The sequence below is a fragment of the Rattus rattus genome, chromosome 17 (genome assembly GCF_011064425.1).
Source record: "Rattus rattus isolate New Zealand chromosome 17, Rrattus_CSIRO_v1, whole genome shotgun sequence".
Classification (NCBI taxonomy): domain Eukaryota; kingdom Metazoa; phylum Chordata; class Mammalia; order Rodentia; family Muridae; genus Rattus; species Rattus rattus.
Window position 1 is genome coordinate 31,602,399 of NC_046170.1, and position 122,036 is coordinate 31,724,434.

Genomic DNA, 122,036 nt, shown 5'->3' on the forward strand with positions numbered 1-122,036 from the left:
ATTCAAAACTGTCAATGGTATCTTAGGACCTATTCTGATTTGGATCCCTAGAAGCTATCTTAGAGATAAGAGGAGAAATTTCAATATGGACTTATCTTAGGTGATACTGAATGCTGCCAGTACCATCCAGTGTACTCCTGTCCCTGCAAGTCTACATGTCCTGTGTCCTCCATGAGGCTAGAAGCTAGAACCTGTTACATCGGAGGGACCAGGTTACTTAATCTCTCTGTACCTGTTTATTACTTTAAGTCTACAAAACCAAAGAGAATAGAATCCCTAACTTATGGACTAGGTCTCAAGACTGGAATGTTCATATTTCTAAAGCACTTAAAATAACACCAGACATGTGGCCTGGGTCATTCTATGAGCCTAAGAGAAATTCTGCGCATAAGAAAAACCCCAGCACAACAGTTCAGACAGATCGTGATGACCCTATGACTTTAACAAAAGACAGCAAGCACAGGCAGAGACAGCTCAAGTGTGCACAGCACAGAAGACTGCAAGAAATAATGGCTGGAAGCCTGGCTTTTGAAGTCAGACTGGGTTCATAGCCCATGTCAGGCCGGTCACTAAACCACTGTGGGCCAGATACTTTGGTAAAATGAGACTCTAACGAGTCACCCCACCCACAGTCTTCTATACCCTGTATGTAGCTTTTTATGCACCGAGGCTTCCAGTCAACTCAGTCCCCACCCCTCACCCCCTGCTGTTCAAGCCTCAATCCTCTCATTTTAAAAAAGAAGGCGGTTGATTTATTTAGCTAAGGGCATCACAGCACACTCCCGTAATCTCAGCCTTTATGAGTTTGCGGCCAGGCCACCCTGGGCTACAGTGACTTCAGGGACAGTCTGGATTGCACAGAGTAATCAAGCCTAAAAACCCCCGAAACCTTAAGCCCTCTGTCCAAAATGTGAAGGGAATTGAATTTGTTTCTCTTTCCTACTCCCCATTAGGAGGGAGGAGAAAGGAGCATTTTGGGGGAGCATACATACTGAGGGCCAAGAGAACCCACTACTATGTCCAAGGTTGAACAGCCAGAAGAAGCCAACATTCTAGATGGGGTTCCAAACTAATCTTAAGCATTCTGTGACAAAGCTCTTGAGCAAGCTTAAAGTGATGCTCCGGGTAGCTGGGAGAGGGAAAGAAGGGGGTGAAGCCCCTGGGGGACGGACCATTTCCAAGAACTCTGCGAACCATAACTTGTCTCTACACACATCATACACCATTCTCTCCCGCCACCAACCCTGTCTAAGCTGTCAGGCCGATGAGCTCCGAGAGCTGCACTTCTAGTCAGCCCAAATTCCTCCTTGAGGTGGAACAGCCCACCTGATTACTCATCTACCCGAAGAAAGCTTAGTAGTGTTCGCCCACGAACTGGCCCTGGCGCCCAAAGGAGGACCTCCCTCCCCACAGGCTCAACAGAGTCTCCTAGGACTGGTCCCTTCCGAGTTCCACCCCGCAGCAGTCCTTATTCTTCCCTGGGAATCCACGGGGACTGACTCAGTTCTTAAGATCCCACAGCGAAGAAGGGACATCCGGTGACATCGGCCTGGGGGAATCTCGAGGGTACCGATGGGAAACACTTGGAGAAAAACTAGATAGGAATTCCAGAGGGGGACGGAAACCGAAGAGCAGTAAGAACGAGATATTGGGGTGCAGGGGTCCTAAGGTTATCACGGAGACCCGGCCCCCCACCCTGGAGCAGCCCCGCCCGGCCCCGCTCTACCTGCGCTGCTGGCTGCGCTTCTGTGCTGCTCTGCGCGGCCCGCCCGGGGCGCATACAATGAGCAGCTCAGTGAGTGGTGGCTCTTTGCCTGGGGCCGCCGGCGGGAGCCAGGGCGGGAGCCGAGCAAGGAAGCAGCCAGTTGGCCTGGAGCTCCTCTATCCTCCCCAACCCCGACCGTGTCGGGCCACGCCCGGGGGACGGGGAGGGGGTGCGAGGGCAGGAAGAGGGAGGCCACAGGTGGGCTCTAGGAACATTGACCGCCCCCCTCCCCGGGGTGGGGATGGATCGTCCAGCCTGCTGGCAGAGCCACCGCTCGGCCCACTAATGGACCGAAAAATCTGTCCCGAGGGGAGAAGCTTCTCAGAGGACAAAAGGCCCTTGTGCAGGAAATTGAATCTTTATCTTGCCCCCCTCCTCTGAGGGTGGCATCTTTGCAACTATCCAAACAGACACCTTGATGCCAGGGGGACCCGGATGCCCCCTGAGCAACAGAGGAGTGGGGAGGGGCCGAAAGGACAGGTGGCTTTTGCAGTGGGAGCAGCAGCTGCCATCCCCTCCGGGTACACGCCTCTACCAGAGGTGCCGAGTTGATAACAGGTCCAGATAAACACAGGACACATTTCAACAGTAAAGTAGATTTCTCCTTTTATAAGCAACAGGGCAGAGAGCCCAAGCATATGCAGAAGACTTTGTGGGAGACTTGTAAATCTGTGGTGGGAGAGGATATCAATGCAGCCTTTCCGGGTACGACTTGGCAAGATAAAGTTAGGATCCTTAACCATGGCCACTCGTTTCTGAACTAGTAACTTCTTTCTGGATTCATCTTAAGGAAATAAACGCACCGAAGATTTATATAACTTTCAAAGAAATGGTATTTACCACAATCCGGGAAAAGCTATAATGAGAGAGAGAGAGCGCGCGCGCACACACACACACACACACACACACACACACACACACACACACACACACACACAGAGGCACGCACAAACTGCGTTCTAAGAGAATACCATCTATTGACTTCTGGGTAAAGTATTTAGACGGCTATTATTTTCTTTAAAAATTTAAAGTCAGAGCTGGGTGGTGGCGACACATGCCTTTAATCCCAGCACTCAGGAAGTGGAAGTGGGTGTTAGAGTTCGAGGCTAGCCTGGTCTACAGAGTGAGTGTGCTAGGATAGCCAGGGCTACACAGAGAAACCCTATCTTAATTTGAAAGTCAGGTTAGGTGGATCATTCTTGTTAATTCTACCACTTAAAAAACTGAGGCAGGATTATCTGAAGTGTAAGACCACCACGGGTTACATACCAAGACCCTGTTCCAATAAAAAAAATAAATAAGTTTAATTTAACCAGGAGAGGCTTGTGAGATTTTTACACATTTTTCTCCAGGAGACACTTAGGATTTACCATGGTCAAAAATGTACAAAACTTGGGGGAGGGCTACAGTGTACTTATATATAATAAATAAATAAATCTTTGGGGGGGAGGATTTTAAAAAAAAAGGGGAAAAAAAAAAAAAATGTACAAAAGAAGGAGGGGAGGGGAGGGTGAGGGGGAGAGCAAGGCAGAAGAGGAGGGGGGAGGGGGACGTTTGCCCGGAAACAGGGAAAGGGAATAAAACTCGAAATGTAAATAAGAAATATTCAAGTTAATAAAGAAAAAAAAGGAAACAAAATGTACAAAACTTACTTTGAAATGCACGAATGTGAAGAAGTAGAGGGGGCGGGGCAGAGAGAAATAAACAAAGAGTGGGGAGAGAGAAAGCTTTGCTACCCCAGCCCTCACCTCATTCAAACAGAATCTGAACCAATCACGTGACAGAATCAGACCCTCCTTCTCCCCTCCCAGGATGAGTAATCAACTCAGACTCTGGCTCTGTGTTATAGCTTAGTTGCAATCCTGTGTATTTTCCACTATTTTTCCTCTTGCCATTCTGGGCCATGAGGCCTAGAACTAACCACCCAACATCTGATCTGAAAATAACCTGATACTCACCAAACACAGTTGTAATTTTCCAGCCGTGTCTTCCATTTGCCATGTGGATTCCAATGAAAATCCCTCCTTTACCTGGGGTGGGCCTAGAGGACTTTTGCCGAAGACCTAACAAAAGCTCTCAACATCTTTAGGTAGGGTCTGGGCAGAGCATCTCGCTCACTCAGAATCCCGTGGAACCTCGTCCCCTCCCTATTGTTTCCCCACCCAGGGCCCCTGCCTTTCAAAAGCCACAGGAAACTTCCTTTCAGAATATTTTAATTAGAAAGTTATAAAACATCATTGAGTTCTCTATACAGAGTTTGCACAGAATAGTTTAATATAATGCAAAGTAGCTTGTATCTTTGGTCATCTTTCTGTAACTTGTTATCTTTTTTTCCATACAATATATTTCTTGTCACGCTGCCAAGCCCATTTCCTTATTTTATTGAGACAGGGTCTCAAGTATCCCAGGCTGGGCTCTAACTTAGGGATGATTCTACTCCTGTCTCCACCCACGATGGGCTGGGGTTATCAGCTTGCACCACCGTGAAGGTGTGCTGGGGATGGAACCCAGGGCTCCAAGCGTGCCAGGCAGATCCACATCCCTAGCCCTCTCATAACCTTTGCAAAATTGAAATCAGAGACCGTTTTTCACGTAACTCTTCGGGCGTATAATCAGCCGTACGTGTTAGGTCAGAGAAACCAGTACTAGAGAGTTTCTCTCCTCAAATACTTCAAAAGAGCTTGGTTTTCAAAATTCTTACTTTGCTCAGTCTGACAGAAGGGTGCCTCCAAGGTAAACTGAGGCACAAAGGGAGGAGTGTTTGTGGTTAGACATGGAGGCAAGGGTGGTAGGCGTGTCCTCCCAGGGCCAAAGGCGGAGTTCTTTAAGAGGGCACAATTGCTCAGCGCAGGACCGGGGCCAAATGAGAGATTTCTGTGTAAAGTAGAAGTCTTTGTAGACTTCTATAGAGCAGAGGGCTATCTGGCTGGGCTCCTTCTCACTGTTAATGGCCAGGCTGGATTAGAGGCTCTGCTTAGCCTCCTTCCTCACTCTCTGCTCCTCATGCCTTCCCCAAAGCGAGGGAACAGCAAACAACTGAGTTTTCAGCTCAGCCTCCGAATAAACCCTGCGGTTGTCAGGCAGTGGAAGCCAATGCCAACAGCAACCCCTCTGTCACCCACATCCTTTCAGAAAGGGGGAAGGCCAGCAAGGAGGAGGAGGAGTGGCTAGGCGGTTGGGTGAGGGCCAGGGAGAAAGAACCTGTTGTTAGAAGCCCAATGTCCTCCACTGATGCTGGGGGTAGGCGGACAGACTGAATGAAACAGCACTTCTGACTCCAGCCACCATCCCAGGGGCACAGACAGAGGCCAAGAAACAGGGCACAGAGCCAGCCATAGCAGGGCAGGAACAGAGGGCTGTTTAGCTGAGCTGATGACAGACCCCCATCTATTAGCCTGAGGGCTGAGGGCAGGTGTCTGGTCCTCCTGCCCTTAAGTCACCCGCCAGCGTGCACATGTTTCTGAGACTCTTGTATTTAGGGCCCGCCCTGCCCCCTTCCGTTCTCCAGTTGAAGGCTTCAGCTCTGGAAATCAAAGTTCTGAATGGGCACTGTGTAGATATCTAGGAGCAGAAAGTACTAGGGATTTGCAAATTTCTTGTGAGAGACCCGAGGAGGCTAAAAATGTAGCTAGCTTATGATAGGAGGGAGGGGTGCACAGGGCATCCCAGTTCAAAAGAAGTAAACTCCTCCCTTGACCAGAGGTGGGGCTCTTTCAAAGATGTATGAACTCACCACAATTTTCTCCTGAAATTCAAGGCCAAAGCAGAGCAAAACCAGAAACAAAACATAACAAAAATCATAGCCTCTGGTAACCCTGCGACCTTTCCACAAACTAGTGTTTGTAGGTTGCCCCCGTGCTTTGAAGACGTGGGGGTTGTGCCGTACAACCAATCCATTCTTTGTCTCTGAGGTGAAACACGCAGGCCTGAGAGTGTCCAGCGGGCTCTTTGCAGAAATGTTGTAAAACCGCCAGTCTCAGAAGACAGGAATGAGGTAGCCATGGTCCCTCGGTCTCCTGACAGAAGCTTCTCAGGATAAGTGCTCTTTCCTTATCTCTCCCTGGGGCACGGCTACAGGGATGGAGGTCACTACTTGGTTCTGAAACACGAAGATTTTGATTCTTTCAAACACCCAGAGGAAGATGAGCAGGATGCTGACATACTGGATCCAGGCAAACTTTATCATCTCCCAGAACCCTGGCTGATAAGTACAAATGCTAAGGAACAGCGGCCACGCATAAGGAACAGCTACCCCAAAGCTCAGGTCAGACGGGAAACAGAATACTTCAAATACTCTCCAGAGATTATTAAGATATAAATATGGATAATTCTGACTCAGAAATGTTTAGAAAGAAAGAGGCACAGGAAATTGATTTTTCTTTGCTGTAGGAGCAGCAGTCATTTGTGTGGGGCTAAAGAGCTGTGGCAATTTCCTATCTTGTGAGTCCCACATCTGTTCCTACTTGGGGTAACTAAACTAAGGAAGCTCTTCTTTCCTAGTGGAACCCGGCTAACAGAAAGGATATGAAATGACTTCCACGGGATAGCGGATGACAGCATCGATCACAAAAGGAGCTTCAGCGGCCCGGCCCACCAGCCAGATTGGGTTGGGATCACTGAGGACAGTGGTAACTGCAAGGCAAACATTAGTCATTAATTCAAAGCGAAGGGCTGTAAGTAGTCTTTGAGTACAGATCCCAAAGTCTTTTCCGTTTCTAAGATCTATTTGCGTGCTTTTGTGTGTGTGTGTGTGTGTGTGTGTGTGTGTGTGTGTGTGTGTGTGTTCTTGTGTATGAGGGTGTCTGTAGAGGCCAGATATATTGAAGTTGGTCTTATAGATAATCAGGAACAGCCTAACACAGCTGCTAGGAATCCCAGTTATCTGGAGAGTAGCAAGCACTCTTAATTGCTGATCCATGTCACCAGTACTGGTCCTTTTAAATAGTTATTTATTTGTGTGTGTGTGTGTGAATGTGTGTGTGTGTGTGTGTGTGTGTGTGTGTGTGTGTGTGTGTGTGTGTGTGTGTGTGTGCAAGAGGTGTACCAATTCTCTCCCTCCACCATGTGAACCCCAAGGATAGAACTCAGGTCATCAGGCTTAATGGAAAATGCTCTTATCCACCCACTGAACCATCTCATTGACTCCTTTCTTCTCTCTCTGTCTCTCTGTCTGTCTCTGTCTCTGTTTCTGTCTCTCTCTCTCTCTCTGGAGTCTCATGTAGCTCACTGGTCTCCGACTTGCTATATTACCAAGGATGAGCTTGAATTTCTCCATCTCCTGAGGGCTGGGGCTATGTGTGTGTGTGCTACCAAGCTTTATGTGGCACTGGTGACTGAATCGGGGGAATTGTACCCGATCTATGCTAAGCAAGAGCTCGAGCTCCCAGCCCCAAAGAGTGAATGTTGTATGAAACTATTTATATATGGACAAAAAGTGAATGAATTAAAGAGGAAAGAGTTGATCTTGGGGCCAGCAGTTGTCAGATTTAGTTTTAGGAATTGTATTGCTGCTATTGTACTGCATAAAATTAAAAAGAAATACTGGGATTAAAAGCCCTCCACTTGTGAAACGTTTGTGGCTGTCACCCATAATGTCGTGTTGCCAGAAACACTTTTGATGCCTTTAGGGAAAATGTTAGACCACAAACCAGCCTGGTGTGCTGACTCAAGCCTGGGGACGCTCCTCTAGGGACAAACGCTACCTATAGTCAGTTCTGCCAGTGCCTCCCTTCTACCAGCCTACCAATGCGGACTGCCTGACACGCATCACCCATCGCTGTCTGGAAAGTGAGGACAGTAAACGGCCCTGACTTCTCTTACAGGTGTATTATGAGAGACAACTCACTCAAACCAATACACACTAATGAGAGCAAAGCAGCCAAGCCAGTGACAGGATAAATAAAGCGAGTGATTGCTGCTATGCCGGGCTACGGGAGAGGTGGCATGTGGGAAAGGGTGTGGACAGTGGACAGAGGACAAGTTCCGGCAAGCCCGGGCAGCCTGTGGACAGGGGTCCAGCAACTCACCATTCCTTTCCTGATAGGCAGCGACAATGTGAGTCAGGTCGTAGTCGTGGGCAAAAGGACTGGTCCCATTGATCACCGATACCTGGGGCGAGGCGGGAGGACACACTGTGAGCACTCCACTCTCCTTCCCACGAAGCAGCCCACCCAGCCTCAATCCTGAGGCCACCCTGGCCCAGAGACCACGCTCTCGTGCTTGTGACCCAGCCCTGGTTCAGAATCATTTCTGTAGAGTTCTATTTTTATTATTCATACTTGTGTGCGAATGTGAGTGTGTCAGAGGGTGGGGGTAACATGTACATGTGAGCACACGTGCCCATAGAGGCCGGAGGCATTGGGTCGCCCTGGAGTCTGGAGTTAGAGTTACAGGTGGTTGTAAGTGACCTGATGTGGATGCCGGGAACAGAACATCTCACCAGCCCCAGTTCAGTAATCTTTTCTTTGGGGATGAATAAACTCTCTGTGACAATCATTTTGCGTGCGCACGTCAGAGCTGGTGCAGAGCTGGGCGATGGTGAGATTCTGCCCATGTGTCCATGTTGGCTTTAATATAAAGACAACAGTTTCCCTCCGATTCCTGTTGTAAGAAAATAGGTTATGCCAACCATGTGGCTGCCAGTGTGTCCCCTCCATCCCTGGTCCTGCTGACCCCTGGTCCTGCTGGCGTGAGCCATGGCCATAGGGCTCTCAAACAAATGAGCGCTGAGCCAGTCGGTGTCTCAGGAAGTCACAGCGGTTGAAAACCGTGACATTTATAAGCCACTTCTTCATTTCTGTTTGAGATGAGGTGTTGCTCATTTCACCGGGAAGTTTGAAAATCGTGACATATGAGCAAGGCTCCTTCCTATTTCTGTTTGAGATGGGGCGTTGATGAGATGCCCAGGCTAGTCTTTACTTCCTGGCTTCAAGTCATCTTCCTACCTCGTTTCCCAAGCAGGGGCTGCCAGGGCCCGCACAACACCACACCCACCCGTAAACCTGTTCACTCTGGGCTGGCATATGTCACCTTTTCAATGAGTGGTGACTGGTATTTTTAAAAAGATATTTACATAGGCATTTTATGAGGTCATTTGGAAGATGTGACAGTCAATATTGACTGTCATATTGCTTGGCCTGAGCAGCACTTGGGAGATTTAGTAGAGGACACTCTGGGCACAGGGCATTTCCAGAGAGCTTTAGGAAGTGAGGCTCAGAGCTGATGGATAGTTTGACCCATTGACAGGTTCAAAATGTGAACAGACGTTGGGTGGTGTGCGTGTGAGAGAGAGTGAGAAGCTGTGGAAGGTGGGACCTGGTTGGAAGAAGCGAGGCCTGGGAACTTGTCTTTCGGGGCTGCATCCTGCTCTGGCCCCAACCTGCTTCAATCTGCTTCCTGAAGGCCGCAGCGTAAAGCTCTGTACTCCCCGCCTTCCCACCAGGACAGCCTAAAACCTTTGAAACTGTGAGCAAAATAGATCTCTCCTCCTTCAGGTTGTTCTGTCAGGCATTGGGTCGCAACAAGCAGTCACTGAACAGAAGGTGACCTGGTGATGGCGCACACCTTTAGGTGGATCCCTGCAAGTCTGAGGCCAGCCTGGTCTACAGGGTGAGTTCCAGGACAGCCAGGGCTACACCGAGAAACCCTGTCTTGAAGAAACAAAGCAAACGAACAACAACAAAAACTAACACAGAATACATTTGGAGTGGGTGTAGCCGAATGCAATGGACAGTTAAGTTCTTCAGTAAGAATGGGGATTTTCCCCCGCTCAGGGAGAGGCCCTTTCTATGTCCCCAGAAAAAAAAAGAACCAAAAAAAAAAAAAAAAAAAAAATTATTGTTTTCTATGCCTACAAAAAATTATTGTGTGTGTGTGTGTGTGTGTGTGTGTGTGTGTGTGTGTTGTCTGCACATGTTTCTGCGCACCATGTGTGCACAGTGCCTGAGGAGGTCAGAAGAGGGTGATGGATCCACCGGAAGTGGAACTACAAGCAGATGTAAGCTGCCACCTGGGAGCTGAAAATCACACTCAGGTTCTCTGGAAGAACAGCCAGTGCTTGCAACTATTGAGCCAGCTCTCCAACTCCCTTCCTACATTAAGAAAGAATTCACGATGTGGCTGGAGCGATGGTTTAGTGTTTTAGAGTACTGACTGCTCCTCTAGACGGCCTGGGCTTGGGTGCAGCACTGCACATCTATGGTGTACAACATCCGTTCAGGCAGAACACTCATACACATAAGAACTAAATGCTATTTCTAAGCTTAAATTTCTTGTCCTTCGAAGGCTGTGATAAGCCTAGGCATGAAGGTGCTGGACCACAAGGGGCATCCTTACGTTGTATCTGACGTCCAGGCCACGGTAGCTCAGTGGCTGCTTCTGTTGCAGCCTCAGGTCGCCATTCACGTGTAACTGTGACCCGGGAACAGCAAAGGAGGACTGGAGAAACGCCATGCTCTGCATCTCGAATGTTGACATCCTCTGAAGTCATTAGGAAGAGAGATGCGTTGTCAGGCCTGGCATGCGTGCGCTAGCCCACTCAGGAACCTTTCTGCCCAGAACCCTCTGCCCTATTACTTTGAATATTCAATTTGTCTATTTGAATTCCCAATAACATTCCGTACAAGAGCCATCTGCAGTGTGGCTCTCCCAGGGGAGGAGGGAGAGGAGAGGGCTCAGAGAAGGCAGACTCACGTGCAGTTGGTAGGAGAAGGTCAGGATAAGCTGCACACCGAGCACTTGCTCTGTGGACTGCAGGGGAAGTTCAAGTTTAAAGTATAGTACATCCATTTTTCCATCCTGGTTCCTGTCTTCTTCTCTGGTCTACAGAGGCCAAAGGAAGAGATTTACTTTGTTAGAGAATTGTCCTAGCTAGGCAGTGGTGGCCCACACAACTTTAATCCCAGTGCTTGGGAGGCAGAGACAGACAGATCTGAGTTAGAGGTCAGTCTGGTCAACAGGGCAAGTTCCAGAGCAGCCCAGGTACACGGTGAAACCTTATCTTAAAAATAAAAACAACAAACAAACAAGCAACACACACATAACACAAAACAAAAACAAACAGAAAAGAATTGTTATTTACTTTAGTTATGTGTGTGTGTGTGTGTATGTGTGTGTGTAACTATTCGTATGCACGTGTGTGTGCGCCTGTGCAAGCCAGAAGACACTGTTGGATGCCCTCAGGCTTGAGGGAAGGTGATCATCTTGAGTTGCCTGATGAAGGTCTGAAACTTAACCTGGGTCCTCTGCAAGGGCAGTATTGAGCCATGTCTCCAGCACCCAGAGAATTTCTTTTTCCTTCCCCTCCCTAACTGTCATCCTCTTGTTCTTTCTTTAGAGCACTAGGATTAGCCAAGGCCTCCCCGTACTAGAGACCAGCACTGACCACGGTGCGCTTGCTCTATTGCTGAGCCACATGGTGGCTCACAACCATCTGTAATGGGGTCTGGTGCCCTCTTCTGGCAGGCAGGTGTACATACAGATGGAGCACTCATACATAAAATAAATAAATCTTTAAAAAAAAAATGGAAAGAAACAAAATCTAACTCTAATCATCATGCAAACGCTATACAAATCCACCAAGCTCTATTTATACATTTCTTTAAGATTTATTTTTATTTTATGTGCATACATGTTTGCATGCATGTGTGTCTGTGCACTGAGTGCGCACCTGGTGCACACAGAGGCCAGAAGGGCACTTCTGGAAGAGGCCCTGAAAGTGTCGTTACAGACGGTCGTGAGCCGTCATGTGGGTGTTGGGAACTACACTCAGGTCCTTTGTGAGAGCAGCTAGTGCTCCTAACCACTGGGCCGTGTGTGTACCCCCTATTTGTACGTCTTAAACCCCAAGTGCCCTTGCTTCAGATACTTAAGGTTGGACTATCTGTCTCATGACTCTGTGGAAGCTTCAAAGCTTGTGTGTCTTTCAGCATCCATCAATTTAAAAAAAGGGACGATCAATAAGATACCAAGACCACAAATATTTAACAAAAATCAGAGGAGGGCATAAGAAAGTCAAAGCCCATAAATCATATGTGGACAGTTAAAAATAGGTCGCTAGCTGGTCCCTGCAGTCTCGGCTTATGTCACAGTGACCTGACAGTGGCTGGCAGGAGGGACAGAACTGAAATGTAACCCCTCTGCCAGGAGTCCTTGACACACATCAAAACCTCCATGCTAAGCTCATCCCAGAAGCAGTCCACCTCAGCCCATTACTTTGCCCACCCATATATAAGACTCTGCAAACAAGAGGTTTTGTCTCAGATGAGCAAGGCTGGAGTGAAGGTAGGTGCCTTTAGAGCCTTTAAGTGATCTCTTTCCTTCAAGACAGCAGCATCCTTGTCTTAGGCTCGTTATCATCTACTGTCCTTCCGCCACTGGCTACTTCTCTCCTCGTCCTTGTCCATCTGCTCTCTGGGGGAGGAGGGGACTTCTTACCAGGGTGGCTGATAGAGTCCCAGAGCCACTTACGTATTGGTCAGTATGAGTGAGATGGGAAGCGGCTGCCTGGCCTCCTGTGAGCTAGCTTCTGTTGCTCTAAGGAAGAGTGCTGGCCACGCTGTTGCTATGACGAGCTACCGTGACCACTGCTGTTCAGAGTTCAGTCCATTATCCTCGTGGTGGGAAGCATGGCCACGTGCAATCAGACCTGGTGCTGGAGAGGGAGCTAAGGGTTCTGTGTCCAGATTGGCAGGCAGCAGGAAGAGATGGGACTCTGGGTCTGGTTTAAGCTTCTGAGATCTCAGAGCCCACTCCACACAGCGACACACTTCCTCCACCTATGGGCCCGTGAGTACCATTTATATTCAGACCAACACAGCTACCTTCTGGACCTTTGGACTGGAGAGGAAGATAAAGACCGACTGTGATTCTCTGTTTACAAGGGAAGAGGGGCCAGGAGAGAACTGCTGAATGGCTCCAGGAATGTGCCAGGGAGAGGATTTCATTTGGTCCTTACAATGTGTGTCACGCCTTAGACAGATGAGAGAAATCTAGACACAGATTTTTAAATTTACTTATTCTTCTGCGTTCTGAGTACACTGTCGCTTCGCTGTCTTCATGCACACCAGAGGAGGGCGCTGGATCCCATTACAGATGGCTGTGAGCCATGTGAACCATGTGGTTGCTGGGAAACCTTTGGAAGAGCAGTCAGTGCTCTTGACCGCTGAGCCATCTCTCCAGCCCCAGGAAGCAGGATTTAAGATTGGATATTTTACTGTGTTCCAGCCTTTTGGCTAATCAAGTGCAGATTAGGTATTTTAATTTAAATTTCTTTTTTTTTAAAAATATTTTTCTTTTTTTTTTTTTTTTTTTCGGAGCTGGGGACCGAACCCAGGGCCTTTTGCTTCCTAGGCAAGTGCCCTACCATTGACCTAAATCCCCAACCCCTTAAATTTCTTTTGGGTACTAAACTGTCCAGAAAAAATTTTTTTAAAGTTAAAAAAAAAATAAAGCAAGCAAACAGTAGCCAAATATTGTGGGGTACAGCAAAATCTCAACATTTAGGAGGCTGAAGCAGAAGGATCATTACAAAATTGGGGCCAGCCTGGGCTACATAGAGTGCAAGGCCCTCCTAGACTACAGAGTGAAACTCATCTCAAAAAATAAAGAATAGGGGCTGGAGAGATGGCTCAGTGGTTAAGAGCACTGCCTGCTCTTCCAGAGGTCCTGAGTTCAATTCCAGCACATGGTGGCTCACAACCATCTGTGAGATCTGGCGTTCTGAAGCAGGTATACATGCAGGCAGAATGCTGCATACATAGTAAAAAATAAAGAAATAAAAATAAGAGCTGGACATGGAAGGAGGATATATAAGGATCAGGAGTTTAAGGTCATCCTCAGCTACATACCAAGTTTAAGACCAGCCTGGGCTATACTACACTGTCTCAAAAAAACTAATGATGAGGGAATGTTATCTGAGAATTTCGAGAAGAAAAACATGGTCAAAATTGTCTGACTGACTAAAGCAAGTTGTATTTTGGGGTGCATCTGTGACTGACCAGTCCAACTGCCTCTCCCTAAGTGGGATTTTGGAGAGCAACCCCTTTTAGCCTCCTGAGGTCTCTTTTGTGTGAGAGATAAAGTGTTACAGAGGCAAGGGAACTGGTTGCTTTGTTGTTTTTTTTTTTTTTTTTTTTTTTCTTTTTTTTTCGGAGCTGGGGACCGAACCCAGGGCCTTGCGCTTCCTAGGCAAGCGCTCTACCACTGAGCTAAATCCCCAACCCCTGGGAACTGGTTGTTATACAGTGTCATAAAAATATGTCTGGAGTAAGGGGTGGGTGGGGTAGCACACCCCTTAATCCCAGCACTTGGAGGCAGAGGCGGTAGATCTCTGTGAGTTCAAGGGCAGCCTGGTCTACAAAGTGAGTTCAAAGGACAGCCAGGGCTACACAGAAAACCCTGTCTCGATCAGCCAACCAATCAAAATTAATTAAACAATGAAAAAAAAAGGATAATATGCAAATGAAAAGGTTTAGTGTGGGTTGAGAAACATGTTTTACACCAGGTCTAAGAACCAGGAACTTCCTTTAATTATACATAGAAACCGTAAGTTGCAAAGCCTTACACAGGTCACACAGGAACTTATTCTTCAACCACACACAGAAGCCCTAACCTGCACAGGGACTTGCGCTTAACTGTCTTAGCTGCAAACAGTAACCTTGACCTGAAACGTGCACACATCCTTCCTGCTTGGGTCTCACAGGAGGTGGAGCACTGTGTGCTGCTCTTCCAGAGGACAGAGTTGGCTCTCAGTACTTCCACTGGGAGCCTCACAACCACCTCAAACTCTAGGTCCAGGGAATCCCATTGCCCTCTGGTGCCCCCAGGAACTTACGTGCACACATATTCACATAGGTGTACATACATGTAGACATCTATACACCACACACATAAACCAAATATGAAATCAATAAAATAATAACAACAGTTGGGGATTTATATATGAATATTTGGGAAGAAGAGGTCTTGCCTAGGTGCACAAGGCCATTGAGTTCCAGGTCCCCACTAAAAAAAGAAAAAAAAAAAAAAAAAAAAACGGAACCAAATAATTTGCCTTTGGGAAGAATTTGAGGTCATCCCCTCCGAAAAAAAAAGAATGAAAAGTTCCAAAAAAACAAAACAAATTTTAAAAAAAAAAAAAAACCCCCATAAAAAAAAAATGTTTCCATAAATCCTTAAATTAAATACATATATACATAAATAAATAACCTCAAAAAAATGCACCGCCCCCAAAAACAAAACAAAATAAAACCAAAGACAGGGGCAGGAAACATCATTTTGTACAAAGGTAGCATTCTGCTGGGAAGAGTGACAGATAAATACATGACAGCACCAGGTAACTGTCAAGCAAGTGACACGAAGAAAACTGAAGCAGGCTAAAATGGAGACTTTCATGAGAAGTGTTTGGGATGATCTAACTTGCTGGCACCCTGACAGTATAAGCGGGGAATGGGTGGAGGGTGACCCAGGCTAAACAAGGGTCTGTGTGGGTGACGGCAGGGCACCTGGGCAGTGGGAAGGAAGGCTGAGGAGGAGGAAGAGGGCGGAGGCTCCCTGACCGTGGGTGAGTCAAAGCTAACTTCCAATGACAGACTTCCTCCAGCAAGGCTTCAGCTTTAAATGTTCCACAACCTTTCCAAACAGCGCCACCAGCTGGCAACCAAATGTTCTCACACGAGCCTAAGGAGGACGTACCGTGTTCAAACCCTAACTGTGACTGTACTGTGATGACAGTAGGCACTGGGGCATGCGGGTCGGGGGGGTCAGGACTGGGTGGGGGGCTGGAGAGATGGCTCAGCTGTTAACAGCACTGGCTGCTCTTCCAGCGGACCTGAGCCCAATTTCCAGTGACCACATGGAGGCCATGTCACTATAACTCCAGTCCCAGAAGAGGTCAATCAGTGGCTTCTGAGACCACTGCACACATACGGAGCACGGACAGACGGGCAGACAAAACACTCACACACATAAACTAAATACGATGGTTTTTTTTTTTTTTTTTCAGAGAGCAAATGACTCAAAACTAGTTCTAGCTTAGTTGCTAAAATCTAATTGGTATCTGGCTAAGAAAATGTGTAAATCACAACACTTCATTTTTATGAAATATATGTGTGTATGTGTGTTTTGGAACTTAAAAATTACATCTATTTATTTGTGTGTGTGCTTGCATGCGTGTGTGGCACATGTGTGGAGGTCAGAGGACATCGTACAGGAGACAGTCCCCTCCTGCCATGTTGATCCTGGGGATGAAGCACAGTTGTCAGGCTTGGCGGCAAGCACCTTTGCCTGTCCGCTCAGTAGCTCACTTTTTATGATTTCTAAAAGCACACATACACCTATAATAAATAAAACAAAAATATCTAAAATTTTAAAACCAAACAAAAATAAAAAACAAAACAAAACCACAAAAATTTCATGGAGGCCAGGTTGTTGGGTGTTGGATTCCCTGGAACTGGAGTTACAGATGGTTGTGAGCCACCATGTGGTTGCTGGAAACCAAACTCAGGACCTCTGGAAGAGCAGTCAGTGCTCTAACCACTGAGCCATCTCTCCAGCCCGCAGGATGTGCTCTTAACTGGCCCAGTTATCTTTTTATTTAGAGGTCTTGCTATGTAGCCAAGTTGGTCTTGAACTCCTGATCTTCCTGTCTCAGCCTCCCAGTGCTCAGGTTACAGGCAGGTGTGTAACAATTTTTATATCCATGTATGGTCTCATATATTCCTGCCACAGCCTGTATATGGCATGCTAAACTGAGGGCAAGAGGAGGTATGGACTCCAGTAGCTGAACTGGGTTCTGACCAATGATCATCAATTCTCCTTCCGTAGACGCGCGTGTGAGAGTATGCGGAAGTGATCACTGACAGGGTGCTTGCTTAGTATGCCCAGCATATGTTGGCACTGGCTTCGATCCTCAGCCCCACATATGCGCATTCATGCACACAAACGTGCCTGCCTGCAACGGTGCCTGTGAAGTCTAATTTCAAAGTTTTCTGGTTGTTGCAGGATAATCATTTACAGGAGGGATCAATACTAATGTTGGCTAGAAGATGTACCTTAGTCCACTGACATCGATCTGGTGCAACTGAGAGAAGAGACTAAAATACTTATTTTAATGTAGGAAATATTAGAAGCACAGGAAGGAGAGGACTGAACGGGCAAAGGGGGACGGTGCCTGCATCTGAGATTGAGAAAGAGGGTGCAGGCAGCTGGGAAGAGAACCTCAGGACATAGCTGGTGTGGACACCTCAGTGGAGGGTCTCTGAGGGTCTTCTCTCAGCAGGTCACCAGGGCCAGCAGAGTGTCCACGTGAGGCGAGCAAGAAAGTGACGTGACCAATGACGTTCAAACTTCTAGAGTCTGACATGGGCAGTTTATTTTAGCCATTTTAAGCACAGCACAATTTATTAAAAAGATTCCTGGTGATAATTAACTCAATCCTGTGTGTGAACAAAGCTTAGGACATGCTATATTGAAACTTTTTTTTTTAGATGTATATTTATTTATATATGAGTACACTGTAGCTGTCTTCATGCACACCAGAAGAGGGCATCAGATACCATTACAGATGGCTGTGAGCCACCCTATGGTTGCTGGGATTTGAACTCAGGACCTCTGGGAGAGCAGTCAGTGCTCTTAACCACTGAGCCTGAAAGTCTTTACAAGGTACAAATGGTCTCTTTCATAAAGATATGTAGGGCCTGTTGACAGTGCCTAAGGGACTGGGGTGGTAGTGACTGGGAATTCAGGTGTAACCAGGTCCTACAGATAGCAGAGATCACCAGGCTACTAAACACACCCAGCTTTCCCAGTGGGAACCAGACATGTATCTGCTCCGTTGAAGAGACAACACCCCAGAGCTTCTCTCAGAGTGCTCCATCCCTGTGCCCTCCACTCCTCAGAGCTTGGAGGAAGGTCATGTAGAGGGGACCTGGAAGGCAGAAGGAAAATACCTGACTTGATTGTTTGGTTGCTGTCCTTATCAGGACCCCACCAGTAGGGGGTCTTCACTCTAGCAGGGAGCAACCAGTCCTCAGGCGAGGCTTCTTGTTAGCTGCAGGGAACAGGGACCAGAGGGCAAGGTGGGGTTGGAGCTGATCGTGACTGATAGCCAGCAGGAGCTGCTGTTAATTTCTGTGTGAGTGAGCCTTGAACCTGGGGCCTTGCGTATGCTAGGCTGGGGCTATATGCCACTCAGCGACATTCCTAGCCAGGCTGGCTGCTGACCTAAGGAGTTCTACTGCTCCCGGGCCGTCATGACTTATATCCATTTCCCAGGGCATCTGCAGCCTCTTGTGGCTTGTTGGGGCTTTGTTTGATTCCTGTTTTATCCCTTGAGTTTTTTTTCTCTCTGTAATTTTCAATGTGAATGATCAAGTTTAAACCACTGTCCATCTCGCCTACTCTCGTCATTACTGGGTATTATCTTTCTGTCTTTTATTTAGTTGTTAGAATGATAGCTCCATGGTTAATAGCACTAGGCGCTCTTACACACACTCTGGTTCAGCTCCTAGCACCCACTGGGTAGCTCACAGGTAACCCCATCTCCAGGAGTCCTCTCCCCCTAGTGCTGCCTCTGCCTCCTAGGTGCTGGGGTTTGCAAACCTTTGTCAACAAGCCCTTTGCTGCTGTTGTCGGACAGTGCTTTGCTACGAAGTCTTGGGTGGCCTACAACTGGAGTTCCTCACCTTCTGGCCATGTAACCACCACATCCTGCCACCCTGGCTCTTTGGATGTCTGCACACAGATGGGTACTGAGAACTAAAGCAGGCACCCTCCTGGCCACCAGTGACTGTCAGGTGCCAAGGACCGCAAGACACACCCCAGAGTGAGAGATGGGAAAGAATGGACGCTTACACACATGGCCTCTCTGCTCAGACTGTTCCGACATCCATCTTTAATCTCTAGCCCTGTATCCTTAACTGAGCCATGTCACCGAGAAGGCCACTTACAAATAACAAAAACTAGACTTTAAAATATATGGGAATCTTGCAGACACTGTTACAGGTCAGCTGGCCAGAGCAGAAGCAAGGATATCTGTGGCTTTGGAGCATTTTCCAAAATTAGTAACTTCAAAGCCACCTCCCAATGTTGGTCAAATCTTGGCCTAAAATCCATGGCTTCCTTGACTCCTAGGACATTTCCCAGACATGGTGAAGCCAGCCTGGTTTCACACGCTCAGAGCTAAAATTCAAGTATTTCACTGGATTAAGCATAGAAAATAAAATACGATTTTTTTTGGATTGTGTCTGTGATGTGTTGATAGCTAGGCTTGCTCGCTGAGCTTGTGATCTTCCTGTCTCAGCCCTGTGAGTTGCAGAGGGTACAACCATGCACCACTGTGCCCCGGTGGACACTGTTCGTGTGAAAGCCAGGACAAGTGACCCGTCTGTGAGTCTATGTCTTCATATGTAAAATGGTGGACGATGTTCTCCCAATTCACCTCACAGGGTTACTATGAGAATAAATGAAAATATTTACTGTTCACCACAGGCCAAATACTGTGGAAAGGACTTTAAATATCTACCTGACAGTAAAGTACTTATTGTGTGTTCAAGGAGACAGACGAACACAGATAAGACATGGTAAGTCAACAGGGATTTTTACTATTGTTGCTTGTACCACACACTAGGCTACTGCCTGTCTGCTTTTATGAGCATTGGAGATGCAATTCACATACCATAAAACCTACTGTTGGAAAAGCGAAGAACCCCAGCACACAGGAGGCAGAGGCAGTCTGGGCTATATAGACTGTCTAAAAATAATAATGACGATGATGATAATAATACTAAAATATATACCATGTGAACGTGTCCAGCTAGGCACAGTGGTGTATGCCTGCAATGCCAGCCATTAGTGAGGCAGGGACAGGAGGACCACAAGTTCAATAAACCAAGATATCAACACAGAGACCAAGAATGTATGAAGATGGGCTGGAGAGATGGCTCAGTGGTTAGAGCACTGGCTGCTCTTCCAGAGGTCCTGAGTTCAATCCCCAGCAACCACATGGTGGCTCACAACCATCTGTAATGAGATCTGATGCCCTCTTCTGGTGTGTCTGAAGAGAGCAATGGTATACTGACCTACATAAAATAAATAAATTAAAAAAAAAAGAATGTATAAACACACACACACACACACACACACACACACACACACACACACACACACACACAAGAGCACAATAAGGATTGAACCCAGAGGCTCGCACATCCTAGACAGCATTCTACCCTGAACAACATCCCTAGTGAGGGCCCGTTTTCTGAACTGTGCACAATTACCAAGGTTGCAGCTCAGAGGTTGACCGACTGCCTAGCACATTTAAGGCCTTGGGGTAGAGCCCCACCATGGGAAACAAAACAGAATGAAATGGAACGCAGCAGCACATCCCTCCAGGATTGAAGAGAATTAGTTTTTGGCTTCTGAAATTTGAAAGTGGAACCGCCAGAAGCAGAGGAAGATGATGCAGGGCTCTCTCTCAAGGGGGTGGCTTCTGGTTCTAGAGATAAGCAGCTCACTGCCGCCGGCTAAGCCACCAAGCAGTGGCAGCGAATGAGTAAGAAGGAAAGGAGGGGGGCAGAGCCTGGTGTTTACTCTTGCTTTGGTGAATACCTCAGCTTTCCCTCAGACTTAAATGTCCATAAGTGTCCCAGGGAAACAATGGCAACATAAAAGGGAGAGATATAAAAAGAGAAAACCGTCCACCGAGAATCCCAGACATAAACACAGGATGTTTGCCAGGCGTGGTGGCACTTGCCAGCCACCCCAATGCTTGGGAGATGGCAGTGAGAGGACGGACAGCTTGAAGCCAGCCTAGGTTTGCACAGTGAGTTGGAATTTGGTCTGGACTACGTAGAGAGACCCTGATTCAAAAACAAACAGCAGCCAGCCAGCCAACAACAACAAAAAAACAAACAAACAAGAAACCCCACACACTGTCTTAAAGTAAAACCAGAACTAGGGGCTGGAGGGATGGCTCAGGGGTTAAGAGCACTGGCTGCTCTTCCAGGGGTCCTGAGTTCAAATCCAAGCAACCTATGGTGGCTCACAACCATCTGTAATGAGATCTGATGCCCTCTTCTGGTGTGTCTGAAGACAGCTACAGTGTACTTATATATAATAAATAAATAAATCGTAAAAAAAAAAAAAAGGTAAAAGCAGGCACGGTGGCCCACAATCTCAGTGCTGTTCAGGCACAGGCTGAAAGACCAGAAATACTAAGTCATTAGGGTCAACCTAGGCTACATATCCAGTTTCAAGCCATCCTGGACCACATGCCTTGCAGTCTCAAAAAACTAAGGGGTATGTGTTGGTGGTGTGGGGGAAGAGCCTTGATCATTTGAAGATTTAAAGAGTTCAGTGATGCTACAAAAAAACCCCAAAAAAACAAAACAAAAAAACCAATTAACATCCAAAGCAAACACTTATGCCCCAGTTACCTAATGACTGTGTTAGAACTGCTCCCCAGCCTGGGTGATGGTGGCACATGCCTTTAATCCCAGCACCGGGGAGACTGAGGCAGGGGCATTGCTGAGTTCGCGGCCAACCTGGTCTACAGAGCAAGTTCCTGGACAACCACGGATACAAAGAGAAACCCTGTTCGGAAAAACGAAAACAAAGAAGCGCCTTCCCGATGTTTTTAATAAGATTTGCTGCGAGTCTACTTCTGTTTCTGAGTATTCTCTACCGACATTCCACGGGGAAGGCCGGAGCCTGAGTTCTCCTCCCCTTCCCACCAGACCCCATGGCATCTCCCCCCGCCCCATCCCTTCGGTTTCCCTAGATGCACATTTTGCTTAGTCAGCATTCCGTCTAAGACTAAGACTATGCAAGTCCTGTTCGCAACTGACTGCATCTCCTTCCTTGCTTCTTCGCGAGGTTTATTTCCCTGCAGGAAATAATTTTCCTTTGCTTGCTTTGTTTTCTCTATGTGCATGAAATTACAACAAAAAGCTTCCGCTGGCATTCAGAGGTGTATGACGTAAGTCTGGGCATGTGGTACTCGGCTGCTGTCCCAGCTTCTTAGGGGGCTGAACGGGACTTACTGCTTCAGCCAAAGCCAGCTTGGGCAGGCAACAAACACAGCAATAACCCATCTCAAAAAGAATAAAAAAGCCGTAAGAGTTAGTTAAAAGCTTTGTTTATTCATACAATAATTTTAATAATAAAAATAATTGGGGCAAAATTAAAAAAAAAACACATCAAGGAGTAAGGGTGGGTAATGAGATAACTCAGCAGGTAAAGACCCTTGCAGCCAACCCTGGGAATCTGAGCTGGATCCCTGGGACAGTGACAGGAGGGAACTGACCCCACCACGTTTTATGCCTCTGACTTCAGGAGCCAGGGCTCCGGCTTTTGAGACAGAATAGCCTTGAGCTTGCTGTGTAGGTAGGGGAGGGGCAATTTAAATTCATCACTCTGCTCATGTCATTGAATAAGCTACAGACCTTAAAACTAACAAACTCGGTTGGTTAACAAGTACTGATACATGTACCAACCACAGTGAGCCTTCACTTTTCTGACAACAGGTTTGTGATAAGGAAAAAAAAATACTTATATATATATGAACCAAGTAATCTGAATTAGATTTTGCATATTGCTATCTTATTTACCTGTTGTGGGGAGAAAGTCTGACACCCCCGCCCCGCCCCCGCCCCATCAGCTACAGGAGTTTGCCTTCTAGGCTAATAATCAGACCTGTCCGAATGGATCCACATTTGAATGTAGGAAAGCCAGATGTTCCATACGACTAAAGGAAATGTAAGGATGCATTTGACTTATGCGAAAGCAAACACTAAACTGCAGACAGTAAAATGTTCCAGTTTCATAGGAGACAGCTGCAGTGTGGAACCCAGTTAGGAGCCTAACCCAGACAGGCGTGGCTTGGCCAGAGCCCCAGCCGAGAATTCAACCAATCAGCGCTTTCCCTACCCTGCGTCCAGTCAGCATAAAAAACGCGGGCACTTTCTGTCTTTACAGCCTGGTGATGTTCAAATTCAGCGACATCCTGGCGTCTACAGAACCCGGCCTTCAAGCCCTTAAAAGGGTTTTCACAGCCACTTTTTCATTCAGAAGTGACCAGCACCAGAGACAGGCAGTGTGCTCTGGCTTCTGGACTCAAATCCACCAAACATTCCGCCTGCATGGTTGATTGTCTGGGGACACCTCGTGAAGCTGAGTAAAACTATCTAGAAAGTTAAGCATGCGCGCGCGGGCCAAAGAAACTTTGTTTCCAACCCCAGTGGATCCTTGAGATCCAAGCTGTGGGACTGAGCATTGGCTCAGTGGTAAAGTGCTCGCATGCAAGCAAAAAGCCCTGGGTTTGATTCCCAGCACCCCATAACCCCCAGCACGGCGTTGCATAGCAGAAATTCCTGGCCCTGGGAAGGTGAAGGCCGGAGGATCAGTTGTTGAAGAACGACTTTGGCTATATAGTTTAAGGCCAGCCTGGGATACATGAGACTGCCCCTACAGCCCGTCAAATGACCCAACTAGGATCTCACCCCATGCTTTCCCCCCAGGGTCCCGGCGGGAACCACGCACCGACACGAGCGGAACCCGCAGGTGAACCCCCTGCAGCCGGTTGAAAGTGGGGTACGTGCTCCAGGCGAGGAAGGCTCCCGGCTCGGGCCCCAGTAGAGCCACGAGCAGCACTTGGTGCTGGAAGCGCACGTTCGGCTGCTCTTCGTAGCTGCTGCGCTTCAGCCAAAACCCTGCGGGAGACAAGGCGTGTTGGGGGAGCCGGGTCAGGATAGCCGGCCTGGGCCCGCGGGCCGCGCCGAACCCAGTGGCCCTCCAGACCCAGGCAGGCTTACCGTGGCTCCGAAAGGCCACCAGCAACGGGGGGATGTAGGTGAGCGCGGTGGTCAGCAGCAGGAAGAGAGCGGCCTTGGAGCAGAGCCCCGCGCGGTAGGCGCGCTCGACCGGGTGAGAGAAGAGATGGTACAGCGCCATGAGCCCAGGGCCGCAGCGCGGAGTCTCCACGGCAACCGACGGCGGGCAGAGGAACCAATAGCAGGCACGCAGCCTTTAGTAGGGGGTGGAGCTAGCGGGAGGAGGTTTCTGTGTTAGTTAGTACATGCTTTTTGATTTCGGTTCCGGTAGGTCCCTTCAAGAAAGCAACAGAAAACAACATTTCCACTCACCAAAGTCTGTGTCATTTGTACAAAATCAGATGTGCATAGATGTTGACATCTCCCCATAGGTCATCTATTAACTCACAACATAGGATGGTTGATATAGCTTAGTTGGTAAAAGGCTAGCTAGCCTACCATGCAGGAAGCCCTGAGTTCATACCCAGCACTTCATTAAACCCGGCATGGTGGCCCGCATCTATAATACTAGCAACTCTTGAGATGGAGGTAGGAGGACCGGAAGTCCAAAGTCATCTTTAGCGACACTGAGTTAGAGACCAGCCGGAGATATGCAGGACTTTATCTCATTGCAAAAACTCCAGTATGGTTCATACTGAAGTCCGGCCACTTTTTTTTTTTTTTTTTTTTTTTTTGGAGCTGGGGACGGAACCAGGGCCTTGCGCTTGCTAGGGCAAGCGCTCTACCGCTGAGCTAAATCCCCAACACCTCCCCCCGCCCCCCCCGCCACTCTTATAAAAGGGCCACAGTCCTAGAACCAGGTACTTTTGCCTTCAAAGTTAGTGCTTTCACTTTGCCCCATAGCAGAAAAGATAGAAAACGAGAAACAAATCCCCTGGTTCTTCAAAGGTTTGAGGGTAATTTACTACACGGCTCCTTCTGGTGTACTTAGTTAGGTATAAACGCTGATATTGTCTTCCTCAAAGTTAGCATTAGCGGATCACTTAGGTAACTACTAACAGGAATATCTTAACGTGAAAGACAGATTTTATCTGTTTTGAGGTAGGGTCTTACCATGGAGACTGTGCTGGCCGTTGATTCTTTCTCCAGGTCCTCAGCAAGAGCAATCAGAGCCCTTTTTTTTTTTTTTTTTTTCTTTTTTCTTTTTTTTTCGGAGCTGGGGACCGAACCCAGGGCCTTGCGCTTGCTAGGCAAGCGCTCTACCACTGAGCTAAATCCCCAAACCCGCAATCAGAGCTCTTAACCCCTGGGTCTTCTCTCCGGCGCCCACCAATTATATCTCTTAATTCTGGAAAGGCCGTCCTCTGACCTGTACAGGCCTGTCATGGTGCTTATCTGCATATTACATAAATACTAAATAAATAAATGTAATATAACATGTAAATGAGCTGGAGAGAATGGCCCGTTTTCCAGAGGATCTAGGTTTGACTTTCAGCACCCACATGGTGGCTCACAGCCAACTGTAACTCCAGTCACAAGGGATCCAACGACTTCTGTGGGCACTGCATACATATGGTACACATGGTATATAGACATATACGCAGGCAAAACACCCATACACATAAAGTTAAAATAAAGGAGTTGGCACACAGCTTTTTGCTTTTTTAAAAAAATATTTATTTATTACATATAAGTATACTGCAGCTGTCTTCAGACACACCAGAAGAGGGCATCAGATCCCATTACAGATGGTTGTGAGCCACCATGTGGTTACTGGGAATTGAACTCAGGACCTCTGGAAAAGCAGTTGGTGCTCTTAACCACTGAGCCATCTCTCCAGCCCCTGGAACACAGCTTTGATCCCAGTCTTCAGAAGACAGAGGCAGTCAGACCTCCAAGTTCTAGGCCAGCCTGGTGTATAAAGTGATTTCCAGGACAACCAAGGCTACAAAGAAAAACCTTGTCTCAAAAAACTAGTAATAATAATATTAATAATAGAAATATAAATGTATTTTTAAATTAAAAAATAAAAGCTGCACTAAAATAACTATTTTGGATGTAATGTAGGTTCCTTGGCGTGGTTGTTCTGTGAGTAAAAGAATGTTTGCCTGGAAGATTCAACAGAGAGAACATACACTGTAACTAAGTCACCAATGAGACAGAGGGTGGTGACTGTTAAGAATTTAGAAGTACAAAATGGTTCAGCCTCTGCTGGGTGTGATGCTGTATACTTTTATTCCCAGCACTGGGGAGGCAGAGGCAGAGGCAGGGGGATTTCTCTGAGTCCCAGACCAACCTGATCTTCATTGTGTTCTCCTGCCCCTGTGAAGTTTGCCTTCTAAGATGATAAAGTCATTTCTTTCCAACTACACATTTCAGATGGGGGTAGGGGGCCATGCCTGGAATCTCTTAGTGCTTAGAAGGCTGGACAGGAGAATCAGGAATTTAAGGTCAATCTTGGCCAGCCTGGGCTACATGAAACATCCCAAGCCAGGCTGGTTCAGTAGGAAAGTACACTTGCAGCGTAAACAAGAGGCCTGAACCCATGCTCAGGTAAAAAGCCAGACCAGGATGTGCGTGCCTGTGACTTCAGGATGGCTTTGGTGGCTGCTAGCCTAGCTCCAGATTCCATAAGAAAGCCTGCCTCAGAGGAATAAATGATGTGGTAGGGAGTGACCCTGGATATCCTACTGTGACCACCACATGTATACACACGGGCACATGCACCCACATACATGAATGCATAAACCACATGTGTAGGAATTCAAGGCCAATCTTGCCACATTGTTCTGGGACATGTGAGATCTTGTCATGAACAAAATTAAACAAAATATCCGAACTAGCATCACCGCCAACAGTAAAAACAAACAAACAAAAAGTTGACTAAAATTCAAATGGAACCCTTAGTTCTTTTTTCTTCCACAGGAGCTCCTTGGAGTCTTGGGTCAGATTAGCACTCTTGCTTCAAGGCTGGCTACCTTTTATCTAGCCACTTTCCAGTTCTTTCCTTCAGCCTCATCAGGGAAGCCTTATTTTCTTTCCTGGCTCTGCGCTGGCCCCTGGCTGCCCTATGCCAGCCGTGTCTGCCTCTGTCTCCATCATCTTCAGTCCAACCTGCCTTATAGGTCTGTTGTGCGTGGTTGATCTATTTATTTTCCCAGGGCTCCACTCGACTCACCTCCTCAGTTTGCCACCCCCATGTAGAAGGCATCTAGTGCCTTAGAATATTTAAGAAAGCTAATGACCAACGCATGGATGCTTTAATGGATGATGAAGTAAAAGAGAAAAGATACCATCTGAGCAAATAAGACAGAAAGACATTGCTTGTCACCATAGCTCTCCTGGGACATTGGTGGATGAACAGTGGATTTCCCCCAAGAAGTGGACTTAGCTCTTACATACTTTTAAGTGATATATACGTGTCTTGGACTAGGATAGTGTGGCCGAGCCACCTCAGTCAGTCAACAGGTTCTCCAGGGAAGGAGCGAAAACAGAAAAAAAGACAATTAGACAACACTGTTAGATGACCCCAGCCAGTTCTGAGGCTGAGGCGGGCTTTTTTTGCCCAATCTGCTTTTATACCATTTTAATTACATGCAAGTAACAAGGTTAGTTCTAGGTTAAGGGAACAAGCAAGACAATAAACACAAATAGTTGGGGAACAAGCAAGGCAATAAAAAAAGTCCCGTGACCACTGTTTCTAAGGGCTAATCAAGACGACCAAGATACCAGAGCCAACTTCCCTTTCCTAGGCCAAAGTCATCTTCTTGCCTGAAGCCTACTTCTTTGTTCCAGCCCAAAATCTGATGCAGGTCTGAACTTACTTCCTTGTCCTGGTCCAAGGTCAAATTCCTGCCAAGTGGCCCCAAAGCCCTCCACAATAGTGACCAACTTTGAAAACAGAAGCAGGGGTTTTAAGCTTACTTCCTCCCTCTCTTTCTCTCTGCAGTATTGGAGATTTGAACTAGGAGTTTTGCATATAGTAGAAAAGTACTCTGTTATTGAGCTAAACTTCAACCCCTGAGGCCCCATTTTTTGTTTTCAAGACTATGTTTGTTTGTGTAGACCAGGCTGTCCTTGAACTCGGGGAGATAGGATCTGCCTGCCCCTCCCTCCTGAGAGCAGGAGTTAAAGGCGACCAGCTGTTACTGCCTGATTCAGTTCTTTTCTTTCATTACAAGAGTCCCAGCCACAAAACTCAGGGTCCTCAGTCTTGGCAGCAAACATCATTACCTGAGTCACCTCACCAGCCCCTAAGAAATATATTTGAAATAGGCTGGTTTTCAACTTGATGTGTACTGGAGGATGATCTTGAAATTCCAACTCTCTTACCTCCACCTCCTGCAAAGGCAGGTGATTTCTGAGTCCAGGGCCAGACTGCTCTACAAGCGGAGTTCCAGTACTGCCAGGGCTCTTATCCAGAGAAATCATCTCAACAAACAAAACAACAAACAAGAAAGAGAATTCAGGTATAAACCACCAGGGTGGTTTACATGTTTCTAGGGAATGAACTCAAGGATTAAAGCATGAAGTCCTCTACTTCCTAAGCCCAATGGTTTCTTTCCTGTCTCTCTCTCTCTCTTATATTGGGGATTAAATCCAGGCCTGTGTGTGCTCTATCACTGAACTACACTCCTGTTCCCAGGCTAACCTGATCATTTAAAACATGCCTGAATGAGCTGGGCATGGTGGCAAAGGCCTTTAGTTCCGGCGCTCTGGAGGCAGAGGCAGGTGGATCTCTGAGTTCTAGATCTCTTTGCATTGCAGAGTGATTTCCTGGACAGCCAGGACTAAATAGGGAAGCCCCATCTCAAAAAAAAAAAAAAATGTTCAATGTATTACAGATCTTCTTAAAAGCCCCACTTATCACATTATAAAACTCGAGTTGTCAGCAGGCAATTCAAAACACCGGTTTGTTCCAGATCGTTCAGCTCTGTCTCTCGCCATACTCCTACTTGTTTATTTAGCTCTGATCACATGGGGTTCTCTGTGTTCCTAGCTTTTGACAATTTGTATAACAACCCTCCACCCCACCAGTGCCTCATGCTCTCCTCATCCACTCTGTTTTACTTTTCTAAATATCACCTGTCATTACCTGACATTTAGTTTTGGTCTTTTTCCAAGAGAATGCAAACTCTGCTATAGCATGGGTGTTGTCTGTTTTGCTCATGGGATTTCTCCTGGTTTCCAGAACAGCATTCTGTTATGTCTGCAACGTAACACTCAAGGGACTTTTTTATTTCACAGAAGACAAACACCTAGTTGCTCAGACACACAGCCTTTAACCGTCTTTAAATTTGCATTTTTTTAAACGGATTTTCATTATCTTGTGTGCAGCTGGGTGGGTATGTGTATGGAGACTTTCCACAGTGCATGCCTTGAGGCTAGAAGATAACTTTTATAAGTAGGTTCTCCTCTGTCACTTGGGTCCTAGGGATTGAACTCAGTCTGGCAGGCTTAGCCCCAAGTGCTTTTACCCGCTGAGCCCTGAGTCTCTGCCCTCCCGCAGTTGAAAATAACAAAATACTTTCAGAATGAAGCTATAGCCACAGCATCTATCAGGAATTTCGACTGTAGGTAATGAAGGATGACAAAGTTCAAACACAGCTCCACAGATGCGGCAGATCATAAGCACGTGGTCACGTGCCCGATTAAGTGCATGTTCATGTTCTGTGCTCACCGGTGCATAAACAGATGGTGACCCAGAGCAGACTTCCAGGATGACTCGGCTACGACTTGGCTAAGGTTTATTCCTAGGGCTGGTGACACCCACAGTTCGGGGTGAGTGCTGAGCCACTCCCACTGTCGCCTAGGGATGTCTCGTGACCAGCTCTCAGAGGAATACTCCCAGTCACACTTCGCCTCTGACAGTCTGATAAAGAATCTCTGTGATCAGGGATCACATTTAGTCAGTTGACTAAATGCTTATCTGTAGTACTTGTTCATAAATGTTTATGAATGTTTAAAATATGTATTCATGAGTAGAGGAAAATGGAACTTGTTTAAATCAGACTTTAGGTGCGATAACTCCTATACTAGACCTCTAGGTGGTCACCAGAACTCATTGCCACACAGTGTTTGGAACTGGTTATCCCTCAATGCTGAACTGCCTTGTCACCCAGCCAAAAATTAATATTCATTTCTCCCCAAAGCCCCAGACTTCCCCTACCAGAGCCCTTTATAAGCGTTCCAAGCCATGAGCCATAACCTGCCTATCACGCACAATCCTCAAACTCCATTCCAGTCACTAATTCCTCAAGTCTCCACTGTCTCTTACAGACTCACCAGCCACCTATGTCAGTCTCCATTTCCAGGAGAGCTCCTAGGTCTCCTCTTAGGCCCCGCCCCCTCACGTAATCGTAGCCCCCTGATGCATTTACCAGGCCCGCCGGAAGCCCCGCCCCGGGCGGTTGCTAGGCTCCAGCAGCCGGAAGTCCCGCCTGCCGAGTAGTCGTCGCTGCCGCCGCCGCCTCCGTTGTTGTTGTGGTCGCTTCGCCGAAGTCTGCGGCTCAAAGAGCCGGCTCCGTCGCTTCCCGCCGCCATGAAGTGGATGTTTAAGGAGGACCACTCGCTGGGTAAGCGCGGCAGGCCTGGACGGGCCCCAAATCGCGGCCCCTCCCCCACTCCCTCCGCCCTGCGGGGCCCGCTGGGTCGCCAAGGCCCCGGCAGCCTAGCGCCTCCCACGGACCCGTGTCACCCTCCGCGGATCCTGCTGGCAGTTCCTGAGGGGATCTGTGGCAAGGGACTCGGGGGCTAGGACTCAGGGCGGACGCACGCAGGTTGCGGGCGGCGAAGGGCGGACAGGAAGATGGGGTTCCGGCAGCGGGGGGCCGACTGGCGGGGAGGTGGCGATTGTCAGCCTGATTTACTTCTTTCCCAGAACACAGATGCGTGGAATCCGCGAAGATCAGAGCGAAATACCCCGACAGGGTTCCGGTGAGTGTGGACTCCCCGCCCCCTCACCCTGCTGTCACCCTTAGTGTCTTGGAGAGGTGTCGAGAGGGCGCGCTAGGCCGCGCAACAGTTGAGAAGTTAAGGTCTCAAGGTGTAGCCAGAGACCGGACAGCCTGGGCTTCCTCAGGCCCAAGCTTGGGGAAGAAGGGGCTGGTGCTGTTCAGGGGCATCAGTGCTGAATCTTCAGATCTAGGGCAGTAAGCTGCTTGCAGCTTCTAGGCTCCCTCGCCAATTATGTAAGGAACCGTGTTCTAGGACAGGGCAACAGGTCACTACCACTTTGGGGAATGATGGTGGAGACTGTCATTTGATGTTGGATCTGGTAGCGTAGTCTCAGGATAACCATCTTTAACTTTTAGTTTCTCGTCACTCTGATTCTGCCACCTTTGCTTGACTGGTAAATCTGAAATGCTGTCGTTTTGCCTTTAATCAATAAGTATGTTGCTTTATTTCTGCTCTCTGCCCTAGTTGGGGAGATTTTTTTTCTGATATTATTGATTTTTGAAGGGCATAAAGTCTTGTTATTATAGTGCTGTGCTTGTAAACAGTACTCTGAGGAGAGTAGGAGGACAAATGTTAACTGTTCAGAGAGAAGCAACAGGCCAAATGAAAATCTCGGCTCCTGGGTCACTGCGATTGTAGAGCACTGCCCCTTAGTTCGACCATGCTTTCCATTGTTTCTTGGGCTTTTAATGTTCTACTAGTGTGGATCTCTTCTCAGATCGTGGATTAAAAGATTACAGATGAAAACATCAATCTTTCATCTGCCTAGATAAAATGTTAGAAAGCTAACCATGCAGTAGGGTGGTGTATGCCTTCCGTCTCTTTTTTCTTTTCTTTTCTTTTTTTTTTTTTTTTTCCGGGGCCGGGGACCGAACCCAGGGCCTTGCACTTCTTAGGCAAGCGCTCTACCACTGAGCTAAATCCCCAACCCCAGCCTTCCGTCTCAACATTCAGGTGGCAGGGACAGCCTGATTTCTGAGTTTGGGACAGCTTGGTCTACAGAGTGAGTTCCAGGACATCTGGGACCCTGTCTTGAGAAAAAGTTAGAAAGCATTGTAGCTGTGTTTCTCTTATAAATGCTGAGGTCAGAGATGAGGGATATCACTCAGATCTGGACCTCCATAGTGGCTTCTTATGCTGTGGGGCACATTTATTTACTCCTCGCCTGCCGTTTCCCACACACTTCTTGTCCACACAAACTATGCTCATCAGACTGTGAGGCCAGAGCAATCCAGCTGCTCCCCTTCCCTCCCCTCTCTATCCACAGTGCTGGAAATCAGGCCTGAGCCTTTGTGGGTTCCAGGCAATTGTCGTTCTGCTCAAGAACAGCCTCAGCTTCTGACCTGTCTTGATTTGCCAGGTGATCGTGGAAAAGTCTCCGGCTCTCAGATTGTTGGCATTGACAAGAGGAAGTACTTGGTCCCATCTGACATCACTGTGGCTCAGTTCATGTGGATCATCAGGAAAAGGATCCAGCTTCCTTCTGAGAAGGCCATCTTCTTGTTTGTGGACAAGACAGTCCCACAGTCCAGGTAAGAGGAGTTTACTAGTGGGCCTCTGGCTTAGAAATCCATTTGTCACTTAAAAACCCAAACCTTGGGAGGTATAAAAACTCTTTAAAAGAGTTCTGACTACAACTCCTTCCTTCCTTCTTTCCTTTTTCCTTTCCTTCCTTTTCTTTTGGTTTTTCAAGACAGTTTCTCTTTGTAGCCCTGGGTGTCCTTGAACTCACTTTTTAGACCAGGATGACCTTGAACTTGGGAGTTGCCTATCGGCCTCCCTGGAATTAAAGGTGTGTGCTACAACTCTCAGCGCTGATCCAAACTCAGTTTGTGTATCTATAGCTTTAGGGAAAGGCCCCGGGGCACAATGTATGCCTGCTGTTTTACAAGAGTGTCTGGAGTTATTTGTGCTTGTGTGTGTGTGTGTGTGTGTGTGTGTCAGGATAACATCTGGAGTTGATTCTCTTCCACATGAGCACTCAGCACTCAGGTTGTAGGGCTTGCTGACTAGAGCTTTTACTTTATTAAGCCTTCTAGCATACGTCTGGAGACAGGGTCTCTTACTAAACCTTGAGCTTACTGATCTAAACTCAGGTTCTCATGACCCCAAAGCAAAGCCTTTACTAGGTTAACTCCCCAGACCCCAGTCTGGACCTTAACATGCATCCATTCTAGCCTCCCAGAAGTTGACTAGGATACCCAGTGTTGACTCTGGCTTCCACATACACATGTGCAAGCCCCATACCCTGGACAGATTACTCAGAAGTCATTCAGAACTTTCTAGGGCTTAAGCCATAGGTAGAACAGGCCTGCAGTGAGGGTCTTGTCTACTGATTCATGTTCACTGGTCCCTTTTCTCTCTGCCAGGGGCCATTATAGTCTGCACTTTTGGTGTAGTTCACAGCCTGGCTTTAGTTCCCCTGTAGAAAGGAAAATAGACTAGCTTGGCTGGCACGTGGTTACTCCTTTCCCACTAATGATTGGTGGTTTTAAAACCCTGAGTCAGATTTCAGTCTTCATGTGTCTCCTCAGTGTGAATCCCTTGTTGTTGCATCTTATTTTAGTGACCTAAACTAGGTTTGGGGATTTTTCTACAAACCTAGTTTGTGGAAACACGATTCACTAGAAACTACAGAAGATGTCAGGTCTGGGACACTGGCGTGTGCGTGCATCTGCATCTTAGTTTGATGCACGAGGATTGGGAATTAAAGATTACCCTGAACTATACAGTGGGGTCCTGTCTCAAAAAAGGAAAGAAAGAGAAGGAAAGAAAGGAAGATAGAAAAGAACATTTTTTTTTTAAATTATTATTTTATATATGTGAGTACACACACTGTCGCTGTCTTCAGGGCATGCGACATGGGAGGGCATCGGATCCCATTACAGATGGTCATGACCCACCATGTGGTTGCTGGGATTTGAACTCAGGACCTCTGGAAGAGCAGCCAGTGCTCTCAACCTCTGAGCCGTCTCTCTAGACCCAAAAAGAAAGTTCTAAAAGAGACTTAAATCAAATTTCACACCTTATTTCTATTGAAGGTGAAAGAATGGCTATTCTCTTGGTGTAATTTCTTTGTAAATCTCTACTACCTATTTCTGATGTCTGGTAGAGAGGAAGTACAGGAGAATAGTGGAAGCTTCAGTAAAGCCAGAAAATGCTTGGCCTGAGGAGACAGGAGAAAAGTCAGAGCCGCCTGTCTGTCAGCACGTATAATAACCCTGGTGGTCTTGTCCTCCCTGGCCCCCTTGCCTTCATTCAGTGGCTCTTGGGTAGTGTGTTGATGGCTGTGGACTTTACTAGGGAGGAAGCTGGGGCACCTGTGGGGTAAGGTAAGAGAGGAAGTAGATCCTTTATAGCATCTAGACCTTGCTCAGCACCTTGGTGATTCTGCTTTCCTTCTTCTGGAGAGGAAGTAGGAAACTAGACCCAATGGCGCTGGTGTAGTGTCCTTAATGCCTGTCCTGGCACAGTGGTCAGCAGTGGGTGTCCAGTTCAGGGATCTTGCCAGGCAGGTGTTCTACTAAGTCACATACTCAGCTCCCTGGTACATTTGTAGAAGGAAATGGAGCAGGCTTCTGGAGAAATTACTGTTCCTCTAATGGATCCATAGCTTCTAATGATCGAAATGGCTGATGTGCCATCACCCGTTTCCCTGTTGTCTCTGAAGTATAAATTGATTGGAAGTGAAGTGGTTCTCGGAACAACAGAGACTGCATCAGAGCCATTTTCAGTCCAGGTACTTTCTAGAAAACCACACACAACCATTTTTATTTCTCCTGTTTGCCTTTCTAGTCCGCTGAGTGTGCCCTAAAGCAGGTTACATCTGAATGACATGATCTAGGACTGAGTGATCAGAACCCCAGAAACCAAATTCTGGTTCTTCAGGACAGAGCACCAAGGCCTTTAGTACTTAAGGTCTCAGTTATTGACTTCTTGCCCTACAGGCCAATCTGTATTTATCAGAGTTTTATTAAAAAACATTTGTTGCTGGGCTGTGGTGGTGCATGTAGGTTGATCTCTGAGTTCCAGAACAGCCTACTCTATGCAGTGAATTCCAGGATAGCCAGGACTATGTAGAAAGACCATGCTTTAAACAAAAAGGTTTTAGAGCCAGGGCAGAGTGGACTGCATGCCTTTAATCCAAGCACTTGGGGGGCATAGGCAGGTGGATCTCTGAGTTCAAGGCCAGCCTGGTACACAGAGTGAATTCTAGGACACAGACAAATCTTGTTTTGGGGGGGAAAGACAAAACAAAACAAAATGTATTTGTTAGCCAGATTTGAGGTAATAGACACTTGTAATTCTAGCTCTCCAGAGGATAAGGCGGGAGGAGACCAACTAGGAGAATACAGTGAGACCTCCACCAAAACCCAAATCCAGATCAGGGTATAAACAAAAGAGGCATGTGGCATTTCAGACCCATGCAAATGGGAACATCCATCAGAGCCCAAAGGAAAGTACAGCGGGGTCCCTTCCCTAAAGCTGGTGGTGACTCAGCTTCACCATCTTCTCAGAGAACCCTGGAGCCTCCTTCAACCTCTGTGCAGTGTTTGTAACTTGCACAGAGGCTTGGGAAATGAGCAAAGAGAAGGAAGGAATCTGGGCCTGCAGGAGCCCTGCTGCATCCTGCCATGATTGACAGGCTACAGAGGAGCAGTGCTGGAGGTTGAATAGAGCAAATTGGTTACAGTTAGAGCTGAGCCCAGGGCTAAGCATGGAGTGTGCTGGGGTAGTAGTTTAGTATTGAATACAAATGCTGTATATATGCAGAGGCAAGCCTGTAAGTTTTATTTCCTTTGTTTTTGAGTTCCTGTTTCTTAAGAAAAGGGGTTGGGGTCTCAGCTGTTTCCTGTTTTTGAGACTCTCTTTACATACCTCTTGGCTGTCTTAGAACTCAACATGTAGGCCTGGCTGGCCTCAAACTCAGACATCTGCTTACCTCTGCCTCCTAGAATTAAAGGCATGCACTACCAGTCTGTGCCACGACTGCCTGTTTTATGCAGCTTTAGAAAGTTGAGTTTTCCACTTAAGTGCTTACATCAACAATCTGGTTCAACACAGAGAAGGAACTATGCCTTCATTCAGACAGAACTGAGACAGACATTGGTCTACAAGTTTCCCAGTCATGGTAGTAGAGGGGAAACCCAGGTCTGTTAATAGTCTTTGTTCTTTGTTTAGAGCAGTTTAAAGTAGAAACAGGAAGCTGAGTGTTGTGCCCATCTGTAATCCTAGTGCAGGAGACAGGGAGGTAGAGCTCTGAGTTCAAGGCCAGTCTGGTCTACATAGTGAATTCCAGGACTGGCAGAGCTACATAGAGACTCTGTCTCAAAAATAAAACAACGAAATAAAACCAGGAGTGTATTATAGAATACATTCTCCAGCTTTTACCAGCCTGGCCTAGAGAGACCAGTGCTGTCCAAGGTGGTGGCTGGTTGGTTGTTTCTCAGTCTCGAGGCTGGTAAGATGTCTTAGGGTCCATCTTTTGTTGAGAAGTGCTTAAATAAACAGTTGTCATTTCTTGGTAAACGCTCCTCAGAAATGCTCTGGTGAAGGTGCCTCGGGTAAAAGTGCTGCCCCAAGCTTGATGGCCTGGGTTGGGTCTCCGGAACTCATATTGATCACACAGATTGTCCCTACCTGGACATACACACAACACAGATGGTTGTTTTAGAAGAAAAGGTGTGTTTTAGAGGAGTGGAAGAAGATTGTCAGAGAAACATCTGACAGGAAGCAGTAGTCAGCTCAGTGTATTTTGGTTTGGGTCCTGTTCAACTTTGACTTCACACCCAGCGCCTTTCAGGGTTCACCGTGATGGTGGTCATTGATCCCTGCCTCCCCCCCAGTGTCCTGCTTTGCTGAAAGACTGGGAAGCACTTGAGCTGCATGGCAGATGGCCGGCCAGGTGTCATCATCACTCCAGCCTGTTTACGACTCACGCCTCCACGGCCTGCCTCTGGTCGAGAGTCAAGGCAATTCCACTGGAACTAGGTGCTCACATGAGCCCTGGGTCGATTCTCCAGTTCACAGGCTATTAGGAAGCTAATGTCAGTGAATGCCGCACCTGGTTCTTACTGAGACTTGACTTTACTATTTATTGGTCAGTTCCTCCACTGGAGAAATGACATTGCCTGGATCTTTGTGGCCTGAATGGAGGCACAGGGAGCAGCCTTCAGGGAATAACTGGGATTCATTTTACTTAGCACTTGAGACGAGAAGTCATCTCACCTTAGATTGGCTCCATGGTTTGCATTTGCCATTGGCATTTTCCATTTCTTAATTCATCAGAATCAGGAGTTTAGAAGGTGGCAGTGCCCCATATCCATAGCATTACTTTCCAGATGCTGCAGCACTAGAATGCCTTGTGCTGAAGGCTTGGAGTGTCTCCTACACACACTTCCCAGTATGGAATCGCCATCTGACTTACTTGAGCTAAGAGTCCAGCAGGTCAGGTCTGGGCAGCTTGCCTGGCAGATATGTTAAAGCTGCCTCTGTGCTTTAGGTCTCCTGACCACTCCGACAGCCAGCTCCGTGCAGGTGCTCAGGCCTTGACTCTGAGAGGAAAGGTCATCTGCCCTGAGGTTTATAGAACATGGCCTAGACTGGCATATGTCTGCCTCTGCTACAAACTCTCTCCTGCACAGGGTCAGTGTTGCCTGCTTCTGCTTCATTTGATGGAACATTTGTTAGTGTGTATGAGGAGCACTGTTCTGAGGAAGATCCTTGCTGAAGGTACAAGGATTGAGTGTTTAGTCATTGGGATGGGCCTGCCTGTCTATTCCCTTGGAGACAGTACAGGTTGGAGATAATGTTTTTTTAGTAGGTGGTGGTGCACACCTTTAATTCCAACACTTAGGAGACAGAGGCAGATAGATCTGAGTTCAAAGCCAACCCTGTTTGCAGTTCAATATCCAGGATAGCCAGGCCACAGATTGGGGGAGGAGCTGGGTCGCACCACAAGATACCTGATTTCAATCGTGGAGATGCTTATAAAGCTCTCTAGAGATGTCAAAGGCAGCCCAGGTTGAAAATCAACACCGTAGGTGCTCTCAGGAGCCTGCTCCCTTCCACACGGCACTGTCCAGGTAGTGTGCAAACCTCATGTAGGGTTTAAACTTCAAGTAGTTTTGTAATACTCAACAAGTTAAAGCAGGGAAACTTTAATCTCAGCATCAGGCAGACAGACATAGGATCTGAGTTCAAGGCCAGCCTGGTCTACACGAGTTGTCATTTCAACATGTAACCAAACTTGCTTTATTGTGAAATCTTGTGTTTTTCCACTTAGTGCATCTCACTTCGGGTGCCACATTTCAGTTGCTGAATAAGGCTGGTGATTTCTGTTTGAGAAGTCACCATATAGGGTTTTCTTACCTTAACTGTGGGGATTTCTGGACAGTTGTGAACTGCCATGTGGGTGCTGGGAACAGAATCTGGGTCCCCTGCAAGAGCAGCCAGTGCTCTCAATTGCTGAGTCCTCTCTCCGGCCCATCCAGAGAGTCAGTTATTTCAGAAATTCTGGATTAAGGGAGCCTCACATCGAGAGCTGTTGTGATTGGAGAAGACAACAGGCTTTTTTATCCATATTCACCGCAACATTATTACTTATTAATCTACATGTACAGCCACTCACTAAGCTTGCAAATGGGGTAGGAAGTTAAAAAGGAAAGCAAAGATTCCTCCTTGATTAATGTGTCCTGTCTCTTGTTTACAAACTGGTCTCAGGCCAACACGGGGCAAAGGCAAGGAGGGATCATCACTTCAGAGTTGAGACCCCGAACCCCTCTTTATTCCCCGCCTTGGTCCTTAGTATTCAATACATTTAGTTGCTTTGGAGACGGGGTCTTACGCAGCTAGGCGGGCCTAGAACTTGATATGGAGCCACAAGTGACTTTGAATTTACAACCTTGTCAGTGCTGGGATTACAGGTTTGAGCCTTCATTCCTAGGCTTTTTATGCAGTGGGGCGGGATGGGGTCTGGTCTGAACTCATGTTGTGCGTATACTATGCAAGAACTCTACCAGCTGAGTGCCATCCCTGCTGTGTCCATATTTAAACAACTGGTGGGTGGCACAGGCACTTGTTCTTGGGTCAGCATCTGACTGCTGGTCCTGGTTGACCTGCCACTGTGGTCGCACTTCATCAGTGCGGTCACAGGGCCAGCGCTTGTATGTGGTTGCAGCAGGTGTTACTACTCTCATTGAGACAACTCAGTTTCCTGGCAGGGAACTACCTTAGCTCTCATGCAGTCTGTTTCACAGCAAAACGAAAGCTGGTTTTCCACCCACATGTTTAGTTTAAGGAATCCTATTTTTGGAGGTTCTTTGGAAGCTTGAACAGTCTTATTACATTTTATTCTTTTGAAATAATGGGGATCCAACCTAGGCCTTCACCCCAGCTGGGCAAGCCCTCTACCACTGAAGTACATCCCTGGCCTAAGGAAGGTTTCTTTGGATCCTAGATACCGTGGGAGCTTTGCATTGTGTGTAAGGATCTCTGTGTACAAGATCTCAAGGACTCGGGATTGTAGCCTAAGAGTGCTCATAGTCGGGATCCACCTGTATCTTTTTTTTTCTCTCTTTTTTCTTTTTTTCGGAGCTGGGGACCGAACCCAGGGCCTTGCGCAAGCGCTCTACCACTGAGCTAAATCCCCAACCCTCCACCTGTATCTTTGACATTGGGTCTGAGTTATAAATTATTCAAATAAATACTCTGATGTGTTCCCTGTGACCAGGGTCTTTCATGGTGTGGGGATGATCCCTTCCATCTCCAAGGAGTTGGCTTTCTTTCAGGCTTCAGCATGAGCGCTGGGATTTTTAGGCACATGGTGTGCCTGGATCCTAATTTGTTGTGATCTCTGCCCTCTTTCTGTGCTGCTAGAAATTTACCCCAGGGCCCTGTGCTGCTAGGCTAGGGCTGTCATGGAGCTACCCCTCAGCCTGTCTTCATTTTTCCAGGCGTCTGTTTTCTTTCAGTAGAGCAGATTGCAGCTCACAGCAGGTACCTGAATTATTTTTACCTTCCACTGCCAGCCACAAAGCTCCTTATCCTTAGGCCTTGCTTTTCCTCTTGATACCTGGACTCAATTCTCAATAATTTTTTTTCTTTTTTCTCTTTCAAGCCTAACTATGGGACAGCTTTACGAGAAGGAAAAAGATGAAGATGGATTCTTGTATGTGGCCTACAGCGGAGAGAACACTTTTGGCTTCTGAGACCGTGCTGGGCTAGGTGCACCCTTCTGCTTGTGTATCTTGTAAATAACTGGCTGTTCTCAGTTACTCCGCCAGAGCCTCCACACAGACCTACTAGTGCATTTGTAACTGGATTTATTTCTTAATATATTGGAAGGTTTTGTTTCCTTAGATTAGTAAATTATCATACAGAGTTTTATTTTCAGTTTTCTTTTGTGCACTGTCCTCATGGCTATATGCTCCAAGGAACCTGTCCTCCGGAATCATATTTAATGAAGATACTTCCGAAATGAAGGGCGGTAGGTGTGGTATTAAAGTGACAAGGAGGGATGACGCATTGTTCTGGATTATGTTCGGAGTGTTAGACGGCTAAGTATTAAAAGCCCCCAAATTAAATCCTTAGCAATCAGAACACTTGCTTCACTAGATTTTGCCAACTGCAAATCATGTTGGACTGAGCTAATCTGTTCTTTCTGAGACTATAAGGTAAATGATTAACAATAAAGCCTCCATGTAAAGGCATTACAGTGTGACCATGGTCCTCATTCACCTTCACGAGTCAGAAATGGCTCCTGCAACAGCTTAGCCTAGGATGGGAAGTTGTGGCTGGTATCATAAAAAGGGTTGTTTTTTTCAGTGGTTAATGTAGTCATAGGTTCAGATTTGGGACTGTATCAAAAGGTTTATACTGCAAAGTCTCACTTCTACCCCTTTTTCTGATCTCTGCTGCTTATGGGAAATTGTATGGGCTTATTTTCAGTATTTTAGTAGCAAAAGTTTAAGTATGAATATATATATTTTAGAAGTTATTATTTTGCCTGCATGTGTGTCTGTGGGCGTGACTGATCTGGATTTGTGAGCTGCCGTGTGGGTACTGGGAATTGAACCCAGGTCCCCTGGAAAAGCAGCCAGTGCTCTTACATGCAGAACTATCTCTCTAGCACCATATATGCATATTTGTTTACATATGTAAATAAAATGTGTATATGTTATTAAAACATATAGAGGGCTGAAGAGATGGCTCAGCAGCTAAGGGCAATGCGGTCCTGGGTTTAATTCCCAGCAGCCACATGGTGGCTCTTCATGATGTCATCTGATGCCCTTACCTGCCTACAGGTCTATTTGCAGATAGAGCACTCATATACATAAATCTTTCTTTAAAAAAATAAAACGTATGTTTATACACTGGATTTTTTGTTTTGTTTGAAACAGGGTTTGACTTTGTTAGTTCAGACTGGTCTCCAACTTATCTGCCTGAGTTTTCTGGGCACGGATCACAGTGCGGGGGCCGCTCCACCTGGCTTTCATGATGTCTTTACTTACTATTATAGCCTGATCGTTTCTTTACCTGACATACATACATCCTTTATATATGCTGTGTTCTTTTGTTTGAGACAGGGTCTATGTAGTCCTGGCTGTCCTACAGCTCACTCCAGAACCAGGCTAGCCTTGAACTCAGATTCTCCTGCATCTGCCTCCGCCTCCGCCTCCTGAGTGCTGGAATCAAAGGTAGGCGCCTCTATGCCTGGTACAAATCTTTGTTCTAAGGTTCTTTCCAATCCTTTAAATCTAGCTTAGCTTTCGAAATCCTGACAAACTAGTATAGATGGACACAAGCATCCTTAAGAAAGTGGATTTACCTGAATCTTCCACAGATGGACGGTGTTGGTGGCTGAAGCCTTACATCAGTCATCAGGATAAGGAAACCAATATAACCCAGTGATCTAAGGAAGGACCTGGAGTTAAAATGAGAATCATAAACTTAAGACATTTTTTTTATTTGATGTGTATGGCTGTTTGCTTGCGTGTTTGTCTGTGCACCACCGTATGTCTGGTGCCCTTGATAGACAGAGAAGGTATCAGATTCCTTAGAACTAACTGGAGTTCAGATGGCTGTGAGCTGCCATGTGGGTCCTCTGGAGACAGCACCCTTAGCTGCTGAGCTGTCTCCCCAGCTCCTCCTCTTGGTTCTTTGATGTCTGGAACCCCAGCTGTCTTAGGGTTGAAGAGATCACGTGCCTCTGTCTCTGAGACTAAAGGCATGTGCCTCCATATCTGTCGAGACTTAGTTCCCCTGATACCTGGCTATATTAGCAGGCTGACACAGCTCTCCATTGATATCTCTCAACTGGAATTGGAAGAAACATTCTTATCAGAAGAATCTTGTAGGGCTTTCCCCCCAACTTGTCCACAGTGAAATGCATGTTTGTCTCTGCTGGTAGTCTGAAGCTAGAAGCAGGTAGACACTGGTCTGGGGTGAGCAATGTGAAAGGAGACAGCAGGTTCCTTATTGCGGAGGAGGCTTGCTGGTGGTCACATGTGCCTGTTGTTTTCAATACAAAATCCCAAACGTTGGATTTACCAAATGAAGACTGAGGAGTCAGATGCTGTGGTGAAAGCCTGATGGCCCAGAGAGGCAGAGAAAGCTCCCAGCTGACCTTCCTATGCCACCAACATCCCAGGAGGTGAAAAGCTCTTCCGCAGTACATTGTCTTAAACACCTTAAAACTCACACCCTCTTTTCTCCCTCCGGGGTTTTCTTTCCCTTCACTCCTGTCAGCTGGTTGCTTGCTCTGCCTCCTCACTTCTAGTTCCCACAGAAAGCTCTTGGGTTTAACAGTGTATCCTAGGGCTGAGCCGCACCAGAACAACGGAGATTTTCCAGTTCTCATCGTTCTGGGGATTCTCAATGTGATCAAGTATCCCGCAGCATGCAGCAACCTCTGGGACTGGCCTAGGCTGGACAAGGGCACTTCCTCGTCTGAGCTGGCCTAGGTTGGTGGGTTCACTGGCTGGAAGCATTCATTCCATGGTAACATTAGACCTCACTCCCTGTTTTCCTTGTCCCGTGTGGAGATTCACTCTCAGGCAGGTTCTCTGCAGTTGATGGCAGAGATGCTTACCAGCTTTGCATCTCCAGTGTGGGAAGAGCACTTGTTTATTTTTTTTTTTTTTTTTTTTTTTTTTGGTTCTTTTTTTTGGAGCTGGGGACTGAACCCAGGGCCTTGCGCTTCCTAGGTAAGCGCTCTACCACTGAGCTAAATCCCCAGCCCCTATTTTTTGTTTTTTTGAGACAGTTTTTCTTTCTTCTCTAGACCAGGCTGGCCTCCAAAGATCTGCTTACTACTACCCTACTAGGACAGACAAACCAAACACTTCTAGTACAAACAAAGTTCTTTGGACTGTGTGTGCTGGCATATGCCTTCAATTCTGGAGGCAGAAAGACTGATCCCTGAGTTCAAGGCATCTGGACTTAGTTGCAGGGCATCCAGAGCCATAGAGAGGAACCCCTGTGTGTGTCTGTCTGTCCGTCTGTCCGTTCCTGTTCTTGGAAGAGCAAGGTGCACTGCCACAGCTTGTGGGTTTGGGCTCAGCCCCTTGGGAGGCTGAGGCAGGGGAATTGAGGCCAAGTTGGAGCAACAGACCATTTCTCAAAACAAAAGTCCCTTGAAGGACTCTGACCTTGGGCCACAAACAGTGCTTCTTGGGATGAGGACAGCTAGGCAGGAATGGTGAGTCTCCATCGGAAGAGAACAAAGAGAGGTAGCATTCCATTTCATCTATTTCTGTTCCTAACCACAAACCCACAAATGTACCTGAGAAGAAATAGCAAGAAAAAATCTCCAAAGGCAAGTGTCACAGAAGCTGACTGGATTTTTTAAAAAGTATAGAATAGAGTTTATTCAGGGCATGGGGAGAAGACTTAAGAGGGTAGTAGGGTAGGGGTTAAAGAAATAGAAGATTAGAGGTGGCCATGAGCACGTGGAGATGAGGGAGGGGGAATGGGAAGAGAAGGGACAAAGGGGGAAGAGAGATCGAGAAAGCAAGAAAGCAGCTGTAGATTTCTTAAAGGCAGTCTCATCCCAGGTTGGTCCCTAGCTTACTAAGTAGCCAAGGACTACCTAGAACTCTGACCTTCCGATCCTGGGTGCTGGGATCAGAAGCCAGTACTATCACAGTGGGTTTTGTGACTTGCAGGGGATGGAGCCCACGGCTTGCACATTGGGCAAGCACTCTTCCAATTTAGCTACATCCTTTTGTGAGCACACTGTAGCTGTCTTCAGACACACCAGAAGAGGGCATCAGATCTCATTACAGATGGTTGTGAGCCACCATGTGGTTGCCGGGAATTGAACTCGGGACCTCTGGAAGGGTTAGGGTTAGGGTTAGTGCTCTTAATGGCTGAGCCATCTCTCTAGCCCGAAATTATTTTTTAAATAGTTCTGGGGATACAACTGAGATGTAGATGGCCTCTACTCAAGAAGCCCTAAATTCCTAAAGTAAAAAAAAAAAACTTTGCAGTCACTCCTATTCAGTATTGTTCTGATAGAAAAAATCAATGCAATCGGGAAATGCTGGGGAGTTTGCTCAGCTCAGTGTTTAAGAACATCAACTGCTCTTTCAGATCTGGGCTTGGGTCCCAGCAACCACAAGATGGCACAGAGCCATCTGTAACTCCAGTTCTGGGGTATCCAACGACCTCTGGTCTCAGGTACCCATGATGTGCCCATACATATATGTAGGCAAAACATTTATACCCAAAAAGTTTTCAAAAAGAAAATAATGAAAAGTGTGTATGGGCAAGTCGAGGAGGTGGATACATTGTACACATGTGTGAAACAAAGTAAATAAATGAAAGATTAAAAAAAAAACCCAAAACATTGACACCAAAACTCCCAGCACTCAGACTGAGGCAGAACTGCCATGAGTTGATCTACAGAGAGAGAGAGAGAGAGAGAGAGAGAAACCTAATAGAAAAAAGGAAGATGGGGGTTGGGGACTTAGCTCAGTGGTAGAGCGCTTGCCTAGCAAGAACAAGGCCCTGGGTTCAGTCCCCAGCTCTGAAAAAAAGAAAAGAAAAAAGATGATAAATGAGATGTTGGATGCAATGCAGAGCTTGGCAGCCCACACAATAAAGCTAGAAAAACAGCTCACCACGACCATGCTAGGGAGTCTGGGAAGTATTCCCCACTTCATAAAATAAAAATCAGAAAATAAAATAAAACCTAAATAGGGCTGGAGAGATGGCTCAGTGGTTAAGAACACTGACTGCTCTTCCAGAGGTCCTGAGTTCAATTCCCAGCAACCACATGGTGGCTCACAGCCATCTGTAATGAGATCTGATGCCCTCTTCTGGTGTGTCTGAAGACAGCTACAGTATACTCATACACATAAAATAAATAAAATCTTAAAAAAAAAACCCTAAAGCTTTTAAAAAATATTTTGAATATCAAGAGCTATGAAAATTGAAACCAAGTAGAACGTGACTGCTGAACAGCAGCTCAGTCGTGTGTGTGGTGCTGGGAGCAAACCCAGGGCCTCAAGCTTGCTTCACAGGCCCTCTGCCATGGGCCAGCCCCAGCCCAGTTACAGATTCTGATGTTCTTATGTACCAGCTATAGCCAACCAGAGGCAATGTTTTATTGCTGGCAGGAGCAAAATCCAGAAACATTTAGAAATGAATTTAACGCAGACTCCCAAGACATTAGGGGAGAAAAATGAACAAGACAGCATTGGAAGGAGGCACAAGCAGAGCTGGATTGAAGGATACAGTGTCGTACATCTGAGTATTATGAAGATACATGTGACATCCAGACCATGAGTCATTGATCCCACTTTAGTAAAAGTCCCAAGAAAGGCCAAGAATAACAAGGAATGTAAGAAAGACGCAGGGGAGACCAGGTCCAGTAAACACACCAGCATCATTAGTAGCAGTAATTAAGAGAACTAACCCAGCACTCCAAGGCTGAGACGGGTATGAGTCTGAGGTCAGTCTGGGCTCTTGAGAACAAAACAACCCAAGGATGTGGTGTGATACAGAGTAGAACATGAGAAACTGAGGCTGGCTGTCCATGGTGCATGCCTGAAATTCTAGCAACCCTGCTTGCTTGGTAAATGTGTTCCTTTTTGTGTACATACATGCAGAGGTGTGTATGTGTGTGCACATGCGTGTGTACGTATGGAGGCCAAGGGTCCCATTTGGGTGTTTCTCAGGAGCTGTCACCTAGTTTTTGAGGCAGGGTGTTTCGCTGGGATCTGGGCTGGCCCCTTAGGCTTTGCCTGCTGGCCAGTAAGTCCAGCTCCTCCCCTCCTCCCCCAACCCCCTTGTTGCTGTGGTTCGCACCTAACTTTATCATTCTTGGCTTTTTATGTGAGTTCTGGAGGCCGAACTCAAGTCCTCATGTTTGGCTGGCAAGTACTCTGTGGGCTCAGGCCATAAACCTGAACTTATGAAATGTTTCATTTCAGCGGGTTAAATAAGGCCATTTTATTATGCAAGTACATGAAGGACTTTGAGTGTCCCACCAACCCCGTTCTCTCCTACCCCTCCGCTATAGTCTTTGTTCTCTAAGCTTTGACTCTACTTTGCCTTCTGCACATAGGTATATGATTTGTCAGATCTATAGACCACCCAGGGCCCACAGATGAAGAAACACTGAACTAATTTATTATGATTAGTCCCAATTGTACTCATCATCTTGCAGACGATAGAAGGCTACTGTTGTTTTTTAACGGCTTAAGAAAATAGACACTGGGGCCGCGGGGGAGGGGAAAAAAAAAGAAAAGAAAATGGACACTGGGAGCTGGAGAGATGGCTCAGTGGTTAAGAGCACCGACTGGGGTTGGGGATTTAGCTCAGTAGTAGAGCGCTTGCCCAGGAAGCGCAAGGCCCTGGGTTCTGGTCCCCAGCCTGAAAAAAAAAAGAAAAAAAAAAAAAAAAAAAAAAAAGAGCACCGACTGCTCTTCCAGAGGTCCTGAGTTCAAATCCCAGCAACATGGTGGCTCACAACCATCTATAATGAGATTCGATGCCCTCTTCTGGTGTGTCTGAAGACAGCTACAGTGTACTCATATACAATAAATAAATCTTTAAAAAAAAAACGGACACTGAGGTTGGTCTCACCACCTGCTTCTCTGGACACTACTGTACTGAACACTGACCCGCCAACTTGGAGTCTCTCTCAGTGAACTTGTCAATTCCCCCAAGCCACCACTGTTTGTGCCTCACTAATTGTCTTCCAATTACTGCTGTATGCCACCCCCACCCCAACCCCCTAAAATCATGGCCTCCTGGCTATTGTCTCTGTCCTGTAGGTCTTTGTTGCAGAGGACAGTCCCATGACCTCTCCTCAAGTCTCCAAAGCGCTGAGTTGGCAGATTAAAACCATTCTCCTTGCAGGACATCCTCGCTTATGACCCAAATGCATGGTCAGCGTCCTCCCAGCTCCCCTGGGCTCTGTCATGTCCTGTCTTCATCTCTACCCTTACATACAATGTCCTCTACCTCACATGCCTCCCTCAAAACTGCTCCCTTATGTGCCTCTTGCTAATCCCCAATCGTCCCGGAACTCTGGTACCCTAGAACACAGAAGGTTACTGTGTCCTTCTCTCAGGTTGGGCGCTGGCTCCCATCCCAGTCACCTCCCTCCCCCTGTGCTCTGTGTTCTCTGTGGAGTCCATGGTCATCTTCCTAGAGCTAAGGAGCATCATGAGAAGAGAATGCATCTTCCCAAACCCTCTACTCCGAAACCTCGGATGCAGAGAGAGCTCTACCCGCATCTCTTCTCCCGTTCCCATCCCTGCTCTCAGAGGATTTCTTTCCTCCGAGCAGCATTTGGAAGCAGCCAATAGAAATGCTCCTACTGGGGGGAAGAGTCGTGAGGGTGGGACTGGGAGGCGGGAGGGGGCGGGGATCAGGTTGTAAAGTGAATAAATAATGGGGAAGATGCTCCTATAAAGATTCTACATAGCACTGGGCCATAGAAAGGTTTAAAAAGTGCAGCCAATTCTCCTGCTTCTCAAGGAGAAAGAAACTGACAAAGCTTTGTGGGTGGCTTGGAGGCAAAGCCACAGAGTTAATTAGGAGGCTACGTGTACGCCTGTGATCAGCGGCTTCAGTCCTTCTCTTCGGGACCTTGAGCGAAGCAGACGTGGGCCGAGCAGTGCCCACTTGCACCTGCCTCCACAGCCAGATTTATCCGGTAGGCTTCCACTGAGGGGAAGCTTTTAGGTTTGGTGGGAAAGCTCTGTAAGTCTAGACAGCAGACTGGATACAGTTGCTTCTGAGCTGAGGGGCAGACCCAGACTGGAAGGTCCCATGCACAAGTCACTGTCTGTGCAGGAGACAGCACTCCTCAAACCTGTGCTGTGTGTGACTGCATTTTGTCCTCACAGGCCTGATGCCAGTGGGCGAGGATACGGACACTCAGAACGATTTAGTATCTTCCCTGGAACCTAGGCCACTACTACATCCTGGGGCCACATTCAACTCTATTCTAGTGCCAGGCTCACCGGTGTTCTGCTAGGTCAGAGGTTAAGGAGGCCTGCCCTTATACATGTCCCACAGAAACATGCGTATGTTTCTTAGGATCTTACATGGAGTCCGCGGGGACAAAATGGGTCCGCTTTGGACGTGGAGTACATTCCAGTTTAATGTGAGTTCTGCTTTCTTGAAAATTGGGCTTGTGAGCCTTACGCCAGTTTTATACTCCCTTGTTTTAGAATTCTGCTGAAGTATTTCGAGCAAAAAAACTAACTCACGTGGCTATCTATTGTTTGAGACAGGGTTTCTCTGTGTAGCCCTGGCTGTCCTGAACTTGCTCTGTAGACCAGGCTGGCCTTTATATCAGAGATCTGCCTGCTCCTGTTTCCTGGGGGCTGGTGATAAAAGTGTGGGCCACCACCCCCAGTCATGGTCCTTATTGTAATCTGGTTGGTTTTTATTCTAAACTATGGTAAGGCAGGTGCTTCATAAACAAGAGATTGATCCCTTGTATGTCTGGAAGCCAGGAAGAACAGATTAATATATGGGTTAATTAGTTAACATGTGGGTTAATTAACAGATTAATTAGTGAAGCACAATCCTTGCTTCTCGATGGCCATCTTCTAATACATTCTAAAGTGGTGGGATCTTTCTGGGGTACTCATTGATTTTATCGAGACAGAACCCTGTCTGACTCAGGCTGCCCTTGAATAGAGGGCAGGCCCTGGAGGTCCCCCGCCGTTGCCTCAGAGTGCTGTTAAGGCAGGTAGCATCACACCGGCCTCTGAGCATCCTTTATAACGGCACCAGTCCCATTCCCGAGGGCTCGCCTGATCGCCCGCAAAGATTCTGTCACGTTACCACCGTCATATGGGGAGTTAGGATCTCAACCTAAGAACTGCGGAAGGAGACAGACAGGGCAAGGCAGGGCTGGGCTTTCAAGTGGAGTTTGGAAGGTAATGAATGTTCCCAGCAGAGCTCTCTTCTCTCACAGATTCCCTTCGCCCTCTGCCTGCCAGTCTCTCAATGCAGGAGTTACTGAGCGTCTATAGAGAGCTATTCCTGACGGCACTGAGTTAGCTGAACAACATTATTACTGCGGGAAAATACCAGCGGGAAGGTCATTTCCCAGAGGTCAAAATAGCCCCACAAGAGGCAAAAAATAAAACCCAAACCAGGAAGCTGCTGAAACCTTGTACAGGAGGAAGAATATAAATATCTGGAAGGAGCAGGGCCCTAAGACTTCAAGAGGCCCACTCTTCTTTCTCAACAAAACCCGATTCAAGGCCAATGGCGACCGGCTGAGCCTGCATCTATGTTGGTGAGGGCGAGTTGCTCCCGGTACACGTTCTCAGCAGTTCCCACAGGCCCACGCGGGCCTGCTGTGGAACAGAAGACAGATCTGGGAAAGGGCTCTGGGATCCCGCCCAGTTGCCAGGGTGGTTTCTCGGCTGAGGGGCCCACCGTGCCTCTCCTTGGAGACACCGCAGGGCTCAATGCGCTTTTCATTCTCTCAGCTGCCTGGACGAACGGGCACCACTGTTCCCATTGTGAGCTCTTCCCTTAGGAATGGGGCCAATTCCGAGGAACATGTGCTTGAGAGCGACATTTGGCAGTTTGGGTTTCTACTTGGAGGGATTTTCTGCCTCTGCCTTTCCCCCCAGAGGCTCTGGCACAGTAGGACACCACAGAGCAGTGCCAAACAGAATTGACTGGAAATGTTGGTTCTTAACCCTTGCTGACTCATCTGGATGAGGGCAGATCCAAACCAGAGTCTCCAGGGTGCTAGATTAGTACAAACGTTTCCCCTTCCCCTCCTCCTCACTAACAGTCACCCTGCCCAGACTCAGGTCATAGAGTCAGTACACTGAGGAAATTCCCCAGTGCTTTAGTTAGGCAATTAAGAGGTTTCTTTTGCCTTTTGTTTGTGCTTTGAGCCTGGGTCTTACTACTTAGCACTGGCTGGCCTTGAACTCAGAGGTCTGCCTGCCTCTGCCTCCCTGGATCTAAGGTAAGTACTACCTCACCCCACCCAGTAAGAATTGCTTGAAAGTGGAGCTGGGCAAAGAGCTCAGGGGGAGTACTTGCTTAGCATATGAAAGATGCTGACTTTGATTCCCAGCACACAATTTAAAACAAACAAACAAACAAACCCCAGAAAGCCTACCCTACACTTGAAAACACTTGAGCATCCTAAGTGTTGGGACTTTCTTTTGTGGAACGGAATGGAGGTCAGAAGTCAAAGGTTAAATATGTTCCCTGCACACAACTGGATGTTGTGCTGGCAGAGTTGGTGCGGTCACGTGATTGCACCCATGGCTGCTTTACTCAAGTTTATTCTGCTCCCAAGTAATAAGGACTTTTTCCTATCACAAATCTAAACTGAGGTATAATTACAGAAAGGGGGGCACAGAAAATAACTGTTGACCTTCATAAACTTCCACAAGACCTGCATTTCTCCATTTAATACCCTAATTAAAGCACAGACTGTTGGCCGGGCATGGCAGCGCCCATCTCTAGTAGCAGCTTTGGAAAAGTAGGCTGGGAACATCACAAGTTGGAGGCCAGTTGGGGCGTCAGCCCAGAACGTCACCAAACAAACAAATGGGCCACGGGAGGTTTTGTTTTTTCCAGTGTTGGAAATTGAAAGTAGTGACTTGCATGTGTTAACAAAGGCTGCATCCTACTCACTGTCCCCGTTTACAGAAACTACAGAAACGAATTCAAAGGCTACTTACTTAGCAGCTCTGAGTCTCTGACTGATTTCCCTCTGGCCTTTGGGCTACAGGACAGCCTGCAAATCATTTCAGATCTACTTGAGTGGCTTTACAGGGAAAAACATGTTGGTCCAGTTATAGACACAGTTTGTTTCAGGTTTTTGCTTTTTCTTTCGTTTCTCAAGATGTCTGGGATGTCCTGGCACTAGCTCTGTAGAACATGCAGGCCTTCACCTCAGAGAACTGGGTTTCAACTCTAATCTGCTGGGATTAAAGGCATGCGGCAACACTGCTCGCACATACGTTGTTTCTGTTGGAGGCTGTTTCCTACTTCTGTGACCTCTGTGCAGCCAGGGAGCTCCCAACAGCTCTGGCTTTCTCACCAGCACCGGAGACAAGTGGCACTTGAAAACTTAACTAGCCAAAAAGAGCTGGTGTTTAGAAACAAACCGGAAAACTCTGGCTTTGGAACCTTGTCCTTAGGCCAAAAATGTCAAGGTCTGGGTTGGGGCAACTTTCCAGCGGCCACAGACACAGGCAAATCAGACAGGGCCTGCATTTCTCCAGCAAGGCACTGGCAGCCAGGGCAGCCCGTTTTCTCCACAGTGAGCTCATGCTTGGCCCTGGGGAATCCATAAAACATGGCATTTAACATGGCATTCCTCCATCCTGAAGGAAGAACTATATGAACACACATGTACACACGTATGACTGAATCAAACTAAGTTCTAAAAGTTCTGAGGAAAACTTACACACACACACACACACACACACACACACACACACACAGGGTCATAACATTAGACCCTATATTTAGGAACACAGGTGAATGTAATTTCCCTCCAGAGCCAAATCTGGGTGATTTTTCTTTAATTGAAGACACAATTGTGTGGAATTATGGGTAGAGCTGCTGTCCCATTTCCTGTGCAGCTTCACTTCTGAGAGGCTTCTAGTTTTTCTACAGTTTAAATACAAACTCCTCCCCATGAATTAAAGAACCCTGAGAGGGATGTAGCTGGTGGTTGTGCATGACTACCACATGTAAGGCCCTTCTTAGTCTCTCTGATGATCAGGGAGAACTGTCCTGCTGCTTGTCCTGTTCCTGGGTTTGGACTATGGGCACCAGTGAATGGGTTGGGTAGGTAGTGGGGGACATGCATGAATGTCCCCATAGTCTCTGACTTCACCCAAGTAAACAGGTTTGCTGCAGCCAGAGCCTGGAGAGGACCACAAGAGGGACACAGTCAAATAACAGTGGGAACCACTTTGGCTTTTGAGGCTCACGGCTTTGGCCTAAGGCTCAGACTGGATAACGGTGCTGGTGACTGGGCCCAGACAGGGTAACTTATGGAGAGGATACTTTCTGGCTGGGGATTTTAGGAAGCTAAAGGAGTTCAAGGGCAGCATAGGTTTTATGACAGTTTGAGAGCATACAAGCACTTGCCAGTATTACAGAGATGTGATTTTATGGCATACATAGAATTCTAAACTTTTCTGTCTCTGACAGAACTCCAGGTGCTGGGATTAAAGGTAACTCCCCTCCCCCCAGTGTAAACTTGGGTTTTGTTTTTTTTTTTTTATTAAGATTTATTTATTAGTTATATATAAGTACACTGTAGCTGTCTTCAGACACACCAGAAGAGGGCATCAGATCTTATTACAGATGGTTGTGAGCCACCATGTGGTTGCTGGGAATTGAACTCAGGACCTCTGCAAGAGCAGCTAGTGCTCTTAACCGCTGAGCCATCTCTCCAGCCAGTAAACTTGGGTTTTAAGAGCATAAAACAGGGGTTGGGGATTTAGCTCAGTGATAGAGCATTTGCCTAGTAAGCGCAAGGCCCTGGGTTCGGTCCTCAGCTCCGGGTGGGGGGAAAAAAAAAGAGCATAAAACAGGCTGCAGGCTGCTGGGTGTCTAAATACCACCATTAGCTCTTGAGCAGTAAGTGCAGCTCAAGGTGAAGCTGCCTTTAGTGTCAGCCTCCAGTGCTTTCTACCCATATGGCAGTGTCCAAGGGTTTTAGGTGTTTTGGGTGTGAGTAAATTTGACAGATTATAACTTTAGGAGTAAAAATGTATACTCTGAGACCCTTTCCTCTTACTGGGTTGCCTTGTCTAGCCTTACTAGGAGAGGAAGTGCCTGTCTGTCTGCACCTTGATAAGCCGTGGTTGCTTGATATCCATTGGAGGCTTGCCCTTTTCTGAAGAGAAATGGAGGAGTGGGTGCGGCTGGGGAGAAAGGGAGGTGGAGAGGAGGGACTGGGGGGGTGAGGAGGGGAAACTGCAGTTGGGATATAAAATAAACAAACAAGCAAATAAATAGTTATAAAAGTTACTCCTTCACATTTTATTCAAGTCTTTATGATATAAAAATCTCATAAAAGAACCCCGCATGGTGGCACACACCTTTTATCCAGCACTCAGGAGACAGAGGCAGGCAGATCTCTGCATTTGAGGCCAGCCTGGTCTACAAAGTGAGTTCCAGGACAGCCAGGGCTACAAACAAACCCTTTCTGGAAAACCAAACCAAAATAAAGCGCAGCGCACCGCAGCGCAGCGCAGTGCAGCACAGCGCACAGCCCAGCCCAGCCCAGCCCAGCCCAGCCCAGCCCAGCCCAGCCCAGCCCAGCCCAGCCCAGCCCAGCCCAGCCCAGCCCAGCCCAGCACACACAGCACACACAGCACAGCACACACAGCACACACAGCACAGCACACACAGCACAGCACAGCACACACAGCACAGCACAGCACACACAGCACTATGAAACACAGTGACACTGAGTAGAAGCAGAGCTTCTATTTCCAGCCAGTTAGTCACGGTGGGAATAAGGTGCGCGCTCTTAGGTGACAGTTAAATAGGGTTAGTTCCTAGGTCTTTTGCTGATGCTGTAGGAAATTAAGGCATTTGGGAACTGAGTTAACAAGAAAACAATCTGATCTAAACAGCAGGCACCTGGTAGGACTGCTCAGCTGATACAGGTGCTTACCACACACACCACAGCATGTGTGGGCCCCATAAATAGCTAAAGACAATCAAACCAGGCCTTTGTCTCATGTAGTTTGGGTGCAAGCTGGGTCCCCAGGCTTTGGCTATTCTGGCCATTTTCTTCTTTGCCACCTTCATTCTCCACTGGCTGTCTCTGTGTGGCAGGAAAAGATGGTGGCTACTGGCAGTTACAAGATTATGGTGGCCCTCACAACACTGGTCAGAAGAAAATCTTGGAAGCAAAGTATGGTGTTATATTAGGAGTCAGAGATGAAAAGATCAGAGCCCAAGGTCATCCTTGGCTGCATGTTGAGTTCAAGGCCAGCCTTGTCTCAAGCAAAAGGGGGGGATAGGGGGAGGAGGAGGAGGAGGAGACAGAGACATAGAGAATATCTTCTTGTGCTAGCTATGATGGTGGCTTATGCCTAGAATCTTGGCACTTGGAAGGCTGAAGCAGGACTGAAAGCCAAGGACAGTGTAGGCTACAAACAAACAGACCTTTCTTGGTAACTGAGAACAGAGCTTTCCAAGGCTAGCCCTGTGCTGAGCCTGAGGTAAAGTTGACTGAGAACAGAGCTTTCCAAGGCTAGCCCTGTGCTGAGCCTGAGGTAAAGTTGACTGAGAACAACTTTCCAAACCAGCCTGAGGTAAATAACTGGTGGCCGAGGACCGGGAATGAAAGCATCACGTTCCAAACTCTGATGCCGTGTGTTCCAGAACCAACCAGACACAGCTGAAGGCCGATACCAAGGTCGTTTCTGAGGCTACTTAGCACGGAGCTGCTGCAGTCTGATGAGGTTCTGGGTTCCATTTATGACACCAAAGAGGGGCAGTGCTCTCGGAGAAGGCATCTCTTTCTCCTTGGGGTTTAACCAACAGGAAAGCAGAGGTTTGCTCAGCATGGAGGGAGGGGCAAATACTGTGAAGGGTCCTGATACCAGCGGGTCATTTAAATTGGTGGTAGTTGGGTGGGTTTCTGATCCAGGACGAAAACGGTTGTACCCTCCGGAGTGCACTCCAGGCTTCCTGGTAGGCAGACGCGGCCTCCTTGTACTCCTGATAGGTGTCCAGCTTCTGCACCCTAATGCACACATGCCATCAAGCACAGTTCTAAATGGAGTGCTTGCCCTTAGAGCAACTGGGCACATTCAGACAGCAGACCAGGAGCAGCGGGAGCAGCCTGTCCCTCACAGAGAATTCATGTTAGAGCAATAGACGCTTGAGTGGGTTAGAATCACTGAACACTGGCTTTGTATGGGCCTTGCACAGTCAAAGTTTTCTTTCCTTTGTGGTGTTGAGGATCAGAGTTTCATGTATGCTGGACAGTGTCCTCCTCCTATCACTGAGCTGTCTACCCCGCCCTGACTTAAGGTTTCCACCAAAGGATCTAAGTTTAGAACCTTCTTGGTTGGTTTTTTTTTTTTTTTTTTCTCGGAGCTGGGGACCAACCCAGGCCTTGAGCTACCACTGAGCTAAATCCCCAACCCCTCTTGGTTGTTTTTTAAGAAGGTCAGTTAACACTACCTTCTCCTACCAGAGCTGCAGTGGACATCCTTTAGCCTCTACGCTTTGAGTGGTTGCAATTCTTATTTGTGAGACGTTCTTAGATAAGGACTAAGACCAAAGTGTGGGTGGCAGTCCTCTGAGTCCTTATCTTGTCTTGGCCTTGAGTTCTGCCCAGGCTTTTTAAGTCCTGTTTGAGCTAGAATTCTCCTGTGTGCTTTAAACAGCAGCTCTGTCTGGCTTTCACCTTTCATCACCTTCAATACTGGACCCAGTTCTTCACTCTGGGCTGAGCGTGGAGCTCAGGTAGATGCTTGCTGAGCAGCATGGAGCCCTGGCTTTGGTCCTCAGAACTCAGTAAACCAGGTGTGGGCACCTGGAAGGCAGAGGCAGGAGGACGGGAACTCTCAAGGCCATCCCTGGCTACGTAGCAAGTTTGAGGCTAGTTGGCCTCATGAGACACTAACTCAAAGGGGGGGAGGAGTTTTGTTTCTTTGTTTGTTTTTTACTGTCTAGCTCATTACCCTGCCTACCTTTAGCAAGAATCCTATTTACTATAGGTCTACTATATTACCTAAGAATTACCCTAGCCTGGCTTTGATCAGCTTAGAGATTTTCCCACAGACCAACCCCCTCTGCTCCTGACTCAAAGTTTTCACTTATTCTTATACTTGGGAGCTGAGCCCAGTTTCTTTCCCCTGCATCCCCTGAACAGTCTTCTTCCTTTAATACTTCTGTAGCACATACTTCTCACTCACAGAATGTATTTTTTAATTAGAAATGTTTATTTTACGTCTATGAGTGTTTTGCCTGTGTGTCTGGGCAGCATGCTTGTGCCACATGCTCATGGTGTCCGGAAGAGGGCGGGCGTTAGATCCCCTAGAACAGAGGGGGCCACCAGGCCTAAGACCTGAACTCCAGTGTCCTGGAGGAGGAGCAAATGATCTTAACCACTGAGTCATCTCTTCAGCCAGACTCCACACAGATTTTTATAAATAGAATTCGCTACAAAACCAAGTACAAGCCATGCCTGTGTCAAGCACTTTTACATGCAATATTTTTATTTATATTCTTCTCAGCGACCCTGTTACATGGCTAATATTACTATTCTTACCATCAATAAATCAAGGCTGGGATAACCAATCTTCATTGTCAATTAGATTGGCTTCATAGTTAGAATCGCCAGGGAAACTGACTTCTGGGCACACGCATGAAGGTGCTGCTTTCCAGGGAGGTTTGACTCAGGGAGGGCCCACCCTGGATGTGGGCAGTACCACACAGGGGTCGGGGTCCCAGACAACAAAAAGAAAAATGGAGTTGACCACCCTTGCTCTTCTCTCTGCTTCCTAATTCTGGGTACAGTTTAAGCAGGCACCTCCTCATCTTCCTTCTACTACAGACTGTGCCCTCCAACTGTGAACCAAGAAGTCTTCCTTAAGTTGTGTTCACCAGTTCTTTTTACTACAACAACAACAAGGACATACAGAGACCTGCCTCCCAATGCAACTTTATCCTGTCTCACTCCTGTCCTTTACTCTTACTATTTATTGGTAAGGTCATTTATCTTGCCTGAGTACCATGTGTATGCAGTGCCTCAAAGGCCTGAAAAGGGTGTCAGATTCCCTGGGATCAGAGTTTTACATGGTTGTGAGCCACTATGTGGGTACTGGGAGTTGAACCTGTGTCCTCTACAAGAGTAGCCAGCCAGTCCTCTTCTTAGCCTCTGAGCCATCTCTCTGATCCCTATATTTATTGTGTGTGTCTGTCTGTATGTGTGTGTTTGTATGTACGTATGTGTGTGTGTTTGTATGTATGTCATGTATGTGTGTTTGTATATATGTATGTGTGTGTATGTATGTGTTTGTATGTATGTATGTGTGTGTGTATGTATGTGTGTGTGTATGTATGTATGTGTGTGTGTGTATGTATGTAAGTGTGTGTACATGCTCACATGATGCATAGGAGTGTGGTGGAGGACAGCGGTATGTGGGGAGGAGACTCCAGGCGTATGTGTGTGTGTGTGTGTGTGTATGTGTGTGTGTGTGTGTATGTGTATGTATGTAAGTGTGTGTACATGCTCGCATGATGCATAGGAGTGTGGTGGACGTGGGGAGGAGACTCCAGGCGTACAGAGACAATTCTTCTTGCAGTAAATACTGATTTGAGTTTTATTTTAATAATTTCTCTTGTTAGTAAAGAGGAGGACCCATGAATTTGATAATATCAAACTGTATTTGAGTCTGTGCTCCTGGAGCTTACCACCAGAGGTCCTGGGTCCCATCCCAGCATCACAAAGTCAGCCAATCAGTCAAACGATAAAATGGCAGGAAACAAAGGTCAGTGCTGTCAACATGGCGTTTGGGAGGCGGAAGGTGGGTTTGAGCTTAAGCAGTGTATATTGTGAGTTTCAGTTTCAGGCCAACCTGGGCAGTGAGATCCTATCTCAAAATAAGTAAATAAATGTGTGAATAAGACTAAAACTGAACCTTCCTCTTACCCTTTTGTGCTACTTGCAAGAACAGCCTCTCCTCTAACTTAGTTAAGACCTTGACACAAACTCTACAAGGAAGTTCCCATTCTCTCTGGGTAAGCGGTAAGTGCCCACTCACCAGCCAGATGTCCCCCTAGATATAAGCCAGAACCAGAGCAGAAGTCTTTGCAGACAGAATAAGGGATGGACAAGCTCACCTGACGGAGTCCGGCCGCTCGTCTTCTGCAATGCAGCTCAGCAGCTTCTGGAATGATCTAAAGAGTTCCACCTTGCTGATTCGGGATCTGTTCAGAAGAATCGAGTAGAGGTCACCTCCAGCTGGTTTCGTACCAGGCCTCATCACAGCGCTCAGGGGTGAATGGGCCACATCTCCCATCCCTCTGGACCCCATAAGGAGAAATGCAGCCCGACCTAAAACGTCTCCTCAGCCTCTCCTCCCCTGACACAAAGTCTTGCTGTATTGCCCAGGCTGGTCTTGATTCATGAGCCTCCTGCCTCAGTTTCCCAAGTGTTAGGACCACAGGTATGGGTCACCACCACCTGCCTCTCTAGAGGGATCTGTGCTGTGAGGAACTGAAATACCTTGCTGGCAAGTCACGCTGACTTGTTAGCCACACGACTGTGCATTTTCAGAATTAAATCCCACCAACCCCACTCAAGCTTTCAGGGGACTGCAACCCCAAATAACATAACTGACCTCTCAAATCCCAAGGCACAACCACCTATTAAATTCATTATTTATTCCCAATCAGTAGAAACTATGAACAGTCTATTAGGTTTTTGTTTTGTTTTGCTTTGCTTTGGGGGGGGGGTGTTGTTGTTTTGAGACAGGGTTTCTCTCTGTCCTCTGTAGACCAGACTGGCCTTGAGCTCAGAGATCTGCCGGCCTCTGCCTCCTGAGTGCTGTGATTAAAGGCGTGAGCCGCCACCACCCAGCTCGCTTGCTGTCCTTGCAGAGGACCCGAGTTTGGTTCCCAGCACCCACATTGGGGGCTCACAACAGCCTTGTTACTCCAGCTGCAGGGGAGCTGCCATCCCCTTCTGGCCTCTGCGGGCACCTGCACTTAAGTGCACAAAACCACAAAAAGAAACACACATATACAAATAATGAAAAAGCAAAAGTATGTGCTTCTCTCTTCCTAAGGACGCAGGTTCAGTCTGCTGCCCCCATCGAATGGCTCACACCTATCTGTAACTCCAGTTTCATGATCCAACGCTCTCTTCTGGACTTTGTGGGCACTGCACATATGTGGTACACAGACATATATTCAGGCCAAACACTCTTATACATAAAACAAAAATAAATATTTTTTTAAAAAAAGAATTAAGTTTTGTGCTAGTGTGATGGGTCAGTGGGCGAAGGCACTTCACCAAGCCTGACAACCTGAGTTTCATCCATGGGTCCCACATGATGGAGAGAACCATTTCAAAAGATGACCTCTGACCTTAACACACATGCTGAGTCATGAGTGTTTGCAAGCACACACATATATAAAGCACAGACACAACATAAATAAACGTAATTAAAAAAAAAAAAAAAAAAAGGGGGCTGGAGAGATGGCTCAGTGGTTAAGAGCACTAACTGCTCTTCCAGAGGTTCTGAGTTCAATTCCCAGCAACCACATGGTGGCTCACAACCATCTGTAAAGAGATCCGATGCCCTCTTCTGGTGTATCTGAAGACAGCTACAGTGTACTTATATATAATAAATGAATAAATCTTAAAAAAAAAAAAAATGTGACACACTCCAGGTCACACAGGGAACACTGACACACTGTGACAGGCTGGAGAGCAGCACCACAGGACTCTAGGGATGACCCTCCTGATGGGAGGTAGTGGTGGTTGAGTTGGGCTTTAGAAGTGTGAGGATAAATGCTCTAAGCAAAGAATACTCCTCTCATTTGAGCAAAGCAGCAACCAGAATCCACGTCAGCTGAGTGGGGCCAAAGAGGAGATTGAGTCAGTCACAAACAGACCCAAAGCACAGCAGGAAACCTGCCCACAGTCCTCTCAGGTCTCTAACCAAGTACAAAGGGCAGCAGGAAACAGAAGAAAACAAAACAGATGCTTGCAACTCTGATTCCTTAGATAAGGAACCAAAAGTGTGATACAAGCAAAGGAGAAAGTACATAAATTTGACCTCATTAAAATTGAAAACTTTTGTGCTGTAAAGGGCACCATCAAAAATAAAAACAGGGAGCTGGAGAGATGGCTCAGTGGTTAAGAGCACTGACTGCTCTTCCAGAGGTCCTGAGTTCAAATCCCAGCAACCACATGGTGGTTCATAGCCATCTGTAATGAGATCTGATGTCCTCTTCTGGTGTGTCTGAAGTGTACTCATATACATAAAAATAAATAAATAAATCTTTTAAAAAAAAAAAAGTAAAAACAGGGAGCTGGAGAGATGGCTCAGTGGTTAAGAACACTGGCTGCTCTTCCAGAGACTCAGCACCCTCAAGGTGGCTCACAACTGTAATTCTAGTTCTGGGGACTCTGGCACCCTTTGTAGCTTCTGTGGGAACTGCACACACACAGGGCACAGACATATATAAAGGAAAAAGACCTACACACATAAAGGAAAATGAACAACATCCTTTTGAAAACGGGAAAAAGGGCTGGGTATGCTGGCACGTACCTAGGTGGGAGGATCTATCTCTGTGAGTTCAAGGTCAGCCTGGTCCAGAGACCTGAGTTTGGTCCTAGGGACCCACGTGGTGGAAGAAGAGAACTGAATCCCACAAAATGTATTTGGACCTCCACATGGTTCCCCAAAATATGTGAATGTAATTTAGAAGTTAAAAATAAAAACAAATCAATTGCAAAATGTGAAGGAATGAGAACAGTTATCTCTCCAAAGACTACAAATGGTTGTGAGCCAGCACCTGTTAGACGCTGCCCATTCTATCAGTGACTGGGGATGCAGAGCAAGACGCGGAGCAGCTCTTCAGACCTAACAGTGCCCAACTGTGGGCAGGGAGGAAGGCAGCTGGAGCTCCTCCCCACGGCTCGTGGGAACGGCCATGGCACAGCTGCTAGGAAATGGTCCACTCATTCCTAAAAAGCTATCTATGTGGTTACCACGTGACCCACCGATGTACATTCCCTAAGAGAAACTAAAGTCTACGAAACGGGTACCCAGTTGTTCACACCAGCACTCTTCCTAATAGCAGCCTGAAGCAGAACAGCCCCAAAGCCTCGCTGAAGAGAGGAGAAGCCAGATGAGGAGTGCCGCTCAGCACAGTGATGCGCCTGTCAGGCTACACTGTGCGAGTGAACTGCGGAGAAGTGCACGCTGGGTAGGTGAGGAGGACACAAAGGGCCAGGTGGTAAAGGACTTTTGTACCAAGAATCCCGAAGACAGAAGCACAGAAAGTTCACGTAGCACATGAGGGATTTCCAAGGGCCAGGGAGTAGGGGGAGGAGGGGGGGAGGGGCAGGGGTTGGAGTACTTAGTTTCCTTTGGGGGAAATGAAAGTCTCATAATTGGATAGGAAGGGGTGAGTTCATAGCTAGCCTCTTCCCAGCCCCAGAAAGCTGTACCTGGCCCGAGGGCTTCCGATTTCTTTCTTCGTTGTTCCCTGTGGGAAACCATTGGCTGTGACATCCAAAGGCTGCTGAGGAACAGCACTCCAGCTGATAGCTACGAAGAGAGGAATTCTGGGTTAAAACATTCTCTACCCAGAAGTCAGTGCTGCCCTCAATCTTGGCCCAGGTTTTCCCTCTGCAGTGGGCAGCAGTTAACACAGATTCAGAACTGGTCAAAGTGCTGAGAGTATCTACTGAGCGCCCAGCCCCGAATGGGGCAATTGCATCCATCCCCACTCCCAAGGCTCAGGGCACACAAGGGGAAGAATGAATGACAGAGCTGGGGGGGGGGGGAGATGCTGGAAAATGTTGCTCTCTGGACATAATTTTATGGCTACTGTGCAGTGTAGCTATGGCAACCTGCAAGAGATCCAGCCAAGATGAGTCACCATTTCACAGACAGCACTAACTGGAGTTGGACTACAAAAAGTGCGAGCAAACCCCAAACAGAAACCAAACCAATTAAATCAGAGACAGAGAGACAGAGAGGGAGGGAGACGGGGAGGGGGAGGGGGAGGGGGGATATTGGGAAAGTTGGGGCCAAAATAAAAGATTAAAAATACTTGATAAAGGGGTTGGGATTTAGCTCAGTGGTAGGCGCTTGCCAGCAAGCGCAAGGCCCTCAGGTTGGTCCCCAACTCAAAAAAAGAAAAGAAAAAAAATACTTGATAAAAATAAAAGATAAAAGTTATCAAATAATTCTGTGATGTTTCAGCAGCATGAAAGTTGGCTATGACCTCAAACTCAAGGTGGGTGTGAAGCTTGGCTCTTCAGGGTTCAGTGACATCAGTGTGATTATTATTATAGCTTACAATTTAATTTTTTAGCATACTTATTTATTGGGAGAGGCATACATATATCGTGGTGCATATGTGAATGTCAGAGGACAAGCTAAGGGGAGGCGAGGTCTTTGCTCCCATTGTGGATTTCAGGGATCAATCTGGAGTTATCAGGTTTGTTAGAAAGTGTGCCTTTACCTACTAAGCCATTTCACTGGCTCCTAGCTTACAATTTTCATTGAAAATGTATTATATGCCAGGTACAGAATTATAAATTTATATATATTAATATGTATATTTAAACAGAATTTCTTAATTCTCATAATAGCCATGATAGGCAACATTCTTCTAATCTAAAAATAAAGAAGGCCAAGACAAGGTAAGTGACCTAGCCAGGACCTCACAGGGAATTTTCCAAGGAACACACTGGCGTTCCCACTATCCTCCTAGGCTTGCCTGATGCTGACCCACTTAGGGCAGTCTGTGATCCCTTACCTGCCCCACAAGGGACGAGTCGGCCTGGACTGTCCCCTCTTTTCCTGTGCACTGCACAGCGGCTCTGTTCAAAGAGCAAACTCGACTGCTGTATTTTCAGCTCTTGAACTCCAAAGCCTCTGGGTAAAACCAAGGTTTCCTGACACCTACGTATAAGGGAAAATGCATTCAGTTTAGATGCACCTTAAGAAAAGACTCTCAGATAGTCGTTCATGGTCCCCAAGGCTTACAAGGGTCAGCTGAGTGAATTTGTTTACTTACTGAGGTGGAACAAGTGAAACATGCCAGATTTTGCACAGTAAGAACTTTTAAAACAAGTCAGGTGGTGGCAGCATACATGTTTAATTCCAGCACTCAGGAGTCTGAGACCAGCCTGGTCTCCGGAGCAGGTTCCAGGATTTGTTTGTTTGTTTATTTATTTATTTACTTACTTACTTGAGACAGGCTCCCATATAGCCTAGGATGGTCATGAACCTGAATTATGGCAGAGGATGACCTTGAAATTCTGATCCTCCTGCCTCTGCCTCCTGAGTGCTAAGATTACTGGTGTGCACCAAGTCTACCGTGTTTTATGAGGTACTGAGGATCAGAGAGCCTTACTTATCCCAGCCAGCGAGCAGCTTACCAACAGAGCAACACACCCACAGCCCCGGCAAAAAGTTCATGGCTTAAAAAAAAAGATCCCATCCTATTGTTCTGAGGCATAGCTAAAGACAGAGTTAATGTTCATCGGTAGTATCTGAAATCTAAAACTTCATTCTTATTTTTAGAAACTTACACTTTACCTTGTTCACACAGGCTGCCTAGGAAATCCTAGGAACTAAAATGATTCTTTATTATAAAAGTTATACTTTTCCTTTTCTGAACAAGCCAGGTGCTCACATGATGCAAATCCAGTGCAGACGGGAACTTCAAATCTCAGAAACTTTATAACCATTAGCAGTCAACACCACACTCCTTGCCCGTCTCCAGCTCCCGTATCGAGCGCGGATCTCTATGGACTCGCCTTTTATGGTTATTTTACAGCAATGGAGTCAACCATGTGTGGCTTACTTCACTAGCTTGAGATTTAATGGTTCACTCTCATGGATGCTGTACTGCACGGATCTGAACACCAGTCTTTTTTCTTTTTTTCTTTTTTTTTTAAGGTTTTTTTATTTATTATATATAAGTACACTGTAGCTGTCTTCAGACACCAGAAGAGGTCATCAGATCTCATTACAGATGGCTGTGAGCCACCATGTGGTTGCTGGGAATTGAACTCAGGACCCCTGGAAGAGCAGTCAGTGCTCTTAACCACTGAGCCATCTCTCCAGCCCCCACCAGTCTTTTTTCTGAGACCGGATCTCACAGAGCCAGGTTAGCGTTGAACTTAATGCAACTTAATGTTGGTACTCCAATCCTTTGTAAGAGTGAATAGTATTTGCTTGTTTAATTGTACTACTTTTAAGAAAAAAAAAAACTAATTGTACTACTTTTTTTTTTTTTGGTTTGCTTGTTTTTTTAAAAGATTTATGTATTTATTTTATTTATATGCATATCCTGCTGTTCTCTTCAGAAATACCAGAAAAGGGCATCAGATCTCATTACAGATGGTTGTGAGTCACCATGTGGTTGCTGGGAATTGAACTCAGGACCTCTGGAAGAGCAGTCGGGTGCTCTTAACCGCTGAGCCATCTCTCCAGCCCCACTGTATGCTTTCTAAGACAGGGTCTCACATGTATCCCTGGCTGTCCTAGGACTCAGTATGTAGATCAGGCTGGCCTTGAAGCTCACAAAGGTCCAACTGCCTCAGACTCCCTGAGTGCTGGGACTGAAGACGTATGTCGCCATGCCTGGAGATCCACTATACCTTCTTCATTTGTCCCTTTATCCCTTGATAAGCATTTGGGTTCCTTCCAACATGCTGCTATACACAGCTCTGTATGTTTCAATGGGAATGTACATTTTCACTTCTCTTGGGCATGGGCATGAGTGGGAGTGCTAGGTTCTGTCTAGGGTCCTGCTTTTGGAATCTGCTTCCCAGGCTGTGTGCCCATGATGCCTCTCTAACTCTAATTTATTATAGCACATACCAGAGCAGCCACGTGTATGGCTGTTTTTTTCCTTTTTGAGACATGGCCTTTTTTAGTGTTTTTATTTTTAATTTTTATATTTTTATTTATATGAGTACACTGTAGCTTCAAACACACTAGAAGAAGGTACCAGATCCCATTACAGATGGTTGTGAGTGACCATGTGGTTGCTGGGAATTGAACTCTGGACCTCTGTAAGAGCAGTCAGTGCTCCTAACTGCTGAGCCATCTCTCCAGCTCAAGACATGGTCTTTCTCTTGCAGATGTAGCCTAGATTGGACTTGAACTTGAATCCCCCTATTTTAGCTTCCTGAGCACTGGGATTTGTAGCTGGCCTTTGCTGCTTTGTGGGTTCTTTTTCCTACCTTCTATTCCCCTGGTTTCAACCCTATCACTAGAGGAGGGAAAGAAGAATAGAGTGAGAGCGAGAGAGAGCGAGAGCGAGAGAGAGAGAGAGAGAGAGAGAGAGAGAGAGAGAGAGAGAGAGATATCTCCGAATCTAATTTCTTTCCTTTTGTTTCTTAGAGCACAACTACTAGCAACCTGCAACCAACCCCCTGAAATGACCAATGGCCAGCAGCCTTGGCTGTCAGGGCTGGTGTTTATATACCCTCGGAAGGAAGAGTCCCCAGAACTCCAGACATCACACAGTGGCAGAGACTACCTGCAGCTGGCAAAGTCAGGCCCTGCTGGAGTGGGATTCGGTCAGTCCCACGCAGCCCCATGTCCCACGCCTGGGATTAAGATCGAAGCATGATCTTACAACATTCTGTGTTTTAAAAAGAAACCAAAATTCCAAAATTGTCACTCAAGGAATGAAAACTAATATTTAGTTTTAAAAAACTGTTTCTTGTTTGCTTGCCTGCTTTCCCCCCCCCCTTTTTTTTCCTTTTTGAGACTGGATCTCATGTAGCCTAGGCTGGCCTCAAACTCCCTATGTAGCTCAGGGTAACCATGAACTTCTGATCTTCCTGTCTCCCCCTCCCCTGCCCCAAATGCTAAGACCAGAAGTCTGTGTCTCCAGTCATCACACCCAGTGTTATGCGGTGCTGAGATTCAACCTAGAGCATCAGTCAAATCCGCCAGGCACTCCCCCGACTGAGATGCATCCCAGCACTGGCAATTGCTCTGCTTACTGCAGAAGCAGACAGCAGAAAAATGATAACGGACAATAGACCGTAACAGCATGACTCAGGTAATCCCGACCGGCAGCTCCACAGCTTTCTGTGCACGGACAGATTTTAAGACCAAGATAGAGCTCACTTCATCTTCTAAATTGCTCTCAGACATCACAAACATCTTTCTACATTAAATATTTATCAATACTATTTTTAACAAAAATAAAAGTCAGTTATCTTCCAAGTGTACCGCATTCCTTTCTTCCTTCCTTTTCTTTAAGTTCCTGTACACACAGTGCAAACCTAAGCCTCAGACGCTCTTAGTTATTTCTCTAGGAAAGGTGACAAGATGTGAAACTGAGGAGTCTGCAGGGGTAGACTTCTGGCTTCTGCTCGCCTTCTGCTGCCCTCCCCACTCCTCACCTGCCCGTCAGTGCTCTCCTCATGGCTTCCTGGCTGTATGGGCACTGCCCGATGACCACGGCTGACAGGTAGATGGGCTTCTCCAGGAAGTGCATTAGCAGTGCACCCTGGCATCCAAGGACATTCCACCTCGCTATCTTGTCACTACAGGACATGGAGCATGTCCTGTCTCCCCGGCCAGGCTTCACACGAAGTAGCCCCACCTGGTGATACGCAGCGCCTGGCTTTCCCAAGTCTCCAGTTTCTCCAGGAACACACTTGGCTCCCGTTCTGTATATGTCCACCACTTTGAAGCTACCGGAAGCTGTTCCATTGACAGCATCCAGTTCCTCCTTGGTGAGACCAGAGCTGCTGGCATCTGGTTTGGCTGGACCACTTTCCTGTGCCCCATGGTGAGCTACACAATCGGAGAGGGAACCAGCAGGTGTTCCAAGCCTTTTCTTCTTGGCTACAGGACTGTCAGGGTCTTCACAGCTCCTTTTATTTCTAGAACCCTCTAGAGTCTCGCTCCCTTCTCCAGGTGAGTTGTTGGCCCAATTTCTGATGACAGGACAGCAAGGCTGTTCTTCAAACTCAAGCTTTGGAATGATGGAGGCGTCCCCACCTGTGTGAGAAGGAACCCCTCAACCAGTGATTCTCAGAGTGAGTCTCCCTGACCAATGACAGTGACAGTGACAGTGACATCCCATATGAGTGAGAAATGCAAACTGTGAGGCTGGAGAGAGCTCAGTGGCAGAGTGATTGTCTGGCATGTAGGAGATCCTGAATTCATTCGTGTTCTCTCTCTTTCTGTGTGTGTGTGTGTGTGTGTGTGTGTGTGTGGCAAACTATTGGGACCTAATAAATATGCTGAACCAGAAACTCTGAAGGTGGGACCCAGAAATCTGCTAATAACTGAGTAAGGCCATTCTGATGCAAGCTTAAAGAGTCAGCTGAGCCTAGGTGAATTGAGAGGTAGGTGGGTGATAAGCCTTGGTAAAGCATAGGCCTAAGGAGCAGAGGGGGATGGAGCCTTTAAAAAGGAAAAGAGGAGGATGATTGCAACCGTCTTTCCAGAAAAAAAAAAAAAAAAAAGGAAACGAAAAAAAAAAAAAAAAAAAATAAAAAAAAAAAAAAAAAAGAAAAATAACAAAAAAAAAGAAAAAAAAAAAAAAAAAAAAAAAAAAGACAAAAACTAAAAGAAAAAAAGGAAAAACAAATACAAACCCCAAATCGCATGCTCACACACAGGTGTGCACATGGCGTGGCACAGTCCTCACCCTCCTCTTGGAGACAGGATCTTGTTCCCTGCTGCATAAGCCAGCAATCCATTCTGTCATAGGAGTGCTGGGATTACAGGTATGACCTACTGTGTCTGGCTTTATGCAGGTTCTAGAGATTTGAATCGGGCCTAATGGGTGATGGCAAACACTTCACATGAGACTTCCACGGACACTCTCCTTTCCTCAACAATCAGTTAACACCAGTGCTGGGGAGGTGGGCTCAGTGGTTAAGAGTGCATGCTGTTCTTCCACAGGCCCAGGTTCAGCTCCCAGCACCCACATCAGGTTATAATCTCCTGTAATTCCAGTTCCAGGGGACCTGACTCCCCGTCTCTGCTGGCACTTGTATGCAAGTGGCACACATAACCACCCACATAATCATCATGTATGTAACAGTAAGCATATACAGCTTTAAAAGTTAACACTATATCACATGTAAACAGACACATGTGGCAGGACAGCAAGGTCCAAATGAGTCTCTGAGGTTTGATGAGCTCCTTCCTAGACCCTGTGAGTTAGAACTTCTCCATGAGAGAATTATGGAAAACTGAACATTTACACAAATATCTCAAGTTATTTCTACCACGAGGAAGTTTTAGAAACACTGCTTCAGACCAGAGTTTCTCAGCCTCTACACCCATGAAACTTTCGTTCATTTCCTCTTTTGAGATGAGGCCTTCTGTAATGGAGACTGGCCTCAGACTGGCAAGCACTTTACCACCAAGTTAGAGCCTCTGGCCTGACAACTACTGATTTACAATGAGCAAGGTTTCCCAAGGGCACTTGTGGACTGAGAGCCTGTAAGATGCCCTGGACAAAGGTAGTGGCTTATTTCATGGCTGAGTAACCTTGACAAACAGTATTCATAATACCCTCATCTTGGGGATTTTAGGATGCATGTTCTCACAGAAAAGTCCCACAATAAACTGCAAAGTCCAGTCCACACCAGTGTTTCTAAAAGCTCCGGTGTCTCCCTGTGCTGGACTATAGAGTCCCCATCTATTCTGTGCCCACGGAAACCAAAGAAAACCTGAGGTCGGGGAAAGTGCAGAACTCCCTTGAGAAGGAAGCTATTTCTTCAGACACCAACCCAATGGGTGTTGCTTTTTCAGTGTGCAAAGTATACTTGTCTTTATAACAAGAGTAGAAAAGGCAAGAGGGACACAGGAGAAATGTCGCAGGACAGGCTGCCTGGCTGACTTCCAGAGACCTTACAAGGTGACGGCAACGTTTGAGAATTCACTGGGGTCCACCTCCTACTCTGTAGGCTGAGCTGTGATCTCGACAGAATGCCAGAGTACAGGAGGCTGACTCACACCGATAAGACACAAAGGCAAGAGTCTAAAACAGCTAACTGAGACACCAAATTATTCACCAGCAATAAGACGTAAATGTCAGGGCAATGTGCTGCCCTCTACAGATACGCCGTGGGTGGGGGAGCACCACATTGTAAGATTACTCATGAACCAAGAGAGTTATGTCAGTGGCAGAAGATTTTTTTCCAGCAAAACCATTTCCAGAGTTTTTAAGCTCAACAGAGGACTGCCAAGTTCTTAGTTAAGATCTTAAAAAAGCAAAACAAAAGTCCAATTATTACAATTAACAAAAGGAAGAACCTAACCCCTCCACAGATGTTCTTCCTCCTACTTCTCAGCACAGTTATTCTTCTTCCAAGCCATGAGGAGAAACCTGGAAGTCATCTTCGCCTTCTCCTCATCCTTCATAAACAATCAAGAAGCCCACTGTCCTCCTGAAGTTCTCTTACATTTATTCAATTGTCTACATCTCACTAATGACCTCTGTCCTCCCCAAATCACCACACTCTCACTTAAAAAAAAATTCTAACAACCTTTACATTTGAATGACCTACAGCACGTCTACAGGCATGAGTGTCTTGTTTTGCAGCATGGCCCTGAGCGCCCTGGTGTGAGTAGTCCCTTGGCAGGCTGACATCCTGGCTATATTGCCCAGATCTTTACTCATGTGAAGCAAGCGCTTTACCATGGAGCTCTCTTCCTGTCTACTGTTTTAAGCTCAGTGTCCCTATGGTGTCCAGTATTAGAGCATACGGCTTCATGACAGGAACGGTGGCTCACTCCTGTATTCTCAGGAGGTCAGGGCTAGGAGGACTAACAACAGGACTGTACTAAAACTACAAAAACCGCGGCCGGGTGTGTGGATTATGCCCGCATTCCCTACACTCGGGAGACTGAGGCAGGAAGATGCCTGAAGTTCAAGGCCAGGTAGAATAGCTTAGCACAAGCCTGTGTCACTCCGGTGAGAGGGCTTAGCACGTAAAGCTGTTTGTTACCAAGCCTAATGAACTGAGCTCCATCTCCAGAACCCAGCTGGTGGAAGCAAGGACCAGTCTAGTAACTACAAGTTGTCTTCCAACCTTTGTGTATACACAGGGGAACATACACACAGTCTCTCTCTCTAAATAAAAAGTCTCAAAAAAAAAAGAGAGAGAGAAATAAATATTTATTCAATGAATAGGTGAATGAAATGGGCTTTAAGATTAGTTATTACAGTAAGACTTTGTACTTTTGAGCCCCAATAATTACATTGTACTTCGTAGGGGTTAAGCTTGAAGATGCCCAGTCCTGACTTTTGAGAACTCACAGTGTAAGACTCCACACTGCCCTGCATCTGCCTTTTGCTTTCCCCCACACGCAGTGTGACTGTGTCTATAAATAGTCACTGCCACTAGTTCTAGCTCTTTTCAGCCAGAATTACCTTTTGGAGAAACATCTCTATGAGGAAGACAGACATTGGGAAGCAGTTAACGTGACATTACTCCCAAGGCTTGACTATACTTACAGGGTGTGTGGCTAGAGAAAAACACAAAAGACAGGTCAGGTCTGAGCCTCCACAGTCCTCTCTGAGTCCCAGGAAGGAAGATGCTGTCCTCCTTTAGGACGGCCGCCACATGGAGCTGATGGAGGATGTACCTGAGGGTGCAAGGTGCCAGAGTGAGCGGTAGGCTGCTGACCTAGTTCAGGGCACCTTACATGCTGAGGGCCTGGCATATGTGACACCCTTGGCTTGATCCCCAGCACTAGAAAACAAGTTGAATAAACAGCACACTTCTGTGGTATAGAGAACTCTCGGGTTGGGTAAGTACAGGAGAGGGTTACAATAGAACAACGAGACTGGTCATGATCGGCATTATGGGAATGATAGAAACGAGTCCTTTGTAAAGGTCAGGAAGATCTCAGGCTTCACTCTGATCTATGGAGGCCAGAATCTCTGCAGGGAGGCCAGACATCCCAGAAGCCTGATGTGCCAGTCCAGTGTCCCATCACTAAGCTATACCCCGGCCACAGAACCCTGGGTGTTAGCAGGTGACTCTGAGGCATACCCAGGTTTGAGAACTACTAACCTATACCCAGATAGTTCCATGAGACAGGATCTGCATGAGCTCAAGCTTATTAGAATGCAAACCCCGCCCCAGACATGGCCTATGGTCAGGAGTGTGGTTACCAGTTACCTCTGGAAACTCCTTCTGGCTATGACCTCAGCATGGCTGTCATTGAGGATGTCTCCTGTGGCAAAGACAAGACGTATACTGTAAATGAAAGCATGGGATCCAGAAAGCCTGGAGGAAAATACAGAAGTGTCCTCACACAAGCCCGCAGGATGATCATGTTACCTCTTTTTTTTTTTTTTTTAAAGTACCCTCAGAAGGATCGGATCCCATTTCCAGAGGTTTTAAAGCCACCATGTGGTTGCTGGGAATTGAACTCAGGACCTCTGGAAGAGTAGCCAGGGCTCTTAACCATTGAGCCATCTCTCCAGCCCTGTCATGTTACCTCTTAGAGGGCTTTGAGCTTGAGTTTCTCAATATATGGGACCATAAAATCCTTTGTATAGGGGAAAGCCTATAGAATACAGGATGGAGTGGGCGTGGTGGTGCATATCTCTAATTTTAACATTTGGCACAGAGGCTGGTGGATCTCTGAGTCTGAGGCCAGCCCAGTTTATATAGGGAGTTCTAGGCCTTCCAGGGCTACCCAGAGACTCAAACAAACAGACAACAAGCAAAAATATATTGGATCCTTTACCCACAAGATGCCAAGAATCCCCTGCCCATGTGGTAATGACCAAAATACTTCTGGACAACTCCCAAGATACCTTGGGTACAAAATTGCCAGTGGTTGCTGTCCATACTGGTCTATGTAATCCTTGGCTTAGGCAGGACTACCTTGAGTTCGAGGCCAGACTGAACAACACAGCAATTTACAGATAAGCCTAGCACACATAGTAAGATCTCATCTCAAAATACTCAACAAATAATAAAAAAGCCCAAAAAAGAACCAAGACAAAGTTCCTCTAGTTGAGAACCACTGATTTATAGAAACAATCTTTGAAGTGCTTGAAGTCTAGGGTCTTCTGCAGCTAGGCAAGTGTACTGCCCCTGAGCTATGGCCCCAGATTCTCTAACTTTTTCTTTTTTTCCTTTTCTTTTTTTCAGAGCTTGGGACCGAACCCAGGGCCTTGCGCTTGCTAGGCAAGCGCTCTACCACTGAGCTAAATCCCCAACCCCTACTTTTTTAAAGATCTCTTAGCACATTTTTATTTATTTTGTATATATGTGCCATGATGTGTGGGCAGGTAATACAAGTTGCATGTAGAGGTTGGAGGACAATTCAAGCAGTCGGCTTTCTTCTTCTACAATGTGGATGCAGAGAATCAACCTCACCTTGAGGCTGGGTGACAGGCAGGGTTTCACCCTGAAGCTCTGCTGGCCTGGGGCTCATGGCACAGAACACCACAGAAATTCACCGGTCTCGGTTTTCTGAGTGCTGGGCTTGAAACCATGCACCGCCAACCCTGACACCAACTCTATCTTTTTTGACACGGGGTTTCACTAAGCTGGCTAAGCTATTCTTCAACTCCATTTGTGGCCCAAACAGGCCTTGAAATTTAGATCCCCCTGCTGCCTCTGCTTCCCCAGCCACTGAGATTGCAGGCTTGTGTCCCCAGCTACAGAAATCCTGTATCTCTAAGTCTTACACCACAGCCCCACATTTATGCTCACGGTGACACATTTCCACAGTGGACACAACATCGTCTTCAAATATGGGAGACACGGCTAGGACAATGGCAGGGACCTCTGCCATTGATGATCTATTTAATTCAAGACTGCTTTCTGGGCTTCAGAAGCCCCTGAGGCTACTCCTCCTCCTTGCTTTTAAGCCCAACTGCCTTCCAGATAGAACATGGAATGACGGAACTCAGGAACCTTTGGTTCAAACAGGGGGATGATGACTGCCTTTCAGAAGCATATTCCTGGTGGTTTTTTATCCGATTGGGATTTCTTTCCCTTTTTTATTTTCTGGAGGCAGAGAATTTACTATGCTAGTCTTGAACTTCTTGCCCCAGCATCTAGTGTGGGGGTTTACAGGGATGCACCAGGTTCAGCTCTGAATTCTCATTTAAAAAAAAAGAATGGACAGGCTGGAGAGATGGCTCAATGGTTAAGAGCACTGACTGGTCTTCCAGAGGTCCTGAGTTCAATTCCCAGCAACCATGTGGTGGCTCACAACCATCTGCAATGGGATCTGATGCCCTTTAGTCCCAGTGCTTGGGATGCAGAAGTGGATGATCTCTGTGAGTTCAAGGCCAGCCTGGTCTATAGAATTCCAGGACTGCCAGGGCTACACAAAGAATCCCTGTCTCAAATGACAACAACAACAACAACACAAACCAAATAAAAGAACAGTCTTCTAATTCAGGGGACAATCAGTAGTAAATGAGGGGTCAGCCACTCCTACCAGGATGGCCCCATTTCCTTGTCAAGGTCAGTGTGGACTTAGCACAGAGACAACTGTTTAGAGCCTGCTCTTTGCTTACCGCTCTCTCTCATCTTGGACTGGCCTATGCATTTTGTTCCTGTTCCCATTGAGACAACTTCCTTTGTCACTGAAAGGAAAAAAAACCAAATCATTAATGGAGTGAAATCTCAGAGGCTGAACGCTTCCTAGTGTTCCGGTTTAGTAAGTCCAGATTCCTCAGTTCTCTGGAGGATTCCCACGGGTGGATTTAACCAGGGCTGCAGTTCCCTTGGGGTAGTTTTCGCCACCAGAAGCATTGCGCCACCTGGTGGACAAAACGGGAGAACACCTACCATTATAGTTCGCATCCCACAGGGCACTCTCTGACCAGTACTGTGGTTGCTGACAGGGAGAAAGGGTCTCTCTCACCTTGTATTTGCTTATCAGGGGTGTCACATGCTTGGTTAGCTGGAGTCTGTATTTTCACCACAGCCGCCAACAGAGTCCACTCACGGTTTGGCTCAGGCTTCCCCTGCTTGGGCAGTTTGACGTAGTGTGCATAGCACAGCTGCGCAATCTCATCTGCGGTCCACATAGGTGAAGCTGGAGCTGAGGCTATGATAGAAAGTCAAAACCATCAGAGGAAAACCAGCGCAGTACCACAGAGCCGCACACCAGTCTCTATAGACCCACGGAATTCAGACTAAGGTTTTCTTACTAATCTCCCTCCCCTCCCGTCTTTAATAGAGAAAAGAGTGAAGCCCAGAAGGCAAGCTATTTCTTCAAGATTAAGTTACTGAATGTGGCTTTACTATGCCTTATACTGTCCTCTCGGATTTCAGCTTGCTTTGGGCAGATTGTCACCCTACAAGTTTTCTTTCTGGACAAATGTTCTTATCCTCCTTTTCCAAACAGAAAGGTGAACCTGCCTCACTCCAGCAAATTTCCAAAGTCTCTCACTGAAAGCTCTTACAACAGTTGTGCTTAAGGGTATGGGCATGGAGTTATACTTTCTAGGTTCCAATTGCAGTTTTAATACAGATTAGCTGGATAGACTAGTTTTCACGTCTGTTAAAACACACAAATAGTACTTACTATTTTTTTCTTTTTTGTTTTTCTAGATAGGGTTTTTCTGTGTAACAGCTCTGGCTGTCCTAGGACTTGCTCTGTAGACCTGGGTGGCCTGGAATTCCGCGATCGCCGGCCTCTGCCTCCTTAGTGCCAGGATTAACTGGCTAGTTAGTATCTAACATCTTATAAATACTTATAAACGCAAATGTCTATAACAATGTCGACTGTTATTAGCATTAAGAGAATACAACATTTGGTGATCTGGGAAATTTGAATTGGTTGGGGAGAGAAAAAGCAATGTAACGGGAACATACAACCTAACAGAAGATCAGATCTAAAAGAGGCCTGCGAGGGTTGGCAGAAGTTCTCCCACTCTTGGCTGTTAGTGCTCACTGGATATATCTTGACTTCAATCGATTATATAAAAAGCTCCTCAGATGAGCTCATACGATGGCTAGACACAGCAGAGCGTTTGTAGAATAAACAACAGAATATTTTTTTTAACTGAGCTCTGATGCAACGTTCTGGCAAGGTATTTCTAAGACTTCTGCAAAATGCAGGCACATTTTGCAGTAAATGATTATTCTGGCAGGAACTGGCTGAGATTGCTACTTTAAAGTCTAACACGGACAAGTCTTGTATTTCTAGGAGCACAAAGCATGAGAAATCCCAGAATCCTGTTAGTTCCAGATAGGCATCACAGAATAGTTTATTTTATAAAGGTAGACACCTGCCATTAAATTCGAGGTACATATTACAAACTACAAAACAAGGGGACGAAGAAGTCCAAACTTCATCACATCATTCAGGTAGCTGACAGGACAACGCAGTAGTTGAATGTTTCGATATTTTGGGCCCGCTGTAATTCATCTCTACACCCCTTCATAAGAAGCAGCTCAAAAAGGCATTGCTTTGACTATAAATAACAGTCGCAGAGGCTGAAAAAAACCCCACTCCTTTTCCCGCCCTTCCTACCCCGAGGTGGGGCTCCGCTGGGCTGGAGCGCCTATCAGGGCTCTGAGACCCCCTCCCTGTGGGAGCGATGGACACGGGTCCTCACAGTTTCTCCCACACACAAGGACAGCTGTGTGGCGCTAACCCCGAGACGCCGATCCGGAGTCACTGACACCCTGCTATCCACGCACCGCAACCTCTCCCTCTACACGATGCTCCTCTACCGCCACGCTGGTCGCAGAACCTGGCTGCGCTGCGGAAGTGACGCCCTAAAGGACAGCTCCTTTAAAGCCCCGCCCGCAAAGCACGCTGGTCTTTGTAGTCTCTGGGAACAGAGTCACCGTAGCTCAGTTCCACAGCCAAGATGTGAAGGAAGCTGCCTCCCAATGTAGAGCTATGAAACCGATATAGCTCGCAACTCATCAGAATTCTGAATAGAACTATAAGCAGATCCTCTGACAGTTTCTCACCTCTGTCACAACATATCCTGTATGATTATCATGGGCTTGGATGATCTGCCTCTTATTTCTCTCAGAGGTAATAAATATTTTTTAAAAGATTTATGTGCCCATGCCTCTGTCAATTTATGCACATAAGAGCATGCAAATGACCAAGGCAGCTAGAAAAGGCCATGAGGAAGGAACTGGATCTCAGGTTGCCAGCCACCTGACATTGATGCTGGGTACCAAACCGCAGTCCTCTATAAGAGCCATAGTCACTCACAGCACTGAGCCATGTCTCTTGTCTACTGTGTGTCTACTGCAGCCCTCTTACCCTGCCTTGTGCGTGAGTGTGCTGCCACCAAAAAGGAACATGCACTTGATCTGCTTCTCCCTCAACTCCCCAATAAGCCTGAAAGAAAATAAGTTTCTATGGAAGTAGTGATTTGATTTTTGCTCCCTGGTATTTCCAGTATTTCAGAACAATACCTCGTACTGAACAGACGTTAATATACATCTGTTAAAGATTATGAATGACCACAGATGGGACTGGAAAGTTGGCTTAGGAGTTAAGAGCACACCCTATTCTCGTAGGGCTGACTTTGTTTCTCAGCATCTATGTTGGGTAGCTTACAAATGTCTGTAACTCCGGCTCTAAGGGACCCAACATCTCTGGCCTCAGAGGGCACCTGCACTCTAATGCACACATACATAATTAATAAAAAAATAAATCTTAAAAAAACAAGAGTTTAAACATTCATTAGATCAGCAGTCTGGGAGGGGGAAATAACATTGCACAGGTAAAGAGAGAAATGGTTTATTTGGTAACAAGGAATAAAAAGAAATTCTTTAATTCTTCTCTCTTGTGGTGGTTGGACTGCAGTGTCCAGAGGGCGGGCACCACACAGGAACCCCTCCCTCCCTCAGACCAGATCTGCTGCTCAAGCGCAAAGGCCATAGTTGCATAGTCTTCTAGACAGAGGGGCTGGCCTCTGTGCTTTCTGGGGTCTCGGTGGCTGTTGCAGTTTCCTTCTTGTCTTCAGGCTTCATGGCAGGAAAGAGAAGTACTTCCTGGAGAAGAGAAGAGCAAAGGTTCCTTTAAAGCGAAGCACCATGCACCAGGCACAGTGGAACTTATTTAATCACAGCCCTTAGGAGGTGGGGGTGGGTGGTGGGTGGGGATGGGGGACAGACCACTGTGACTTGATTTCAAGGCCAGCCTGGTCTACATATGGTTAAGTTCCAGAACAACCAGACCAGAACTATGTGGTAAGACTCTGGCTTTAAAAAAAAAAAAAGACACTATGAATCCCATCCCATCGCATATCGCACCCCACCCCCTTGCAATCCTACTTTTGCTGCTGCCTCTGCTGTTACAAAATCTAGAAATACACACCCAGCCAAGGGCACAGAACCTGCTAGGGTCCCACGTCAAAAAAATGAATCAACAGGTTCTAGCAAAACTGGGTTCCGGGGCTAGAGAGATGGCTCAGCAATTAAGATCACTTGTTCTTGCAGAGGACCAAGATGTGGTTCCCAGCACAGCCTCGTGTAACTTGCTTCAGGGGATCTGACAATCTCTTCTGGCCTCTGCAGGCACATGGGATGCTTGTGGTGTAAATGAGCCATATGTTTAATTTTTAAAAACTTATTATTTTGTTTTATGAGTGAACCTCAGCTGGGTGGTGGTGGCATATGCCTTTAATCCCAGCACTCAGAAGGCAGAAGCAGGCAGCTGGAGAGATGGCTCAGCAGGTAAGAGCACTGGCTGCTCTTCCAGAGGTCCTGAGTTCAATTCCCAGCAACCACATGGTGGCTCACAATCACCTGTAATGGGGTCTGATGCCCTCTTCTGGTGTGTCTGAAGACAGCAACAGTGTACAATAAAATAAAATCTTTAAAAAAAAAAAAGGGCAGAAGCAGGGGGATCTCTGAGTTCAAAGCCAGCCTGGTCTACAGTGTGAGTTCCAGGACATCCAGGGCTATGAAGAGAAACCCTATATGGAATAATAAAAACCAAAAGACCAAAACCAAAACCAGAACCAAAAGAAAAACAAAACAAACAAACAAACAACAACAACAAAAAACCCCATAAACCAAACCACACCAAAGCAAAGCGATCCAAAAGCGAGCTTCCTCAGAGGCATGCACCAATACAATCTCAGTGTTCTGGAGGTAGAGGCCAGAATATCAGGAATGTCAAGGTCATCATAAACTACAGATGGAGTTCCAAGAGAGCCCAGGCTACATGAGATCCTGTCTCAAAAAGTATTAACACCAGCAAAAGCAGTCTTCACTCCTCATAGCACTGATGATTTAAGGCAATATATGTAGAGAGGGCTTAGCATTTCCCTGGACATTGAGGAAAAGCAAACTATTAGTTTCCCTCCTGTCTCAAGCAGGGAGACTAAAGTCCTGTAAGGTCCCATGCTCTTTGGTCTTCTCCTGTAGTGGAAGGGACTCCTGAGCCTCTCCTTTCTTCTCCAGGCCCTGTGCTCTGTCGTCTCCAGTACAGTGGAGTTCTGGGGAAGCATGCACTGGGAGGTCTGCACGTACCTTGATATTGTTGGAGTCTGTGAGAAACATGGTGACTCGGTCGATACCCATGCCCCAGCCAGCTGTTGGGGGCAGCCCGTACTCCAGGGCAGTACAGAAGTTCTCATCTATGAACATGGCCTCATCGTCACCAGCAGCCTTGGCCTGGAATAATTAAGAGTCACATGATCAAAAGGATCTAGGCCTTCTAGTCAGCCTTCCTCATGCTGTGGCCCTTATTACAGCTCCTCACGTGGGGTGACCCCAACCACAAAGTTATTTCCCTGCTTCTTCATAACTACTGTTTGCTACTGTTATGAACCCTAATGTAAATGTCTGATATGAGATCCCCCCCAAAGTCAACCCACAGTTCTAGGTCATCTCAGTGTCCACATACATACATTCAAACTTTCAAAAGGAGTACCAAAGATGCCCAGGACAACATCTGATCAACTTGCTAGAAATTGATTTCTAGAGACCTGGAAGTTAGGATGACAAAGTCTACCTCAGAGATGAAACTCAGATTTTAAGTTGAATGCAACTGTACATATCTACAGTTCCAATACTTGGAACACGAAGGTTAAGGGAGGCAGGCAGTCCTCATTATTTTACACAAATAATATACAGTAATTTTAAAAAGACAAAATCTGTCTTGTTTGGGGATTTGGGACCTCAAAGAATCTTTCTCTATTTCCTGAAACCACCCATCAGTGGCAGAAGTAGCCAAAACTAAATAGAGAGATTCTGTTTCAAGAAACAACGCAATGGGCTGGAGAGATGGGTCAGTGGTTAAGAGCACTGACTGTTCCTCCAGAGGTCCTGAGTTCAAATCCCAGCAACCACATGGCAGCTCACAACCATCTGTAATGGGATCTGATGCCCTCTTCTGGTGTGTCTGAAAACAGCAACAGTGTTCTCACATACACAAAATGAATAAAATCTTGAAAACAAAACAAACACAAAAAACAAAGCAAAACAAAACAATAGCTGTCCCCTTCCAAAAAAGGGGGAGAGGTATAGTTTAAGAAAAGGTATGTCCTTGTTAAATGTATTTTTGAGATGAGTGTCCAAATATAGGCAATCTTAAACTCATTTTATGTATTATATGATCGAGGCCAAAGTGTCAGCTGAGTGTGGTACATAGCTCTGTAATCCCAGCCCTTAGAGGCAGGGACAAGAGGGTCAGGGATTCAAGGCAGCTTTGGCTACCCATGAGACTTCTCAAAAACAAAAAGAACAGCTGTTTTGAATGGAACTCCTGTGAAGCCTCTTTATGAGAGATTACTCTGGAGAGTTGGAGAGAAGCTCTTTCAAAAGATCCAAGTTTGATTGCCAGCACGCACATGGTGGCTTACAACCATTTGTACATAACTCCAGTTCCGGGGGATCCAACACCCTAACACCCTTTCCTGCCCTCCTGAGCATTGTGTGCACATGGCGCACTGACATACTTGCAGGCAGAACACACACACACACACACACACACACACACACACACACACACACACACACTATAATACAATTGGAGAGCCTCCCTGGCTTTGGTTAAAACACCAAGAAAATGTCCAGCAACATAGGGTTAAGGGTGGTGCTTACCCCCGGTGTGAGCTCAGGGGTAAGAGGCCATTCTCACTCACTCACCTTGGCCTGTTCTTCAAACAGTTGTCTCTGCCGCACGGGATCGTTCAGCTCAGTGTATGCATTGCATATTTCCTTCTTCATGACAAACAGCTCGAAGCGCTCAGTTAGACCCTCTTTGGAACGGTGCCTGGAGACATGAGACCACAGAGGATGAACATTCAGAGCTCACATAATGCAATACTTGACCCAAAAGTCCAAACATGAAGCCTCAACAACTTTCAGCACCGATGTGTGGTGCCAGTGTGAGGGAGAGCCGAGACGTGACTACATTCCTGACAGGCAGGGGGACAGCCTGCACCCAGGCCCTTCTGCTTTGTCCTCATACTCTGGAATGCCCACTTGTTCTGGTCAAGGAGGCAATGGCAAAGGTCTAGCATATATTTTTGCTCTTTGTTGAGGTTGCCTTGGGAACCCAATCACCATGCTGACAACAGACTATTGCCAGAGAGATCCCGTGAAGAGGTCCTGGCAGGATTCCCATCTTAGATATCGTATCAGTGCACGCCACAGAAAGACCACCACCCACTCAACACAGGACAGCAAAACAAAGTGTCGCTTTAACTTAACCATTAACTTCTTCTGGGTTTGGTTTTTTGAAAGCACTACTGAAGGGCCATTGAGATGGCTCAGCGGTTAAGAGCACCAACTGCTCTTCCAGAGGACTTGAGTTCAATTCCCAGCAACCACATGGTGGCTCACAACCATCTGTAATGAGATCTGATGTCCTCCTCTGGTGTGTCTGAACACAGCTACAGTGTACTCATATACATAAAATAAAAATTAAAAAAGAAAAAAGCAGAACTGAAGATTGAACGTAGGCCTAGATTCATGCTAAGCAAATGTTCTATGGCACAGGTCCAGCCCCAGCAGCCCCAGCCCTACTTCAGGGTGTTTTTTTTAATGCAGTAACAAACTGTGTCTTACCATTTGGCCAGAGGACTCATGATCTGTGGGTGATCACAGATGAATGTAGGGTTGATGCATGTCACTTCGAGGAACTCTCCCACGAGCTTAAGGAGAAAACAGAGCAGAGCTAGGCATGGCTTCTGATGTCACTGACAGCCCAGCCCAAGGGAAGGCTTTACCTCCACACTGCTGAGTTCACCCTGCAGCTTTCTCAGAGCGCGGAGTACTGTGTAAGATAATATACTCCGACTAGTTGGCAAAGAGTGTAATATTACATTTCAAAGCTCCTTTTTGCCTGTATTTCTTTTTCCCTCGTTAATCTTTACATCCTGATCACTGTCCCCCATGCCTGGTCCCTCTCAGTCCCTCCTCTCCTGTCCCTCCTCTCCTCTGAGAGGGTGGAGGCCCCTGGGTATCATCACCCTGGCACATCAACGCTGTGCAGGGCTAGATGCATCCTTCCCCACTGTGGCTGGACAAGGTGGCCCAGTTAGGGGAATGGGATCTGAGGGTGGGGATTGAGAGCCACCCCTTCCCTGGCCTTGACTTGTGAGTACTTAACCACAGAGCTACATTTCCCAATCCCAATTCAAAGTTTCATTCTCCTGTTCCTCTGTAAGGTTCCCTGTGAAGCTGCAGGGAAGGATCCACCCAGTGAGACCCACTTTCTAGGATCAGAGTGCTGGCGAGCCCCGGGTGAGCACAAGCATGGTCTCTTGCCTTATCAAGGAGCCTGGCTGTGGTCCGAGGCGGGGGGCACTCAACAGCCCTTGCAACACAAATATCGTCGAGAATTTTGCGAGTTTCTGTGACAGAAATATTTAAGTTAGGACAGGGAATATCACTGTGCAAAATGCCTATAAACACAACACGTGGGACACTTTAGCTCTGACCTAAACAGATCTGTAGCTGAACAAGAAGGAAGGCCACATGGTGAAGTGTAGTATTTACCTTCAGTCTCAAAGAGACTGGTTTCTGGCAGCTTCACGCCCAGAACCTTCTCAAGCTCTTCTACCATGCTGATTCTTCGGAAGGGTGGGGTGAAGTCAATCTCATAGGCTTGGCCTTCTGGCCCATCTGGGTGATAGGTGATCTTGTAACTGCCTGTGATGCTTTTCACCATCCCTGGGAAAGAAAGCGGCCTCTATCTCATGGACTAAAAACAGGAAGTTCTCTGAGGGCGGGCAGCACAGCCGTCTCCCAGTCGAGTATGAGCTGAAGGCAGCGGGACTCACCTGACAGCATCTTCTCTGTGATTTCCATGAGGTCATGATAGTCTGCATAGGCCATGTAGAATTCACAGGTGGTGAACTCAGGATTGTGAGTCAAATCAATCCCTTCGTTCCGGAACTGGCGCCCAATTTCATAAACCCGGTCAATGCCACCAACCACCAGCATCTACGAAAACCACAGGGACACAGTGTGTGTTAACAGCCCACAGGGCCACAGTGTGTGTTAACAGCCCACAGGCTCCTAAGAACTAACTGCTCGTCAGAGCTGGGGTTTGCTCTCCACTCAAAATGCCCAATGCCCTGCTGTTTTTTTTTTCTTTTTTTGGTTCTTTTTTTCAGAGCTGGGGACCGAACCCAGGGTCTTCCACTGAGCTAAATCCCCAACCCCCCTGCTGTCTTTAGACAGCAATGTGCTTTTGTTTTTATTTGGCTGTACAGGACTCCGAGTCTCTTCCTGTGTCTGTGCTATTTCTGATTTGTTGAGTCTGAGTTTTTCCAAAGCCTCTTGTGGCGTTAGGTTACGCAGTGCCCCAGCTCCACCTACCAGACACACTAGTGACATATTAGCACGGAAGCTACCAAAGGGAGGTGTAGGTGCTACACAGAACTCACTATGGCGATGGGAACCAGAGGCAGCCATCTTTGAAACAGACTACTGAGCTCCTAGTGCAGTGACGGTGCCCAGTAGGCACAGTGTGCTAGCCACAAGCCAGCACCATTTCCAGGCCCCCACGGGTCCCCGGCCTTCAAGGTTATTGTGGCTCTGTGCTCCCTTACAGAGCTGAATTAATTTCGGTCTTGCTTTAACTTGCCATATATCTGCAACTAAGAATCTTGGATGACAGTCTTTGGTATTTATACTGATAATCTGAAGAGATTTATTTTTATTTTCTAGAAAGAAGTTAAGACCAGCGAAAGTTCTTTTATGAAAGACTAAACTCAGAAGGACTGGGATGTAGTTCAGTGGTAGAGTTTTTTTTTTTTTTTTTTTTTTTGAGACAGGGTCTCACTGTAGCCTTTGGCTGACCTAGAATTCATTGTACAGACAAGAGTTTAGGATCTGCTTGCCTCTGCCTCCCGAAAGTGCTGGCGTTAAGGTGTCTGCCACCATGCCAGTTGTAGAGTTTTGAAAAAAAAAAGGAAGGAAGGAAGGAAGGAAGAAAGGAAGAAAAAAAAGCGCAAGGCCCTGGGTTCAGTCCCCAGCCTCAAAAAAAAGAATTAAAAAAAAAAAAAAAAAAGAAAGGAAGAAAAAAGAAAGAGAAAGCAAGCAAGCAAGCAAGCCAAAAATGCGATCTAATCTGCGGAAGCCAGAAGTTACGGCTTTGGAGCTCGAACAGGGTGTGTGTACACTTGTACAATACAATGGATGCCTTCAATTCTCAACTGCTTACAAGGAAATCACAACCCACAATCACTACAGAATTACAACATTCTCCTGGCCATTCTCTCCTTACGTCAGACTGTACTAGTCTAGTCTCCTGCTACTCAAAGGAAATGGGGTATGGTGTGGACTACCTTGTGGTAGAGCTCTGGAGCAATTCTCATGTACAGGTTCATGTCCAGCTCGTTGTGGTAGGTGATGAAAGGCTTTGCCACAGCTCCCCCGGGGATGATGTTCATCATGGGAGTCTCGATCTAAAGCAGACAGAAAGACACAGCTCTTAGATAACTAGAGGCCTTGAGGCAGTTCATTCTCTGCATGTGACACAGTGCCAGCCTGTCATACAACAAGGTAGACAAACAGACGGTCGGACTTTTTAGAACCACGTCTCCATTCCTAATAACAACCAGCGCTGTAAATGCTGTCAAGCTGTAAAAGGAACTATAGCCAAGTGCTGCAGCTCTTAGGTTTATCAGACTGTGGTGGTGTGAATGTGAATGGCCCCATAGGTTTAATGTTTGGTCTCAGTTGGTGAGACTGCTTGGAAGGATTAAGAGGAGGTACAGCCTTTTTGGAGTAGATGTGTCACTGGGGATGGTTTTGAGGTTTCAAAGCCTATGGCAGGCCCAGGGTCTGTCTGACTGTATTTTTCCTCTTTCTCAATCTTTCTGCCTGCAACCTGTGGACCAGGATATAAGCCCTCAGCCCCAGGCCTGCTTGCCTGCCTGCTGGCACACTTCCTGCCATGATGATACTGGACCAACCCTCTGAATACTTTCTCTTAGAAGAGTTGTCTTGGTCACAGCGTCTCTTCACAGCAGCTAAGGCATTTACAGTATTTACCACCTACATCCTTTAAGATGCATTGGAGGGCTGGAGAGACGCCCAGCTGTTAAAGCACAGAGGACCCAAGTTCTCGGACCTCAAAAGGCACTGGCATTTACATGTACAGATACATACATGTAGTTTAAAAAAACAGGCTAAGAGTTATAGGAACACTGGACATCTTCCCTATCCTTTGCATGTGCACATAGACACATGCACCAGCACACACAGCAAAAATAGATTGGAATGGAGTCTGAAAAAAAAAAAAAAAAAAAAAAAAAAAGAGGCAGGTTTATTAGAGTATATATAACATGACTACAATTTGTATTTAAACCAAAAATAAAACTCCTCCAAAACATTTACGTGCATACTCCATACAGTGAGAATACATATGTATAATTAGTGTATTTGATGTGCATATATCTGCCTGCCCATGCCTCCTAAGTGTTTGAACTAAGGGGGTATCATGCCACCTGGCTGCTAAGATATTCTTAATGCTACAGACCCTTCAAAACTACTGAAAATGCCGTCATCAGCACCACAAGGCAGGTACCATCTCAGGTAAAGAACCCTTCCCCCTTGGTCACCTCTAGGAATCCCAGCTCGTCCAAGAAACTTCTTATATAAGTGATGATCTTAGAGCGGATGATAAACTTCTGCCTCACAAAGTCGTTCAGTATCAAGTCCAAGTATCTCTGACGATACCTTGTTTCCTAAACCAAAAGCAGAGGTTAGAAACCAGCGTCTCCTGAGCCAGCTACACGGAAGGCACACGTGTGAGAGCAGCTAGCGGGGCTCACCTTGTCCTTGAGGCCGAAGTGAAGATGAGGCAGCATGTGCAAGCAGGGGGACAGGAGTGTCATCTCCCGGGGGACGATGCTCAGCTCACCCTTCTTGGTTTTTCCGGGATTGCCCTCGACTCCGATTATGTCTCCCCTGCGCAGTTTGTTATTGATGTGAACGAATTCTTCCTCTGATTTATAATTCCTGAGTGAAAGGAAAAGTAAGAATGTACAGTTCTGGGCTGGAGAGATGGCTCAGCAGTTAAGAGCACTGATTGCTCTTCCAGAGGTCCTGAGTTCAATTCCCAGCAACCACATGGTGGCTCACAACCATCTGTAATGGGATCTGATGCTCTCTTCTGGCGCGTCTGAAGACAGCTACAGTGTACTCATCTATAATAAATAAATAAATCTTAAAAAAAGTATTTTAAAAAAAAAAGAATGTACAGTTCTACAAATTAATACAGACAGACGCCTGGCTTACTCAGAAAACCCGCACTCAGAATCCCTGCTTCAGGGACAGCTGCTGGAGGGATTCCCTCCATGTTTACTGTCCTATAAGTAAGAAGTCATTGCTAGATCTTTTCACCGCCACTCACCTGCATCCAACCACATGCCCCACTCCTCCCTACCCTAACTCTAGATGGCAATGGGAGAATAGGACCACACCAGCCTGTGTCTTCACCTGACCCTCTGTTACTCTGGGGTGTGACACAGAAATTTTTTAGTTTGTTTGGTTTTTGATTTTTTGAGAAGTTTTCTCTGTCCTAGAGTTTGCTACAGACCAGGCTGACCTCAAACCCAAGGGATCCACCTGCATCTGCCCCAAGTGCTGGGATTAAAGGCGTATGCTGCCACCACCACCCAGCAATACAAGATCTTCAGCTGTCTGCTTCAATGTACCTGGAGTTGGCCATGACTTGTAACTTGACCCCCTCTCCTCGAAGGTCATAGAAGATGAGCTTTCCCCCAGAGGCTCTCTTGGCATGGATGCGACCTAGGAAGAAAACACGGGGCGTACTGAGAAAAAGAGAAGCCTTCTGAGCTCTCTGTGCAGCACTGATCACAATGATCTGAGGGTGGCCCGAGGTCTGCAGCCTGTCCTCTTCTTCATGGCAGTGATTTCACTACAGCAGTCACGGCTGTACAGGAAGTCCTCTCTTTAAAGATGGTCAGTGGATTCCTGGATGATGGCAGTAGTAGTGACAACACAGGTTCTGGGCCTTCCTGAAACTTTACATAAAAATCCAAAGTATCAGGGGTTGGAGATTTAGCTCAGTGGTAGAGCGCTTGCCTAGCAAGCGCAAGGCCCTGGGTTCGATCCTCAGCTACTGAAAAAAAAAAAAACCAAAAATCCAAAGTATCAGCAGGCAGAGACTAGATAGGCTAAGCCAAGCCCATTAACAAATGTCATGCAGGGAAAGGCCAGGCACAGCAGCACCCTTCTTTCTTCCCAGCACTTGGGAGGCAGAGCAGTTTCCAGCCAGGAAGTCCCTCAAAGAACATCTGTTCCCCAGAAGCATCACCTTATCTAAAAGTCAACCCATGCCTCGGGGCTGCTCTAATCTGTGAGTAGACATAAAGCACTGTCTCCAGTAAAATAGCTTCAACACCAACTGGGAGAGAGAGTGCAGCATGGACATCTCAAGTTGGAGGCCAGCCTAGGATATACAGCAAGATCTGGATTCAAATAAAAAAAAGAGGGGGAAGACAACACAAGACCAGCCTAGGCCCTCCTTTGTGTTAGCATAGAAGCTTGCCCCCGTGAGATGAAAGGCAAGTGAACTGTCAGGGAGCCTTCCTACCTGCTACTTTTAAGGTGATGTCAGTCAGGTGGTCCCCAGGCTGCAGGTGACTGTATTCTTGGATGAACTGAGTGAGTGAGATGTCCACATGGAACTTGTGTGGGTACGGGTCCTCCCCACTGACCTTCAGCTGCTGGACAGCTTGACTACGGATCTTGTAGTATTGCTGTTAAAAAAGCCAGCCCTTCAGAAGCGGAACCCCGTGAGGTGTGGCTTCTTCAGCAGAGTATCATACTGATTACGTTCCTTGTCACTGTGACGGAATAGCTTACAGGATTATTCTAGTTTAAGAGAATATAGTTATGGCAGGGAAAGCACGACAGCAGAGTGGCTTGTTCAGGCCATCAGAGGCTTATGGAACAACTTCACCTCTGCACATCAGGCAAGTCAGACACCCACGTTGGGAAGAATGGGGCTGCAGCATAACCCATTAGACTCACTACCAGCAGATCCAACAATGGTAAAGCACACCTTTGATCCCAGTGCCTGGGAAGCAGAGGCAGGTGGATTTTTGTGACTTGGAGGCCAGCCTGGTCTACAGAGTGAATTCTAGGACAGCCAAGGCCACATAGAAAAACTCTGTCTCAGACTGGAGAGATGGCTCAGAGGTTAAGAGCACTGTCTGGGGGCTGGAGAGGTGACTCAGCGGTTAAGAGCACTGAATGCTCTCCCAGAGGTCCTGAGTTCAAATCCCAGCAACCACATGGTGGCTCACAACCATCTGTAATGGGGTCTGATGCCCATTTCTGGTGTGTCTGAAGACAGCTTCATATATAATAAATAAATAAATTTAAAAAAAAAAAAAAGCACTGTCTGTTCTTCCAGAGGTCCTGAGTTCAATTCCCAGCAACCACATGGTGGCTCACAACCATTCGGATTGAGATTCGATGCCCTCTTCTGGCCTGCAGGTGTACATGCAGGCAGAAAGCTGTATGATGTATACACAATAAATAAATATTAAAAAGAAAAGATTGATTTATTTAAAAAAAAGAAAAGAAAAACTCTGTCTCATAAAGGCAAAACAAAAGACCCACCACCAGCAACCCACTTCCTCCAGAAGGCTCCACCTCCTAAAACTTCTACAACCTTCCAATACAGCATGGGCACTATCTAGGAACGTCAAGAGAACACATGAGCCTGTCAGGGGCATAACCCGAGCACTAACCTCTGCATCTCTCAAATAGGACTAGGGAATGAAATTTGTATCAAAAAAATGTAGATTCATAAAATGAACTTAAAGTATAAGAGTCAATAGAATAAAAAATGGAGGTTCGCCTAAAATAATAAAACTTAATTGTTACAGACAGTCTCTTTGGTGGACTGCACTTGCATGGTGAAGTCACTTTCTTAATTATTCTTCTGGCCACACATTAGACTCTACCCTTGGGCACGCTCAGCAAACCTATAGAGTGCAGATATGGAGTATTTTACCACAGGGATTGTGTGATGGTTTGTATATGCTTAGGCCAGGGAGCAGCACTGTTGGGAGGTGTGGCCTTCTGGGTAGGTGTGGCCTTGTGGGTATGGGCTAGCCTTGTGGGTATGGGCTTTAAAACCCTAGTTCTAGTTGCCTGGAAGTCAGTATTCTGCTAGCAGCCTTCAGATGAGGTAGAAATCTCAGCTCTGCTGCTCCATGCCTGCCTGGATGCTGCTGTGTTCCCACCTTGATGATAATGGACTGAACTTCTGAACCTGTAAGCCAGCCCTAATTAAATGTTGTCTTTTGTAAGACTTGCATTGGTCATGGTGTCTGTTTAGAGCAGTAAAACCCTAACTAAGACAGGTTGGCAATTTTTTTCTTTTAGAAAATTTACTTTTAATCATATGAATGTTGTATGTATGCATGTATGTGTGTCTGTGTGGAGGTGTGTGTACATGCAGGAGGGGAAGTTGGAGTAACAGGTGGTTATTAGCAACCTGATGTGGGTATCCTCTGGAATAGCAGGATATACTCTTAACCACCGAGGCATCTCTCCAGCCACTTGTAACCTTTATCTCGATGCAACTTCCCAATTCTACTCTGCATAGTGGAAAATCAGCCTTGGAGTGATACAAATGGCCATGGCTGTGTTTATGTACAAAACCAGGAAATAGGAGAGGAGAGGTAGATTTGGCATGAGGAATGTATTTTGCCAACTAATAGAAGCTCTTGTCTCTCTTGATGGAAGCCACCCCGCTGTCACTGCTACAGGCTCAGCTACTCCCCCGGAAGTAGTTACTCAGGATGACTGGAGTCTTGAAATTGCCTCCTTGGACTTGATATTAAAAACGCAGGGCCTATGCCTTTAGCAAACGAAAGGCAGACACTGCCCTCCCAATTCTCTTGCTGGTTCAAGTTCTTATTTATCTCGTTAGTCACTTGGTCTCTCCTGCTGTCTGCCACAAGCCTCTCAGAAGTTCTCCTATGTCCAGCCATCCCGGTGGCCCAGGGGAACTCACATTTGGGTCCAGGGTCTCCTCCTCAGCACCGACGCCATTGTCAGCAGTGTGGTTGGTGGCAGCAGCAGCAGTCGTCTGGTTTAGCTGCTTCTCACTGAGCTCTTTCTGCTTGGCCTCTTTCTCTGCCAGCTTCTTCTCAGCTTTCAGACGCCTCTTCAGCTCACTGTTGAGAAGATGACAGCACCCAGTGTGACAGCTGCCCAAAGAGCCCTCTGTCAGAAGCTCCACTGCCACTTTCCAACGTGTGAGCGGCCTGCAGACAATGCTCCTGCTGCGCCCCACGCCCTAAGTGATGTTACTCCCCACTCTAACCTATTAGTCACTAAGCTACTTATGGGGTAAGACGAAAAGAAAACCTAAGCTTTGAACAAAGACGCAACAACAGGTCATTCCCAGTGTCCACTTGGCATCAGAAACCAACTGGAATCAAGATACTCAAAGGTGAAGAAGCCCGCATTTACCAGTTTATGCAAGTACTGGAATAGAGATTTCCCAGAAAATCTGCAGGATAAACTTTTAAGCTCCCTGACACTAGAAACTGCATCCTGGTAGTTTGGTATCCCTAGAAGACATCCCTACAGTACCACTTAACGGTGTAGTAAGGTAACACCTCTGGCTCTGTCAGCTTCCTGGGTCTCCTAGAGAAGTGAGTTAGACTGTGGAGAGCTGGTCTGCAGAGCTTGAAGACACGATCCCTTCAAGAGATATTTCAGAACTGTCAAAGACTGATGTGTGGGTTGGAGGTGTGGCTCAGTCGGTAGAAAGCTTGCCCAGCGTTCACGAAGCCCGGGGTTTAATCTCTAGCCCTGCAGATGTGATGCTGCACATCTCTAAACCCAGTGCTTGGGAGGTGCAGGCAGGAGACCACAGGTTTACGGTCACCTACAGCTCCACAGTGAATCTGAGGCCAGCCTGAGACCCAGCCCAGAACAAAACTGTTCTGACTTTAACCAGAACGGAATACTATATGAATCAGCACAATTCAGGCAACGGCATGCTATGTTCGTAGTCAAACTGCCTAGCGCTAAAATAAAACACGAGCCACTTGAATGGCATTGAGCAAATGACTTATCATCATCTAGAAAAAGAAAATAAGATACCCTCTCACCAGTAGTGAGGACTGACACGTTAATAAGAAATGATTGAGTCCCAGAGTATAGTTAGGCCTCAAAAGTGGGTTCTAGGTCTCTCACTACTTAACTCTTCTGCCTCCAGGACAAACCCAGACAAATCTGGACCCATTTCTAATTAAGTTTCTCATCATCCAAACTTCATACATGTTACCTGAGACTCAAAACAATGGGGGCAACTCTGTGACCCTTGACCTGAACTTGCTATCTGAATCCAGGAAAAATGAACTGACTTAGACAAGAATGTCTTCATTATTCAAAGAGAATTTATGGATGGATCATTCTTTATAATGGATAAGTCTTCAATAGTGAACATGGCAAAAGATTCTAAGTCATGGCTGTATATTATCTGGCTTTAGAACACACCTTTCACATTCTTTTGTTTATTTTGAACTATTGGAGGTCGAACCCAGAGGTCCAAGTGTGCTAAACAAGAGGTCTAACACAGGGGCTGGGGATTTAGCTCAGTGGTAGAGCGCTTGCCTAGCAAGCGCAAGGCCCTGGGTTCAGTCCCCAGCTCCAGAAAAAAAAAGAAAAAAGAAAAAAGAAGAAGAAGAAACAAAAAAAAGAGGTCTAACACAATTACTCCCAAGCTCCTCTTTCTTTTGAAATGGGACTGCTAAATTGTTCAGTCTGCCCCTGAACTTGCAACCCTCTCCCCTCGGCTTCCCAGAGGTCTGGGATTACAGACATGTACCAGTTACTACTGTTCACTGCCCTTTCTTTGTTTTCAATATGAATTTAGTGAAACTTAAAGAAAAGAACTTGATTATCTTCTAAGTACAAATTAATTGTGAAAGCTTCAAAACAGACAAGTCTTTCTAAATACAATGTGTCTTGCACTCATCTTTCTAACAGTCCGCTAGATCTATCATTCTGTAATTCAGTGAGCTAGCTTTTAAGGCTATCTGGTCCTCCCCCACCCCCATCCCAATATTAAGATAAATCTCTTTTCTGCTTTATTCAGAATTTGCTCTTGTAGATTTTAAGGACAGTCAAAAAAAACAAACAAACAAACAAACAAAAAAACCAAAAACACAAACAAAACCCTAAAGGCAGCACCAAAACTAGGACAAAATTGATAAACCAGAAAGACAAAAAAGGGGAAAATAGCTAGCATTAGAAATTCCTTGGGTTGGGGATTTAGCTCAGTGGTAGAGCGCTTGCCTAGCAAGCGCAAGGCCCTGGGTTCGGTCCCCAGCTCCGGAAAAAAAAAACCCAAAAAACCAAAAACCAAAAAACAACAAAAAAACAAAAAAAAAACAAACAAACAAACAAAATTCCCTTTATTTCAGGCAAGGCAGTGTAGCACATGCCTGTAATCCTAGAGTGGAAAGCAAGCTAAAGCAGACAGACCTTTAGATGAGGGCCAGCCTTCATTACAGTGGGCTTGAGGACAGCCTGGTCTACACAGCAAGATCTGTCTCAGCCTTCATTACATAGTGAGTCTGAGGACAGCCTGGTCTACATAGCAAGATCTGTCTCAAAATTAGTCAAAAGGGGGAAAAGAGAGAGAGAGAGAAAGGGGGAGGGAGGAGAGAGAGAGAGAGAGAGAGAGAGAGAGAGAGAGAGAACACAGAGAAGGGACCATAGAGAGGACTCTGAACTCACAAAGTAAGGAGGAAGTCTTGGCTTGGGCCATAGAGCTGTTTCCTTAACATGTCCAAAGACTTAGTCAGCTAACAAGACACCAAAGGAAAGATCCTGCTCCCAGAGCAATAAAGAATGGGCACCAACCTTCTTCTATCAGAAAGTGGCTTGTCCTTGCAGAGCGTTGTGAAAGGAGCAAGTTGGCCCAGTCGAAGTTCCCTCTGACCCCATTCTGCCCATGAGGTTTGGCGCAGGGACCCCCTAACAAGCCTGACAGCAGCTTGCATCAACATGGCAGAACACCCTGGAACTAATGATTACCACCACCTAGCAGGAAACAGAGACGTGTAGTCAGAGGGGACCAATAGTATAAACCCACTCATCCTGCACTCCTGAGGAGGGGAGCCATGATTTGTACTAACATGCAATGTCCCTCTGAACTTCAGTCCCTCCTGACTAACATCTGCAACGTTCTTAGTCCTAGTATAGGAAAAACTGCTTCATATCTGGGATTAGAAACTCAAACGCAAGGCAATCAATATCCAGAAATGTTCCCAACTTCCTAAAATATGGAAGGCAAAGTGTGGGGCTCTCAAGTGTGGTTTCTCCCCTGAAGACGGAATCCTGGCAACAGGATGACAGTGAAAATATCAGATGCAAATCTTAGACAGTCCCAGCTACTCGGGAGCTTGGGAAGGATCATTTGAGCCTAGGAGTTTGAGAACAGCCTGAGGAACACAGTAAAACCCCATCCCAGGAAATGGACAAACACAGCACACAGAAGCCGGCTACAGGAAAGACTCTCTGAGTCACAGAAAGGGCCATCATGGAGGAGGGGACAGGCCCTCAGACGACATTATGTTCACGTGTCATAAACACTATGGCCTTAGACCTACCGGGATCACACTCTACTGTGTTCAAGTACTTTGAGGAGGAATCTTTCGCCTGAGAATGAGTGATTTGAGCAGATAGCCCATTAGTTTTTAACTTTGGGGACTTTCAGGAATAAAATGGTCCTGAGTAAAAACTTCAAGAAATTCTAAGAATAATTAGGAAAAAGGGAAATATTATTCACAGAAAAATTATTTTGTCCGGGAATGTACATAAAAACTTGTTTATTTATTACATATAAGTACATTTATGTATTTATTTATTTATATTTATTATATATAGTACACTGTAGCTGTCTTCAGACACACCAGAAGAGGGCATCAAATCTCATTACAGATGGTTGTGAGCAACCATGTGGTTGCTGGGATTTGAACTCAGGACCTCTGGAAGAGCAGTCAGTGCTCTTAACCACTGAGCCATCTCTCCAGCCCCAAAACTGATTTATTTTAAAGCCAACTGGTGGCGGCGCACACACTCGGGTGGCAAAGGCAAGTAGATCTAGACCTCTCAGTTTAAGGCCAGCCTGGATCTCCAGAGTGAGTTCTAGGATAGCCAAGGCTATACAGAGAAATCCTATCTTGTAAAAACAAAACAAACAAAACAAAACCCCACACCACCTGATTTAAATAGACAACCGAGGATCACAGACTTGGTATAGACTTCCGTTTAGATTTCTGTTTCATTGCTTCAGAGCAGTGCTAGAAGACACATCAGGAACATAAACTTAATGTAGTATGCTGGAAATCAAGAGCTTTGTGCATGGAAGCAGTCACTAAGCTGCACTCACAATTCCTGGGAACACCCATTTTTTTCCCATAAAAAACCAACAGCCAGGGCCATAGTTTGTGACTTTTAAAAGTGGACATTAGCATTTCTCTGGCAAGATTACTACGGAGATTAGACAAAGTTTGTATAGTGCCACCATGGTGTTTTAGCAGGTGAAGGTTGCTTTAAAAAAAAAAAAGTGAATGGTATTATTTAAGTGACTTAAAAGCAGCAGTAAGGCTTCCCTAATTTACCTGAAAACTGAGCCACTTTTACTTGTGACTCAAAATTTCAACTACTGATTTAATAAACTCAATCAGTCTCCTCTAAGCAACCCATCAAATCGTTCACACAAAGGACAACCAATAGAGGGCTAGCGACCCCTAAGTCTTTAACACTTTCTTTAAAATTCTTCTAAAACACACAAAGCAGAAGCAAAGACAAAGTAAAAGGGAAAATCAGTTCTTATCTAGAACGTCTCTGGTATTCCCCTCTGGGATCAACATGAGGATTTATTGCTAGGGCACTAACTAAAGCAGCCATGGTATGTAACAGCTTAAATTACTAATTTCCTATAGCTCTGGAGGGCGCTACGTAGTTCCAGGCATTAAGAAGACATTGCTAGTGTTCTGTGGTTCAAGTGGGGGAACCCTGGACTAGTATGTACTTGTAAAATACAACCAGTTAAAGGGAGGCCAATCTTATCTGTCTACCCAATTCTCGGATTTGGGGTGTTTTACAAAGCTGTCCAGCAGTGCAAAGGGAACCTGGTGTATCCCGCTAAATAAGGCCATTTGCTCCCCTGTCACAGATTCTTTGAGTGTCACATATGGGTAAGTGCACTATAGTTTCTGAACCTAACCCCTTTTAACATCCAAGGTGAGGAATAACCTTGGATATGCCAAGAATAATTTAAAGGTTCTTATTTGAAGAACAAAGATGTTTAACCATTTCCCCAATCTATCAGTCGGGGGTGTGGCTCAATTAAAATAGAAAGGCATTTCTTAGAAGGTGGGGAAAAGTTAGTTTCACTTTTCTTTGCCTCTATTCCCAGTTCCTGTACTGGCTTTCCCAAGGCATGTTCGTCCCCACAGCTAGGACCAGGGAACCCACCAACCACGCAGTTGACTCTGGGGCATTCCGAAGGCTGTAGGTTCCAGGGCATCTCTGTCCCAGCATGTGCTCACCCACCCGCAAAGGCAGAGGGACCCCTGACACAATCGCCTTGGCGGGAAAACTCCAGGTACGTCCCATCTAGACACTGCGACAAGAGACACTTAAAGAATTTCAACGACACTTACTTCTTGCTTAGTTTCGGCTCGCCATCCAATTTGACTTCACCCTCCCGCAGCGTGGCCATCTTGCCCACTGGCCCGACCCAGAAAAAAAAAGTGACTAGCGTTGAACAAGAACTTCCAGGTCACCGCTCTAAGTCCCGCCTCTTCCGGGGAAGAGGGCGGGCACTAGGCTGGGCTCTCGCTGTGCAGGCGCAGTTCTGGGCTCCTCCGGCGGAGTCAGTCTTCTCAGTGTTGTGCCTTTGCTTTTCTTGGGCAGCGGAGCGACAGGTATGGCGGAGGCAATGGATCTGGGTAAAGATCCCAATGGGCCCACCCACTCCTCCACTCTGTTTGTGAGAGAAGACGGCAGCGCCATGTCGTTTTACGTGCGGCCCAGCTCGGCCAAGCGCCGGCTGTCAACGCTCATCCTGCACGGCGGCGGCATCTTGTGTCGGGTGCAGAAGCCCGGGGCCGTGCTGCTAGCCCAGCCGGGGGAGGCGCTGGCCGAGGCTTCGGGCGACTTCATCTCCACGCAGTACATCCTAGACTGCGTGGAGCGCAACGAGAAGCTGGAACTGGAGGCCTATCGGCTGGGCCTCACGGAGCAGGCGTCCGACCCTAAGCCCGGGGCTTCTGCGGAGGGCTCCACGGAACCCGAGCCTCAGCCCCTGACCGGGCGCATTGCCTACACTGACGCAGACGATGTGGCCATCCTAACCTACGTAAAGGAAAATGCCCGTTCGCCCAGCTCAGTCACAGGCAACGCCTTGTGGAAAGCGATGGAGAAGAGCTCGCTCACGCAGCACTCCTGGCAGTCGCTCAAGGACCGCTACCTCAAGCACCTGCAGGGCCAGGAGCACAAGTACCTGCTCGGGAACGCTCCGGTCAGCCCGTCCTCCCAGAAGCTCAAACGGAAGGCGGAGCAGGACCCGGAGGCTGCGGATAGCGGGGGTGAGGCTTGCACCTTCGGGGCTGGGGGGGTCCTGGGGGTCCGAGAGGGGGAGGGGGCGGGGCTGCCTGTCCATCAGCATCCTTTTTGGCTTCGTTGGTGGCATAGCTCAGCCCCTCTCCTCTGCTGAGGTCCGAAGTGAAAGTGCACCGGTTCCTCTTATCCCTTGCTCTCTGGTTTTAATTTGTCTTTTCATTAACGTTTCCTTCCTATTGACTGGTCGTTGTTCGTTGATGGGTTTGGGTTTGGGAGGGTGGGTAACTTGAGGTCTCTCGCTGTGCCGCCCAGGCTGTCCCCTAACTAGTCTGAAATGTTCTTCCTGCCTCAGCCTCCGGAGTGCTGGGACTACAGGACAGTAACTAGTTTACAAGAACGCCTCTGTGTTCAAAAGGAACACAGTACTGTATATACGAAAACTTTCTACTTACTACCCACCAGTTACCTAGTTTTCCTCCAGGAGGTAACAGGGTAACCTGTTTCTATTTTTCCCCTCCCACCCTCTCTTTCTCTCCTTTTTTCCCTCTCCCTCTCTCCTTCCTTCCTTCCTTCCTTCCTTCTCCTTCCTCCTCTCCTCCTCCTCTTCTTTGAGAGGAAAAAAAAATCCTGGTTATCCTGGTTATAGATGTTGCCTATATTTTGGTTTCTGTATTTTACCTTAATTGAATGTACTTCCACATAGAAAGGAAGGTTACTTTGTGGTCTTCCTTAGGTGAGGTGAATTCTAAGCACTTGAGGTTGAGATCTGGTTATGGTTAGTATACAGTACAAAGGTTTGTTTTGTTTTTTGTTTTTTTTTTTAAGATTTATTTTTTATATGTGAGTATACCTCCATCTTCAGACACACCAGAAGAGGGCATCGGATCCCATTACAGATGGTTGGGAGCCATCATGTGCTTGCTGGGAATTGAACTCAGGACCTCTGGAGGAGCAGTCAGTGCTCTTAACCTCTGAGCCATCTCTCCAGCCCAAGGTCCTGCTTTTTTATTTAAGTCATGTTGTAAGTTTGTTTTTGAGACAGCCAGGCTGGCCTCCCAAGTCTAGGCAATCCTCTACGGCAGTCTCTAGAGTGCTGGAATTACATAGTTGAGACACCATGCCTGGCATCTACCTTTTTCTGTAACCAGTATTGACAGCTTAAATGGCAGGCCTTTCTGTTAAAAAGACATGCTTTCTCCCTCTGTTGGGGGTGGAGGTTTGTCTGGAGAAGTAAAATGTATTTCTCTATTTCAGCAGCCCCTTAGGTTCCTATTTTAACAGATGCTAGCTGCCAGGTTCTCCTTACCTGTTACAGAGTCATCCTGGCTGACTACTCCGGTCTGTATCCCCTATAGTCAGCCTCCCTTCCCCCAGCGTCTCTGATTTCTTTATAACCCAACCGTTTTGGTTATGCCAGTCTCTTGTGTTCCAGGTTCCTGGGTACTCTCTTTGCTCCTCCCCTCTCCCTCCTCCCCTTCCCTCCCTCAGCCCCTCCCTCTCCCCCATCTCTTGGTTTATTGTGGGCCCCTAAGATGCCTCTGGCTACTCTCTTTCTCACGTCTACCATAAACCTCACTGTACTTAAATCATTGAGTCGGGTTGGGGATTTAGCTCAGTGGTAGAGCGCTTGCCTAGGAAGCGCAAGGCCCTGGGTTCGGTCCCCAGCTCCGAAAAAAGGAACCAAAAAAAAAAAAATTACCTCTTTAGGGGTTGGGATTTAGCTCAGTGGTAGAGCGCTTGCCTAGGAAGCGCAAGGCCCTGGGTTCGGTCCCCAGCTCCGGAAAAAAAAAAAAAAAAAAAAAAAGAACCAAAAATCATTGAGTCCTCATTTATTGTCCCATTTGGCCTAGAACTCACTCAAGAGTCCCAGAGTAGCCTCTTAACTCAAACCTCCCTGCACCTGAGTGCTGGGATTGTAGGTTATTTTTGGAAACAAGTGTGAGAATTATGGAGTATGCGTATCTTATACTCTGTACACTTCTGAATAACAAGCAGGGGTTTCCTAAAAGAAACAAACCTGCACACAGAGAACTGATACGGATGGTCTGTGCGATGAGCCTCATTGATCTGCTCTTTTCTTTCATAGAGCCACAGAACAAGAGGACGCCAGACTTGCCTGAGGAGGAGTGTGTGAAGGGGGAGACCAAGGAGAATGGAGAGGCAGACAACAAGCTGTTTGAGGAAGCCACTCCGGAGTTGGGGGAAGCCGTGGTATCTTGACTTCGTTTACTCATTTCCTCCCCTCGCCTCCATTCTCATTTGCTTATTAAACTGTGATTCCATCCACCCAAGAACAGGAACGTACAAGACAGCAGAGGAGAGAAGATGTGATCTGGCTTCAGTCCTTACAATACTTTAGTATTTGGCAGGATAGTGTAAGGGGCTGAGGGAGAAAAATAATCACACCATCTTTTTTCCTTTGCTTTGCTTTGAGTGGTCTCACTGCGTAGCCGATGGTGGCTTGGGATTTGATCTGTAGATCAGGCTGCCCTTGAACTGACAGATCTGCCTGCCTCCACCCTCTGAGTGCTGGGATTAAAGACACGTGCCCTGGGACAGCTCTACTTTAACAGTTTAAAGCACCCTGCTCTGAACGCTCGGATCTCAGCTGGTGCTTTCAAAGAATGGTTTATTTGGTTTTTGTAGAATGTGCTTATACTTCTCAGGAAGTAAATCTAATCTTTAAAGTCTCTGTGTGCTTAGAACTTTGGGAATATTCTTGTTCTTTTAAATTCAGTTTGTCCTTAACTATGATGTTGGAGTCCCACGATATAGCTGTTGGGAAGGCCAGTTGCTGCAAAATAATGACGATGACCTTTTTAATCCAAATTGTATGTATGTGTCTTCTCCAAGACTAAAGATCTTGGGAATTAACTCTTTAAAAAACATTTAAAATTTTTATTACAATTTTATTTATTGGATAATAAGTCTGTCCTCTTTTTCTAACATGTGTATCCTGGAGATTAAACTCAAGTGTCAGGCCTGCTGACGGGTGGGTGATTTTACCTGCCTAGCTATCTTGCTGGCCTTGATTTAACACAAAAGAAAGTAGTTACAGAACCAAACCTAATGGCATTGTGTTTGGGAGGGAGGCAGAGGCAGGTGGATTTCTGTGAGTCCTAGGACAGCCAGAGCTACATAGTGAGATCCTGTCTTGGAAAATAACAGAGCAGGAAAAAAAAAGAAGAGGTTATGATTCATTTTTTTGCTCCCTCCTGCCTTATTTCCCTTCCAGTGTCTTTTGTAAAGATACTGGCTCAGCCTGTCATGGTGGTATTTGTCTGTGACCCCAGCATTTAAGAGATGAAGGCAGGAGGAGCAGGAGTTCAGGGTTATCCTTGGCTATATTATCTCTGAAGCTACCCTGAGCTACTTTGTCTAAAATTAAAACAAAACAAAACAAAACAAAAAACTACCCCCATGAATGTGGTGGTGCATGCCCATAATTACGGCACCTGGGAGTCAAAAGGAGGGACTCAGAAGTTAAAGGTGAGGACTGGCAAGTTGTCTTAGAGGGTTAGAGCACTTGTTGCTCTTGCAGAGGACCCGGTTTCATTCCCAGCACCCACAAGGCAGCTTATAAACATCTGTGTCTGCAGTTTTAGGCAGAAGATTGCCCTCTTCTGCTTTTTTGTGGGCATCAGACATGCACATGGTGCACATACAAAACGTGCAGGCAAGGGTTTGGGGATTTAGCTTAGTGGTAGAGCACTTGCCTAGCAAGCGCAAGGCCCTGGGTTTGGTCCCTAGCTCCGAAAAAAAGAAAACAAACAAACAAACAAACAAACAAAAACCGTGCAGGCAAAATACTCTACACATAAAATAATAATTCTAAGACATTTTTTAAAAATTAATTCATAAAGGGGAAAAAGTTAAAGATCATTCTTTGCTACAAAGCAAATACGAAGCCAGCTGGGCTGTGTGACACGTCATCTCACTGTACAGCCCACACTGCCCTGAATTTATGGGTGATCTTTCAGCCAGGAATGCTGGGATGGCAAGGACATGTCACCACATCCATCTGGTATTTAGTATAAAAGAAGAAAATTAAGTTTGTATAAATAGTGAGTGAATGACTATCACTGACCTTCAGAACTAAAGGATCATTGTTTTTCCTAGTTTGTATGTTTTGTTATTTGATAATTTGTACATTTCCCATCAACTGTCAAACTCAGTAGTTCTTAGACACAGCTCTCATTTAACATACTTTGTGGTATGCCTGAATGTCGTACAGCTTGGAAACCCTAATAGCCTCATACAGCAGCAGTATTGAGGACTTAGTTCCCAGGCTTCGGTGATAAGCACAGCATGCCTGGTTCCTGTTTTTATGAACTTCACATCTGCAAGTGAAGTCAGGCATTTACCAAGTGATCTAATGTCATACAGGTTACCCATGTTCTCTCTCTCACATACATATATTCTGTATTTTAATCAGTTAAATATATATGTGTAGATTGCACAAAACACTTCCTCCCTCCCACATACTATCTGCATGCATATATGTACACACGTCAGATGAGTGAAATGAGAGGAACTGACGGGCGCCCGAGTGAAGGGCCAGGGAGTGATAGCTGGGAGATAAGATGTGCAAGAGTTCACGACTTAATAAATAGGAACTGGTTTCTCTCCTCGTTCTTTCTAGGTGGATGAGAGCCCTGACTTTGAAATACACATAACCATGTGTGATGGTGATCCACCCACACCTGAGGAAGATTCAGAAACACAGCCAGACGAGGAGGAAGAGGAACCAAAAGTTTCTACACAAGAAGTGGGAACTGCCATTAAGATCATCCGGCAGCTAATGGAAAAGTTTAACTTGGATCTCTCAACAGTTACACAGGCCTTGCTGAAAAACAGTGGTGAACTGGAGGCCACTTCCTCTTTCTTAGAGTCTGGACGGAGACCTGATGGTTTCCCAATTTGGTGCCGACAAGATGACTTAGATTTGCAAAAGGACGATGATGACACTAGAAATGCACTGGTCAAAAAATATGGAGCTCAGAATGTTGCTCGGAGGATCGAATTTCGAAAGAAATAAGGACAAGATAACCAAGACAGGTGACCATGTAAGCATCTTGTGACCATTGAAGCTGACGGGTGCTGCCGCTCTGTGAACCCCAGGTTTTGTAGCCAAGCAGTATAACGTAGCAGGATAAAACAAAAGAAACTGGATTAGAGCTGTCGGTGGCCAGTATCCCATGTTTATGATAGGCAAATCTAAGCCAGAGAGGTTGGTCTGTGTAGTAGTGAGCCTTGGTTGGAATGTGGCCCCCATTGTACAGGAGACAGCAGCCAAGTGACAAAGTCAAGATTAGAAATGAAAGGGCACTTGATCGGTGAGTGAATAACCTTCTGTCTTGCTTTAGGTGGAGGGTCCCAAACCAAAAGTCTGGAAGTAAGATTTAATTGTAGAGCTTATACATGGACTGTCCCAAACTCTCCCGTTCCCCAGGGAGCTCTGGGCTCTGTTTCGACGGTGTTGAGTTATCCCACAGGCACCTTGCTGAGTCTTTGAAATCCCCTCTCCTTCCGCGGCTCTTGCTGTTTGAGTTTTGAATCAAGTCTCTCTAGCACGTATTTGGTTACTTACCGTTCACTCTGTGTACAGAAGCCCAGGCCTGGGGCAGCTTCCACCCTCTCCGACATAAAAGAGGTCATATACAGACTTCACAGTCAGGGATCAAAGAGAAAATCGCGTTCTAGACACACGCACAGATCTTAAAGCTCTGTGCTGTAAGTTTGTGATTCTGTGTTTCACCCTTGTCGCTATCCTCAGACAAGGTAGGCTGGAGACTCTTAATTGTGATATGTTTGTAAATTTTATGGAACGTAAGTTTTCTGCGGAAAATTATGTAGACTTAAAATTTAGTTGATTGGTCCACTTCGTTGTGTTGTTTTTGTCATTGAAAATAAATATAATTTTGTGTTTGAGTCTTGTCAATAAGTGTTTTCTTTATATAGGAACAGTTTAGGTAGACTTTCATTTTAGAATTAATAAACCATGAAAAGATCCTCCTGTGGATGGAGCAAAGGGAAGATAAATGTCAGTCAGGGTTTCTATTCCTGCACAAACATCATGACCAAGAAGCAAGTTGGGGAGGAAAGGGTTTATTCAGCTTACACTTCCACATTGCTGTTCATCACCAAAGGAAGTCAGGACTGGAACTTAAGCAGGTCAGGAAGCAGGAGCTGATGCAGAGAACATGTGGGGGTAGTGCTGCTTACTGGCTTGCTCAGCTTGCTTTTTAAAAAAAAAAAAACAGATTTACCAGCCCAGGGATTATATATAAGTACACCTAGCTCTTTGATCACACCAGAAGAGGGCAAGATCCTTTACAGATGGTCTCATGAGCCACCATGTCCCAGGCCCCTACCTTTTCATATGTTGGAAAACTTTTGGCTTGAGAGAGATGACACAAAGTGGCCAGTACTGGCTGCATCAATTCCAGAGGAGATTGAGTTGAAATTCCCAGCAACCAAGGTGGCTCACAACCATCTGTATGGGATATGATGCCCCATCTGGTGTGTCTCGGGACACTCATACTTCCATATTCTAAATAGGGTTTTTAAAAGAGAGAAAGAAAAGCTTTAGGACTTAGACATCCCTGTACAGTGTATTTAAGGTGGTAACCAATGTAAAATGAAGTCATTAAGGTAGGTCCTATTCCAATCTAACGTCTGTCCTTAAAAAACAAATCAGAGTGTCTGTTCCTGGCTTCCTTTAGATGCAGATGTAGAACTCTCAGCTCCTCCTGCACCATGCCTGCCTGGATGCTGCCATGTTCCTGCCTTGATGATAATGGACTGAGTCTCTGAACCTGTAACCCAGCCCCAATTAAATGCTGTCCTTTATAAAAAAGAAAAACAAACAAACAGACAAACAGATCAGAGTATCCTAAGAGACAAAGCTAGAGGGCATCTGACAGTTGAAAGAAAGGAACCAAACCTTTTCACGGCTTGATCCTGGACTTGTAGCCTCCTGAACCGAGAAACAATTTCTGTTGTTGGGGTTTCTTTTTCAGATGTTTTTGTTTTTGAGAAAGGGTTTCTCTGGGTAACCCTGGTTGTCCTAGAACTCCCTCTGTAAATCATGGCAGCCTGGCACTTGGGGATCCACCCGCCTTGGCCTCCCAAGTGCTGCGATCAAAGGTGGTGCCATCACTGCCCAGCCTAGTTCTGTTGTTTAATGCACCTCATCTACAGTGCATTTAGGCAACACTGGCAAACTAAGAGAAGAGGCAGTGGTGGACATCGGCACAAGACAGACTGTGGGGTTAGGGGCACCTATTACTGGGAGAGTAAAAACTCACTCCTAGAGGAAGGAAGGACACAAGCAGAAAGCCACAGCTATGCCTGCTTTAATCAGGGGTTTCCAGAGGAACAGAACCAATACATGAATATGTATCATACAAGGCCGTTTAGTAGACTGACTTACACAACAAGGGCTGGATAGTCCAACAGTACCCAGAACCCACCCTGTGGTTGCTCAATCCATAAACCTGGGTATCTCAGCAGTCTTAATCTGAAGCTGAAGGCCCATAGGACTCCTTGGAGAGCCGTCTTCAGTCCGTTTTGGAAGGCTGAATAAGCTGGGTTCTAATGGCAGCAGCGACAGCAACAACGGCATAGATGCATTCACCAGCATGAATGAAACTAAGACAGGCAAATGAAACAGCACTGCTTGCCTTCTCCTGAAACCTATGTATATCCTGGACCACTACAGGGGAAGATGTTATCCACTCTGAGGGCCTTTTCTCTTTGGTTAATCCTTCCCAGAAGTGGTCTCACAAACCAACCCAGAGGCACGTCTCTTAGTTGATTCTAGAGGCAATTAAGTTGACAATCCAGATTAAGCTGTCATGATATATAATATATAGTAAGTTGTAAACGGCTTTGTGTTCTGGTTTATAGGTCTTTTAAGACTTAGGGAATGAGAAATCAGATCTCTGCATGATATCTGACAAAACTAGGATTCCAGCTCTGTAAAACCAGTAGATGGCATCTTTCAAAGGTCTGAACATAATAAATGACATATTTAAAACAGTGATTTTTAACCATTTTTAGAGTCCTATCAAAAGAGTACACATTTTAAACAAACCATACCATATAAACCCTTGAATTCCCATCTAAGTTACTACTGTAGTGAGAATTACATTACTGAGGCAATTTCCAGGATCTAAAGCACCCTCAGAAAGGGTTTGGTTCCTTTCACTTTCATGTCAGATTCCCCAGAAGTAAGCTATAGAGAACTCTGATCTGTTTGTCTGTTTTTTGTTTTTCTTTTCAAAGCAGCATTTAATTGGGGCTGGTACAGGTTCAGAGACTCTTGCTCCATTATCCAAGGCACCAAAACCATGGCAGCATAAGGCAGGCATGGTGCAGGAGGACTTATCAGAACCCTGTTGGTAGATCTGCATGGAAAGGAGTGTCCCAGGAACAGACTCTGATTTGCTTTTATAGGACAGACCTTAGATTTAGGACCTACCTTTGGCTTCAGAATTTCAACAATGGTTACCACTTTTAAATACATTGTACTGACTGGATTCTGAAGTCTAAAACGTTTTAAAAAAAATATTTAGTTATATAGAGAAAGGAGCCTCCCTTGAGGAAACGCCTCCATGAGATCCAGCTGTAAGCCATTTTCTCTATTAGTGATCAAAGAGGGAGGGCCCACTGTGGGTGTTCTATAAGAAAGCAAGCTGAGGGGTTGGGATTTAGCTCAGTGGAAGAGCAGCCTAGCAAGCACAAGGCCCTGGGAGCCATCCTCAGCCCAAGCAAAAAAAAAAAAATTGCAAGGGCACTGGAGAGATGGCTCAGCAGTTAAGAGCACCCGACTACTCTTCCAGAGGTCCTGAGTTCAATTCCCAGCAACCACATGGTGGCTCACAGCCATCTGTAATGAGATCTGATGCCCTCTTCTGGTGTGTCTGAAGACAGCTACAGTATACTTATATACATAAAATCAATAAATAATTTTTAAAAAATTGGTAGTAGGGGCATAATTGAGGCCATAACATTTCTCCTGATTTGACCTCCTAGGGTTTAAGTCCCCTTGATTGTCCTCAGTGCCACTCCACAAACCAACCCATATGACCAAGACTGCAACTAGCCTGTCAGATTGAGGACCTCATCCTTGACTCTTCAAGTCTGGTACTTTCCAGGCACTGGAAGTCTGAGGAAGCAGCCACATGGGATTTATTAGGCCTCCCCGTGTGCTGGATACCTTTTGTCAACTCAACACAAACCTAGACCTAATGGTGAAGAGGGAACCTTAATTGAGAAAATGCCTCCATCAGATTGGCATGTAGGCAAGCCTGTAGGACATGCTCTTGTTGAAAGTCTGATGTGGGAGGGCCTAGCCCACTGTGAGTGGTACCACCATGGGGCAGATGGTCTAGGACGGTTTAAGAAAGCACGCTGAGGAAGCCAGGAAGCAGCACTCCTTTACCGTCTCTACATCAGTTCCAGCTTCCACGTTCCTGCCTGCCCTCCATGGATAATGGACTACAAACTGTAAACTAAAGCAAACCTGCTATTCCAGGAAGCGATTATGTCCATGGTGTTATCACAGCAACGGAAGCCCTAGCACCCTTAGGTCTTCCGGTGAGTGAGGATGGCTGTGCAGATGAGTATGATTAGGCTGAATCCTACCACTACACCCCCAACTAGTCATATACACAAAGGACTGTCAGTAAGGAACGTGCTTGACCAAAATCTGACTAAACTCCGGTGGCACCCACAGTGTATTAGCTTCCTGCTTTGGCCAGCTCTTCACTAAACACCTACTTCCCAGAGGTGTTTCCCAGAGCTTGGGACCTGCTTGTGCAGTGACAAGACCTCAGAGCGCATGCTAATGACGGTTTTGTTGGAGTAGGTGTGTCACTGTGGGCGTGGACTTTAGTACCCCGGTCCTAGCTTCCTGGAAGCCAGTCTTCTCCTAGCTGCCTTCAGACGAAGAGATAGAACTCTCAGCACCATGCTTGCCTGGATGCTGCCATGTTCCTGCCTTGATGTTAACGGACTGAACCTCAGAGCCTGTAAGCCAGCCCCAAGTAAATGATGTCCTTATAGGACTTGCTTTGGTCATGGTGTCTGTTCACAGCAGTAAGACCCTAACTAGGACAGTGCCTGAGGAAGAGACCTCTGCAGGGCTCTAGTCACTCACTCTAAAAGAATCCCTTGATATCAGCTTCTCCTATCTCCCAGGAAGTCCTATTCATAGGTGCTAGTTAGAAGTCAATAGATGGAGCTGGAGAGATGGCTCAGTGGATAAAGAAGGTACTTACTGCATTTGACTCTTGGATCCCCTATGGTGGAAGGGGAGAACCAGTTCCCTAAACTTGGCATCCATGCTGCGACACACACATTCCCACCCTAAATTTTTACTGTTTTGTTTTTGGTCTCTCTGTGTAGCCTTGGCTGGCTTGGAACTCACTATAACCCGGACTGGCCTCTAACTCATAGAGATCCACTTTGCCTCTACCGGGATTAAAGGCATGTGCTACCATACCGAGCCCTTACCAACACCATTTTATTTTTAAAGTAAATTATTAGGCTTCAAGTTCGACGAGAACTTTTCCCTCTCGACCAGCACCTTGTGAACGTAGGAATGAAACAGCAGGACTTCGCTTGTTGGTTAAAGTAACAGGATCTGAACTGTATTTCTGGATGGACGGAAACACAGTCTTCTGAACTGCTAGGAAGACTCCAAGAGTATCATCCAGCAGGAGGCCTGTTCACAAGGAACAAAAGCATCCGGCCGTCCATTCTCTTAAGAGTTCATACACACAGGCATATTTTCTGGTCAGGAAAGCATGCCCGTCCCTTGCTCAGCCATCATCAGAGATGCAGCAGATGGGACCAAATACAGAGACCCAAAGCCAGACATTATACAGAGAGTGAGAGACCTTGGAACACTCAGACTTAACTGGGATGCCACCATCAAATCCCCCATCTCAGCACTCTGGGAACCCTGCAGAAGAGGAAGCAGAAAGAGTGTAAAAGCCAGAGGGATGGAGTTCGCCCGGGAAACAAGGAAGCAACATGACTGATGTATGTATGAACTCACAGAGACTGAGGCAGCACGCGCACAGGTCTATCCCAGGTCCTTTGCACACGTGTCATAGTTCCCAGTTTAGTGGGTTTTTTGTTCATTTGTTTGTTCCCTCTCGACATGGGTTCTCTGTGTAGCCCCCACTGGCCTGGAACTTGATTTGTAGATTGGGTTGGCCTCGAACTCAGAGACTTCCTTGCCTCTGCCTCCTGAGTGCTGTGACTAAAGGCATGTATCACAATACCAGGTTTGCCTGTTTGTTTTCTAATGAGAGATAGAAAGGGAGTGGATCTGGGTGGGAGGGAGATTGGGAAGAACTGGGGGGAGTAGAAGGAAGGGGCATTGTAATCAGGATATATTATATTAGAAAAGAAAACCCAGGGTTGGGGATTTAGCTCAGTGGTAGAGCGCTTGCCTAGCAAGCGCAAGGCCCTAGGTTTGGTCCCCAGCTCCAAAAAAAGAACAAAAAACAAAAAAAAAAAAAAAAAAAAAAGAAAAAAAAGGGGTTGGGGATTTGGCTCAGTGGTAGAGTGCTTGCCTAGGAAGCGCAAGGCCCTGGGTTCGGTCCCCAGCTCTGAAAAAAAGAATTAAAAAAAAAATAAAATAAAATAAAAAAAAAAAACCCCAGTGTACAATAGATCTCTTCATCACATGGGCAGTAAAGCAACCCTCAGGAAAGTTTATGTTCTAGGGATTTTAATAGTTAAAAGACCTGCCTGACCTGAAGGAGGAGCTGTATGTTGACATGGGGCAGCTAGCAAGATGGGGCAGGTGATAATGTACACAAAGGTTGCTTGCTTTCCCAATATCTAAATACTGATAGCCCAGAAAAACCTGCTTTCTTCATACCATGTGGTGGTTCGAATGAGACTAGCCTTCATAAGCTCATGTTTGAATACTTGGTGGAACTGTTTGGGAAGGATTAAGAGGTGGAGCCATGTTGAAGGTGTGCCTGTGGGGATGTGGTCTAGCTGGAGGTAGAATGACAGTGGAGCCAAGGCTTTGAGGTTTCAAAAAACTTGTAACAGTCCCATACCTCTGCCTTGTGGTTGTGTTTAAAATGTGTTTCCAACTGCTCCTTCTAGTCAGCCATCATGGACTGTAGTTCTTAGAAAGTTTAAGTCCAATTAAATGCTTTATTTTATAAAAACACTCTTTTATAAGTTGCCCTGGTCATGGTGTTTTGTCATAACAATAGAACAATAACTAAGACACCACATATCTTTTAATTGTACCTTTCATTAAGAATTCTTATCAGCTGGACATAGTGGTACACACTTTTAATCCCAGCACTGGGAGGCAGAGGTAGGAGGATCTCTGTGAATTTAAAGTCATATGGTCTTTAGACACACCAGAAGAGGACATCGGATCCCATTACAGATGGTTGTGAGCCACCATGTGGTTGCTGGGAACTGAACTCAGGACCTCTGGAAGAGCAGTCAGTGCTCTTAACCACTGAGCCATCTCTCCAGCCCCTAAACCTCTTTTCGTCAGAGTATTTTTTCACAGCAACAGAAATTGATACCAGAAGTAGGATCATTGCTGTGAAAAGAATACGGGCTCTAATCAGAAACTAAGTTAGATTTGTGTGATGTCTTGGCCAAGAAATTGGCTGCAGTCTCCCTGTGTCCTGAAAAGCTAAGTAACATTGAACTGAAAGATAACAGATTAGTTTGGCTGGCATTCAGGCCTGTAGAGAGATCAGCACCACTGAAGTAAAGTGTCCAGTGCTACACTAGGACGATAGGAAGGATATCCTGAGGTCAAAGATCTCTGACCTCGGGGTTGGGGATTTAGCTCAGTGGTAGAGTGCTTGCCTAGGAAGCGCAAGGCCCTGGGTTCAGTCCCCAGCTCCGAAAAAAAAAAAAAAAGAACCAAAAAAAGATCTCTGACCTCTTGGAGGCACTACCTTGTGGAGATTGCAAGCTAATGAGGGTCCCTGTTCTTCAGAAGCAACTACAGAGGAAAGTGTTTCCTCCAGGTCAGCTCATGGAATCTGATGTAGCCATGGCTTGGCTATGTTGCTACCTGGCAGCACAGCCTGGCAATGTCATGAGCGTTGTCCATGAGCCAGGAAAGATGTAAGACTGACATGGAGCTGAGGCCAGGCACCATGGGGCAAGACCGGAAGCTCTACAAGGCTGTCCAGTAATGCTCAGAAAGTGAAGCCTCGAATCGTAGGATCAGGGGTTGGGGATGTAGCTCGGTGGTAGAGCGCTTGCCTAGAAAGCGCAAGGTCCTGGGTTCGGTCCCCAGCTCCGGAAAAAAAAGGAAAAAAAAAGAAAAAAAAGGGGGTTGGGGATTTAGCTCAGTGGTAGAGCGCTTGCCTAGAAAGCGCAAGGCCCTGGGTTCGGTCCTCAGCTCCGAAAAAAAGAAAGATCGTAGGATCATGGGGACATCTGACCACCTACGCCTAAGACAGAAGTCGGCCGCCATAGGAGGCAGGAATGGAGGAATGGGGCTGCCTAAACCTTTTGGAGCTCAAAGATGTAATCTAAGGTCCAGATGCTGGACACAGCTGCTGCTGGGTTTTGAGTTGCTTTGATGTGATCATTTTAATATCAGCATTCGGTTCTTCCGTCTCGAAGGGAGAATGTTTACTCTGTGCTATTGCATTTTCGAAATCCATAACTTGTATTTTTTTTTTGTCTTCTTTTTTTCCTTTTTTAAAAATAGGAGTGGATTTTTAAAATGTAATTGTTTAAAACTATGGGTATTTTTGAAGTTGGACTGTGTTTACACTATGAGACAAGGATGAGCCTTTGGGGATGAAAGGTTGAAGCCGTGTTGCAACTATAGTTTTAACCATCAACACGACACAAATTAGATTCTTTTGGGAAGAGGCTCAATAAAGAATTGTTTAGATCAGGTTGTCTTCTGGGCGCATCTGTAGGGAATCGCCCATTACGGGTGGCACCATCCCCTAGACTTGGGTCCTGGACTACATAAAGTGTAGAGAGAGACGCTGAGCACAAGTCAGCATGTACGCATTCAGTCTCTCTATTCTTTTTTTTTTTTTTAATTTATTTTATGTATATGAGTACACTGTTGCTCTCTTCAGACACACCAGAAGAGGGCTTTCAGATCCCATTACAGATGGTTGTGAGTTACCATGTGTGTTGCTGGGAATTGAACTCAGGACCTCTAAAAGAATAATTAACATTATTAAAAACACTTTGTTATTGGAGGGGAATGGGGATTGACTTAATCAAATTACCTGACATGAAATCTTAAATAGGGCTGGAGAGATGGCTCAGCAGTTAAGAGCACTGATGGCTCTTCCAGAGGTCCTGAGTTCAATTCCCAGCAACCACACGGTGCTCACAGCCATCTGTAATGGGATCTGATGCCCTCTTCTGGGGTGTCTGAAAACAGGTACAGTGTACTCATATAAATAAAATAAATAAATCTTTTTAAAAATTCTTTTTTTTTTTTTTTTTTTTGGAGCTGGGGACCGAACCCAGGGCCTTGCGCTTCCTAGGCAAGCGCTCTACCACTGAGCTAAATCCCCAACCCTTAAAAAAATTCTTAAATAGTAAAAGATTTAGGGCACAAGATAGTGATATAGTTCCCTAGATCCAGCCCCCAGTAAAACACACTAAATTACCACATGATCTGATAAGTAGACTTCTAGTAACATGTATTTGATAACAATAATAATAAAGTCCACCCAAACACGCGTGCACAAATGTTCATAGTAATAATCATAACCTCATCGTGAAACTAACACAAATGTTCACCCGATGCCGTGAGGATACACATAAGGAAATGAACTACAGGAACTTAAGGCTCTGGTGAACCTCACAGGGATGACAGAACAAACTACGTCTTTTTCAGAGGGTTCCATCTTGCAATCAGATCCAGGCGGCCCTTGTCCCACCATTGCATAATAGAAGGTATGTTGTCGATGTACTCTGGGTCCCCAGAGTGTCCTTTCTCATGTTCTGCATCAGGCGGATAGGAAGGAGGCGGGGTATCTGAGAAACCCTGTCCTGCAATTGGCTGTTCCAGTGAGTGATTCACGTAAGTGGGAGGGGCGTCAGGGGTCTGTCTTCGCTGCACAGCTTCTGGGGCCCGCGTGATCACAGTGCTTGGAACTTGTCTCCCGAAGATACCACAGGAATCCCAAGGAACAAATGCCTGGGATCTAAGAGGGGCAGGCAGAGGTGGGTGGTCACGGTAGCTGGGATTAGAGAAAGGGGGACAACTGACTTGGGGAGTGGCTAGGTTGACATACTGCTGCTGAGCAGCTGGGGGTGGTCTCTCATTTGTGTCATCTCCTGATAAATTCACGGACTCTTCTCTATACATAGGATGTAGGGTCCTTTGCTTCTCAAACCATGTCTGAGGAAAACAAGAGATAAACATCATAAAACAAGTGATAGGAGCTGAGCGGTTGAAAAATTCTATCCCTTAAGCTTGGAAGCCACCATCAAGGGTAGAGAAGGCCTTGCGTAAACCCAGCAGGGCCACACATGTGAACTCTCAGAGACTGTGGTAGCACACCCATGGCCTGCATAGTCCTGTGCCACATGGGGTCCCAGCTCTGACAGGTGAAGTGGACACAGGTCCCCCATCCCTAACCCAGAAGCTACCTCCAACTGATTACCCCTCAAAAAGGAAAACTTACTTTGCTCCAACCTGAGTATCACCGTGAATATCACTCTACAGAGCAGGTCCCATGCCCAGTGGTGGATTAACACTAAACCAAATTCAGTGGTTTTTCTTTGGAGGTTCTTTGTCTCCTAAGACTTTGTCAGGAAATTGCTTTAACCTTAAAAGTACTTTTAGAGCCGGGTGGTGTGAGCACCTTTAATCTCAGTGCTTGGGGCGCAGGAGGCCCGGATCTCCGAGTTCAGAGCTTCAACCAGGACTACACAGAGAAACCCCGTCTCGGAAAAACAACCACAAAAGTTCTTTGACCCTCACCTGAGACTCCAGACATTCTTGCCTGCCCGCAGCACCTCGGATCAGCTGAATATAATTCTGCCCTAACTGCCCACGGCTTCAGGCAGTGATAAGATTTATAACTTTTGGGAGGTTAACTGCAGCTATGGCGAAGTTGTTGTCTACTCTAGGCCAGTTCCCGGGGATGCAGTTGCTTGGGGGTCACCCATGCTCTCTGCAAGGAAGCCCACAGAACTCACTGGTTCCCCAGATTGAACTTTGGTCTGTTGTTAGTGTAAACAGACATTTACCTAAGGAAAGCTCAGAGGGCACCACCGGCTCAGCTTCTGATAGTCTGTAAGCAGTCAGGCTGCTGGCAGAAGTATGAATCAAGGGGGATACACATACAAATGGATACTTATCAACAAATAAAGAGACCATATATTACTTTTATGTGCATGTGAACTTGTGTGTGCATGTGTGCTATATGGGCATGTTAGAGGCATGGGCATAGGAAGTCAGATATTGAGGTTTACTCTTTCTTTTTTTTTTTTTTTTTTCTTTTTTTCGGAGCTGGGGACCGAACCCAGGGCCTTGTGCTTGCTAGGCAAGCGCTCTACCACTGAGCTAAATCCCCAACCCCTCTTTCTTTCTTTCTTTCTTTCTTTCTTTCTTTCTTTCTTTCTTTCTTTCTTTCTTTCTTCCTTCCTTCCTTCCTTCCTTTCTTTCCTCCTCCTCTTCCTCTTCCTCTTCCTCCTCCTCCTCCTCTTCCTCCTTGTCCCCCTTCTTTTTTTGAGACAGGGTCTCTAGATAGTTCTGGTTGCCCTTGAACTTATATCCTGCCTCTGCCTTCCTGAGTGCTGAGATTAAAGGTAAATATCACCAAGCCATGCTTAATGGAGGTGGGGCACAATTTTGATTGTTAGTTGTTCTTGTTGTCGCTAAGGGCCACAGGACGTGGACATGGGCTCTACTGGCATTTATTTGTAGAGCTGAAAAATATTCTACCATGCACAGGGCCCCTCAAAAGAAAGTTATCTGGGGCTGGAGGATAGCTCAGTGGTTAAGGGTTCAATTCCCAGCAACCACATGGTGGCTCACAACCGTCTGTCTGTAATGGGATCCGATGCCCTCTTCTGGTGTGTCTGAAGACCATATGTAAAATAAACAACTCTTTACAACAAAACAAACAAAAGGTTATCTGGCAGAGAGAGAGTGGAGAAATATTAAATTACACATTTTCCAGCTTCCCTGCTTGTGACTCTGTATGGATTCATGTCAATTTTGAAAAGTCTTCCTTTGCTGGAGTGTGACATTTATTGTATTGTGTTTTCCACCCAGTCCTTCTCCTCCTTCCTCCCCCACTACACCCAAGATAGCCCAAAGCACCAGTCTTGTCCCTAGGGACAATGTCACATACGACAAAGAGACTCAGTGCCTCAGACATCCAACTTACTTGAGTTCTTGATTCCTCAACGCCTGTTCTCATAGCCATTTCTTTCCTGGCAGCAAGGTCAGAGTTCGGTTCCGCTCAGAGGCTTTGCTTAGGGAAGCCCACTTGACTTCCTCTGAAGGGCACTTGGGTGGTCTGGCTTTTAAGATCACAGAAACGGAAGGGACTTTTCAGTTAGTTTCACGTTCACGCTGGGAACCAATACCCCCGGCAGGGATTCTTGGGGTCTCCCTGAAGGGGGGGTGGGGGGCAGGCCTCTGTGGAACGGCCTATTCCAGGCAGCCCAGGACCAGTGTTTAGGATTTTGTTGTTGCCTGTTTCTTGAGATAGGGTCTTAAATTTCTAACTCTGGTTGGCCCAGAACTCACTATACAGACCAGGCTGACATTGAAACTTACAGAGATGCAGGAGTACTGAGGGAGATTAAAGGCATGGGCCACCACCATGCCCCACAATTAATGTTTTCTTTGAAACTCCAGTGTCCAGAGCAAGCTCTAAAAGGCTCTTAAATGGTGAAGCCTTTAGGAGTCAGATAACGGTCATTTCTACTCTCGGTGGGATTCTTGGGAATACCCTTGGACCAGTGAGTTCTTACCAAACTGGTCTTATTCCAAGATTTTTCTTTCCATGGCTGTTAAAAAAGACGATGTAGGAGCTGGAGAGATGGCTCCGTGGTTAAGAGCACTGACTGCTCTTCCCGAGGTCCTGAGTTCAAATCCCAGCAACCACATGGTGGCTCACAATCATCTGTAATGAGATCCGATGCCCTCATCTGGTGTGTCTGAAGATAGTAATAACAGTGTACTCACATACATAGAATAAATCTTTAAAAAAAAAAAAAAAGAAGACGATGTAAGCTGATCGTTTTTACGTCTGAGACAGCGGTAGATGGGACTGGACACCTCATACTGTCTCTACTGTCGCTAATACAAACAGAACGCTTAGTTGATTCCTTTGTTACCAGAGTCAAAGCTGAACTTATCTTCTAATTTTCCCCGTGTTTAGTTTCTGGCCACTTTATACTTCTTGAAAGAGCATTGTATGTAGTCTAGACTGGCTGTGAACTCACCATGGATCAGGGGTGTGACCTTGAACTTCTGACCTTCCTGCCTCTACTTCCCCAGTGCTAGGATGGGGAAGCATGCGCCCACCAGGTCCAGTGTAAGCAGTGCTGGGGATGGAAACTGAGGCTCTGTGTACGCTAGGCGAATGCTCCACTAGTTAAGCCGTATTCCTGGCTTGATAACTTGATACTCGTGGAGAAGACTTAGGCTGTTAATGACAACCTAGCAATTAAGATGAAAGGTTCTGCCTTCTTCTCCGTGTGTCAATTTATCAAAAAATATTTTCAGATAAGACACCACAAGCATGGGTGGCACCTGGAAATTTCAATACACGGGATAAATATGCCATCTCTCTTACATCATCTTAGACCAAAGCCATACACCTAATGGCTTACTCAAAATCGTGGAGCTGACATAAAAATGGGACTCTTGTCATCAAACACACACACACACACACACACACACACACACACACACACACACACACACACACACACACACACGAAATTGTGAAAGAATAAGAAAATGTTTGAGGCTGGAGAGATGGCTGAGCAGTTAACAGGGCTTTCTAATCAATCATGAGGACCAACATTCAGAGCCTGGCACCTATATTGGGAGTGCGTGAATGCCTGTGATTCCAGCTCCGACGATCCGATGCCCTCTTCTTATCTCTGTGAGCACCCCCTACACACAGAGAGAGAGATACACACACTTGGATGTTGGTTTTCTAGGTTTATACATGTGTCCAAACTCATTCAACTGTATACTTATGATCTTTGAATTTTCTGCACGTGAATTAAGCCAAAAAGGAGTCAATCAAAATACCAAGAAAACCACCCAGGCACAGGCCCCTTCATGGTGCTGTCCTGACACTGATTTGTGCAAACCAGCTATAAAAAAATATAATTAGGACATTTGGGAAATCTCCACTGTGTTCAGGCAGGAGATAAAAACATATTGATTTGTAAATCCCACAGATAGCCAAGTAGAAAGTATGCATCTTGTATAAAATATTATGCATAGTGTGATCTTGTATCATTAGAAATATAACACACACTTATAAAGTGTGAGTATACTGTACCATTTGTGTGGTATTCTTCATACCGCAAGAATGCAATGTTATGATTTATATATATATGTGTGTGTGTGTATATATATATATATATGTATATATATATATATATTTTTTTTTTTTGGTTATTTTTTTCAGAGCTGGGGACGCAACCCAGGGCCTTGCTTCCTAGGCAAGCCCTCTACCACTGAGCTAAATCCCCAACTCCATATATATATATATCTTAAAGATTTATTTCTTTTTATTTATCTGAGTATACTGTAGCTGTCCTCAGACACACCAGAAGAGGACATCAGATCCCATTACAGATGGTTGTGAACCACCATGTGGTTACTGGGAATTGAACTCAGGACCTGTGGAAGAGCAGTCAGTGCTCTTAACCGCTGAGCCATCTCTGCAGCCCTGATTTTATATTTTTACTTGTATTTATTTTCTGATCTCACGCCAAGCACAAAGACCATTCCTATTAATTAAGATTATGTGAGCAACTTGAATATTGTTTAGGAAAACATTTATTATTTTCTTTCCTAAAATTTATTTTAGTTACTTTTCTCATTTCTGCAACCAAATACTTATCAAAGAAAGCAACTTCAGGGTGGAAGGATTTATTTTGGCTTACAGATCGAAAAAATAGTCTATTATATGCAACAAAGGCGAGGTGGCCAGAGAATGAGGTGACTGGTCATGTGGCATCCAGGCTCAAGACCAGAGAGAAGAGGAAGTGGAGGCTCCCAGGACCCACCCTCTCTAGTAACTCTGCCTCCTAATATTCCCACAGCTTCCAGAACAGCAGCAAAGTCTAAACGTAATTAAGAAAAGGACTCAGAGCCAGGAAGGCAGCACATCCCTTTAGTCCCAGTGCTAGCAGGCAGAGGCTGGGGACGCCATTACTGATGCTGCGGTGTGCTTACAGACAGCAGCCTAGCATGGCTGCCCTCTGAGAGGCCCAACCAGCAGCTGAACGAGTCAGATGCAGATACTTACACCCAACCAATGGAGACAAGCCGGGTACCTCTGGGGCTGAATTAGGGAAAGGCTGGAAGAAACTGAGGAGGAGGGTGACCCCATAGGAAGACCAGCAGTCTCAACTAACCTAGACCCCCAAAATCTCTCATGCACTGAGTCACCAATCAGGCAGCGTACACTAGCTGATATGAGTGTCACTCCGACCCTGCATCCCCCATATACAGCAGAGTACTGCCCAGTCTGGCCTCAGAGAAGATGCACCTCACCCTTGAGAGACTTGAGGCCCCAGGGGAGTGGAGGGGGTAAGGACATCTTCTTGGAGTTGGGGGTGGGGGGAGAGGTAGTGGAGGCCGGGAGGAAGGAGGTGAAAGACCCCCCGGAGTGGGGAGACCCTCACTCAAGTCTCGGGATGACGCGACCCCCCAAGAACTCACACAAGACCATCCTTGCTGTAATCACATGAGGTTTCTCGATAGGAACCAGTGCACTGGGGTCAAGACTCATATTCCACGCAGGGGCAGTGGAGTTCGACCCTGAGAGGCTGGGAGAAAGGGTATTTAAAGGGAGAAACCACAACCCGAGGGGGCAGGGATGGCGTCATTGGAAAGTGTGGAGAATACCAGTGAAAAATCACAAGGAGACACTCTCTGTTTCTCAAGATTGTTCAGCTTTATGGTCCGCTAGTTCCTGGGAGAAGCTGCTTCTTTTTTTTTTTTTTTTTTTTTACTCTTTTTTTTTTCTTTTGGGGCTGGGGACCGAACCCAGGACCTTGCGCTTCCTGGGCAAGCGCTCTACCACTGAGCCAAATCCCCAACCCCTGCTTCCTGCTTCTTAAGATTGTTCTCTAAGATTCTAATCTAACTTCATGGTCAGTTAGTTCCTGGGAGAAAGCTGTTGAACCGGCTGATGTAATTACCTATTCTATAGCCCTAGGAGAGCTTCCTGGAACATACAATTCTGGGGCCTAACTTGTTCTGCTCTAAACTTTGTGTCTAGGGGGCAACTTTAAAACTTCTACCTTTCAGAGGAATGGGATGAGGAACTTTTGGAGGATGGACAGGAGGGGGATAATGACTGGACTGTAAAAAGACTAAAGATAATTTAAAAAAGAAAGAAGGAAAGAAATAGATTTCCAGGGGGCAAAGGCAGGTGGATCTCTATAGAGATAGAGACCAACATCGTTTACAGTGAGGTCCAGGACAGTCAGAGCTGCACAAAGATACCCTGTCTCAGAAAGAGGGAAAAAAAGGATGTAGAAAGTACACACAATTACAAAGAAATCACAAGGGAATGACAGGAAAGAGGAAAATTAATAAAAAGAAGTGATACTAGCCCAGGCGTGGGGTGTGGTGGGGGTGAGTGGGTGGGAGGCACAGGCCTCTAATTCCAGCACTTGGGAGACAGAGGTAGTGAGATCTCTGAGGTCAAGGCCAGCCTGGACAGCTTAGGCTGGCCTAGAACAACCAGGGCTACACAAAAAATAACGGTGTCTTAAACAACAAAATGATACTAATGAAAATAAAAAATACAAATTAAGTAGCATCTATTAGGTGGTTTGTGCTTCTACACACACACACACACACACACACACAAACACACATACACGCACACAAATACACACAGGCACACACAAACACACATACACACACATACAAACACACAGGCACACACATACAAACACACACACACACATCCCCCACCCCCACAAGCACTCTTGCTCCTTAATTTAAGTGACAACTTTGAACTTTAGGCAATCAGATGAAATAAATGTTCCCTGAAACAAAAACAAATTTAGGTAAGTAAGAGTTAAACGCAAGGGGCTACCATTTTACGTTAAAATTCATTTCCGACCTCAAATCCCTAACAAAAAACGTCACTAGGAAACCCTTCTTACCAACAATCCTCGGTTCCAACCACCTCTGTTCTCCACTTTCCTACACAGAAAGCGTCTGGCAAAACCTGAAGACACAGGTGAGTGAACAAGCCAGTCTCCCTCAGAAGACCCAGACTCCAGGATGAGAAGAAAATGACTGAGGTGGCACTTAAGAAGGAATGCCCCTGCCCCCCTTGGCAGGACCTCGGGATTTAATCCCTTCCTTAAATATTCAACACTTCGGGGAAGAAATCTGAAGCAATGGAATTTCTAATGGAGAGTGGGTTTTACTACTGTAATACCTTTCCAGATAGTCTGCGTCTGTGTTCATGGACATACCTCAAGGAGAGAGAGACATCTTACGGCTATGTTCAAAAAGGTCTTCTTTCTTAGTTATTTTTAAAAGGCAAATGAGAGCTGTAACTATAACATGCAACAATAAAACAAAAACCCATTTGTCTAAGAGGGTATTTTGCAGCTTCAGTTGGATTATGTCATCAACGGGCATCCTGTAAAGATCATTAACTCGTGCCATCTTCAGTGGGCTTGATAGTCAGGGAAAAGCCTTTATTAAAGGCAGAGTGTCTAGCTTATGCCTGGAACCCCACCACTTGAGAGGAGGAGGCCGGAGGACCGCAGAGAGTTCCAGGCCGGCCTAGGCTACCCTCTTTACCTTGGAGGCTACTTTGGCCAGGTGGGGGACACAATTACTTGAGCTAACTGAGAATAACAATACGGGTATAGGCAGGTGTGTGGTCATGGTAATGAAGCCATTGACCAGGCAGGGTAGCAGAGGAAGTGGGAGACTTTCAGGGGATTTCAGCTGTTGTTTGCTCCAGCTCTTCCCCAGCTGCCAGTGATCTTGGGAGACATTGGAGCATAAGAGACACCGGAGCATGGTTACCTGAGGGGAGATGTTAAGAGGCAGATTCGTTAGGTCCTCATCCGTGATGGGGTGGGGCTTTGCGGTGACCCCTCAATCGTGCTCTGAAAGAGACAGCATGAGTCTGGGAGGTGAAGGTGTACCTAATATCCTTAGCAAAAATCATAAACATGGGGCTGGAGCGATGGCTCAGCGGTTAAGAGCACTGACTGCTCTTCCACAGGTCCTGAGTTCAATTCCCAGCAACCACATGGTGGCTCACAACCATCTGTAATGGGATCTGATGCCCTCTTCTGGTATGTCTGAAGACAGCTACAGTGTACTTTATATAATAAATAAATAAACCTTAAATAAAAAATTTAAAAACAAAAAAACAAAACAAAACAAAAAAAATCATAAACACTGGGACCTCCAGGACAGCCCTTAAGGCTGTGGGAAAGAATGCTAAAAACATGAGTTTGAGAATGGGCAATTTCTCAACTATACTGCAAAAATATAAGGATGCAATATAGAATTATATGAGGGACTTTTGGACCTAAAAAACAGAGGCAGCTGCACTTGAGCCAACTTATCAGAAATATAAAGAATGTGATAGATAGAGATTTGAGGAATGGTGATCACCGGTAAGATCCCACCCAGCTAAGTTTACTGTTTATGTCCCTGTGTGGTCAAGGCTGGTCCTGGAGTCTTTATGTGCTCAAGGTTGGCCCTGAAGTTTCTTTGTGGTCAAGGCTGTTCTTGGAGTCTCTATGTGGTCAAGAGTGGCCCTGGAGTCTCTATGTGGTCAAGACCATGGAGTTCTATGTGGTCAAGGCTGACCTTTAAGTCTCTCTTTGTAGTCAAAGCTGTCCTTGGAGTCTCTATATGGTCAAGGCTGGTCTTGGAGTCTCTATTTAGTCAAAGCTGGCCTTGGAGTTCCCTATGTGGTCAAGGCTGGTCCTGGATTCCCTTTGTAGTCAAAGCTGTCCTTGAAGTCTCTATATGGTCAAGGCTACCCTTAGAGTCTCTATGTGGTCAAGGCTGGCCTTGGAGTCTCTATGTGGTCAAGGCTGGTCCTGGATTCTCTTTGTAGTCAAGGCTGGCCTTGAAGTCTTTGTTTAGTCAAAGTTGGCCCTGGAGTGTCTACCTGGTCAATGTTGGATTCCTTAACCCTGTTATCTTCTGAGCACTAGGATTGGAGGCATGAGTCACCACACCTGGCAATACAGGTTTATATGTAGGCTTAGATTTTTTTTTCAAAACCTACTTTAATAACGGTTCTTAAACTCTAACCTTCCTTCTAGTCCACCAATCAAAGGTGGGGGAGAAGAAAGGTTAATAGGAAATGGGGCATGTGGACCTGTTTAGAAGTAGTTCTTTAGGGCAATTCCAAACATGAATGAGTAGCATCAGCTTGATCCAGAAGAAACCTCGAGGCTCTGCCGAATCGGCATGAGCCCTCAGAAGCAGCAAGAGGCCAGCTGGAATACCATGGGAAGATTAGCGAAGTGTTGCAAGGCCAGCCAACAGTGGAGTGTTCTTTCATTGTCTGTGGGACTACATTTATATTCTTGCTAAGCATCACACATCTCTAAAGCATCCGCTCCAGCAAAACCTCGCATGCCCTTTCACAAGTCAGGTTTCAGGAAAACACCACGTGTCTGTTCTCTTCAGCAAAACATCGCCTCATGAGACAGCTTCCGGAAAAACATCACGCGACACAACTGAGTCTCCAAAGAAACCAGACATTTTTACTTCATTTATAGCCTTAAACACGAATGCTATTTAAATCATATATTACATATCTATATGATTTAGCTATCACAGGCTTTCGTTTTCATAGAAAAGAGGGGCCTGCTGGTGCTTGGCATGATATATATGGTTAATATTGTCATTAGCTGGCCTCTGCCGGTTCTCAGATTGACAGCAGATGAGGCTGCCAAGTGAACCAATTATTTGGAAGGGCAGTGATGTAGGTGGGTAAGTTTATTTATATGAATTTATCAGACTTACTTGTATAGTATGGATAAGGGGTTGCTTATAGAATATGGGTTACCCCAAAGCAACCACATCACCAAAAATCTCCTCCTCATTGAGGCAGAAACGGAGTCCTCTCTTCAAGATAACCTTCCACACTCTATATGTTCTGTTACCACCCAAGACCACATAGACCCTGTCTGGTTGGGGCAGAATTTCACAGCTGGCAAGGACTTTGGGGTTTTCTGTGCCTTTTGTGGTGTTTGATTCCACAAGCAGATGGCGTTCCTTGATGGAGTCATAGTGTGTCAGCGCCACCTTGTGGTCACAGATGAGGCATGACTTTTGCTCCATTATGAGCCCCTGACCTTTTTTTCACCTTCCTGACTGATATTTTAGATTTCTGTGAACACATGAATGCAAGCTTGTGGCAGTTTGATCTCTCTCAACGAAATGAGCAGATGGTATTATTATTAATAGAGTCAATTATCTGCAATATACAGTACTATTTCACAGTTTGCGTTGTGCGTGTGTTTGTTACTCATGCATGTTTGATGCCCTTGTCTATGTGGTAGGTGGATCACGATGGGGATCAGAGGAAAGCTTTTTCAAGTCAGCTCTCTCCTTCCCTGTGTTGGTCCTGGGGATGAACTCGTGGGGCTCTGGTCATCAACCTTGGCAACAAAGGTACCCCTTCCCACGAACTCTGGTGGTCTTAGGGTTTTTGTTTGTTTGTTTTTAAGTGAGAAGCCAGAGGACATCAAAAGTAATCGACACTTAAAAGTAATTTAGCTTCTTTTCATTAAAAGCTTAAATTGATATATAATGTATAAAAAACATGTGTTGGTAAGAATTTACAGATGTATGTTTCGGTTTGACATTTGTTTGGGCAGGCGTGTTGGTATGTAGACCAGGCTGACCACAGATTGCTCACTATGGCACCTAGGACAGCTTCAAACTCAGCCCAATCCTCTTGTGTCAGCCTACACGAGTTGAGATTACAGTCATGGGGTTGAGGATTTGGCTTCAGTGGTAGGCGCTTGCCTAGGAAGTACAAGGCCCTGGGTTCTGTGTGTATTTTTGTGCCTTCAC

At 46.3% G+C, this 122,036-nt stretch overlaps 6 protein-coding genes across 11 annotated transcripts; 3 read left to right on the forward strand and 3 right to left on the reverse strand.

Annotated features, from left to right (window-relative positions):
- Window positions 1-4,815: 4,815 nt before the first annotated feature.
- Tmem231 (transmembrane protein 231) lies at window positions 4,816-23,730 on the reverse strand. The gene is made up of 7 exons (XM_032887986.1): window positions 23,575-23,730; window positions 23,303-23,472; window positions 10,457-10,585; window positions 10,100-10,243; window positions 7,792-7,873; window positions 6,292-6,397; window positions 4,816-5,973 (listed from the first exon to the last, which is right to left on the reverse strand). The coding sequence occupies exons 1-7, from the start codon at window positions 23,711-23,713 to the stop codon at window positions 5,796-5,798; spliced, it is 948 nt and encodes a 315-aa protein (XP_032743877.1). The 5' UTR covers window positions 23,714-23,730; the 3' UTR covers window positions 4,816-5,795.
- Window positions 23,731-29,947: 6,217 nt separating this feature from the next.
- Window positions 29,948-31,116, forward strand: Gabarapl2 (GABA type A receptor associated protein like 2). The gene is made up of 2 exons (XM_032887803.1): window positions 29,948-30,107; window positions 30,413-31,116. The coding sequence occupies exons 1-2, from the start codon at window positions 30,074-30,076 to the stop codon at window positions 30,685-30,687; spliced, it is 309 nt and encodes a 102-aa protein (XP_032743694.1). The 5' UTR covers window positions 29,948-30,073; the 3' UTR covers window positions 30,688-31,116.
- Window positions 31,117-31,580: 464 nt separating this feature from the next.
- LOC116886167 (gamma-aminobutyric acid receptor-associated protein-like 2) lies at window positions 31,581-40,865 on the forward strand. Its single transcript, XM_032887539.1, has 3 exons — window positions 31,581-31,659; window positions 31,757-32,021; window positions 39,608-40,865. The coding sequence occupies exons 1-3, from the start codon at window positions 31,581-31,583 to the stop codon at window positions 39,696-39,698; spliced, it is 435 nt and encodes a 144-aa protein (XP_032743430.1). The 3' UTR covers window positions 39,699-40,865.
- A 422-nt stretch (window positions 40,866-41,287) lies between these two features.
- Adat1 (adenosine deaminase tRNA specific 1) lies at window positions 41,288-75,380 on the reverse strand. 5 transcript variants are annotated; one of them, XM_032887926.1, is made up of 10 exons: window positions 75,319-75,380; window positions 73,578-73,763; window positions 73,228-73,296; window positions 70,862-70,916; window positions 70,192-70,322; window positions 66,110-66,713; window positions 62,494-62,639; window positions 61,175-61,274; window positions 57,832-57,918; window positions 41,288-41,413 (listed from the first exon to the last, which is right to left on the reverse strand). In XM_032887926.1, exons 2-10 carry the CDS (start codon window positions 73,741-73,743, stop codon window positions 41,314-41,316), a joined length of 1,458 nt encoding a protein of 485 aa, XP_032743817.1. In that variant the 5' UTR covers window positions 73,744-73,763; window positions 75,319-75,380; the 3' UTR covers window positions 41,288-41,313. The 5 variants fall into 5 exon arrangements, with proteins under 5 accessions (XP_032743817.1, XP_032743815.1, XP_032743819.1 ...); XM_032887924.1 differs by lacking the exon at window positions 41,288-41,413 and adding an exon at window positions 54,317-54,721; XM_032887925.1 differs by lacking the exon at window positions 41,288-41,413 and adding an exon at window positions 54,586-54,721 and having other exon boundaries at window positions 75,195-75,374.
- A 1,034-nt stretch (window positions 75,381-76,414) lies between these two features.
- Window positions 76,415-94,953, reverse strand: Kars1 (lysyl-tRNA synthetase 1). Of its 2 annotated transcripts, XM_032887492.1 has the most exons (14): window positions 94,837-94,953; window positions 89,160-89,322; window positions 86,721-86,886; window positions 85,819-85,912; window positions 84,934-85,120; window positions 84,721-84,846; window positions 83,443-83,562; window positions 81,931-82,093; window positions 81,647-81,820; window positions 81,416-81,501; window positions 80,714-80,799; window positions 79,790-79,916; window positions 78,170-78,313; window positions 76,415-76,684 (listed from the first exon to the last, which is right to left on the reverse strand). In XM_032887492.1, the coding sequence occupies exons 1-14, from the start codon at window positions 94,893-94,895 to the stop codon at window positions 76,586-76,588; spliced, it is 1,794 nt and encodes a 597-aa protein (XP_032743383.1). In that variant the 5' UTR covers window positions 94,896-94,953; the 3' UTR covers window positions 76,415-76,585. The 2 variants fall into 2 exon arrangements, with proteins under 2 accessions (XP_032743383.1, XP_032743382.1); XM_032887491.1 differs by lacking the exon at window positions 89,160-89,322 and having other exon boundaries at window positions 94,837-94,909.
- Window positions 94,954-94,962: 9 nt separating this feature from the next.
- Window positions 94,963-101,668, forward strand: Terf2ip (TERF2 interacting protein). Its single transcript, XM_032887493.1, has 3 exons — window positions 94,963-95,763; window positions 97,824-97,948; window positions 100,380-101,668. Exons 1-3 carry the CDS (start codon window positions 95,103-95,105, stop codon window positions 100,773-100,775), a joined length of 1,182 nt encoding a protein of 393 aa, XP_032743384.1. The 5' UTR covers window positions 94,963-95,102; the 3' UTR covers window positions 100,776-101,668.
- Window positions 101,669-122,036: the final 20,368 nt, after the last annotated feature.

Excerpts from the sequence above, each read along its gene's own strand:
- Tmem231 (XM_032887986.1), bottom strand. The coding sequence starts at position 23,713 with ATGGCGCTGTACCATCTCTTCTCTCACCCGGTCGAGCGCGCCTACCGC. Across the intron at positions 10,586-23,302 it reads TGCGGGTTCCGCTCGTGTCG|ACCAGAGAAGAAGACAGGAA; the intron begins GTGCGTGGTTCC and ends TGGCCTCTGTAG. Across the intron at positions 6,398-7,791 it reads TGCCTATCAGGAAAGGAATG|TTACCACTGTCCTCAGTGAT; the intron begins GTGAGTTGCTGG and ends TTTGCCTTGCAG.
- Gabarapl2 (XM_032887803.1), top strand. The coding sequence starts at position 30,074 with ATGAAGTGGATGTTTAAGGAGGACCACTCGCTGG. Across the intron at positions 30,108-30,412 it reads TAAGGAGGACCACTCGCTGG|AACACAGATGCGTGGAATCC; the intron begins GTAAGCGCGGCA and ends CTTCTTTCCCAG.
- LOC116886167 (XM_032887539.1), top strand. The coding sequence starts at position 31,581 with ATGAGGGATATCACTCAGATCTGGACCTCCATAGTGGCTTCTTATGCT. Across the intron at positions 31,660-31,756 it reads TTATTTACTCCTCGCCTGCC|TGCTGGAAATCAGGCCTGAG; the intron begins GTTTCCCACACA and ends CTCTATCCACAG. Across the intron at positions 32,022-39,607 it reads AAGACAGTCCCACAGTCCAG|CCTAACTATGGGACAGCTTT; the intron begins GTAAGAGGAGTT and ends TTCTCTTTCAAG.
- Adat1 (XM_032887924.1), bottom strand. The coding sequence starts at position 73,743 with ATGTGGACCGCAGATGAGATTGCGCAGCTGTGCTATGCACACTACGTC. Across the intron at positions 70,323-70,861 it reads GCCAGAAGGAGTTTCCAGAG|GTACATCCTCCATCAGCTCC; the intron begins GTAACTGGTAAC and ends TTGCACCCTCAG. Across the intron at positions 66,714-70,191 it reads TTTCTCTAGCCACACACCCT|GTGGGGACGCCTCCATCATT; the intron begins GTAAGTATAGTC and ends CTTCTCACACAG.
- Kars1 (XM_032887492.1), bottom strand. The coding sequence starts at position 94,895 with ATGGCCACGCTGCGGGAGGGTGAAGTCAAATTGGATGGCGAGCCGAAA. Across the intron at positions 86,887-89,159 it reads AGGAGACCCTGGACCCAAAT|CAATACTACAAGATCCGTAG; the intron begins GTGAGTTCCCCT and ends CTTTTTTAACAG. Across the intron at positions 82,094-83,442 it reads CTCCAGAGCTCTACCACAAG|ATGCTGGTGGTTGGTGGCAT; the intron begins GTAGTCCACACC and ends TGGTTTTCGTAG.
- Terf2ip (XM_032887493.1), top strand. The coding sequence starts at position 95,103 with ATGGCGGAGGCAATGGATCTGGGTAAAGATCCCAATGGGCCCACCCAC. Across the intron at positions 95,764-97,823 it reads GGAGGCTGCGGATAGCGGGG|AGCCACAGAACAAGAGGACG; the intron begins GTGAGGCTTGCA and ends TTTCTTTCATAG. Across the intron at positions 97,949-100,379 it reads CGGAGTTGGGGGAAGCCGTG|GTGGATGAGAGCCCTGACTT; the intron begins GTATCTTGACTT and ends CGTTCTTTCTAG.